This window comes from Haliotis cracherodii, unplaced genomic scaffold (genome assembly GCF_022045235.1).
Source record: "Haliotis cracherodii isolate W230 unplaced genomic scaffold, xgHalCrac1.p SCAF_7, whole genome shotgun sequence".
Lineage (NCBI taxonomy): Eukaryota > Metazoa > Mollusca > Gastropoda > Lepetellida > Haliotidae > Haliotis > Haliotis cracherodii.
This window is the reverse complement of record NW_027266330.1, coordinates 31,194,392-31,338,570: the sequence shown is the minus strand read 5'-3', so window position 1 is coordinate 31,338,570 and position 144,179 is coordinate 31,194,392. Positions and strand designations below refer to the sequence as shown.

The window sequence follows — 144,179 nt, the reverse complement described above, 5'->3', positions numbered from 1 at the left end:
GCGACTAGCCGTGGAATCTGTCTGTTCCTGTTGAAAATCTGGACGGATCTCTGTCTGACAACGTGGGTCAAATTTTTAATGTAGCGTGTGTCATCGATCCCAATTGAGTGGATCGATGCTCATGATATCAATCACTGGATTGTCTGGTTCAGACTCGATTATTTACAGACCGCCATCATATAGCTGGAATACTGCTGACTGCGGCGTTAAACAACAAACCAACCAACCAACCAATCAACACAGCGTGGTGTGAGGTCGGTGTAAGGGTACTGTCCAGAGGGGGCTAAGGATTAGAAGGAAACGCCGATTGATTACTGGACATATTGAACAAAGGAGAAAGATTTTCGGTGCACTTTGGAAACAAAGTGAAACAATTAGATATTTTGGATAATGAACTTTTAAAGAAAACTATTAAGTGGTTTCCATTATATCATAAACATAAATCCCATGTGTATACCATACAGATGATAGTGAGTGAGTGGGTATGGTTTTACGCCGCTTTTAGTAATATTCCAGCAATATCATGGCGGGGGACACCAGAAATGGGCTTCACACATTGTACCCATGTCGGGAATCGAACCCGGGTCTTCGGCGTGACGAGCGAACGCTTTAACCACTAGGCTACCCGACCGCCCCCATAGAGATGATACACACAAAACAATATATAACTCTGTGCATAGATTATCGAATTGTGTGTACAGATCCTTAAATTTCAAATTAACCCCATCCAGAACTATATCATCATTCCATCACATAAGGTTAACCATTCAAATAAGGATAAATATTCATGACTGGGCAGCAAATAATAACAAAACTTAAAATTTAACGTCGAATCGGCATTATTTCAGCGAGTAAAGACAAATAAATACCATGACGCAATCAAAAAGTCAGTAATGAACAACATCAATATTATGTACCCGAACCACACTGGTTCATGGTCTTGCTGCAGCAGTGAACTGCCATGTTTTAGGCCCGTGTAAAAATACTTTACAGACATTATTACACCAAGCCCACACATTAACATCCGGTTTCAGCAGCCCCATGCTCGTCGTAATAGGCAATGAACCCCGTGATGATCAGGCCAGCTCGGCTGACACATGCCATCGTATCCCATGTTCGTAGATCGATGCGCATGATGTCAATCACTGGATCGCCTGGTTCAGACTTGATATAATATCCGTGTTTATTTATATAAAAACGAGGTGCATTCTTCATATATACAAATTCCATATTTCAGATATTATTATTATACACTATTCTGGAACCCCGTGAAGATCCAGGTTGGAAATGGTCTTAGCTACCCATGCTTGTCATAAGGGTCAACTCAACTAACGGGATCGGGCGACTTGGTTGATGCATGTCACCGAGTCCCAATTGCGTAGATCGATGTTCATGATGTCCATCTCCAGGTTGTCTGTACCAGACTCCTTTATCTACAGTCCGCCGTCCCATAGCTGGAATACTGCGATAAACCACAAAGAAAGACTATTCCTGATTGTGGCCCAGTCGTCTGAGGCGCCGCGATTCGCTGTGCAGAGTTGCGTCCCTTGGGCACGCCAGAAACCTATGATTGTGGGTTCGAATCCCGGTTCGCCCCGATTATGTTTCTAGGTTTGTCAGCACCATACCCGTGCTCGTGGGTTTCATCGAAGTGGTAAACGTCTGAGACCTGCATCACTTCGGGACTTCCTCCCACATGAAGCTGACACGCCGCGATATAACTGGAATACTGTTCAAACCGGCGTTAAACCCAACTCACTCACTCACTCATGAACTGGGGACCAAACTGTTGTTTGACGATTTTGGGACCGTATTTTGTCCAACGTGAAAGCCACATTTTATGTAAACTAACGTACTGTATAACACATTTGCTTGACCTTTTCCAATCTTTATTATCACAACAAATCAATTCCATTCACATTTCAGGATACGAATGATTATATTATATTTCCCGCATTAAATCCCGTTTTACAATAGTAGGTGAGGTGCGGTGAAATGGGGTTTAACGTCGCGTCCAAGATTATTGCACTTATATAGCGACGTGCATGTACGTGTGTGTGTTTGTGTGGCTGCTTGTACTAGTCCGGACTGATGCCGATTTATAGTGCTAGCACACTGAGATACCATGCCGCAGTTTAACATGAATACCCCACTCAGACACAGTATACTGACTCCGAGCCGACCAGTCCTTGTTTTAGCCCCTTCATGCCGAGCGCCAGACAGGGTAACAACAAGTACCATCTTTTAACGTCTTTTGGTATGACGCGGTCGGGGATCGAACCCCGGACCTTCCGCTCTCCGGGCGGACGCTCTACCACTAGACCACGGAGGCGGTTTTACAATAGTAAGGTGTTCGGAATTTGACCTGATAGAGTATGTAGTACCAGTGTAAATACATCTGCAATTATTACCCCCTTGACAAATATAGAACCAGGCGACTGAATTGCAAATAAAACAGGATGTCATACAAATGTCAACAACATTTCCAAATATCATGTCAAGTTTACTAACACATGCAAACTTTGCAAAGCATGTGTGTACATTACCGTTGACTTGAGGTCTATCAGCTCCTTAAATCGTTAACGAGTTTGTTCAATGTTTCAGATTTCAGTCCTGTGCCATTATTTCGACTCGCATGAATTTCCGACATACAGTAATGTTTTATCGATTTGTCCCTGAAGTCATGCATCATTTAATAATTTACGCGAGGAGCTTGAGAACATTCCTTGCAGTGAATAAAAGCAACAAATTTCTTTCCATATTCATAATAATTATGAAACACCCACGCCAAAGAATATCTCCATGATCCCCCGAAACAGATTTTATGGGAGTAAAAGGCAACGGAGCGGAAATATCAGTCATCGCGAAAAGGGAACATATGTCCTGTCCTAGCGGTAGCATCCGTCACTCACACGATCTTACAAACACATAAAAGGAAAGTCACGTCTACATCTGGAACAATAAGGGGACATATGACACAAGCCAAAATCGGGAATTGCACCGGACATCATTTTGGTCACTGATACCACATATTGAGAAATGTTCTCCACATGTCTACAATACGCCTTTATGAACACTTTACCGAGGCCTTAAACGTGTATTAGTGTGTAATTTATTCATGCTCAGATACATGATTTTTGTACACTGAAATCATACAGAAACTTTGCTGGGATTTTGCTGTTGAAAAATGTACGTTTTTTCGATGTTCGGTGTTGAACCATTAACTACTGACACTGTTTAAGGTATATTATACTTTTAACTGTCTGTGATGCAGTCGAATGAGCGAATAATCAAATGACAATACCTCCCATGTAAATAAAAGTAAACAATTATTCAAATATAACGTCACAGCTATCGCAGACACGGAGTGCCACATGTGAATCTTTCGATTAAAATGGAAAGAGTAATACGGTTCGAATCCTACATAAGTACTGCATGTGAAGCCCATTTTTTTATGTGGATATTGCTGGATTATTGCTATCAGCGGTGTAAAATCATACTCACACATTCCCTCCCTATATTTCAAAAGATATGATCAAGTATTTATTATGCTTTTTGGCATAGAATATGAAAAGTATTAAGAAGGATATGTCTTGAGAAGTAGAAGGTCTGGTATGGTGCAACACCAGTTACTGATACGTTTTAACTGAAGAAGCATAGCAAACTAGAGAAAACTGGGCGATAAGACCCTTTTTAAAAACAAGTTCAATCATTGTTTAATCGATATTTCAGGATACGCTCGGTTACTAGTATACTACTCAAAAGAACTTTAGGATCAGCAGATTCTTTCAAATTACTATTGTTAATCTGTAATGGCATGAAAGATAAACTATAGTAATAGAAAATAAGCGGGTGATCCTTAACTTCTTTTGAGTAGTATATTATGGCTTATGTACTACTCAAAAGAAGTTAAAGAACACCCGATACTTTCATATTACCTTTGTTAATCCGTCATGGGACTTTCCTATACCAGAGAAGAGTAATGTATGCTATGGCATGACATGACAGATTAACTATAGCGATATTAAAGAATCGGGTGTTCTTTTACTTCTTTTGAATGGTACAGTTTAACTGGATTTACCGAAGCCATGAAGATGTCATGAAATGTAACTGTAACTAACAGTAACATTCATGTTTTCATTTTCATAGAATAGTCAATCAATCCTGGTTTATTCGGTAGTTTAGGAAACGTTCAATTCCTAAAATAGTGATGGCTACTGTAATTCCTGATACACACATTGCCCAGGCACTCCGCAAGTTACTCATGTCAACCTTCGTCATTGCGGGTACATCTTCCTCCCGTTTTGTGCTGGACCATTTTCTTGCCCAGGCTTCCAGCATGCCGTTATCATATAGACGCATAAGTCTGGAACAGTAAGGTGTAGCATTTGTAGTACTACTGCTTAAGACTTCACTTTAAGACTGTTTGCGGTTATCGGGGTATAAACGTAAATAACGGTAACTTATTTGATCATAAACACAAACAAATGTCAACAACAATTACAATCAGTGACATCTTTCAGCGCAATCATTCAATCAATCAATCAATCAATCAATCAGGAAACACTTGTGCGTTAGTTGACGTGGTCTAATTTCTTTTCAGGTTGTAGAAACATAAACGTAAAACAATTGTAGGTTAGCCGATCAAATGCCGCAGAATCACCTGCAATTTATTTATGATTTAATACCAATAACCTCTTCAATAAAAAAAATCATTACATGTTAATCTCTTTCAGAAGGGATTGTATTCACTCGAGTACATTAACATATATTGTACAATTTGAAACAAATATTATATCAAAGCATATATTCCTTAATGGGATAAATTTCTTTCGCCTTAGACTGTCATTTAAACATGAAACATGCGTTTTTAGTACTTACTTGTCTGAAAATAACTCCGCAAGGGGTGAATTGGCAGGAAAGGGTAGGCTTAGAAAATATGGACCAATACTACATTTCATCCTTCTGAGGTTAAAAACCGTCTTTTCTATACCATTAGTCTCGGTTGAACCGGTAATGTATGCATAGTAGCCGGACTGTAGGAGCATCCTATGGTAAAGATCTTCGTCCAGAGAGTTTTGGATATTTGCAGATCGGGAATCCAAGGCTTTTGTCCAGATTTTCTTACTCACACTATCATTAGAATACTGAAAATGGTTCGGAAAATAGACTTATTGGAAGTCACCTGATAGACGTACGTTGCGGATATGTCTCTTTTTTACATCAAATCTTTTATACAAAAGTTTATATATTTGGATGGTTAATCACGTTCGGGACATAAAAGTTCTCATCTATGACTTCCTTCGATGTGTGTCTTTCATGTAATATGACAAAGGGGAACCGGAGTAAGGTCAAAGACAACACAATAACACAGTTTCCTAAGGAACTATGATTCTTACCTTGAAGATTTCTTCAGTAGCTGTCCCTTTTGTAATGATAATCTTGAAGTCATCATTTTCTGCAAGCTCTTCCATCGTATTGAAGGGTATTTTTTCTTTTACCACTGATACAATTGCAAAGAGATTGCCCGTGTAAACTGCGACAAAGGTGATGCAAAACAACCACCAGCTTGCGTAGAATATGCAGCCAGGTATGGTCTGTGGGAGATGCAGCGAACCTGTGGATATTAAGTCTACTACACAAAAGAAGTTACCGAAATCCCTATGCTTTCATTTTACAGTAATTTGCAAAAGCTAATCTTTCGAACAAGAGTTACCTCCCTTTGAACAAAATGCCCTGCAGCTTACGTTACAATGCCGTAAATACAATATGGTCAGTTGTTTGTACCCACATCGAAAGAACACTGCCTGTATCTAAAGCCCAAAACTACACACACACACACACACACACACACACACACACACACACACACACACACACACACACACACACACACACACACATATATATATATATATATAATATATATTTATCATATAATGGGTAGGTTTCTCGGCAGGATAAAGCCAACGGATAAAAACGATATCCGTTGGGGTAATATGCGGATAGAGATGCAAATATCAAAGGTCAAGTAGGAGTAGGACTACTTTCACTGTTTATAAACAAACATGTCGTCGCCTTCGTCATTCGACGATCGAGTCAGAATTAACCATCGGGAATCTGGATAAACTACAGGGATAAGTGCTATCATTATCAAAAGAACAGTCTAATATACTGAAAATCAGTGTCTAACTGTGACGTAGCTAAGGCATTTTATAAGTTTGGGCAACTTGGGAGATATAAATTTCGAAACAGTTTTGCGATGGCACGAAGCCTAGCCAAAGCGGGATCAGTAGCCATATCTGTGCTTGTAGACCTCTGCGGCTTGAAACCTTCTCCACAAATTAAAATAGTTGGATTTGGCCGAAAAATGTTGGAATTGTTACCTTGTTTCGTTTTGACGCTGTGTGTACATCTGGCTACACTTCTTAACGTTATGACAGGACAGACCGACTGTCAACAACGTCTGACCGTGGCGTCTCATAGACTAGGGTTAGAGAACCTCCCTTTGACAAAGGGCAGTTCCTCTAGTGGACAGACCGATGGATTGCCGCGAAAGGCAATTAAAAACAACTGTTGTTTTGCGTAGACCTTCTATATGTTGCTTCGCCACTGTATAAGATTTCGGTTGGAACTATATTGGCTACTGTCACTGTCCGACTGACACATCACTTACCCTGTGACGTTATAAATATTAATGCGCGCAGGAAAACTCGCAATGTTTCGGTCATGTTTGTGAGAGAGGGAAAGTGATTTTAAAGTACAGAATTAAAGAATGATATTATGTGATAAAGAGGTTATCACGCTTGTGTGTTTGGGGATGGGAAAAAACCTGTATTAGGAATAAACACTATGTGTTTAGCTCGCCAAGGCTCGATAAAGACAATGTTTATTCCTAATGCAGGATATTTACCATCCCCAAACACACTCGCGTGATAACCTCTATACACACACACACACACACACACACACACAGAGAGAGGCACACACGCACGCACACACACACACACACACACACACACACACACACACACACACATATTGCGTAATGAGAGAAGCTGCATATGGTGAATGCATAGGCTCTTTTGTGTCGTGTCTTGTATAGCTCTATTTGCAAATTCTGGAGATAATTAAATATATCCCAGCAGAAGTAGAAAGATTAAAACAAAATGTATTATTGGGTTTAGAAATAACAAACTAATAACATCCTTGAGGTCAAAACCTTATTATCATAAAGGATATTATGATTTGACTTATTGGCCAAACAACTAAATTTGGTGATAGCACTCAGTTGTAGTAGACGTCCTCTATTTCATGGATAGATGTGGTTTATTGAAATTCATACCAGTTATTTTTTCCCCCAAAAAACATCTTAATTGATTAATTGTGGACCACTACTGGAGAGGCATTAAGGAATGATAAATACTACAATGTTAGACCAACGATAATATAAACTCGTTGGACCAACTCTGACACAAAATTTTGTCCCAAACTTTAAATGATAGAGGGGTACCTTGACGTAGCGGCACAAGAACGGCCGTCATGACACTGTCTGATGTTGATGGTGATGGACATGCAGGAATCTCCCCGGCCTCGATATGCTCTCCAACACTGTATCGTTCCAACAATGTATAGAGTCCTATGCACCATGCCATCGTCAGCAGTCCGCATATATACACTTCCCATTTAAAGACAGACACCAACAACATCCAGTGGTTATCATTATTTGACAATTTCTTATGGACTACCTCACATTCGGATTGGTACATGAAATAAGAAAATGCATCGGCCTTGGATCTTTTAAGGGTGATTACATAAGGTATGCCCGAAAGGTCGACATCCTGAAAAAACAAACAGAGAAGGTGGAAATGGCTTTATGTGCAATTTTCCAATGGATCTACGTTTGCAAACAGTTCGACTCATTATATTCTCTCCTTACATTTCGTGCTACCATGCCAATAAGACCGCTCCATGTTTCGGACAATTCACCCCAGGACTTGTCAGGTGGTTCGATCAGTTCATATCTGAAGTGAAAGTGAAACATGTTGGTCATAGAACATATCAGGCTCTTCATTTCTTCACAACACGGACCATGAATGTGGGTTGTAGGGGACAGACATTACATATGATACTAGTATCTTTGAAATATGACACTAGATTGGCGTAGTTAACCAATTGTTCTTAAGAATGTATGGAAAAGTTATCAATACTAAACTTTATACTGATATAAACAAGGGTGAGTTTATTGTTATACTTACGTAAAATTGAGATATTCGCCAAGGCTGTCGAATAAATCCTTGCAAACATGACTGTACACAGTGGAGCCATTTGTTGAACAATCTGATTTCTTGCAAAAGCTTTGCCACTGCAGAAACAAGTTTTATCACGAGAATAATTATCTTTTAACATTCATTAGTTATGTTTATGTTTGAGGGAAATGCATAAGAGATGTGAGCGTTTCCCTGTCACTTGAAAATTTCCATGTGAATCAGTTTTACTTAAATTGAAACACGCACAATGTTACAGTATAGTAAATCGGGTTTTGGTGTTATTTAGATCGTGTTGGTTCCTTTGAAAGAGAGTGTTTTTTTAAATATCATCACGACTGTCAAATATAGGTTTGTCCTTACTCTATTATGTGATATAAATTATCAACAAGCGTTTCAAATAATTATCTGCATGTGGTTGTAGTTATTCACCTCCAAGATGCCAATTTTCAGTTTTCTTCCGTTCAACATGTATGCCGTATTGGGGAAGAGATGAGAAATGAAGGCGGGGTATATGTCCCCATTATGTCTTAAGTCACCGATTTGCGACCATTTCCGGCTGTTGGACTTCCACAAGAGAGTGCTGATTTTCACATCTGAGCTACCAGATATGTTCTTTTCCTAAAAACGATTGAAACAAACCACTTTAGGAGATCCACTTATATTCAGTGTAATAATCATATTCAGTCAATACTGACAATGGTTTCAAACATTTTGTACACGTTAGGTGTCAGTTGATTTTAACGTCTCAACGGATATGTGCTGTAGCTGATTACCTTGACTGCTACTGCTATGTTGTCCAGATCAGCATGTACTTCTGTTAACGGCGGGTCCACATTCAGGAAGAACCATTTCGAAAAATGACGTAGCAGTGTTCCTTGTCCGCATTCCTTGTCTTTTCTCGAAGACTTTAGCAGATACAACAAATCATTAATATACATCATGATAGCGTGTTGTATGTTGTGATCAAAAGACAAGCTTTCTTTAGAAATAGCCAATTGAACTAACAGGAGAAATCAGTATTTCTACCAAACGAATATCTGAAATAGGTATATATATTTGTGATGCGTGACAAGCAGTTGTTGATACCGTCACAAAAGACGACAAAGTTGAATAATTTGCGATAAATGTTGAGTTGGTTCTTCTGGAGAGATTTCTCAATCACGTCGGTCAGACTCTGTTCAAAGGCATGCACATGGAAGAACATTACAGTTACGCCATGCTGTGTAGTCCAGTCCTCAATAGTGTCATATATGTTTCTTCCTGTTCAGAAATGAAACCGTGAAATAATAACAGGAACACTATAAGATGTCGAGTAGGCAAATTTGTCTTGATTGTGGACACCAAAAAAACATAATCACAGACCACAGATTCAACGATGGTTAGAATGCCTGGCAAATACATTTCTTGAATTTGAAGAAGTAAAGGAAGATTCACTTACCTATTGATGAATGACTAACAAAAATTAAAGATGAACCCTCTTGCTTAAGAGGTGATGTAGTTCATTTTTTCCAAGTATTATTCTGGAAGGTGCTGTTTAATAAATTTTAAGATGAAAACCATTACGCACATTTGTACCTTGAAAAATGAAATCACAATGTATACATCTAGTGTAAATGAGTGAGTGAGTTGGATTTTACACCGCTTTTCTCAGCATTCTCCCAGCAAAAGCACAGTGGATATATTTAGCGTGAATATCATAAGGGTTGTCATATCCGTATTAACAAACTTGAAAGTACCAAATTTAGGAACCAACGAATGTACACTCAAGAATCGTACCATCTTCTCTATTATCTATGATACATATCACATAGCTTCTCTGTCTACTATGTTCCCAGGCACATCCCTCGCGGCATGTTGTACATTGCAGATAATGGTTTGATTTACACGATTATTCATATAGAAAACATGCACTTACTAAGATTATAACTACATGTATATTTCAAATGTGGGGGTAACGTCACGCCAAGGTCCGTTTTCCATTCCCCATGTTGGTACAATGTGTGGAGCCCATTTCGGGTGTCCCCGTCGTGATATTGCTGAAACATTGCTGAAAGCGGCTTAAAACCATTCCACTCACACAAATTTCAGATGGGAAAAACAACAGCTGGCATTAAGAGAGATAACGGGAGAAGGTTTATATTACAAGACTGCAGGGTAAAGAAAATCTTAATTAAAAGCTGCTACTGTAATCAAATTTCCATGTGAATCAGTTTTACTGAAACCTAAGTCTTAAATTGAAATACGCACAATGTTACAGTATAGTAAATCGGGTTTTGGTGTTATTTAGATCGTGTTGGTTCCTTTGAAAGAGAGTGTTTTTTTAAATATCATCACGACTGTCAAATATAGGTTTGTCCTTACTCTATTATGTGATATAAATTATCAACAAGCGTTTCAAATAATTATCTGCATGTGGTTGTAGTTATTCACCTCCAAGATGCCAATTTTCAGTTTTCTTCCGTTCAACATGTATGCCGTATTGGGGAAGAGATGAGAAATGAAGGCGGGGTATATGTCCCCATTATGTCTTAAGTCACCGATTTGCGACCATTTCCGGCTGTTGGACTTCCACAAGAGAGTGCTGATTTTCACATCTGAGCTACCAGATATGTTCTTTTCCTAAAAACGATTGAAACAAACCACTTTAGGAGATCCACTTATATTCAGTGTAATAATCATATTCAGTCAATACTGACAATGGTTTCAAACATTTTGTACACGTTAGGTGTCAGTTGATTTTAACGTCTCAACGGATATGTGCTGTAGCTGATTACCTTGACTGCTACTGCTATGTTGTCCAGATCAGCATGTACTTCTGTTAACGGCGGGTCCACATTCAGGAAGAACCATTTCGAAAAATGACGTAGCAGTGTTCCTTGTCCGCATTCCTTGTCTTTTCTCGAAGACTTTAGCAGATACAACAAATCATTAATATACATCATGATAGCGTGTTGTATGTTGTGATCAAAAGACAAGCTTTCTTTAGAAATAGCCAATTGAACTAACAGGAGAAATCAGTATTTCTACCAAACGAATATCTGAAATAGGTATATATATTTGTGATGCGTGACAAGCAGTTGTTGATACCGTCACAAAAGACGACAAAGTTGAATAATTTGCGATAAATGTTGAGTTGGTTCTTCTGGAGAGATTTCTCAATCACGTCGGTCAGACTCTGTTCAAAGGCATGCACATGGAAGAACATTACAGTTACGCCATGCTGTGTAGTCCAGTCCTCAATAGTGTCATATATGTTTCTTCCTGTTCAGAAATGAAACCGTGAAATAATAACAGGAACACTATAAGATGTCGAGTAGGCAAATTTGTCTTGATTGTGGACACCAAAAAAACATAATCACAGACCACAGATTCAACGATGGTTAGAATGCCTGGCAAATACATTTCTTGAATTTGAAGAAGTAAAGGAAGATTCACTTACCTATTGATGAATGACTAACAAAAATTAAAGATGAACCCTCTTGCTTAAGAGGTGATGTAGTTCATTTTTTCCAAGTATTATTCTGGAAGGTGCTGTTTAATAAATTTTAAGATGAAAACCATTACGCACATTTGTACCTTGAAAAATGAAATCACAATGTATACATCTAGTGTAAATGAGTGAGTGAGTTGGATTTTACACCGCTTTTCTCAGCATTCTCCCAGCAAAAGCACAGTGGATATATTTAGCGTGAATATCATAAGGGTTGTCATATCCGTATTAACAAACTTGAAAGTACCAAATTTAGGAACCAACGAATGTACACTCAAGAATCGTACCATCTTCTCTATTATCTATGATACATATCACATAGCTTCTCTGTCTACTATGTTCCCAGACACATCCCTCGCGGCATGTTGTACATTGCAGATAATGGTTTGATTTACACGATTATTCATATAGAAAACATGCACTTACTAAGATTATAACTACATGTATATTTCAAATGTGGGGGTAACGTCACGCCAAGGTCCGTTTTCCATTCCCCATGTTGGTACAATGTGTGGAGCCCATTTCGGGTGTCCCCGTCGTGATATTGCTGAAACATTGCTGAAAGCGGCTTAAAACCATTCCACTCACACAAATTTCAGATGGGAAAAACAACAGCTGGCATTAAGAGAGATAACGGGAGAAGGTTTATATTACAAGACTGCAGGGTAAAGAAAATCTTAATTAAAAGCTGCTACTGTAATCTACGTTACCAGTCTTTTATAACCATTTTAATGTATCTACAGATCAAGATGAGTAAACTATTGACTACATTGTCGCTTAAATAAACTTGGGTATCATAAACATTAACAGTAATCCCTATACCAACGTGGTGTGATTCATGTACAGACAATGCACCAAACTAATGCAGTGTAATATTAGTGAAAATATACAAAATATTATGAAACTGATTTCCCACAAACAACATATTAAAAAATTGATTTTCTACAAACCTGTCATGTTCCCGAAACGAGTACAGGACGAACCAACGAAAAGCACCAAATGACCAACTACATATATGTACATGCTTATAACGTCCATGACTCTAAAGGTGTATATGCCATTTAACTGTAATCTTTATACCATCGTCCCATTGTCTACTTACTGAAGGAGATGAAGGAAAGGTTGGGTTAATTAGATGCTATTATCATTTAAGTTGTTTGTTTTATGTACATGGATGGCTGGGTAAATATGCATCCCTGTAAGCTACATCTGATCGAACTGAGAGAGAAGTCAGCAAACTCTACATTCGTGGCGAGCTGGTTCAAGCGTTCAATACTGCATTTTCCTGTGTTTGGAATCTCTTGCATAAAATAGAAAGCAGTCCGTGTTCTATCGTTACTGAGTGTGTAATGCGTAGATCAGAAAACGACACATATTCTTAGTTTAAATTGTAGGTGTACACAGATTCATGTGACGCTAGAATCCACACAGATCAATCGATAAATAACAGGTGTTTTTAACTGCAGGCATATTTTAAATATTTGAAATGTATAAAATCAAACAATCAATATCATGGCATGCGTCAGCATAATGAGGTTAAAATATTTTATCATTTGATGGTCTTAGGTCTTTGTTTATCTAGCTCTGTGGATAGGTTATTGTAAAGATCAAATAGATAAATCAGCTTTTACAAAGACCAGATTCAAATAACACGTCGTTAGAATGGTATCATACAGTATAGAACCGTACAAAGGCAAATACTATGTTTTAGGATCAAAAGAACTGCATACATATTTTACTATCGAAGCTTTAGCATCCGTTATAATCGCAGGATGAAATATTTCAAAAACGAAACAAAATTTGCTTTCTTATAAAAAATCATACTGAATGCAGATAGATGCTCTTATGCTATAAACATTAATTTTAAGACGATTATTACAGGAAATGACTGGAACGTAATCGTCGTAGTCATTCACTGTTCAACGGACCTGCATTTATTCAAGGAAACTGGCAAACCAGTCTTGCCAGTGTTATGAGCCTCTGTATATCCACGAGAGAGAGAGAGAGAGAGAGAGAGAGAGAGAGAGAGAGAGAGAGTGTGTGTGTGTGTGTGTGTGTGTGTGTGTGTGTGTGTGTGTGTGTGTGTGTGTGCGTGTGTGTGTTGGAATTAACGGCCCTTGTACAGGATTCCACTTCAATCAAAGCCTGTCAGCCTAATGTTTGAGGAAAGCCCAAATTAATGCTGGTCTTAAACGATTACCAAATTTGGTGAAACCAAGGAGCAGGGATTAAAAACATGATCGGGACGAACCGGGATTCGAACCCATGATCATAGGTACATGTATGATGCATATGAAACCTAACCACAGTGTATGTAGGTAAGGCAGAAGCTTCATTGCAATTTGTTCACCGGACTACAGCTTTATGTAAATCATCCGTGGCACGAGTAATTATAGCAACGTGTTCGCATGGCGTTCTATTTAAACTATTTTATTTATTTGATTTGGATACACTTTTATTTAGCATTGTTAGATAGCAGTATCAATAGGTTCATTGTCTGTTGAACGCATGTGATTTGGAGATAACTTGAGCGCCACATTCCTTCTATTATTGTCGCCATGTGGTATCCAAAGTTGCCCGAATGTAGGGCAAATCAAACAGTTTGTCGACTGTAGGACAAGTGAGGTCATACGGGCGGAGTTGCAATTAGAAATGGGCGTGGCAAGCCTAAAATTACAACACCTAAACAAAATCGTCTCATTACCTTAATTTCACTTGGCTCTAGATTTATATCTGCTCCGGCGATCACTTGAGAATTCTGTACAATAACAGGTGGGCGAATTCAAACATCTACCACTAAAAGCCGGCTCTGTGCAGCCCGACCGAAAGCAATGCGCCCGGTGAAGGGGTAACCCTAACAGCTTACCAAAGACTGAGGTTGGCTTGTCAACACTAGGGACGGGCTGTGCGCAAATGGCGTTACACCATGTTTACAGACGAATGAAGGTTTATGCCTACGATTCGCAGATGGCAGAAACCGTTGCTGGCGACGTAGCTGCGAGCAGTTTGCTAGGGCAACACTTCGATACCATGTTTGGCATAGGGTCGGAAGTGTCATGGTGTGTGGCGGTATCACACATGATAGGCAAACTGATTTGGTTATTGTGAATGGACATTTGACTGGCCAGTGATATATTGAAGAAGTTTTGCGTCCTGTCGTTGTTCCATTGGCTAGAATTATCGGCAGAAATGTTGAACAGCAAGATGACAATGCCTGACCACAACGTGCACAGTTCGTCACCGATTATCTCCAACGAGAAGGCATACGGAGATTGGACTAGCCCTCTAAGTCCCCTGACATATCCCCAAATAGAGAATTAGTGGGATGTTCTCGGGCGGAGTGTGTCCGCCACAGCCCCAGCACCCGCCAACGGGGCCCAGCTTGGGGTATGGAGGAATGGCGGGCAATACCCAGGGCAACCATATGCAAGGTAATTAACAGTATACCATCAAGGTGATGTGCATGTATCGCCCGAAATTTTTTTTACAGATATTTACCTTCATTACACCTGTCGTTTCATAATTGGATTCCGTTGTTCCGTTATGTCGGTAGTATATATCTTGATTTGGCAATGAACTCCAACATGGTCCAGTCTCCTCAAAGGAGACTCAGAAACATCCTTTTCCAACGTCATTCCAACCAACAAACAGTGTCCTATGTAAACTGTGAATGTGAAATACTCCTCATCTGAAACAGCGACCTGGAATTAAAGAAGTTAACGCCAAATGAATCATGCACGGGTGAAACTCACGACTTACGAACTTTTGTATTTCATATTTCATAGAGTAAATAGCAAACATTATAAAGCATTAAGTATTTGTACATGGCCAGCAAATACACAATTCATATCACTTCCTACGTCCCTCATACATTGCATATATACATGCCAAAACGAGTCAAACACCCACATCCAACAAATCCTAAAACATATTAACATAAGTCTAGGAAAATCAAGCGCTCGCTCGCAAAAACCCACTGTTAACACCAATATCACAACGCATACTAGATTATATAAACTTACACAACCTAAACGGCTTAAAACCAAACCAAACAGCATCTTCACACCCCCACCACACGAGCATATATACATGAAAAATAGCCAATTTGGTGACCCATATACACAGGCGGGTCATCTGACCCAGGCCCAAAACACACAGGATTCGGCATCCACATTTCCCAACCCACAAAAAAACCTAAATCCTTTACGCTCCCAAACAACCACTCAATCTTCACGGCTGAACTAATGGTGATGGCTACATCCTAAAACAATCGCCCTAAACTAATATACGAAATACTTAAAAGCTCCAACCAACCCAGTAAACTTGACCAACAAATAGAATTGTTATGGATCCCTGCCCACGTTGGAGAGTTCGGAAACGAACACCCTGACAAAGAAGCCAAAAACAGCCCTAAAACTATCAGGAGTAAGCCTTAACCTACCAATATCCAAAAACTAAATTAAGAGCATCACTTAGAAAAAAGAAATCCAAAAGTGGCAAAACTCAAACTGCAAACTAAAACATATGCTCCCAAAGCCACTAAAAAAAGTAAAGATTCATCATAAATCCAAACACAATAATTACACTACAAACATGTCACACAAGACTATACGCATACATTGTATCTACATAAGATAAAGAAACACAAAACCGGTAATGCCCACAAGTCTGATCTTTTTGACAAAGAATGCATGAACTGGTTGAGTGACCTCCTCCCATCAGCGTGAAAGGATTACCCACAGAGGAGAAATAGATTTGAAATCTACATGCTGATAGGGATTCACTAACAACTTCCTCTAATTATACACTTATACCCTTGTTGTCCCGTACATGCATGGTCACACCCTGTAATTGTTAACATCACAAATCCTATCTATAGTCAGGCAGTCTATGTATGTTTCCAATTTTCTCTAATAGTTAGTGGTAAATGCACACATCCTGAGACGCCTCCAAACGTCCAATGTATAACTCAAAAAGTAATATTCCAAAGCAATTACATTTGATGTTGATGTATCCACTTATACCGGTAATAAGCTTACCACATACAGTGTTACGGAGAGGTTCCTTTATGTAAAGATCAAACTGCTGAGTTTAAAATGCACATGATAGGAAGCCGCAATCATTATTCGGATATTAGATATAGATATTCACATGGACGCCACGTCGTTTAGCATATTCAAATATGGCATCTTGCACTGTTTTTAGTGGTGTATCCGCCCTTACATACTAAAGCACAAACCGTTTTGTTTTATATTTTGGTGAAACACCTCTAAAAGCTCTTGACCATTCACTGTCGAATCTCACAGATCTCTGAGCATGGCCTTCGTGTTGTCTATGGCTGACGTCACCGTATCCAGTTTCCCTGGTATGGTCATCACTGGCGCTGTCATGTTGAGTAGGAATTGTACACATAGTGTCATTGTCTCCATCCTCCTCGTTCTCAGTGTTGTCCCCAATAGTATTCTCGTGGTTAACAGTAATGTCTACAACACTTGGAGTTTTAGTTTTGTTGGTTTCTGCTGTTCTGATCAGAACACTGTCAGCCTCATTGCCTGTTTGTGCACATGAATTCCCAGTTCTGAGCAGCGGGGGGCTTTTATTTGCTTCAATAAAGCTTATTGCGAGCTGTAAACTTTACTGTGTCTATTTTCCCGTCTATAGCGTTGGTTTTTCGTGTCAGCTAACTAATATTGTCTTTCAGATCATTTTCAAGGTGGTGTATCCGTGAATCTTTCTCACGTAGTTGAGAGACTAGTATCCGTACGTCTCCATGTAGCTTGAGCTCAACGTTTGTAGACCTTTCTATCTCTCTTGACGCTGTTATAAGGTCGCTGTTCTTCGCTTCGGTGGTACGCTTCATATTCCTGAGTTCAGTGTCTAATTGTTTATGTAATTCTTCAATTTTTCTATCCATGCTGTCGTGACGGTCGTTCGCAGAATCCCGCATTTCCATTATTTTGGTATAGATTAGGGTCAAAAGATTAGGGTCTTTGTGTATCCTGCGACCTGTCTCCGGGTACGCTGGTGGGACGTGCGTTTGGTTTGCCTTTGCTGAGTACTTGTTTTTCCAGTATATGAGAGGGGATTGTGTGTGTAATAAAACCATATAGGCAATATACATCAGACGCATATTTCTCAATCACAGACGTCCTGGAATGTTCTCTTTGTATCAGTTTATCCATTGGGCAAATGTAAAAATCACAAACCCTAACGAGATTCTGTCTACGTGGTCACACCCGGTGATTATGAAGATCTAAAATTCTATCAACAGTGAGACAACATGGCTGTTCATATTCATTTCCAATATCCTCATAGAATTAATGATAAATATTAGAGTCCCACACAAAACGTTCTCTTAATAATTCTTACAAAATACCAAACAGAAAGCGAGATGTGGGAAAATGGACATATTCCTTCTTGAAATAATAAGACATAAGTAGTGGTGACTGTTCTATCATAATTGTACTATCTAAAGCATACATTTGGCGAACGAAAAATGTTATATTTCACCTGGAACGACTCACGTGGGTAAAACTTAAATCGAATCTGTCCGCAATCCACAAACAATCACTTCATTAATGGCGAACATTTACCATGGAACCGTCATCCAGAATAACGTTGAACATACTGTCTGTTCCTTAAGATCGAACAACCGACAGCACCCGTCCCTTCAGCTGACCATCAATTTTGACTCAATCATTCACTTTTATAGCTTCGATTGCCATTGTGATACGATAGACGATAGATTCAGCGTCTGCTATATGTACTTCAAGTTTCATGTTTATTATTTCTAATTAATGAATATTTTCTTATCGGTACATTTTGGCTGTAGCCATTTGGTTAGGTCATGTGATGTATCATGTGGCCGACCAAAAACAGTTCCGTGTGTACATGATGATATTAAACAATGTGTAATATTTCCCGGATGAGTAATAAACATCTATAATCACTTGCGTTTCTTTCTTGTTTTTGCAAGTATATTCAGAAGACATATTCACGCTAAATCAGGCTCGCACGTCTGGGATATTTATGAGGAAGAGAAAATCACGCTAAATCTACCTATGTAGGACATTTATGAGACACGATCACGCTAAATCGGGCACAGATGTCAAGTATGAAGACACAATAATGCCAAATCAGTCACTTTAATCACGTTTGTGTTATTTATGGAACTCGAGCATTTGGCTGTGTTTTAAAACAGCAACGAGAACAATAGGTTCTCTATGTTCGTTATTTAGGATTGGAACATTATCCTAGTTAAAGATTGTAAGTAGGGTTTCGTAAAGCATCCGCATGTTCCGGAAACGAAACGTGACGGACGGACGGACAGCATCCATTTATTTAGTCCACTGCCATTTCGGGGCAGGGGATAATAATGCATATTTCAAAACACATTCATGAAGATATCTCTCCTCGACCTTAAGGTCGTGATTCACAGTTTGCACGTGCACGCCCAATTTTGTTTCTACGTTACCGTGAGCAGTAGACAGCGTCTGATTTTCCGAAGACAAGACTGGGATAGTATTCTGTTCTCAGATGAGTCCGGGTTTCCTCAGGACAGCTATGATGGTCGTGCAAGGGTCTCCAGGCGTCCAGGGAACGTTTAAGCTAGGCTTGTGTTATTCAACGTTGAGGGGGAAATGTTATGGTATGGGGTGGCATCTCAACTTATGGGACAACTCATTTTGAATGGCGTACGCTAACGGGACGACATCGTTCGAGATCATGTTCTACCCTTTGTGCAATGCATGGACGTAACGTCCCTTTGTAGAAGGGTAATGCCCTCCCACACGTTCCACGTGTTGTAACAGACCTTTTGAGGCAGCATAACATTGCTCTACTGCCATGGCCGGCTGTTTTCTCCAAATGGAACGAGGCCTACGACAGGACCAGAACCACCTGGTAACTCTTGCACGTTTAGGCCAGTGTTTGGTTGACATTTATTTTCAATACGCCGCCACTGCCTCGTCTGTATCAACGCAATTTGTGGTCAGACCCGATATGGATATTGTTAATTGAGTTGTTACACCATTTAGGGTGTGACGCTCTGCCTGATGTTAATAAATTTGCTATGACCAAATATTATATGTTCAATAGCATAACATTTACAACATTGATTTAATAAATTTATTTATGTCCGCCAGAAAAGATTACGATTTAGTAGGAAACGCAAATGGACGCAAATGAAGACATTTCTTTTGATTATGGAAATGGTTTCAGCTGTTAATGATACATATCTGGATATTAATACTTTTGGTACAAGTACAAAGTCTGTGACAAAGAGGGTCGGCGGGGTAGCCTAGTTGTTAAAGCATTCGCCCATAACTAATCCACTCACTCACTCAACTGTGATCAACATCTAGGCAAGGGACCTATTTATTGACCTACTTATTGACTGAAAATAGAATAATAACATCAAACCGTCTTCTCCAAAACGATTGCAAACCTATCAGGCTGGAGTGTAAGAAACTACATCGAAACGTCGCTCCTAATAGTAATAAAGAAGTTGTCAATCAATATATCGTATCCATGATTAGTATTCATCGAGCCTGACCTCCTGATCCAGTTAGTCGCCTCTTCCGACAAGCATGGGTAGCTGAAGATCCATTCTAACCTGGAATTTCACAGGCCCAATGTACAGTATGCAAGACTAGGCCGATGGAACTGCTGGATGATTTCGATAACTTTTTTTGTATTTTTCCCATGATGGAACTTTCCAAAGAATTTAAGAATAAACGGTTTATTCACAAACTATCAGGCTCAAATTTTCAGTTTCATTTCCGGAAATATAAAACGCCAAGGCCAGAGTATAATCGATTATCTACTTAAACCGATTCCATTGGGTGTAAAAGGCAAAATAAAAGGTTAAACTATATGAATGGATCACTGAAAATTTGGGATGACATGCATGTCCTACCCCACCGACAGCACCCGCCACTTGCACAACTTACATAAAATGTAAGTGTTTGTCAGTTGACTGACGCTGAACAGCAGTACTCCTGCCATGCGACGGCGGCATGTTAACATATAGCTTGTACATGCTTGTCAGTTTCTCAGATAATGGATGTGACATTAGGCATGTGGCTAGAGGTGACGGGTCTCAACATACGTTAGTATGTTTGTAACTACTTTTAATTTAACGCATTGCAGGAAATTGGGGAAAAGCTAATGGCTCTATTTGACTTGATTTCAAAATTAAATACTTTAAAACAGGATGAAGGCCCTACGTATATGCAATTACTTTATTTAAAGATAGAAAATAACTTGGTGTCATTCTCTTGTAACTGAAAACGTGTGTCGGGATGAAAAATCTTGTAAATAAGATAGAATGGGGACCTCTCATTGTTTATTCCCCCTGCAGTGTTTTATTGTACGATAAACAACTCGTCGTTTATTTCTTAAATTACTTTATTTAGTCACGATATGGCTGAAATATTGCAAATGTCACTATAAATCTTAACTCATTCGCTCATTACCATACAATTTCTAGAATGAAATGACCAAACCTTCTATGAATTGTGCCTCTTTGAAAAGGAATTTCAAAATGTCGGTTGCAGTTGATCGTGTTTTGTTTGAGAGAGCGTGACCTTTTGTTGACATAATACACCCATTAGCGTCACTTGCATGATAGTCATTAAATTAATTGGTAATTTTATATAATCTTATTTGGCAGATCATTGAGACTGTCCTCTGTGGTTGACGTTTTACATTATGATTAATAGGCACTTCATGTGAATAAGTAATAACTGTAATAACCTTTAAATACATTGGAAATAAAAAGCATTACATTCATGTGACATTTTGTTAGAGTTTACTCTGTTGTGTATTAATGTAAATTTTAACATTTAATGGTCAACAGCCAAATTTAAAGTTATGAGCAACCTTGTGGTGGTGCTAATACAATTAATCATTTTTCACTGCCCCAACATCTTCTGTTAAGGGTGTATACACTATGACTTTTCACTGCCCCAACATCTTCTGTTAAGGATCTATACACTGGGTCAATTCACTGCCCCCAAAATTTTCTGTTAAGGATGTATACACTGGGACTATTCACTGTCCCCAACCTCTTCTGTTAAGGATCTATACACTGGGACTATTCACTGTCCCAACATCTTCTGTTAAGGATCTATACACTGGGACTATTCACTGTCACCAACATATTCTGTTAAGGATCTATACACTGGGTCAATTCACTACCCCCAACCTCTTCTGTTAAGGATGTATACACTGGGTCATTTCACTGCCCCCAACATCTTCTGTTTAGGATGTATACACTGGGACTATTCACTGCCCCCAACATCTTCTGTTAAGGATCTATATACTGGGACTATTCACTGCCCCAACATCTTCTGTTAAGGATCTATACACTGGGTCAATTCACTGCCCCCAACATTTTCTGTTAAGGATGTATACACTGGGACTATTCACTGTCCCCAACCTCTTCTGTTAAGGATCTATACACTGGGACTATTCACTGTCCCAACATCTTCTGTTAAGGATCTATACACTGGGACTATTCACTGTCACCAACATATTCTGTTAAGGATCTATACACTGGGTCAATTCACTGTCCCCAACATCTTCTGTTAAGGATGTATACACTGGGTCATTTCACTGCCCCCAACATCTTCTGTTTAGGATGTATACACTGGGACTATTCACTGCCCCCAACATCTTCTGTTAAGGATCTATATACTGGGACTATTCACTGCCCCAACATCTTCTGTTAAGGATCTATACACTCGGACTTTTCACCAACATCTTCTGTTTAGGATCTATACACTTGGACTGTTCACTGCCCCCAACATCTTCTGTTAAGGATCTATACACTCAGACTGTTCACTGCCCCCAACATCTTCTGTTTAGGATGTATACACTGGGACTGTTCACTGCCCCAACATCTTTTGTTAAGGATCTATACACTCGGACTATTCACTGTCCCCAACATATTCTGTTAAGGATCTATACACTGGGTCAATTCACTGCCCCCAACATCTTCTGTTAAGGATCTATATACTGGGACTATTCACTGCCCCAACATCTTCTGTTAAGGATCTATACACTGGGACTATTCACTGCCCCCAACATCTTGTGTTAAGGATCTATACACTCAGACTGTTCACTGCCCCCAACATCTTCTGTTAAGGATGTATACACTTGGACTGTTCACTGCCCCCAACATCTTCTGTTAAGGATGTATACAATGGGTCAATTCACTGCCCCAACATCTTCTGTTAAGGATCTATATACTGGGACTATTCACTGCCCCCAACATCTTCTGTTAAAGATCTATACACTCGGACTTTTCACCAACATCTTCTGTTAAGGATCTATACACTGGGACTGTTCACTGCCCCCAACATCTTCTGTTAAGGATCTATACACTCAGACTGTTCACTGCCCCCAACATCTTCTGTTAAGGATGTATACACTCAGACTGTTCACTGCCCCCAACATCTTCTGTAAAGGATCTATACACTTGGACTGTTCGCTGCCCCCAACATCTTCTGTTAAGGATCTATACACTCAGACTGTTCACTGCCCCCAACATCTTCTGTTAAGGATCTATACACTGAGACTGTTCACTGCCCCCCAAAATCTTCTGTTAAGGATGTATACACTGGGACTGTTCACTGCCCCCAACATCTTCTGTTAAGGATCTATACACTCAGACTGTTCACTGCCCCCCAAAATCTTCTGTTAAGGATCTATACACTGGGACTGTTCACTGCCCCCAACATCTTCTGTTAAGGATGTATACACTCAGACTGTTCACTGCCCCCAACATCTTCTGTTAAGGATCTATACACTTGGACTGTTCACTGCCCCAACATCTTCTGTTAAGGATCTATACACTCAGACTGTTCACTGCCCCCAAAATCTTCTGTTAAGGATGTATACACTGGGACTGTTCACTGCCCCCAACATCTTCTGTTAAGGATCTATACACTCAGACTGTTCACTGCCCCCCCCCCCCCAAAAAAAATCTTCTGTTAAGGATCTATACACTGGGACTGTTCACTGCCCCCCCAAAATCTTCTGTTAAGGATCTATACACTGGGACTGTTCACTGCCCCCAACATCTTCTGTTAAGGATCTATACACTGGGACTGTTCACTGCCCCCAACATCTTCTGTCGCCACATAACAGATATTCTAATTGTCTTTGAAAATGTTGATTATACTGTGTGACCAAACTTTCTCCAGTACTACACAACCTGCTATAAAGTATTACAAGCTCAAAAGCTAAAATTTAAAGTGCCAAACATATTTCAACTTTTCCATAGGGATGCTGTTTGTTTGTAAGCTGCTTGTTACTAGTTTAACGCAGCAATATTCCAGCTATAAGAAGGCGGTCTGTAAGGAATCGAGTTTGGATCAGACAATCCAGTGATAGACATCATGAGCATCGATCCACGCAATTTGGATACGATGACATGTATCCACCAAGTCAGTGAGCCTGACCACCCGATCCCGTTAGCCACCTCTTACGACAAGCATAGTCTCCTCTTACGGCAAGCATGGGTTGTTGAAGACCTTTTCTACCCCGGATCTTCACGGGTCAATACGGGATGTAATGCATGTTGAACACACTAATGGGGGTTGGGGAAGGGGCAGTGACTTTCCAAGTCTTTATAAGTACTAGTTGAGAGTTTGAAATAAAATAATAGTCATTGTGATACTTTATAATCGAATGTTTATTAATGTTTGCCGACCAGCTCTGTCCAAAATTACTACTAATTACTGCGTCAAATATTTGTGAACTTACCAATACTTTGACATTAGATATTATGTGTTCATTTCGGGAAGATGCGTAGATCAGTCAAAGAACACTAACAACTACTACTACTACTACTACTACTACTACTACTACTACTTCTACTACTACTACATCATAACAATAAGTCCGACGATTACAAAACTAAACATTAACGCGTGGCACACTTTGGCACCAGATATGCATACTTGTTTACTACAAATGTATATTCCGCCTACAGGAATGTTTGGTTCGTTGGATCTGGTTGGTTAGATGTATATGCCAATAAACCATTTTAAAACAATTGGTCCAAAACAACATGGAACAGGAGGTTTTATTTTACATTAAATATGTCTGCAGCACTACCATCATTTCGTTTATTTATAAATGGTATTGACAGTTTTGTCGTTATTATCGTCACCTGATTAAATGGTAAAGTTGAAAAATATTCAAGACACACGTCCCAATCAAAGGTTTCAAAGGCAAGCTAGAACATATTCTGGAAAGTCTTTGTCAAACAGTCAAAGGCAATGTTGAAATATCGAAGCCACCCATTGTGTTCCATTCATGTTCAACAAATTACTGCTAAAATGCAATATATTGTGGTACATATCGCAATACATAAAAAATTATTGCAATAAATTACAATATGAAATTCTGGTCAAGGCACATCACTGTTGACAACCTATTATTCTTCGAAATTCCATGGGGATATTAGGTAGTAGTCAGTTGAGTGTTCACGCCCCTTTGAACTGTAAATGTCTCAGTTGAATGTCTCTCCCTATTGTTCCATCAAATTAAGTCGTTATACAGATTTATAGGAAAGTCGAATAATTGTGGGCGTATTATTACTCTTACTCTTAACCTTTTAAGTTGACACAGGACCTGGATGGATGATTACTCTTGCAATTGAAACAAATTGGAAAAAACATTATCTTTTCTGAATACTTCTTATATAAAAACCTGGGATGTTCTGTGACATCGAGCACATCGACTGCATGCTGCCAGGATGAAGTTTGTGATGTGTGTTGCGGCTGTTCTCCTCTCATCTGGTAGGTAACCATTATATTGTAGCATGTTTCAGTATGTATACATTGCAGACTAAAGGAACGAGTTGCATACCATAAGCATGCCAGCCAGCACATAATGATCGTTGATTTAAATCCCAGATACATCCTCACTATAATCCTTACCAAGCTACCTCATTACACTGGTATATAACAGAAAACTGTTAAAAGCGGCGTTTAACATCACATGCAATGATTCCGTCGATGTGGTCACTTTGTGTGGACGCTAGTAGACATATATGTGTCACAACTTACTGTGTTTCTCGAGAATGCATAATTGTCAACAACTTTTGGGGGGATCTAAAACAATTCTTAACGGATGTACAATACTGATCAATTTACGAAGAAAGAAATTCTTTTGGGATGCTTAATAATATCTTTCTTAATAATATTGTAATAGCAGCAAAACTACACATTGACATATGAGTATAAAATGGTTAAAGGCCTGCTTCTCCAAATTCATAAAAGTTGCTCATGCTCATGATATCGTCGGAATCGTACAATCGAGACTTTTGTTGAATACGGAAAGGTTTTTGTCGCTTTTATTCAAGTTTCCTATCATGTATTTTACCACCAGCAAAATTGTGCGATACATACTACATTATATTGAAGTCTTGTGTATTACGGCAATAGTACCTTCGCTGACAATTATATCCTTCTCTGTGTGACCTTCCAGTGTCCGGTCTAGAGTGGCCTACGAGGAGAGAGATTGTACCAGCTACATCTAGTGCATGTCAGAACGTTTATGCACAAATATTGGGGATCATGTTAAGACCAAGTTTTAGCAATCTTATCGAAGATGGCAGACTGAGCCTTGATTGCAGGTTAGTATCGTAATTCGTTAATAAAATCTTTTTAACAATAATTGTTAAGCTGTTTCCTTTCAGAGAAAGTAATCGTCAACCTCTGACGAGGGAGTAACTAAGTTAAAATTTAACGCCTCATCGGCATTTTTCCAGCCATATTGCGACGAGTCCAAGTTAATAAGTTTAAAATTGAGTCATTTATGCAAAGTTATATTTAAAAACAATTTATGAAACATATTTGAGCATGACAATATCATGTATACATTTCTAAAACACGGGCTGTAGGCCACCGGTAACCAAAGCTAGGCCACCTCGCTGGGGATCATGGGGACTTACAGTACCTCGGCTTCCTGCATGATACCCAAGCACCCATCACTTTAGCTACTGGTGGTTGTGCATAATACTAGCCAATATTAAAAAAATACTCAGCAATTGGTAGGCTTAAAAACACTGGTTGATGATATTTCCTATCATGAAAATCATTCCAAGGTCCAGTCGAATGCTGAAAAGTTGTTCTAACAAGGAAATCAGTCCACTTTCAGTATTATGTATATCGTAACTCTCCGATAGCCTAGAGTGTTATTGATGTCTGCTCTTGATATTTGAATTTGCCACCTCTGTACTGCCATGGAGACATGAACAGTTGCCATGCATCGGTAGTTCGAGCAACCATTACACTCGTTAATCCTAACCATACAATCCCATCCGTATGTAATTTGCTTACGTAGTAGAAGTCGGGTAAAGTAACCAGAGTCATTTTGTAAATATGACAACTTCTTACTAACTATTATTTAATGTGCCATATTGATAAAGCTGTTATTATTTTCACCACAGCATTGATAATGAAGAGGTTGGCACACATACAAATTAACTGAAATACCAACGACTTACATTCTACCTTCAGAATATAATTCGAATGTAAGACAGAAAGACTTGCAATAAATATTTTCTCTTTGCAGCCAAAGGACGCTGACAAGAGCAGATGAATGCCAACGATCAGGGTATTTGAGAAGATCACATTTCAGAGTTGAACATCTGAACATTGCCCTCAATACCTTCTGTAGCCACAAAACAGGTATACGCTGACCAGTTTCTGAAATGTTAGTCCGTGTACCACCTTGAGTGCCATGTTGATTCCTTAAATTAATTGACAATGCTATCCAAGATTACTACGATTTACTATGGCAGATGTGTTTAACTTTACAAGACCTTCATAAAAAACTATCAGATGTCATGTGTTGAATTCATCAAATCTTACAGATATCGAGGGAGAGGCGTCATGTTGGACCAGTGAAGAAATGCGGGATGCTGTTGTTTCATGTTCACAACAAGACAGGTAGGGTGACTGTACAAGTGTCCATTGACATCTACTGAATAATACCTTAAGACAACTTACACAGGCAGATTAACTATACCTTCTGTACATCTAGATGTCTAGATAAAACATATGGATTGATAGACTATACAATGCGTACATCTTGAAGCCGAATTATAACATACATGGATAGGTGAACTGTTTATTGTGTACATCTACAGGTGAAATGATAAGATGTAAAATTGGATTCCCTTTGACACAAAATGACGACCGTTCTACGTTATATTGTGAAAAACATGCGTTTTCGATCTGCGATCGGTTCCTTTATGAATGCCTGTCTGTGCACAGTATCGTCTGTAAGTTCTGGTGAAGAATAATCTTCGAGGAAGAATTCACCTTTCTAAGAATAAATGACGATGGAGACGCCGAAAGTGACATTTCAATGCAAGGAGTATTGATCGTAGGTACCGGAAGTTCAGACGATAGATACATTCGGAACGTTTCTGCGACTTCAATTACCTCGTATTTCATCACAAAGAACTGACATGTACACAGTGTCGCTCTGTGGATGTGTGACGATATGTGGTATCTGCACGGACATATGGCCCCTTGAAGTATCCAATACTTTCATGAAACGTAGACAAATTCCATGGATCATTTGGTAAATGCATTCGTGATGCACGTACACTTCCTGGATCTTTCCAAGACATGAGTCCGGTGTCAGTCACAAACGCCAGGCTGCGTACGGTAACGCACAATTACCCTATCAAAAGATATCTAAACTGATAATTAGGTCTTTGGAATTTTCAGTAGAATGACTATACGGACGGTGAGATTATCCTTCCGATTTGTGGTCCTTCACAGTATAAAAAACTCAATAACTGGGGTTTTGCTGAGTGTGGCGTTAAACAGAGAAATAAATATGTTTATGAGGAATCTCCAACTAGTGCATGAAGAGATACTAATTAAATTTGTAGTTACAAAGTGAAATTATGCACGGAGACTGTACAGGCTGCACCTGCATTACTGCTTCAATTGTGAATCAATAGAGCAACTGGCAAATACACACCACCAACTGATGGACTTTCGTTTGACTTTAAGACCAATATATCAGCTTCCAGCAAGGATCTCAACAGTGACTTACTCTAACTGTAGTTGGTTGGTTTGTTGTTGTACGCCGCACTCAGAACAATATTCCAGCTATATGATGGCAGTCTGTAAATAATTAAGTCTGGACCAGACAACCCAGTGATTGATATCATGAGCATCGACCCACGCAATTGGGATACGATGACATGCATCAACCAAGTCAGCGAGCCTGACCACCCGATCCCGTTAGTCGCCTCTTATGACAAGCATAGTCTCCTTTTACGGCAAGCATGGGTTTCTGAAGACCAATTCCACCCCAGATCTTCACGGTGCTGCTCTAACTGTAAGCAGGTACCCAGTGTGATGGTCCCAGTGTTCGTGTTACTAACAGCATTGACACAATGCCCCTATATATATGAGTTTGTGAGTGAGTATGGTTTACGCCGCTTTTAGCAATATTCCAGCAATATCACGGCGGAGTGGGCCTAAATATATAAAATTTGCACTTATATATATACGGCCAAATGTAAACACTCAATGATAGGCGGATAAAAGCAACAATAAGTCACTGATGCGTCAAATTTGGAAAAACAAAATATTCTTATAAAATATTATAAACCGTAAATTCGTTCCTGTAATCGAAAGAAAACAGCTGTTAAATCATGTTTTTATGAACCACTATCGGATTGTGGCTATTAGACCATTACTGATCGATCTGATAAATCTATATGCATGAAGCTTCAGAGAAACACTCTCAGCCAAATGTTTTCATTTTGCCAGTCCAAGCAGAAATTCCGATCCATTTCCACAAACATACATCTCATCAGGGAGGAAGCAAATTGGACCCCCATGAGGATGCCTTTTTCTTGCCTAAATGTCCTGTCCACAAATTTCCTATAGACGTTATGCACAAGGAAGTCGAATACCAGTATTTCACATATTGTTTTCTCAGCAAACCACAGATGACATTTGCTTTCAGTATTGACACATTATCCTGACCCTTTGGAAATAGTGATGAACCTATATAAATGGTCACCACGTTAGTGACAAATGGGGGACAGGGGTGGCCCAGTCGTCTAAGGCGCCGCGATTCGCTGTGCAGAGTTGCGTCCCTTGGGCACGCAAGAAACCTATTATTGTGAGTTCGAATCCAGGTTCGCCCCGATTATGTTTCTAGGTTGTCAGCACCATACCTGAATCACTTCGGGTTTTCCTCCCAAATTAAGCTGACACGCCGTGATATAACTGGAATACTGTTAAAAGCGACGTTAAACCCTACACGCTCACTCGTGACAAATGCCCTAATGATCAAGGTATTAAGTATGTCCTGAAGTTGGGATAGTGGTGTACTAAGTTAAACAATCAAATGTTCTGACATGATGTTGTTTTCTGAGAGTAAACAATTCAAGCCAATCCGCTGTGTTTTTAGATTTCACATGGTCTTAATGCCATTTGTCTGAGATACGTGTGAATGTAAAGAAAGACCTTCCTTCTTTGCATTAAGGGTAACGGTAAATCTTTTAAACAGGCATTCGGGGGTACATTTGTTGGACCAAGCAAAATATTTCTCTTTGTAGTGGAAACATCATCTACGACCTGCATCACTTCCTGTTTTCCTGCCTTAATGAGACCTAAAAAACAAATTTGCAGCTTTATTATTATAAAAAAGACACTTGTGACGAGATAATTGCAATATATGAATCAAATCTCTCCATTAACGCGAGTGTCATATTTGGCAACAAGATGTACAATATACATGTTATTATTTACTAAATATGTTTATTCTGTTACAGGCGTGCTTTTGCTGAGTGTGCTGACCAAAATGTGAGCGATCTCAGAAAGTGCACCAACACCACTGGCGCCATCTTCCGGCAGCTGATTTTGGGTGTTTTTCGTTAGACGTATCCATGCAAACACACCTTCCGATAAAAGTGGAGGAAAACATCATGTTATGTTTGAATCTTAATAAATTAGTCTGAATTTCCACCATCGTTTCTTTAGAATTCTCGTAGCATGTCTGTGTTTCTGGTACATAGCACTTTTTGTCAAATGTCGACAACGCGAGAGTGCGACATTTGGACATGATGCAAAATCTCGCAATTCCGCAATCTCGACTTGGGCCACAAAAACACGAAATCGCGAGAATGCAACAATTCATTTTCTCTCGTTTTAGACGCTGTCCGTGCGCATGCGTAATATCGTAATGGTCAAGGCGCATGCCCACATCAGAAGTCCTGTGGTCATACTTCTTTCATGCTCTTTATTGTCCAAGAAGCAACTTGAAAATTCTAAGTATTGTTCATACACAAAGTCTTATGTAGTGTATTCAAGTCCTCTCCCGTTTGTTACAGTCAAATTAAAACCATCAACATACAGAGTATAATTTAACAAAAGAGAGTGAAAACATTAAAGTGTCCGGAAGCTAGAAAAGCATATCACTGTCAGTGAGTGAGTAAATATTTCTTAAAGCCGCATCAGCAGTATTGCAGCTATTCGCGGCTAGACAGTCTGTTGAAGCAAAATTCTCAAAGACCAATTTGTAGCATTCGGCTAAAATGAGCTTGTCCTATGTTTTACACGACACTATATTCGCACTTCATCCGCTCCCGCCTGACTACAAAACACCCCGCCTTACATTATACTATTTCGAGAAATAGAAATATCGTTAATATTAGTAGTGTTCCTACTTTCTTTACTTGATGAAATACTCCACACACGTAGCCCTACTGAACACGCATGACGCATGTGAATCGCACCCTTCGACAGTAATTGTACACAGATGCCTTAAACAGTTCGATTTTAGAAAACAATAACATGTAAGAAATAAGATGCCTCTCGTCTTCTAATTTAAAAAAAATCAGTCAAACTAACTATTAATTTAAAGCGACCTTGACATCCACATGTTTGTACTGGAAATGTACCCTAATTCACAGCCTGAGGCACGTGCATGGCTCTGAATAAGTGAGTGAGTTTGGCTTCACACCGCTTTGAACAGTGGTTATATATGAGTTATATCACGGCTTGTCAGCTTGAAATAGGACGAAAGACACCATCATAGGTTTCTGGCACGCCAGAGGGACGGAACTCTACACAGCGAATTGCGATGCCTCAGAAGACTATGGCACTGGATGACTGTATAGGTCTTTGGCAGAAAAACGCGAGATCGCGACTTTAGTCAAGTGTGGCAATCTCGCGTTCTCGAGTTTTAAAACATATTTTCATATAACTGTATGGGCATTTGGCACAAAAGCACGAGAACGCGAGATCGCGACTTTAGTCAAGTGTGACAATCTCGCGTTCTCGAGTTTTAAAACATATTTTCATATAACTGCATGTATGGGCTTTTGGCACAAAAGCACGAGAACGCGAGATCGCGACTTTAGTCAAGTGTGGCAATCTCGCGTTCTCGAGTTTTTAAACATATTTTCATATAACTGTATGGGCATTTGGCACAATAGCACGAGAACTCGAGATCGCGACTTTAGTCAAGTGTGGCAATCTCGCATTCTCGAGTTTTAAAACATATTTGCATATAACTGCATGGGCATTTGGCACAAAAGCACGAGAACTCGAGATCGCGACAGCGCAATATAATTGACCTATTATTATAAATTCAACTGATTTGTGACCTTGCGTTGTACACGGGACCACGTGGACGGATAATTCATGATAACCAGTGCAAGAAGCGACAGCAGGATTACTCTTGTATGAACCATTGTATTTTGTTTTGTGTATATATACTACTCAAAAGAAGTTAAGGACCACTCGGTTCTTTCACATGACTATAGTTATTCTGTGATGCCATGACAGATTTACTACATTAATGTGAAGGAATCGGGTGATCCCTAACTTCTTTTGAGTAGTATATATATGAACATGGGATGTTCTGTGACATCGAGCACATCGACTGCATGCTGCCAGGATGAAGTTTGTGATATGAGTTGCTGCTGTTCTCCTCTAATCTCGTAGGTAACCATTATATTGTAGCATGTTTCAGTATGTGTACATTGCAGTGAGACTAAAGCTCTAAAGTTGCACAGAGTTGCTGACCCTAATCGTGCCAGCACACAATTAAGGATTGACTGTGTATTATTTTTCGGTTCATTGAGGTATGAATCGGAAAAACCGATGTGCAAACTGTATGAATCCGCGTATATCAAAGCAATAAAAAATGACGAGATTGATAAACATTCCAGGTGTAGGAATGCATACTGTGGCGTGACGCGAATCAGGTGATTGTTTAATTTATGCACATAACTCGACACGCCTACAAAGTCAGTAGCCAATCAACGGAGAGTAGAATCAAAACAAAGTCCATAGGACCTGTCCATCAAGGCAAGAGGCTGCAACAGGCAGACTTTAACGAACCGGAACAAATATGCCCGGTAGAAGGCGGCTGTTTCAAATGACATGGTCAGTTGCCGCCACATTCGAACATTAATTCCCTGAGACCGGGAAGACACAGTTGGAAAAATGCTAGTTAGAAATGAAACCCGAAGACATGAAAAATGTGGAACCGAGGCGAGCGAGCCTGCACGTTTGCTGTTTCATTCCTTCTCGGCCTTCGGTCCCAAAGGGTTGTTTGGACAATGAATATGCTAGATTTTCCCTAAATGTCCTGAGCATGACGATATATGTGAGCAGAGAGGGAATTCCCTCGACTGTAATATTGGATTCCCCGACATTCAGTAGCAATAAATTAGTCCACTTCGGTGGGCGTGGCTCATTTTTTTACTTTCATTGGGAAATGAATGCAATAACACGTGACCAATTCAGCTAATCAGAATGCAGGAATCTCAATGAACACAACGGAAATTTAATTATTAATTGTTGATTTTAATTCCCCGTTCCGTTTTATAAGCCTTACCACAAATTCATCTGGTATACAACCGAAAACTGTTCAAAGCGGCGTTTAATCTCACTCAATCACATGCAGTGATTGCGTCGCAACGTTCGCTTTGTGAAAACTGACACTACTGTTTGTTGACACGGAGGCGGTCATTGATGATTGGATACGGCCCTTCAGCATGACAAGCGCATTGTGTTTAAGTGTCCCGTTATGTTTATGTCCACGACCGACCGCCTCCGTGGTCTAGTGGTAGAGCGTCCGCCCGGAGAGCGGAAGGTCCGGGGTTCGATCCCCGCCCAAAAAGACGTTAAAAGATGGTACTTGTTGTTACCCTGTCTGGCGCTCGGCATTAAGGGGCTAAGACAAGGACTGGTCGGCTCGGAGTCAGTGTACTGTGTCTGAGTGGGGTATTCATGTTAAACTGCGGCATGGTATCTCAGTGTGCTAGCACTATAAATCGGCATCATTCCGGACTAGTACAAGCAGCCACACAAACACACACACGTGCATGCACGTCGCTATGTAAGTGCAATAATCTTGGACGCGACGTTAAACCCAATTTCACCTCACCTCACCTATTACCACGACCAAACATTTTACATACATACGATCACATTCATAAATGCATCGTCAAAGTTAAATGCTATAGTTGAAGTTGAAGAGTTTATCCTACTCTGTGTGTGTTTTCTAGTGAGTGGCATACAAGTAGAGACATCGACCTAAGATCAGAACTGGATTGCGCTGACATTACATGTGAGAACTTTTATGTTCCAATCAACACGATCGTGTATAAACCAGCGTTTAGGAATATTATCAAAGACGGCAAACTGAGCCTTTACTGCAGGTTAGTATCGTAAATAATATCTTATAACAAAAAATTGTTCGGATACACATTTCAGAGAAAGTAATATTCCACCTCTGACAAATATTCCATGCCCCACCCCCAATTATTGAAGGAGTGGACGTTAAACATTTTTTTACCTACAACGCCGAATAGTTCTACATGAGGACTTTTTCTATCAGTGAAATCATTCCCATGTCCAGAAGATTGCTTGAAAATGTTGAGTTACATCCCTTTCAGAAATTACGTATATCGTAACTATAGTCCAGAGTGTTGATATTTAGACTTGACGCCTTTGCATTGCCATTAGGACCTTCAACAATAGCAGGGGCGGTCGGGTAGCCTAGTGGTTAAAGCGTTAGCTCGTCACGCCGAAGACCCTGGTTCGATTCCCGACATGGTTACAATGTGGGTACCCATTACTAGTGTCCCCCGCCGTGATATTGCTGGAATATGGCTAAAAGCGGCGTAAAACCATACTCACTCACTCAATCAACAATAGCAGTGCACGGAAAGTTCGATCATTCGATACACTCATAATTATAACCATATTTATTATTTTTGTTTATGTTATGTATAATTTGAGTATTATAGATAAAAGAGTTAGTATCTGCATCGAACCATCGCAACATTGCAAATAAGGACGTTAGCACACGAACAAATTAAAATGCCAACGGCCTTTTTCAAGTCGGTTAAAATTACATTACGCTACCTTTAGAATAAAACACTACACTTGAATATTAGGCAGAAACTACTTGTTTTGTTTTTGATTTTTTGTTTGTTGTTGGTTTTTGTTTTTGTTTTTGATTTGTTTTGTTGTTGTTGTTTTGTTTTTTTGTTTTTTTGGGGGGGTCTTATTTTACGCCGCACTCAGCAAATTTCCAGGTTTAGGTATGAGTGAGTGAGTTGGGTTTAACGCCGCTTTTAACAGTATTCGAGTTATATCACGGCGTGTCAGCTTAATGTGGGAGGAAAGCCTGAAGAGATGCAGGTCTTAGACTCATCGCTTCGGTGAAACCCACGAGCACGGGTATGGTGCTGACAAACCTAGAAACATAATCGGGGCGAACCAGGATTCGAACCCACAATCATAGGTTTCTGGCGTGACCAAGGAACGCAACTCTGCACAGCGAATCACAGCGCCTTAGACGACTGGGCCCCCCGTGCCCCCTGTTTGAGGTAAGTACCACAGGTCATCCATTTGTCTGTATAAGCCGCCCTGGTCCACCTGCTTGTTTCAGAGGCCTGTGTTGGACCTGATGGTACTAAGTACAACGATGGTGACGTCTGGACCACCAGTGACCCTTGTGCAAGATATATGTGTCACGTTGACCTTCTTTCACACGAGTTCGTGGAGGTCACAAAGTAAGTGCTCCGTGGGCATTGCGGGTTAGAAAGGATCCCAAACAAGCCATGCGTGCCGTAAGAGGAAACCAAATGGACCGGGTGGTCAAGGCCCCGTTCCACAAAGCGATCTTAGCGCTAAGGTATGATTCGGCCGGGGATCGAACCCTGGACCTTCCGCTCTCCGGGCGGTCGTTAATTAAAGAAGGAAAAAACAAAAAGCAAGTTAGGACATCAGCTGCCCCAATTTTTATCACGACAAAAATAGACAGTTCTTTTATGTCAGACACTTCCGCATACTGATCTCGGAGCTTCTTTTGTCTTCATCCATTGCATGGTTTTAGGGCGTCGTGTAAAAAAATATATATAGACTTGGTGGTTGAAATACAAATTTGAATTCTCAACTTAAGCGGATATTGTGAGTGAGTGAGTGAGTGAGTGAGTGAGTGAGTATGGTTTTACGCCGCTTTTAGCAATATTCCAGCAATATCACGGCGGGGGACACCAGAAATGGGCTTCACACATTGTACCCATGTCGGGAATCGAACCCGGGTCTTCGGCGTGAAAGGCTAACGCTTTAACCACTGGGCTACCCGACTGCCCCCAGCGGATATTGTGTCCATTTTCAAGAGGTGGGTTTGATTCGCACCCAAAGAAACCCTCCCAAAATCCATCATTGGATGTTATCTGTGTTTGCAGGTGCCCGACGATTAACGTGACCGACCCCTGTGGTCTCATGTCCTACCCTTACAAACAGTACCCCGACTGTTGCCCCTTCAAGCAGTGCAACACCGACAATAGTGGAACGTATGTGTGGAACGCCCATGGCCACGGCAAGTAGAGGGCTTGCAATCTCTGTACTACAGCTGGTGGTTGCTCCAGTAATAAAATGAAGACCTCCTTGAAATACAAATTTCTCTTTGCTTCTTATTCCCATGTATGCAAATACTGCAACAAGATCTTGAGAGTGGTGAAGAGGGGGGGGAATTGGGTATAACGTCACGTTCAAGATTAGTATTATTATATAGCGATGTGTGTGCGCGCGCGTGGCCGAGCCGACCAGTCATTACTTTATCCCGTTAATGCCAGTAGCCGGTAGAGAAACCATCCATCAACGTCTTTTGGTATAAAGCGGGGAGACGGGATCGAACCACCGACCTTTCGCTCTCCCGTCAGACGCTCTGTCCCCTAGACCACGGAGGCGGTCCATTGCTCTCCCGTCAGACGCTCTATCTACTAGACCATAGAGGCGGTCAGCCGCATTCCTGTCAGACGCTCTATCTACTAGACAATGGAGGCGGTCCATTGCTCTCCCGTCAGACGCTCTATCTACTAGACCATGGAGGCGGTCCATTGCTCTCCCGTCAGACGCTCTATCTACTAGACCATGGAGGCGGTCAGCCGCTCTATCTGCTAGACCATGAAGGCGGTCAGCCGCATTCCTGTCAGACGCTCATCTACTAGACCACGGAGGCGGTCCATTGCTCTCCCGTCAGACGCTCTATCTACTAGACCATGGAGGCGGTCAGACGCTCTATCTGCTAGACCATGAAGCCGAATTCCTGTCAGACTCTCTGTCCACTAGACCATGAAGGCGGACCACCCTCTCCTGTCAGAGCTCTATCTACTTGACCATGGAGGCGGTCAGCTGCTTTCCCGTCAGACGCTCTGTACACTAGACCATGGAGGCGGCCCATTGCTCTCCCATCAGACGCTCTATCTGCTAGACCATGGAGGCGGTCAGCCGCTCTCCTGTCAGACGCTCTGTTCACTAAACTATGGAGGCAGACTGCCGCTTTCCCGTCAGACGCTCTGTCCACTAGACCATGGAGACGCCCCGCAGATCTCCTGTCAGAAGCTCTGTCCACTAGACCATGGAGGCTGTCATCGTTTCTTTTCAATGATGTCAATCATAGGATTGTCTGGTCCAGATTCGACTATTTACAAACCACTGTCATACAGCTGGAGTATTCCAGTGTGCGGTCTTAAACAATCAACCAAACAAAAAAACAACAACAAAAAACTAGTAAGGGTTCTATGTTGTCAATAAAATGATCATTTAGGAAAATATGAGATTCGAATTAACATCTCAAAACCTACGCAACACATGAAACTGCAGTGCCTAAAACCACTGATAAAATAATTTTGCAGTGCCTAAAGCTAACAAAAGGAGGATGGGATGTTTGCAATGTGATTGCTGTCAACAATAGTTTCCCTGGCAAAGACAGGATTATCTACTGGCCTTTAATATAGCTGGCCTATTGCTAACTGCTGAACAGCAATCACTCACTCATGGATGGATGGATGGATGGATGGGAGGGTGCTTTGGCAGGCTGGCGACACTGTTGGTTGAACGCTGCTTTGAATTCTGATATATCACGTCTTCGCTTATTTTATAGGAGGAAAACCTGAAGTGATGCAGGTCTCAGACGTCTTCCACTTTGGTAAAACCCAAGAGCATGGTTTGGTGCTGACAAACCAAGAAACATAATCAGGGCGAACCGGGATTCGAACCCACACTCACAAGTTTCTGGCATGCCCAAAGGACACAACTCTGCAGAGCTAATGGCAGTGCCTAAAGACAACTTGGCCGCCCGTGCCCTCTACATTGATAAAATAACAAGCATCCAATCATTGTCTCAGTATCACAATCAGTTATCAAATAGAAAAGAAGCAGCATAATATTATGGATATGTTTATTAGTTTGTAAAGTTTATATTTTTCATAGGATATGGGATAACAATCAATGGCACAGAGAGCATCCTGAATAAATTAACAGATATGGAACAGTACGATTTATCTACACGGACAATGGAATACATCTGATACCATAAGAACAACTTTACATATTGTAATACTGTTTCCGAGACAGGATACGTCATAATACATAAATAAGGCAAAGTGCACAAAAAGTCATCATTTGTTGGTTGGAATCAGCATTACCTTTCTTTCCAAACTGTAATTATTATTTCTTGGACCGACCATTTGATTTTCGGGGACAATAATCTGTGAGATGGAGGTAATTGAAGAGACTTACAACATGTAAGTTACAATTTGAACCAGATCTTTCAAGAAATGTGTTTGCTGCTTGTGATTTTATTTAGGACTTGCTACCTCAAGCAGAGGGTCGTGAAAAAGGACAAGCATTTTGGGAGGGGGTGCAAAACATGGATAAACTTGTGGGGGAGGGTCATAAATATTCATGCTTTAGTTTACAAAGATCTCTTGCCAACAACACCCCGTAAAATAGCTGGCCATCACAGCTAGAGACATCCAATGGTTCCTATAAAGGCGATGGAAAGCCATTATCATCACATATACTACTCAAAAGAAGTAAAGGAACAATTCTTTCCTTATGACTATAGCTAATCTGGCTGGTGGGTATTGCAACACACAGCCTTACAATTGTGGGTGTTCTTTAAATTATTTGAGTAGCATATAATGGAGTCTACCATCAATAGAAATTAATCATTTTCAAAACATTAATATTGCTGCCAGCACTTCACTCAGGACAAAATATTTCCAACAAAGAAACAAGCAACATGATGAGACCTCATTCTTAAGAAAGTTGCCGACATTTGATACAAATAAAACAAGGATCACAGATTTGTTAAAATTATCATTTCTCAGTAACCATGGTAACAGTATAGTACCTGTAAATGAGGTCTGTTTTTCACTGTTATAGTTAATATCTAACTGACATAGAACATTACCGAGGTGCATGCTATGGCCACACCCTAATATGGAGTGGGTTAAAGGCAGCAATAATAAATATTTACAATACATATTTTAACAAGGTTAACATCCAAAATAAGTGGCAATACAAATAGAGCCTAGCGAAACTAGGAGAGACATATGGCACTACTCAATTCGATAAACCATCATCTTACATCTTGGCCATTTCATCTTACTTCAGCTCAAAACTTTGAAGGGTCCTTCAAAAAAGTATCATGGCACAACAATGTATCTTTAAATCCGTCTCCCAAACTGTCATGTTCTAAACCTTGGTCTGTATATCGTCTAATACAGAGTCCCCCACTCTGACACAGCCTCAAATAAGGGGGACCACTCTGACACAACCTCACATAAGGGGGAACCACTCTGACACATCCTCACATAAGGGGGACAATTCTGACACAGCCTCGCATAAGGGGGGCCACTCTGACAGACTCACATAAGGGAGACAACTCTGACACATCCTCACATAAGGGGCACCACTCTTACAGCCTCACATAAGGGAGAAAACTCTGACAGGCTTCACATAAGGGGGAACCAGTCTGACACAGCTTCACAAAAGGGGGGCCACTCTTACAGCCTCACATAATGGGCACCACTCTTACAGCCTCATATAGAGGGGGGGGGGGGGGGGGGGCAGCTCTGACACAGCCTCGCATAGGGGGGGGGGACCACTCTTACAGACTCACATAAGGGAGACAACTCTGACAGCTTCACATAAGGGAAGGGGGGGGGGGGGGGACCACTCTGACACAGCCTCACATAAGGGGGGTCACTCTGACACAGCCTCACATAAGGGAGACAACTCTGACAGCTTCACATAAGGGAAGGGGGGGGGGGACCACTCTGACGCAGCCTCACATAAGGGGGGTCACTCTGACACAGCCTCACATAAGGGAGACAACTCTGACAGCCTCACATAAAGGGGACCATTACAGCAGTGAATGAGATGATTTCATGTAAGAGGAAAAGCTGAAATTACCAAGGCCATAGACTTTAACCACTTCGGAGAAACAAACAAGCAAGATTTATGACGCTGACCATCAATTACTAAGGGACACAACTTATCCCACTTTGACAAAATAGTGTCCCAAGCCCCTGACCACTAAAGCCAGCATATCAGTTCTGAAAGTGCAGCAGTTGGAAACACATGTTCACTAAGCGAAATATCATTTTACGCATCAGCAACATCTCGAACATCCACAGACAAAACAAACCTGAATTCAGTAATATTTGAGGATGTATCCGATTCAGCATAACATAACAGAAAACATTCACAACATCAGAACTATCTGGAAGAACTGTGAATCTAATGACTTGACCTGGCAATGAAAGTGTAGCCATAACAATTACTTCACATCCTGCTAATAACTAATTTTATTGTTTGGCTGAGGGGATTTTCATTTCACTGATAACCAATTTTACATTTTTTTCCTCAATTTGTCTGTCAAGAGGATTTAGGTTGGAATCCTAGATAATTCCCTGTGAACTATTTTCAGTCTGCCTCAGTGACACTATGGCTTTCGTACTAAGATGAGGAAAACATAAAATTAATGAGGTAAATCAGCTTGGGTTGTATACTCCCCAGGGAGGTGATTCACTGACCACTGAGCATGCTTTAGGGTGTGGATTTGGCTCTTTATAAAGATGCACATTATCAACATCATTATTATTATTATTATTATTATTAAAGACAAGATAACCCTCTATGTGTGACAAGGTAATAAAACCCAGATACCCCATTATGACCTAATTATTTAGTTAACACAACATTATACCATAGTAAAGACCTAGTTATCTGGTTGATATGATAGTTATACCATAAACACCTTATTATTTAGCTAATGTAATAGTTACACAATAATCAACAGATAATGGGTAGGGACTGTGATGTGAGTTTTGATGAAAAATGGGGATTATGTCAGAAATAAAATACCATGACTTGAATAATGTGAATAATATCATTTCCAATATTGCATATACCAGTATACCATGCATACCCAGGCTATATAATCATCAATGCCATCCAATTTATAACAGTTACATCTGGCACATAGTTTTCACAATGTTTGATAGAACAATCTACATGAGACAATGTAAAAGCATTTACGAAGACCTCATCCACATGGATCAAAATATAATCATTTCCACGACTACCATGGACTACAGGAATAAATGCCATAAAAATTCAGGTGACTATGGGCAATCAGTAACGAGAGTCACAAATAATTTACTCAGGGGTCCTATACGCATCATCTCAAAGAAAAGCCAACACAAAATAAATTATTGTAAACTTGAAGTAGAAAAACAGTGAGTGAGTATGGTTTTTACGCCGCTTTTAGCAATATTCCAGCAATATCACGGCGGGGAAACCAGAAATGGGCTTCACACACTGTACCCACATCGGGAATCAAACCCAGGTCTTCAGCGTGAGGAGCGAACGCTTTAACCACTAGGCTACCCGACTGTCCCCTGAAACAGGTGAAGTATAGTTTTGCATAGTCTTTGGAGTTTTCTGTTATCTTGCCATCAATTATTGCTTATAACTGGTTAGTTTGACCACAATCAGTCGTCCATTTTTGTCTATTTTCATTAAACTTATACATCCTTTTACAATTTTATGAATATTATCCATTCAACAAAATACTTGATTGGTAATTTGGTTGCATATGGACGAAAATGTGTCAATATGTAACTATCCACATCAACATTTTGAATGCAAATTCGATATCAAATAACATGTTTCTCACAAATCAACCATTATTATAGACTCTTACATTGATGCATCAGAAAACAACTGATCATCGGACATCACTATTTGTCCTCAATTAAACAGTATGTTAAACCTCCAGCTCTCTTCTTACTTCCATATCTCACGATTTCCTTTGCTTGACACTTTTAGTTGTGTCTTTCGATAGGATCTAAAATGAATCTATGGTACTAATGGGTCAAGGGTAGGAGATATAATACCCTGGGTTATCGAAGATGATCACTACTGCATACTATAACATACAAGCCAATGTCTAGTCTAGGTACATTGTGGAAGCAGATGAACACAGCAGAGATGCAGGTATCACTTTGTAGAAAGAATGGCAAGGCTTTGGGATAAGTGTAGACAACATGAAATCTCCAAATATGTTGAAGAGTTGTCTCCCATAACAGACCCAAACAGTTGAGTGATTTTGGTTTAACGCCGCTTACTGCAATATTCCAGCAATATCACGGCGGGGGACACCAGAAATGGCAGCATTAGAAATTGGCACTAGTCCTGTAGTCCTGACCAAACTGTCCAATAGTAAAGGTATCCTAAGGACTAGTAGAAATTGGCCCATTTTAAGGGTTTTGCTATATGTTATCATTATAAGGACTAGTGGACAAAAACTGTTAGTTTCTAACCCTGAATGGGCTTCACACGTTGTACCCATGCCAGGAAACAAACTCGGGTCTTCCGCGTGACGAATGAATGCTTTAACCACTAGGCTTCATGTGGCATCAGAGAGCATCATTTGCATCAATGGCTACAGAACTCCGCAAAAACATTTGAAGAACAGGAGTGTCACAATTGACCTTCATGTCTACCTTATACAATGCCTTCTATACATTCATTTTGTGTCATTACCCGGCCATGAATTGATACACACATCATGACCTGAAGTATTGTTGTGCACCATACTTCACAGGTCTTACTACAACATACGGGAGATGTAAAGTGAGGCAAGTATTGCCAGCATTTCAAATGAAGAAAGAATGTCTTGGGCTCCTTGACACAAACCTAAAGACTCAGATAATCCAGTGATTTCTTTAGCATAATCATGGTTAGAAACGAACAGTTTTTGGCTACTAGTCCTTATAATGATAACATATAGCAAAACCCTTAAAATGGGCCAATTTCTACTAGTCCTTACTATTTGGCAGTTTGGTAAGGACTACAGGCCTAGTGCCTATTTCTAACACTGAATTATTAGTGAGTGAGTGAGTTGTGCTGAACGCCTCCTTTAACGGTTTTCCAGTCATATCATGGCGTGTCAGCTTAATGTGGGAGGAAAGCCCCAAGTGATGCAGGTCTTGGACGTTTACCAGTTCGGTGAAACCCACGAGCACAGGTATGGTGCTGACTTTAGCATATTAAAAAAAGTCTTTCCAAAATTGATAATTTGTTAAGGTTCACAGCATTAAAAATTGGCACTTGTCCTGAAGTCCTTGCCAAATTGCCCAATAGTTAAGATAGCATAAGGACTAGTAGAAATTTTCTCTTTTTAAGGGATGTGCTATATGTTATCATAATAAGGACTAGCAGACTAAAAATGTTTGTTTCTACCCCTGGATCGGATCATATTGTCTTACTTTCAAAGGCATTCAAAACCAAGTCATATACGCAAAGGTATAAAATATAAAATTAAATAATTATAACTTGAACCGAGATATCTAATTGGGGTATTATTTCCAACATTGGCGTTGAGCATCAGCCTCTGAGAATGCCTGGATACATCCCTGAGATCTTCAGGTTCTGATACCACAGCAGATAACGGCAAGGATCTCAGAGCTCCAGATAAGCTGCGTATCTGCGTAAAATACGCATCAGAAATGCAGAAATATGCAGTAAAATAAAATCCAAGCGTATCAAATACGCAACGAACATTACAGATACGCTACAAAAATAAAACTTGTGTGTATCATCAAAATAAGTGAAGTAACCCTGCGTATTCAATAAGCAAATCAGCAACTTATTTTGAAATTATAAACGGGCATTCCGTCAACCTTGCCAAACTCCACGATGACAGTTACGTCACGATCATTGCCATCACACTTTCTTGTGGAAGTAACATGGTATTTTTGAGTCCTATAAAGCTCTTGAATCCACACGACACCAGTTTGCAGGGACTAGATGAATAATGTTTTTAAATATTTAACTTAAATACCCACATGTGCAAAAACTAGTGGGTAACAGAAATTTGAATACCCAGATAGAATTACTGATACCCAATGATTTTAAAATGCATGGGTGAAATACCCACAGCACCAAAAGCTTATCTGGAGCTCTGGATCTATTGTCCAACATACATAACCCTCCAACCATACTGACATCATCTACCCTACAACAACAGACTTCGGTCAAGTCCTCAGAACTCGGGGTCAGTGCCTTCGGAGTCCCACCCTGAGGTTTCCACGCCCCCGGTGTCAAAGTCAACCTCGACATCATACTGGAAATCAGGATCACCAGGCTTCTTGCGATTTTTCTCAAATTCATTGTCCATCTGCAGCTTTTTTCTCTTCAGGGTCTCCTCGTCAACTTTGTTCAGATCTTGTTCAGGATCAATATTGTCCATCTCAAGGTTACGGGCCAAACTGGCTTCAAGACTCATTCCTTTTAGCCTGTCTTTAATAATTGTCAACATTCGGAGGAGTTGGGCTTGCGGCAAGTTTTTCACATATTTTGAGTTTCTTGGACATGACCGTAAATCAGCAGCAAATCTGTCCACGTAAGACATTTTTGTAAAGTTTCTAAGTGGCATGGTTCTTCGTCGTTGTTTTTTCGTCTTCCTGTCATAATATATAAGCACCAAGGAAGGCGGATCAATCTTAAGGCCACACTTCTTTATGTCTATCCAGTCAGACATGTTTAGTTTTCTGAAATGTAAAAACAGATGAGTGAGTGAGTGAGTTTGATTTTATGCCGCTTTTAGCAATGATCCATCAATATCACGACAGGGGACACCAGAAATGGGCTTAACACATTGCTCCCAAGTGGGGAATACAGGGTTACCCAACTGCCCTGAGTAAGTGTGAGTGCGTTGGGTTTGAATAAATAATGGAATTATTCTTCTAGACAAACTACAGATACGAAATTCAGTTGTCATCTGTGATTCATTGCATGAGTACTTGTGACGAACAGAAAACTCACCACACTAACTTTCTCTAAAGTCTAAAAAAACATTATTGTTAGGTAAGACCACAATAAATATATTTTTAGATTTTCATCCAAACCTTTAAAACCTGAGGATACAGATGAAGAATATATGTTCGACCGAATTATTTAAATGGTATAGGTGTACTTGTCAAGGAAACAATGTTTGTTTGTTGACTAACACTGGACTCAGCAAAAATATTCCAGCTATATGATGGCAGTCTGTAAATAATTAAGTCTGGACCAGACAATCCAGTGATTGACATCATGAGCATCAGTCTACGCAATTGGGATACAATGACATGCATCAACCAAGTCAGAGCCACACTCAGCAATCATCCTATTGTATGACTGAGGCCTGTAAGTAAATGACTGTAGATTAGACAATCCAGTGATTGATATAATGAGCAACGATCCATTGGGTACACTGACACTCCATTAGCCAAGTCAGCAAGCATGACCACCAATCCAATTATTATTATTATTATTATTATTATTATTATACATTTATATACCACAGGTATCCAGGCACTACTATCTGCTCAAATGTGTCTTTTATTTTTCCCCCGACAACTGGATCTGTTTGCATTCCAGTTATAATTCTCATTCCCCTGGGGAGTATACAACACAAGCTGCCTACGGGGGCAAGATTGTTTTTTACATCCACCTCACATATTGGGTACCAATTCCCTGGTGGGTGAACTAAATCACTTGCCCAGGAGGATATCACATGTTTTGACACTTGTGTTTCTGGTGTCTGATTCGTGTTTCCAACATCTGGTCAACTACCATCGGACAAGTGGGTTCTTTTGAGTCACATGGTGAATGTTCTGTACACTAGGGGTAGTTACAACACTGTAAAGATCTGTAAACATAGTTGGTCCCAAGGCTGAATAACAACCCGGTCACTTGTGGGATACGATCTCAGCACCTGGCTCTTTTGACCGCTTGCCCACTATGCTCCCAGTTAGCCACCTCTAACAGCCAGCACAAGTTGCTAGGGACCAATGCTCACCTAGACTCCCCACAATTTAGTAACATATGACTAGCAATGGAGTAATGGGGACACATTCTATCCTGGGTTCTCAAAGGGTTTTTTTTGTCTGTAAGTGCATATACCGACAACAACATGGCTGTGAGACAGGGTGTTTATAGTGGGGTAAGCTGCGATGAGACTTTTATTATTATTTGTCAAGCAAGCAAACAGCTCACAAAATTACATGTATGTTATTTTGTTATCTAATCATGTTTATAAGCATTTGGCAGGTGGTGGGGTGGCCTAGTGGTTAAACCAATCGCTCTTCTTCAAGTTGAAGACCCAGGTTTGATTCCCCACATAGGTACAATGTGTAAAGCCCATTTCTGGTGTCTCCCGATGTGATATTGCTGGAATATTGCTAAAAGCAGCATAAAATCCGACTTACTCACCATAACCATTTTGCATCAGGAAATAAGTTTTAGAATGTCTTCGCTGGTCATAAACAGCTACATCATTTGTACATGAATAATAAGTATTCTAAATATTTCATCAACATGATCAAGAAATATTTAACATAACAGATCATTAATAATACTATATCATCACAACATTGTAATAACAGTTAACAAAATGTATCACTGCTTCCTAATATCCTAAAATATGTTTCTATCATTTTGGGTAAATAATTATCCTATATAATTAATAGTTATGTGGCGATAACTGGTCGCTAGCCAGGAAAATGTATGACATGTATCTGCTATACGCATTTTCAAACAGAAACGCATGGCTAGAATAGGTACTACGCGTTCTGTATATAAAGGTTAAAATTGAAACTAAACACTCAGCAAAAAGATCGCTATTATTAATGATGAAAAGGTACTGAACGAAAACACATACATTGATATATTGACGCTTGCATACGTTGAAAAACATTGCCGGTTAGATATTCGAAACAACAAATCTATCAATTTTTCAAAGTTTACGTAAACAACGCAAAGAAAATCACATCTTTGTACAAACTACGTGAACGCTTAACTGGGGTTAGTGTTCTGTATATTTACCGTAGCTATAAACAGCATAAGAGTAATATGTCACCAATATCCCGATGAAGAGAGTAAAATTTCACTTGTCAAATCTTGCATTCCGGAATTTCTGACCTGACCTTGACCTTTCATGATTGACCGAGAATGTCACAAAACATGGAGCGGAGTTAAAACGAACATGTAATTGCTGATGTAGAACTATATTTGACAATGTATTATTTCACTTAAAACATGTTTGTCATTACAAAAGAATGTAATATGATTATGAATATGCTAATTTGACAACTTATCCATTGCTCTAAAGTTGGAAAAACAAACATGTTTTTCATTATGAACACGCATGCGCACTGTATACCCGCCATTACAGTATGGCGGACAAAGAGCGGTGCTTGTCATCGTAACATTTTACTTTTAGGATTTCCATCTTTAGCAGGTGTGATATAGATGCGTTAGAACACTCAGCTATACAGTCGAGTAACATGTACACAATGTTACTTCTTTCAGTTATATCGGAGCTATGAATCTACATATTTTCTGCATTTTGATCAATTTATTTTGAGACCGGTGAGAAAAATGGCAAGAAACTGCAGGAAAGTTTCTTGTTGCCATACGTAAACGCAACATCCAATGCCATATTTGATGTATTTACACGACTGTGCGTGGATATTGTTTTCTGACCACCAATCTAACTTACTCGATGTTCAGAGTACCATATTTGCGACTGGTAACGTTGTCACAGGATGTACAACAAAATTTAGGTCAGGTCGATATTATTGTTGTGAGAAAATAGTCATTTTACCTTTTGAACAAACTTGTTTCACACATAAAAAAGCTGGGAAATAGTTGCCTTTAGTGTGTGGCATGAAACATTTGCCTGCGATTGTCATATTATTCATGAAAAATATAAAAATGAACAGTTATGTCAGCAACAACGAATCCATTATTTTAATACAAATTCCTGTCATGTCATAATTTGTTGTCTTGCTTTTTGCAATGTCAATAACATTAGTCACAAGTAACCATGTTCATGCACTATAAACTTTGGGCTAATCATCATATGCCCATGATTCATGATAGTTTGAAGTTTCATAGCTATGTTCACTGTTTCAGGTTGGAGTGAGTAGACCTAGGTACAATGTGGCCAATGTTGTTAGATCTGTCTAGGGATGAATCCAAGCGGATTCTTCGTAGACTGGAGTTGGAGGCGTATTCCTCCCTCATCTCGGCTTTCCGGGCACAGGGTGATCTCAATAAGGAAAAAAAATCGATGTTGCAAGAACTTCAGCATATACTGAGGTGAGTTGCTTATGTTTCAACAATATCAAAAAGACAATAAACTTCACCTTTTCAACATTAACCATGTTAAAATGAAAATAAGGTTATTTGTATTTGCATTAGACACATTTTATCACTTTTGTCAATTTCAGCATTTCGACTGAGAGACACAGAGCTGAAGTTCGGCGTGCGGTTAATGATGAGAAACTGGCAACTATTGCAGATAAGTAAGAGATTCATCATTACTTTTGCCACAGTCTTTGTACACATGGTACAACACTTTCATATATTTTAGAAATATGAGTCAAATAAACCAATGAGTTATTAGAGTTTTCATATTGTGTTGTTCAGAAAATGTATGGTGTTCTATCAATACATGGACTCTTCAATTCTTATGCTGTGTCATTAAGTATCAAAATTGACTGCTACTTCAGCTGCACAATACTTCATGGGCTTTGTATATACCATATTCGACGTAATAAGCACCCAGGGTGCTCTCAAAATTAGAAATGGGGGGCTCTTATTAGAATGTTATTTTGGTGGAAAAAAACAGAGTTGAAAGATAAATTTCGTGGTTTATGCTGACAGTCCGAAATGTTTATGTGCGACAGATATATTTTTCTAGAATTTAATTGCCCACAATTAAGAGTGCATATAACACACGAGTGCGCATTGTACGCGAATAAATGAGTCTTGTGAACATTGATCAATCGGAAGGGGTGGTAATCGGGATTGTTCACTAGCCAATATATTAGCAAATACCGCCGTGGGCGCTTATAAGAGCGGGGCGCTTATTACGTCGAATACGGTACTCAATTCCTCCATCACTCATGAATGCATTGTAGTTACTATTTCTAGCTAGAGAATCAAGCCTGGTTCCATTGAGAGCTCAGACCAATGTGTTCTCAGCTTATTATCACAAAATATTTTTGTGGTAGAACGTCTGCCCGGAGGTCAGGAGGTTTGATCCCCGGCCACATCATACTAAAAGATGTTGAAAGATGATACTTGTTCTTATCCTGCCTGGTGCTCAGCATTTTGGGGCTAAAACGAGGACTGGTCAGCTCGGAGTCGGTATACTGTGTCTGAGTGGGATATTTTTCATGTTAAACTGCGGCATGGTATCTCAGTGGGATAGCACCATGAAATTGGCATTAGTCAGGACCAGTACAAGCACACACACACTTGTGCATGTAAGTTGCTATACAGTTGCAATGTTTAAACTCCATTACACCTCACCTCACGCAATCAGCGATTTTTCTCACTTGAAGTGTACGACGTGGGCCATAGCCTTGTGTCCACCTTCTCTGCATTTTGGCAGATGTTAAGATATTGGTAGGATTTACACAATGTTCATGCACAGAGTAGTACTCATTTGACGTCCTTATGTTGGGAACAGCCCCATTTCATTATCTTTCTAAACATAGAGAAGCATAACGACTACACTGCCTGGCAGCTGTATGTATTCAGGTGATGGAGAAACATAGTGTGTACAAGACCCTGATGTTTTGATGAAGATACTTTGGTGATCCGTGACAGACGTATTTTGGTGTCAATGGAAAATGTTTCCATCCTTAGTACTCTGGTGTAACCTACAAGTAGTCATGGTAACCATCGGTATCTATTATTTAAGAACTGAGTGATGAGTGGGAGTTATTTATCGTTCAACAAAACATTTCAGGGACAATAAACCATGAGGGTGCAGCCCCCCCACCCGAGTGGTTTATTCTCCCAGCAGTGTTTTATTGTACAAGAAACAACGATCATGAGTCTTTTATGTCTTATATGAGATATCAACATTTATCTTTAAAGATGATGATGAAATGAACAAGCTTTAAAAGTATTCATCCATATTTTAAAAAATTAAAAATAATCACAGTCGATTACATGTACCTTTTCTCCCAATCCCATTTTCATATCTCCCCCGCTTTTTGGATGTGATCGTTCAACCATCATGTTTATCTGCGTTATCCAGCTACAGGTGTGGGGAACAACTCACTAGACCCTCCCCTCTCAAATATTTAATTGTCCAATATTCAACATCATCAAGCGTGTGTTTCAAATCTCAAGAAATGATGTCTGTCATAATAGAACAATGTTTTATCATGAAGTGAACTGCACTTCGTTCTTCATTGTTGTTTGTTATTTATCACATAGCTATCATTTATCGTCAGGGCTTGCTAAATACAATGTTGTTCCTAATACAGGATATTTACCATCCCCCCAAAATACTCGTGTGATAATCTCTATATATTATCAGTGTTCCAGCTGGCTTTTGAAACTGGCAGTCCATGTGGACTGGCAACTCTAAAAATTACCAGTCCCAAATTTTTGCCAGTCCCAACTTTCAACAAATAAAAAAAATATGAAAATTATTTGGTTTTAATTCTTTCAACATCATGTTCAATGCAAAGATGTCATCTCTGAAGTAACTTAGTTAGATATATATACGTCATTTACACAAACTTCAGTCACAATTTTCTCTTCTTTTTTGTTTTGTTTTAATATTTGGAGATGAAGTCGCAACAAATGGATATTTAACCTAGAAATAGACAAGGGGAAACCCTGATGGTAACAAACAAGGTGACTTTGTTCGAAAAATGTACTTATATGAATATCACCGATGTCTTGTTCAAAAACAAAGATTTATATGGTACTTTATTTGCCGGTCTACAGGAACTGGCAGTCACATGAACTAACGGTCCAAGCCTAATTTTTCCGGTTTAAAACTGGTAATTACCGGTAAACAGGAACACCATATTATGTCATGAATGAAAGTATTAATGAATGGACTGTAACCCTGTTATTGTTCTCGATCTACAGCATTGCTGGTTCCAACACCACCACTGAGTGGGTGATAGAAGGGCGTCGGCTTATCCCACTGATGCCCAGACTTGTGCCTCAAACAGCCTTCACCGTGACAGCCAATCAGGTTGCCAACGCCCAGTCAGAGAAGAATGCCTCTCTTCCATTCCCATCTCAAACTGGCAGTAAAGATTGTAAGTTATTGTCATAACATTGTGGTTTCAGCTGTCTGTCTGGTGAATAATTCACAGCCTGAAATGTGGTCAGTGTAACAGTAATGTGTAACAGATATAGAAACGGGCTCCATCCATCCGTCCGTCCGTCACATTTCGTTTCCGGATCATAACTCAGAAACCGTTCAATATTTTTTCATCAAACATTGCAGGTCTGTCAAGTACGTGCTGAACTGGTGCCTTTTGTTATTTAGAAGTTTTTAGAAATTTTTATTTTTTACGTTTCCATGGCAGCAAGATGGACTTAGGTTCCAAACTCTTTTTTTTTTTACAATTTCCATGCAAGTTCCACCTCGGTTAAAAAAGGTTAGGGTTTGTTTAGATTTAATTATGTCAGGGGCGGGGGATATAGCCACGTTAGTGGCAAACTCTTGTTTTATGTCTTTCATTGTGGTCACTATGTTGTATGACCTAGGATTAAACCCCAATCTACAGGGTTCTCACAGATTTGAAAAGTGCTTGAATCCTTTGAACTCTAGGGGGCATGGGTGGCCCAGTCGTCTAAGGCGCCATGATTCACTGTGCAGGGTTGCGACCCTTGGGCACGCCAGAAACCTATGATTGTGGTTCGAATCCCCGTTCGCCCTGATTATGTTTCTAGGTTTGTCAGCACCATACCCGTGCTCGTGGGTTTCACCGAAGTGGTAAACATCTGAGACCTGCATCACTTCAGGCTTTCCTCCCACATTAAGCTGACATGCTGTGATATAACTGGAATTCTGATAAAAGGGGCATTAAACACAGCTCACTCACTTTGAACTCTAATCCTCCTTTGTGTATTTATCATTGTGTTTATAGCATTTGCTGGTCAGGCCGAATTCTGTTTCATATAAAGGGGGTGTCGGTGGGGTAGCCTAGTGGTTAAAGCGTTCGCTTGTCACACTTAAAACCAAGGCTCTATTCCCTGCATGGGCACAAAGTGTGAAGCCAATTTCTAATGTCTCCAGCTGTGATATATAAATTGCTGAAATATTGCTGAAAGTGGCATAGAACCATACTCCCTTATACACTATTAATCAAATATCAATTCTATGTTCATATGCTTTTTGTTTCAGCTAATGGCAACTTGAACAACAGTGCAACTGCGTCGACAAATACGCCGATTTCTACCAAGCTGTCACGCCCGTCAAGTCCCACATCTAATGTAGTTGTCTTGCCGAGTGGAACGTCTATTCACATCAAAGGTTCGTACTCGTCATCAACTCAGTATTGAATGCAATGAGACGATAATCCTCATCATGGTCTTTTGTTAAACTACAATCATGTTATTTAGAAAAAGGTAAAGTTGTGTTTATTATTTATTTTGTCATTACTACTATACTTGAAAATCCAGGTTAGGATAGGTCTTAAGCAACCCATGCTTGCTGTAAGAGGCAACTAATGGGATCAGGTAGTCAGGCTCGCTGACTTGGTGGATGCATGTCATCATATCCATATCCAGAAACCTATTATATTGAGTTTGAAACCTGGTCAGCCCCATTATGTTTCTAGGTTGTCAGCACCATACCCATGCTTTTGGGTTTCACCAAAGTGGTAAACGTCTGAGACCTGCATCACTTCAGGGTTTTGTCCCACATCAAGCTGACATGTTTCGATATAACTGGAATGCAGCATAAAATTAAACGTTATCAGCTTGTGAAATTATTTCCCTGATGAAGGGAAAGTTACAACAATAAAGAAGCTGATCCCTATAAGTAGCCTTACATCTTCCTGAAATTAAGCCTTGCGATCCATGAAGATCTGGGGTAGAAGAGGTCTTCACCAACCCATGCTTGTCGTAAGAGGCAACTATGCTTGTCGTTGGAAGCGACTAAAGGGATCGTGTGGTCAGACTCTCTGACTTGGTTGATGCATGTCATCAATCCCAGTTGCATGGACCAATGCTCATGATGTCGATCACTGGATTGTCTGGCCCAGTGTCAATTATGTACAGACCACCGTCATATAGGTAGAATATTGCTGAGTGCGGCGTTAATCAACAAACAAATCTGTTCCCTTACTATTGGGTCAGTCTGGATGTTAGCTGAGCTATGTCTAAACAGAGGCTCTAGTTGCTGATGATGATGTTGTTGTCGCCGTAGGTGTTGTCAACTCAGAAGAAGAGGAGGAGCTACAGACCAGGAAGAGGCGGCGCAGTCAGTCGAGTGAAGGCATGAGTTCGTCTGTGGCTACACAGACCCCTCGACTCACATACACCACCACAGCGTCCAACTCTCTGCCGAGCATGTCTCCCGTCAAGATCACCATCAGTAAGAGCCCACAAGGAAGAACGATGGTGTCCACACCAGGCTCGCAGCCCCCCAAGGTTGGTGATTTGAACCTGTGTGCAAGCTCTTGTGACGCTGAATACTCTTATCCCTGCTAAATTATTTTCTTTGTTTGTCTATTTGAATTTCTGTTTCCATTACAACTATCATGTAAATAATATAGTAAGAATGTAAGCGGGAAGTTGGTTGATTTTCCTTCAGCAGCAATCTTGAACCAATCTGATCTAACAAAAAGTTACATTCGTCTGGGAAATAAGGTCTGTCGTAAATCTTTTCAAAATTCACTAAATTTGCATTCCCAAAGACATAAACATTACTACATTTGGGGTTAGAGGGCAAATTTCAAGATTCTTGTAATGGTGGCACCCACACTGGTGGCAGCGATGTTACTGAAAGTGTAACATGCTGGGAAGGAGTTTGGAAAATTCAACCTCAAGGGAAGTAACTCTAATCTGACGCAGTCACAATCCTTGCTAACCACAGGTAGGTTTGAAAATTGTCATCCAACATCATTCTTCAAGCTTTATCAGTTGTAAACAATAGTAAACAGTTTCTTGAGTGTAAATATACAGCTAACCAACTTCAGTTGCAGAGAGAATAGTGATGTCATTTGATTCTGGCATCATGGAAACCGATTATGTCACAATTGGTCTGCAAATCATTCTGATGCGATTTCATTGAAGTGATTGCTTGATATCTGCTTTTGAGGCCAGTTTATGGTTGATAAATACTTTTCAAAGCAGTGTTAAATTTAACTCATTCACAAGTGGCTGACATGTTTGTTTCAGGTGATCTTGGTGACCAGTTCTGGTCAGTCCGTGGCGTCCAGCGTCTTGCAGAAGTCAATGTCGGTCCCCATCATAAGAGCATCAACATCATCATCCACTGTCTCTGCATGTCGAGCCTCCATCATCGTCCCTGGTAGCCCTCCCATTACCATGAGCTCTGGCTACGGCAGCAACATCGTCACTGTGTCAACTACTTCCATCACAACAGCTACATCTCACACAGGTATGCAGGTGTTCTGGTAGCTACGTATAGAAACACTGATTGTTTTGCTCTGTAATCTGATCTATTTTCTTTCATCTTCTAGTCTGATCTATTTTTTCTTCTCGTTTTTACTGATTTTTCTGATAAAGATAAGTAAATAATTGTTGGGGTTGAACTAGTGAAATCTATTTTTCAGTAAAAGTACATGTAAAAGTATGTTTAAAAAAGCATGGTTTTAATCAAACATAGTTTCAGCAAAATTTTCTCAACCTTAAGAGAAAACATTGAATTGGGTGACTTTATACCATGGTAGAATTGTTCTGAATAATTAATGTTGGGAACAGCTTCCTTTATGCAAAGGGACACTACTCTACAATCCATAAATCCTGAAATTGGTTTATCTGACTTAATGATTTCAAAGGAAATGAATGAACAAGGTTTTGCTGATGTTTAAACTGTCCTTGGTGGGCCTTTGCTGTTTAGTTCATTGCTGGGTTATTTTTGGAGGAAATAAGGCTTAAGGAAATGAAAGAATTGGTTCTCAGGCAATCCCTTTTGAAAGTATAGTGCAGGCGGGTAGGCGGGCAGTGTTTGTTTTTTTGCTTGTTCAAAGTAGTATGTAACCAAATAAACATTTGTGTACCATCAACCTGGGAAAGAGCCTCCCTACATAAACAAGCATACAAACTCCTGTTGCTGCCATTACCGTAACACCAAACACGCATTTAAAGGGAAGTAACTGCGCTCTATAATTGGTTTTTAAGTACCAGGGTATTTGGATTTTTTATTATTTTATTTATAAACAAAACATGCGGCCAACTTTATGATGATACGGTCAGTGCCTGAGAACCAAGACTTTTATTTTTTTGGCCTAATATTACACCAAACCACTGTTTGTATTGCAGCTACAACGCCCACATCTGTGATGGGCAATCCCACTGTCACTGTCCCCAATCCAGCCCTAGCCAAGCCTCGACCCAAGATCATCCCACGACCAAGATTCCCCAACCCACAGCACAAGCCGGGCGTGGTTATTCCCATGGGCCCCCAACCGGTCCAACCCTCACCCCAGAACTACCAAGTGAAGACGGTCACAAAGCCTACCATCCAGATAAAGCAAGAAGGAGGTACGTTGAGTTTGAATTGAAATTACCATTGTCGTCGCCTTTTATGACAGGCATAGATTGCTGGGAAGTACACCTGCGAAAAACTGCTGTCTTAATGGTAAACATACGACACATACGTTTTCAGTTGACCCCTTGAGAATACCGGGTTAGAACTGGTCAACCTATGCTTGTTAGGCTTAAAAAAATAAGAGAATTGGTTCTCAGGCAATGGCTTTTGAAAATATTGTGCGGGTGGGCGGAGTCTTTCTTTAGGGTGGGTGGGTGGTTGTTCAAGCTAGTATGTCACCAAATTTTGTTTACAATAATTTCGGCGAAACCATGTTGTTCATAAGTATTGTAGCATTTCACTGCTGTGGCCGTGTCTTCAAGACGCGGAATATTTATTTTTACTTTTTTTAATATTCAGCAATTTCTCATGTTGTCCGCAGGAATGAAAATCATCACCCAGAGTCTCCCCCCTGGAACCAGTAAGATCCTGCCCAAGCCGGCACAGTTGTCAGGGAGTTCCGGTACACCTGTCGTGGTTGTCAATGCGGGGCCTTCGGGAACAGCAACAACTACTGTTACCATGGTAACAAAACCGGTGACAACTCTGTCAGGTAATTATCATAGGCTCTAAAAGAATTTCAGTAAACATGCAAGGTATTGAAATGAAGCTTAATGCTGTGTTGTCTTGTCTACAGCTAGTGACACAGGAGATGAAGCTTAATGCTGTGTTGTCTTGTCTACAGCTAGTTACACAGGAGATGAAGCTTAATGCTGTGTTGTCTTGTCTACAGCTAGTTACACAGGAGATGAAGCTTAATGCTGTGTTGTCTTGTCTACAGCTAGTTACACAGGAGATGAAACTTAATGCTGTGTTGTCTTGTCTACAGCTAGTCACAGGAGATGAAGCTTAATGCTGTGTTGTCTTGTCTACAGCTAGTCACAGGAGATGAAGCTTAATGCTGTGTTGTCTTGTCTACAGCTAGTCACAGGAGATGAAACTTAATGCTGTGTTGTCTACAGCTAGTCACAGGAGATGAAACTTAGTGCTGTGTTGTCTACAGCTAGTTACACAGGAGATGAAGCTTAGTGCTGTGTTGTCTTGTCTACAGCTAGTTACACAGGAGATGAAGCTTAATGCTGTGTTGTCTTGTCTACAGCTAGTCACAGGAGATGAGGCTTAATGCTGTGTTGTCTTGTCTACAGCTAGTCACAGGAGATGAAACTTAAATCTGTGTTGTCTTGTCTACAGCTAGTCACACAGGAGGCAAGGTGCTGAACATAACTACACCAGGGGGGCGTGTCATCGCTACCACAACAAAAGCATCGAATGTTGTCACTGTCAACCCTAAAACTCTACATCTCACAGCTGTCAAAACGGCCACAGGGACAACAGGTAATTATCCAGGAAGCAAGTAGCCTCAAAATGATTAAGAAACATATTAAGTGTGAAAATTCATGTGTTCACATCTAAGGCTAAAAAAATAAAAGAATTGGTTCTCAGGCAATGGTTTTGGAAAATTTAGTGCGGGCGGGCGGTGTCTTTTTTTTTTAGGGGGGGGGGTTGGGTCAAACTAGTATGTAACCAATAAACAGTTGTGTAATCAATAAACAATTGTGTACAATCAACCTGGGGAAGGGCCTCCCTACTTAAATGTATTCCTTGATGAGTAAAATACTGGAATACAGTATTTGACTACCGTTGGACTTGGATTTTGTTTGTTTTAAATTCAAATTCAAATGAACTTTACAGCACACATCTCATGCCTAGAAGGAACTGGCTTAACAGCATGTACTCTGTGCTACAGTGGGTCGTCTAATGTGTTTCAGTGTCCAAGCCTAATGTGATAGTTGTCCAGAAGACCCAGCCCCGGAGGTCCCAGACCCCCACCCTCCAGGGAGGAGCAGGGCGCCCCCAAGCAACAGTCATCTCTAGTCCAGCTATGTTTGAAAAGGTGAGTGAGTTGGGTTAACGTCGCTTTTAACAGTATTCCAGTTATATCACAGCGTGTCAGCTTAATGTGGGAGGAAAGCCTGAATTGATGCAGGTCTTAGATGTTAACCACTTTGGTGAAACCCGCGAGCACGGGTATGGTGCTGACAAACCTAGCAACATAATCGGGGCAAACCGGGATTTGAACCCACAATCATAGGTTTCTGGCATGTCCAAGTGACGCCACTCTGCACAGTGAATTGCGGTGCCTTTCATCCGTGTCCCCGGAAAAGGTGAGAATAATGACAGGCCAGTCATGTTAAACGCAATGTTAAATGATATTATAGACTGGCTTATTTTGGTAAAGTGAGGCCTCAATGGTGCCGACAGTTATACTTCCATATGCCGTGGAGCCTATTTGCTCCATTAACTTAATATACATGTGGTGGAAGCACAGGTCACAAGTCAAACGGAGTAAAGCGTAATTGGTCGTAGAGTGGTTGGATGGGTGTCTTTCGGCAGCTTGATTGCTGAGAATTTTTAGGGCTCATTCCCTCCCCACACTGAAGCACATGTAGTGTCTCCTTGGACAAGTGCCTTTATTCGAAATATGCCTCTGCTCAACCAGCAGTTAAATGGGTACCAGGGAGAAAAAAGAGGATAATGGGACTGTTAACCTTCTTTATATACCACATGTAAATATGTGCTTCAATGTCAGCACTGTACATGCTTTACTGTGATGTGCTGAAATATAACAGCAAACAAATAATATGTCACACCATTGTACCAGAAGTTATTTCTTACCTCCAGGAACTTGTGAACTTCATCCAGAAGCAGGAGCTGGGGAAGCAGGTGTCTGTGTCCGTGACGTCAGCGTCAGCGTTACACAGCATCGGCCCCGTCCTCGGTAGACTACCAGAGAGAAAAGTCATCATCACCACAGCAACCACAGGAGAGGGAGGCAGACAGGTGAGTGGTGGCAGATAAAAGTTTACCCCTTGAGAGCATGCTTAACACTGCAGTGATTATAGTTCATTTCATGCTTGGATGAATACGGTGCTATAATCCTAAAGATTTGTCATAGTGACTATTAATGATGACGGTTTCATCTCGCAGCCCGCTCCAATACTACACCGATCTAAGTCAGACCAGGAGGGAAGGACGTCGTCACTGTTGGCGGAGCTGATACAGGCTGCTGGGATTGTTCCTGATGGGGGAGCAGCAGAGGGGGGTACGTCTTTCTTTTTTTGATATCCTTGGAGGATCAACAAGTTTTGTCGGATTCCAAACTAAGTGATTTTGGCAGCCAAATTGGGAAAAAAATGTGTTCAAAATTGGGATATTTTTTTTTAGTTTTTATTTTCTTAAGGTTATAGGTCCATAAGTAATTTTACCATATTAACATTGTATACTACTTAAAATAATTTAAGGATCATCTGATTTTTAAACAAGAAGCAAGCAAACAAACAAACAAACTATGACAAGAGAGTTTACATGAGTTGACTTGTTGTTACCAGTGGCAACCCAGGCAGCTGTGGGTGGTAACGAGTGGTTCGAGTATGACATCACGGACGACCAGGTGCAGACTGAAACGACATCCGACTCCCAGGCCATCAGTGCCCTCATGCAGATGCAGGGAAACACAGATGGCAAACACAAGGACGAGGAGGAAAGGTACAGTACCAGGGATAGAAGTGTGTTGTTTATTTACCACTGGGTTGTGACCTTAGGATGGAATGATGTCACGCTAGAAACATCATAGCTGAAAATTGTTGACGTCTTTAGTCTTTTGTGGTTTTCTAGGACAGCGGTGGTCTTCAGTGCATTTTTGTAAAAGGATTAAGAAATAATGGGTAATAAAGAAATCTCACTCAGGAGATTCTGACATCCGTTTCGTAAAACCTGTATGACACATGCTTATATATAATAGTCTGTATGTCTGTATAGAAGTGGGGGGCACGGGTGGCCCAGGCGTCTAAGGCGTCTAAGACGCCGCGATTCGCTGTCCAGAGTTGCGTCCCTTGGGCATGCCAGAAACCCATGATTGTGGGTTCGAATCCCGGTTCGCCCCGATTATGTTTCTAGGTTTGTCAGCACCATACCTGTGCTCGTGGGTTTCACTGAAGTGGTAAACGTCTGAGACTTGCATCACTTCGGGCTTTCCTCCCACATTAAGCTGACACGCCGTGATATAACTGGAATACTGTTAAAAGCGGCGTTAAACCAAACTCCCTCACTCACTCACACTGTATAGAAGTGTGTTTTGTATGTGCCACAGGGCACTCATAGCCCAGTGGAATCAATGTGTGCCAACTTTCTTTTTGAAAGTTGTACTGCATTAGCCATGTGTTTTCCCAAGCTAGAAGTCATCTTAGTAATAATAATAATCATAATCATAAAAGTCCATTTATATGGCGCTGTACTCAGTGCATAAGCATGCTCTGAGCACTTAGACGTTATTACCCCGGTGAATGGATCAGTGAGCACCCAACAATCATTCTCAGCTCCCTGGGGAGTATACAACCCAAACTGCCTGTAAGGTGCTAAATGGTTAACAACCACAATGCCATCTCATACTTATAACTTATAACATGAATTGGGAATTGTTTGATTCCAATTTGGAAAAGTTTGCTGACATTTGCTGCAGACTAGGGGCTGAGTATTGGCATGTTGGTATTGCATCTCACACTGTGTTTCTCTCTCCAGAGCTGCAGCATCAAACTTAGAACAAATCACAGACCAGATGTCGGGGACGCAGTACTACACCATAGGTATGCTTGGACTCCATCAACGACGTCCCCATCTGTATGCTGGTGATATGATACATGATACAATTTGTATCAGTCAAATCTCACTAAAGTCTTCTCAGATGTTGTCTTGATAAACAAGTTTCGACATATCCGAATCTTTAACTGACCAGAGTTACCTCCCCTACCAAAATTCTGCTGATGCAGGGAAAACTGAAGGCTAGCTTTAGGATGAGTGTTCTTATGAGGAGAGATTTCCTTCTTTTCCAAGCTGTCACTGCATTTCCACTTAGCAGGTTGGCTCGCCATCTTGGCTGTGTTACGGTGTACTGTTAAGTGTGTTATGTGTTACGTAAGCATAATCTCAAACCTCACCTCACCTCAGTGTCAAATATCAATAGCTGCCTAACTAACGATCAAGAAATGTAAGTAATCAATACAGTGATCACGTGATACCTGCTCCTTGATACAGGGTCATGAAGTGCAAAACAAACCTCATCAAGCATGGTCGCTATCCCCAATGTGGGACACAATACTGTGTATTTTGCACTGTTGTAATTGAAATTCACTCTTCGGATCCAGAACCTGGAATTCTGGAAACAAGAAGCAGTTTTATAGTGTTTATTTAGTTTCATGTAAATATTGTCTGGAAGGCAAGGTTTTGGAATATCAGGGTCCGGATAAAGGGGGTTCCACTGTACATGATGATTTTGCAGTATCATATTCAAAGCCGTCCCTCTTGGTATTTAGGGGACCGCCTCCGTGGTCTAGTGGTAGAGCGTCCGCCTGGAGAGCGGAAGGTCCGGGGTTCGATCCCCGGCCGCATCATACCAAAAGACGTTAAAAGATGGTACTTGTTGTTACCCTGTCTGGCGCTCGGCATTAAGGGGCTAAAACAAGGATAGGTCAGCTCGGAGTCAGTATACTGTGTCTGAGTGGGGTATTCATGTTAAACTGCGGCATGGTATCTCAGTGAGCTAGCACTATAAATCGGCATCAGTCCGGACTAGTCCAAGCAGCCACACAAACACACACACGTACATGCATGTCGCTATATAAGCACAATAATCTTGGACGCGACGTTAAACCCCATTTCACCTCACCTTGGTATTTAAGGTATAGGGTAATCTAGGCTTGTCTTAAGAGTTACCATAAGTGGATCGGGTGGTCCGGTTTTGGTGACTTTGTTGATTGAGTGTCATTGTACCCTGACTGCATGGACGTTGCTCCTAATATCAATCACTTGGTTCATTGATTACTAACATGCTGCCTTCATACATTCTATGGCTTGTGGAGTGCAGCATTAAACAATAGACAAACAAAACTCATGATGAATAGTCAATATTTTTAAGAAACAATAAAAACAAAAATCACCATCCATTTATGGTCTCCTTTGCAGAGCAAGCAATGTCTTTACTAAACCAAGTGGACAAAGACGGTAATACAACAACTACAACGACATCAGAGGATGGCAACACAACGTACGTCTCCGTGCCCGTGTCGCTGCCGTCCGAGGTGTCTCGCCAGCCTTCAGGACAACCACAGGTAGTGGTACAATGGACAGATACAAACATCCCTTCACCCCAGAGTTGGGCAGTGGGGTAGCCTAGTGGCCAAGGGCTCAATTTCAGATTCTAACGCCGTTTTACCTACATAGGGGACATCCTTTGCTGAAAAAATCAGAAATTGTAAGGTTGTTATGACGGAGAAAATGTTAAACATGCATTTTAACTTTAAACTGGACTTGCTGTTGAATGCACATTATTCGAAGGGAGTTATAGTTATAGGTAATTTAAGGTACCTACAATATCTGAAAAACTATCGGACCTACTCCAGTCGAAGTTGGTATGAGATTATTAAACAGTCATACATAACTGGATATTACATTTAAAGACAATCGGTGCATGAATAAAAATCTGTCTATTTAGCTATCACTATATTTCATCAACAACCAGACTTGTTCGTCACGGGTGGAACGAGCATTCATTGAAACAGCCATCTGCATAATGCTACCCCTGCGTCACAGGGCCATATGACACAGTTGAACCAATCAACTCAACTGGAAAGGGTGCCTGGGAATCCCAACGTTGAGACGCCCAACGCTAACGCCGTATTCATGCATACAGAATTATTTCTGTTTTTAGGCCCATGAGCGTAATTACGAGTGGGCCTAAATACGAGAAGTCCTGTTACTCCGCTCTTTATGATGTCAATGACTGGATTGTCCAGTCCAGACTGGATTATTTACAGAATGCTGTAATATAGCTGGAATATTACTGGGTGCGGCATTAAACAACAAACAAACAAGTGACATACATTTCCGTCTGTTCCAGATTCACATAGTGAAGCCTTCTAGTGGGTCGTCCACCGCCAAAATAACCAAAATTACAAGTGATCAAATTCCGCCGACGATAGTACGGCATACTTTATCTTCCTCCTCCGGGGCGAGCGGCAATACTGAGGTGATCCAGGGAGAGCTGGACCCCGAGACGGGTCTGTTCTACAAGGACAAGAACAAAGTTGTGACTGTTGTGACTCAGCCCTCTAAAACTGTGACTGTCGAGAGTGGTGGGAGTGTTCCACAAGACACGGAAGTGACGCAAAACTATGACTTGCTGGGCAGTTCTCTAACTCATGCTCATATTGACTTAGGTGATATACATTTCATTGATGATGGTGCTGTCGCAGTGCAACAGGTTGGCAAGGTCATAGAGGCAGACAACTCTGAATTGACTGCTGGGGAGTCTGTGGTGCATATAGAAGGAGCAGGTGTGTAGTATTTTGAATATTTTCATTTATATTTCAAGGAGGATTCAAAGTGCTATTACATGCCGACGAAGGTATAATCTCTAAACATAAATATATTTCCATCCTTTGCACTGTTGGGTTGGTTGTTTCTTTGCTACCACGGTGAGGAGAGGGGAGGATTCTTGCATTTCTGTGTAAAAATGAACAGGAACATTGATGAGCTGATTGCTTTATCACTGCCAAAAGCAAATGTAGAGAGGATCCATTGGTCTTTTCAAATAAGTGTTGGAGAGGGCTGTCCCTTTACTTCATGGTCTCTGATGTCACAAGTTGGCAGCTGCTCCATGAAGATCCGGTGTCACACACACCTTCAGTGGCATGTCAGTGATGAGTGATAGGAATCTGTACATGTGTTGTTTAGTCTCTGAAAATGAAGAAAGTCTCTGGGATCCTTTGTATTATGTGTATGTGTGATGATTTCAATGAATGAAAGAGAGACAGACAGACAGAGACTGACTTATTCTGGTTTCTGTTGCTATTTTGAACCAATACTCAGCTTATCCGCATCTGGGGCGGTCGGGTAGCCTAGTGGTTAAATCGTTCGCTCGTCACGCCGAAGACCCGGGTTCGATTCCCGACATGGGTACAATGTGTGAAGCCCATTTCTGGTGTCCCCCGCCGTGATGTTGCTGGAATATTGCTAAAAGCGGCTAAAAACCGAACTCACTCACTCACTTATCCGGATCTCTAGTTAATGTCAACACCCAAGTTTCCCTAGCCATGAATTAGTTACAGGTGGTTGTAATAGATTTGTACTATCGGTACCGGTTGCATCAAACTATACTCAGGGCATGGGTGGCTCAGTTGTCTAAGGTGATGCAATTTGCTGTGCAGAGTCATGTCCCAGGGCACACCAGAAACCTATGATTTGGGGTTCGAATCTCAGTTCGCCCCAATTATAGTTCTAGGTTTGTCAGCACCATACTTGTGTTTGAGGGTTTCACTAAAGTGGTAAATGTCTGAGACCTGCATCACTTTGGGCTTTCCTCCCACATTAAGCTGACACGCCCTGATGTAAATGGAATACTGTCAAAAGTAGTGTTTAACCCAACTCAACCACTCACAATATTCATTCTGTCATTATGTGAAACAAGAATTAAGTTGACATCTCTGTGTTCAGGAGGAGAGGAAGGTACAACGATACTCACCATCCCTGCATCCACTGCCAGAGAGGACATCTCACAGGTGTCTGTCCCAATCACAATCTCATCAAGCTCAGCCAAGGTCAAGGTTGGCTCATCTCTACCTGTACAAGATGTCGGGAAGACCGCGTCCACCATCAACATTGTCTCACAGCATGCACAGGTATAGTGATGTATACTCCCCATAGTGTGGGAAGACCGCGTCCACTATCAACATTGTCTCACAGCATGCACAGGTATAGTGATGTATACTCCCCATAGTGTGGGAAGACCACGTCCACTATCAACATTGTGTCAAAGCATTCACAGGTCTAGTGATGTATACTCCCCATAGTGTTGGAAGACCGCGTCCACTATCAACATTGTCTGACAGCATGCACAGGTATAGTGATGTATACTCCCCATAGTGTGGGAAGACCGCGTCCACTATCAACATTGTCTCACAGCATGCACAGGTATAGTGATGTATACTCCCCATAGTGTGGGAAGATCACGTCCACTATCAACATTGTGTCACAGCATGCACAGGTATAGTGATGTATACTCCCCATAGTGTGGGAAGACCGCGTCCACTATCAACATTGTCTCACAGCATGCACAGGTATAGTGATGTATACTCCCCATAGTGTGGGAAGACCACGTCCACTATCAACATTGTCTCACAGCATGCACAGGTATAGTGATGTATACTCCCCATAGTGTGGGAAGATCACGTCCACTATCAACATTGTGTCACAGCATGCACAGGTATAGTGATGTATACTCCCCATAGTGTGGGAAGACCGCGTCCACTATCAACATTGTCTCACAGCATGCACAGGTATAGTGATGTATACTCCCCATAGTGTGGGAAGACCACGTCCACTATCAACATTGTCTCACAGCATGCACAGGTATAGTGATGTATACTCCCCATAGTGTGGGAAGACCGCGTCCACTATCAACATTGTCTCACAGCATGCACAGGTATAGTGATGTATACTCCCCATAGTGTGGGAAGACCACGTCCACTATCAACATTGTCTCACAGCATGCACAGGTATAGTGATGTATACTCCCCATAGTGTGGGAAGACCACGTCCACTATCAACATTGTCTCACAGCATGCACAGGTATAGTGATGTATACTCCCCATAGTGTGGGAAGACCACGTCCACTATCAACATTGTCTCACAGCATGCACAGGTATAGTGATGTATACTCCCCATAGTGTGGGAAGACCATGTCCACTATCAACATTGTCTCACAGCATGCACAGGTATAGTGATGTATACTCCCCATAGTGTGGGAAGACTGCGTCCACTATCAACATTGTCTGACAGCATGCACAGGTATAGTGATGTATACTCCCCATAGTGTGGGAAGACCACGTCCACTATCAACATTGTCTCACAGCATGCACAGGTATAGTAATGTATACTCCCCATAGTGTGGGAAACCGCTTCCACTATCAACATTTCTGGTGTCTCCCGCCGTGATAGTGCTTGAATATTGTAAAAGCGGCATAAAACCATACTTATTCACTCACTTACAACAGGCGACTATGCTTGTCATAAGAGGCGACTTATGGGATCGGGTGGTCAGGCTCGCTGACTTGGTTGATGCATGTCATCGTGTCCCAATTGCATAGATCGATGCTCATAATGTCAATCACTGGATTGTCTGGTCCAGACTCAATTATTTACAGACCTCTATCATATAGCTGGAACATGGTGTTAAACAACAAACAAACAAACATAGTGAAATAGGGTTTAATGTTGTGTTCTAGACTGTTGCTCTTCTATAGTGATGTGCATGCACATGTGTGTGGCTGCTTGTACAAGTCTGGATTGATGTTGGTTATGTTCAGCCTTAGACTTCCGAAAACCTTATTGAACTAGTCCCTAGTTTGCTGGATCGAAACATTTTAGATTTCCTGTCAGTTTTATGAAGTTCAAATTTGTAGCAGAACTTAAGCATTGAAAATTTGTTCATTATTACAGCCCTCAAATACTACTAGTCAATGAGGACTACCGTCATTGGATTTTGACTTGCCCTTAGCACAATTTAGGAGTTTCTGGCTTGCGGACTAGCATGAATTTTGAAGGCTGATGATTCACCGGATGTTTGAACTATATCCACTGTTCCAGTCATCAGTTGGGTTGAGTCTCCTGGACAAGGTTGGCGTCGAGGAGGTCATTTCCAGCAGCTCAAACGTCAGCGTTGCAGTGGAGCCGTCGCCGAGCACGCTGGATGAGCTGACATCGCAACGCCTCGAGGAGAAGGAGCTTGCTTCATCGTCCCAGGGGTCGGAGGAGCGGGTGGAGCTTCTGTTTGACAGCGTGGGAGTCATCGAGGAGGAGATACCCACATTAGCCAGCCCCCCAACAGGTAGGACAGTCATCAGTATCACTTCTGGGGTGGCCTGGGTTCAAAGTGTCACAATATAGCTGCATCCTTCAGCCATCAGCGTCACTTCTGGGGTTGCCTGGGTTCCAAGTGTCACAATATAGCTGCATCCTTCAGCCATCAGCGTCACTTCTGGGGTGGCCTGGGTTCCAAGTGTCACAATATAGCTGCATCCTTCAGCCATCAGCATCACTTCTGGGTGCCCCAGGGTCCAAGAGTCCAGACTCGATTACTTACAGACTGCCATCATATAGCTGGAATTGTTTAGTGTGGCATTAAACAACGAACATGATTGAATTCATGATTCCTCCTCATTGTGCTACTAGGTCTCTCAGTCATTTCAGTGGTAAACAGATATTGCCTGGGCTCCCGATTGCAAGATTAATGCTAATTTTAATTATTGTTATTCGTTGTAAAATGACTTGTGCTTGAAAGTTCTTGCAGGAAATGCCTACATTATTACAAATTGACATTACTCAATAACCATCAGTCGATGATACAGAGGCTTGTCAATCCAGACGGTTTCAGTGGAAACATTGTACTTTGGATTAACTTTTTGTCATGGAGATTTGATATACAGGATTGCAGCATTAAACAATTAACAAACTGTTAACGTGACATTGGGAACCAGATGGTTTTCTTGGAAAAAATCTCTGCATTCCTTGCTACAGTTGATGTGGTAAAAGATGTTTTGTCAGGTCTAACTACTGTCTGTGACAAAAACTTTCGAGACTAGCCCGAACTTGGTTCATTGCATCATTTTCAGTAGATTTTCGTGTTATTATGTGGACTATTATTGGCTGAGCTTACTAGATTGAATAGAAATTACTAGACTCAGGCTTTGGACTAGTGGCTAAGTTCACAGACTGCTGCTACAACTTTTCTTCCTGTTTGCGGTGAGGTCGGGTAGCCTAGTGGTTAAAGTGTTCGAACATCACACTGATGACCCGGGTACGATTCCCGACATGGGTACAATGTGTGAAGCCTATTTCTGGTGTCCCCCACCGTGATATTGTTGGAATATTGCTAAAAGCGTCGTAAAACAATACTCACTCTCTCACTCTTCCTGTTTCCAGGGAGTGGGTCTGACAGCCAGGGAGAGTTCGCTGTGTACACAGACGGGGTGGCCAGCTCCGACCCAAACAGTCTCTTCCGAAGCAAGAGGAAGCGGAAACCCCCCACAGCAGCTGATGAGAGCACCCCTCCGTCTCCCAGTGGCAGCTGGATCAGGATGGCCCTCGGGTAGGTGTACTGTATAGTCAGGATGGTCCTTTGGAAGGTGTACTGTATAGCCAGGGTGGCCCTTTGGTAGGTGTACTGTATAGCCAGGGTAGGTCCTCAGGTAGGTGTACTGTAAAGCCAGGGTGACCCTTTGGGAGGTGTACTGTATAGCCAGGGTGGCCCTTTGGTAGGTGTACTGTATAGCCAGGGTAGGTCCTCAGGTAGGTGTACTGTATAGCCCGGGTGGCCCTTTGGTAGGTATACTGTATAGCCAGGGTGGCCCTTTGGTAGGTGTACTGTATAGCCAGGGTGACCCTTTGGGAGGTGTTCTGTATAGTCAGGATGGTCCTTTGGAAGGTGTACTGTATAGCCCGGGTGGCCCTTTGGTAGGTGTACTGTATAGCCAGGGCAGGTCCTTTGGAAGGTGTACTGTATAGCCCGGGTGGCCCTTTGGTAGGTGTACTGTATAGCCAGGGCAGGTCCTCAGGTAGGTGTCATGTATAGCCAGGGTAGGTCCTCAGGTAGGTGTCATGTATAGCCAGGATGGCCCTTTGGGAGGTATACTGTATAGCCAGGGTGGCCCTTTGGTAGGTGTCATGTATAGCCAGGGTGGCACTTCGGTAGGTGTTCTGTATAGCCAGGTTACGCACTCGGGTAAGTGTACTGTATAGCCAGGTTACGCACTCGGGTAGGTGTACTGTATAGCCAGGTTACGCACTCGGGTAGGTGTACTGTATAGCCAGGTTACGCACTCGGGTAGGTGTTCTGTATAGCCAGGTTACGCACTCGGGTAGGTGTACTGTATAGCCAGGGTGGCCCTCGAGTAGGTGTTCTGTATAGCCAGGGTGGCACTTTGGTAGGTGTACTGTATAGCCAGGGTGGCACTATGGTAGGTGTACTGTATAGCCAGGGTGGCACTTTGGTAGGTGTACTGTATAGCCAGGTTGGTCCTTTGGTAGGTGTACTGTATAGCCAGGGTGGCACTTGGGTAGGTGTACTGTATAGCCAGGGTGGCCCTCGGGTAGGTGTACTGTATAGCCAGGGTGGCACTATGGTAGGTGTACTGTATAGCCAGGGTGGCACTTTGGTAGGTGTACTGTATAGCCAGGTTGGCACTTGGGTAGGTATACTGTATAGCCAGGGTGGCACTATGGTAGGTGTACTGTATAGCCAGGGTGGCCCTCGGGTAGGTGTACTGTATAGCCAGGGTGGCACTATGGTAGGTGTACTGTATAGCCAGGGTGGCACTTTGGTAGGTGTACTGTATAGCCGGGGTGGCCCTCGGGTAGGTGTTCTGTATAGCCAGGGTGGCCCTCGAGTAGGTGTTCTGTATAGCCAGGGTGGCCCTTGGGTAGGTGTTCTGTATAGCCAGGGTGGCACTATGGTAGGTGTACTGTATAGTCAGGGTGGCCCTCGGGTAGGTGTTCTGTATAGCCAGGGTGGCCCTCGGGTAGGTGTACTGTATAACCAGGGTAGCCCTCGGGTAGGTGTTCTGTATAGCCAGGGTGGCCCTCGGGTAGGTGTACTGTATGTCCCATCTTATCAGTCACTTTGCCGTCTTGCAAAGACTTGATGATTTACAGGCCGTTGTGATATAGCTGGAGTGTTTTCTTCTATTGACACGGTAAAACAACAAACAACTCTTGTTACAACACCAGCATGCCATGTTACACACTTTTGTTTTTTGCAGACTGCTGCAGAGAGTGTCTCGCTATCGCGGCGTTAACAGAGAGAAAGGGGAGTTGAATGCGTCCGCATGGTTTACACAGCCAGGTAGGTGGCGATGTGTGTCACTTGATTGATTCCATCATTCCCACAGCCAGTAGCATGGATTGTTGCTCATGCTTTCAGAGTGAGTGAGTATGGTTTTACGCCGCTTTTAGCAAAGCGACTTTGTGCATTTTGCTTGCATTACACTGATAACAGGGGCGGTCGGGTAGCCTAGTGGTTTAAGCGTTAGTTCGTCATGCCGAAGACCCGGGTTCGATTCCCGCGACATGGGCACAATGTGTGAAGCCCATTTCTGGTGTCCCCCGCCGTGATAATGCTGGAATATTGCTAAAAGGGGCGTAAAACCATACTCACTCATTACACTGATAACAGGTCCAATACAGAGTATCAAAAAGGCTTCAGTGCTCAGTTTTAAACTTTTGCATCGAAGGTAATGTTCAAATATCTCCTAATTTGTGAGAAGAAAAAATCAATTTCCCCATCCCCATTTTTGAAAAAGAATGATACGAGTTTTTCCCAGTTTGCCTTTGTTTGAAGTCCTAGAAAAAATCCCTGTAATGTCTGTCCTTCTTTTCAGTGGACCCTGCTGATGCTCCTGATTATTACTCTATTGTGAAGAAACCAATGGATTTTGGAACAATACGAAAGAAGCTGGAGGTAGGTAGTCATTGTGTGGTAAGGGTCTTGGGCAGTTGACCCGGGAAGGTTGAGAGGGGGAGGTCCAGGGCAGAATAGGCCCCCAGTTTTCCATGCTTGTATTCCACCTTGAAGTACAGGGAAGAAAAGGTCCCCAGTTTTCCATGCTTGTATTCCCCTGTGAAGTACAGGGCAGAACAGGCCCCCAGTTTTCCATGCTTGTATTCCCCTGTGAAGTACAGGGCAGAACAGGTCCCCAGTTTTCCATGCTTGTATTCCCCTGTGATGTACAGGGCAGAACAGGTCCCCAGTTTTCCATGCTTGTATTCCCCTGTGAAGTACAGGGCAGAACAGGTCCCCAGTTTTCCATGCTTGTATTCCCCTGTGAAGTACAGGGCAGAACAGGCCCCCAGTTTTCCATGCTTGTATTCCCCTGAGAAGTACAGGGCAGAACAGGTCCCCAGTTTTCCATGCTTGTATTCCCCTGTGAAGTACAGGGCAGAACAGGTCCCCAGTTTTCCATGCTTGTATTCCCCTGTGAAGTACAGGGCAGAATAGGTCCCCAGTTTTCCATGCTTGTATTCCCCTGTGAAGTACAGGGAGGAACAGGTCCCCAGTTTTCCATGCTTGTATTCCCCTGTGAAGTACAGGGAGGAACAGGTCCTCAGTTTTCCATGCTTGTATTCCCCTGTGAAGTACAGGGCAGAACAGGTCCTCAGTTTTCCATGCTTGTATTCCCCTGTGAAGTACAGGGAGGAACAGGTCCTCAGTTTTCCATGCTTGTATTCCCCTGTGAACATGGTGAAGTACCGGGCAGAACAGGTTCCCAGTTTTCCATGCTTGTATTCCCCTGTGAAGTACAGGGAAGAACAGGTCCTCAGTTTTCCATGCTTGTATTCCCCTGTGAAGTACAGGGCAGAACAGGTCCCCAGTTTTCCATGCTTGTATTCCACCGTGAAGTAAAGGGAAGAAAAGGTCCCCAGTTCTCCATGCTTGTATGCCACTGTGACGTACCAGAAAGAATAGTTCCCCAGTTTTTCATGCGTTTCTTCTTAATTGATCCTCACTCATGCACTCACACACTCCATCACTCACTCACCGATTCATTAATTCATTCCCTCGCTGCATCACTCCATCACTCACTCACCGATTCAATAATTCATTCTCTCGCTCCATCACTCTATCACTCACACACTCCATCACTCACTCACCGATTCAATAATTCATTCTCTCACTCCATCACTCCATCACTCACACACTCCATCACTCACTCACCGATTCAATAATTCATTCTCTCGCTCCATCACTCCATCACTCACCGATTCAATAATTCATTCTCTCGCTCCATCACTCCATCACTCACACACTCCACTCACTCACCAATTCATTAATCCATTCCCTCGCTCCATCACTCCATCACTCACACACCGAATCATTAATCCATTCCCTCGCTCCATCACTCCATCACTCACTCACCAATTCATTAATCCATTCCATCACTCCATCACTCACCGATTCATTAATCCATTCCCTCGCTCCATCACTCCATCACTCACACACCGAATCATTAATCCATTCTCTCGCTCCATCACTCCATCACTCACTCACCGATTCATTCATCCATTCCCTAGCTCCATCACTCACTCACCGAATCATTAATCCATTCCCTCGCTCCATCACTCCATCACTCACCGATTCATTAATCCATTCCCTCGCTCCATCACTCCATCACTCACTCACCGATTCATTAATCCATTCCCTCGCTCCATCACTCCATCACTCACTCACCGAATCATTAATCCATTCCCTCGCTCCATCACTCCATCACTCACCGATTCATTAATCCATTCCCTCGCTCCATGACTCCATCACTCACTCACCGATTCATTAATCCATTCCCTCGCTCCATCACTCCATCACTCACCGATTCATTAATCCATTCCCTCGCTCCATGACTCCACCACTCACTCACCGATTCATTCATCCATTCCCTCGCTCCATCACTCCATCACTCACCGATTCATTAATCCATTCCCTCGCTCCATCACTCCATCACTCACTCACCGATTCATTCATCCATTCCCTCACTCCATCACTCACTCACTGATTCATTCATCCATTCCCTAGCTCCATCACTCCATCACTCACTCACCGATTCATTAATCCATTCCCTCGCTCCATCCCTCCATCACTCACTCACCGATTCATTAATCCATTCCCTTGCTCCATCACTCCATCACTCACCGATTCATTAATCCATTCCCTCACTCCATCCCTCCATCACTAACTCACCGATTCATTAATCCATTCCCTCGCTCCATCACTCACTCACTCACTCACCGATTCATTCATCCATTCCCTCACTCCATCACTCACTCACTGATTCATTAATCCATTCCCTAGCTCCATCACTCCATCACTCACTCACCGATTCATTAATCCATTCCCTTGCTCCATCACTCCATCACTCACCGATTCATTCATCCATTCCCTCACTCCATCACTCACTCACCGATTCATTAATCCATTCCCTCACTCCATCCCTCCATCACTCACTCACCGAATCATTAATCCATTCCCTTGCTCCATCACTCCATCACTCACCGATTCATTAATCCATTCCCTCACTCCATCACTCCATCACTCACTCACCGATTCATTAATCCATTCCCTCGCTCCATCACTCCATCCCTGACTCCCCCGTGTGTTGCTGCTGCAGGGTGGAGGGTACAAGGACCATGAGGAGTTCCACCAGGACATGACCCTGGTGAAGGAGAACTGCGCTGTGTACAACCCCCCCACCAGTCGGGTGTTCCGCGACTGTACCGAGGTCTTCACCTTCTACACCCAGGAGAGTGAAAAACTGGCCGACAAATGGCATAAAGTAAGTAACTTCATCATGATGATGAGAGAATTTATTGTTTGATACCAGATTTTATTGTTAGATTACACAATTAAGTTGTTTGATAACACAATATTTTGTTTTAGAAAAAGAATTTATTGCTTGAAAACAGATTTTATTGTTAGATTACAGAATTAAGTTGTTTGATAACACAATATATTGTTTGAAAACAGATTTTATTGTTGGATTACAGAATTAGGTTGTTTGATAACACAATATTTTGTTAAGTAAAAGAATCTATTGTTTGATAACAGAATTTCTTGTTTCAGGGGCAGCTCAGCTCTCCACCGATGAAGAAAATTAGAATAGACAAGAGTCCGGGGAAGTCTTAGCAGAAACTGCATATTAATTGTTAAGTTTGGTTGTTATCTATTTACTCTGTTACCATGGTTACTTTTTATTTAGATTGTTGAACTGGGAGCCCTTGAGGCTCTGGAACACTGGAAGGAAGATTGTGTTAAGCATATTTTATAGAGTTCAGGGCTCACAATAATATGTGTAAGAGTGCCAATGGCACTGTTAGGATCATAATGCCATGGCTAAAATAGGTTTGCGGTGTCTGGATGACACACCTGGAGATGATAGTGTTTTACCCAAAATACCATGTGGTAATGTTTGTTAGATGAAGCCGTGTATAAGAATTCCCCAAAATTTGAGTCAGACAATTGGACTGGCAACTTTGCAAAGTAACCTGACCAGATAAAATCTTGCCAGTGGAGAATTTTCTTGACATAAGAATAGTACCGTTTAATCTTAATATTCTCAGAAAATAACAATAAACTGGCAACTCAAGTAACTGTAACTCATTGAAATTTTACTCATCAATAATTTGTTTCACAGTAACAGCTAATTACCTCTAACATTGAATTAAAACAAGGATGCTGAGGTAATTTTGGGAATACAATAATTCCCCGACCATTGGGCGTGCAACTTTTTAAAACTGACCGTCCGTCAGCAAAAACGACTGCCCCAGACTGTCGGGCAGGTGGGTATTGTCCACAGTGTGTGAAGCAAGTTGACTGGACACACAACCAGGAAATAAACTTGTAATTCACATGGGATCCAGAAATTGAAAAGGATATTATCAGTCTCAGTGAAATGGTAGGGGGGCAATAATTTCTAAATTTCAACTATGTCTAGCTCATGTTAAAAAGACGTTCGAGTTTCAAAATGGATAAAACATATTCCAAAAGACACACCTTGTTATCTCCATTTCTCTCCCCTGATTCTGATACATGGTATTGATACACTTGGACATCATAGAATTTACCGTAATCGACGTAATAAGCGCCTAGGGCACTCTCAAAATTAGAAATAGGGTAAAAAAAACCAGAGTTTAAAGATTGTAAATTTCTACGTTTATGTACCTGAAATGATACAAAAGAAAAGTCTCTGCGTATTATACACAACAGATATATTTTTCCAGAATTTAATTGCCCATTATTAAGGGTACATGTAACACATGAGTGCGTATAATACACGAATAAATAAGTCTTGTGTATGTAGCAGGGCGTGGAGTCATCCCACAGATGACATCCTTACCTTGTCGGCCTGCTGACGGGGTTAACCTCTTTGGTCATGTGGACAAGGCGTCTGACCTCTGATCAAAAGGTCCGTGGTTCGAATCCCATCACGGGACTTAAACATTTTATGGTCGCTACATGTACATTGATCAATCGGAAGAGGTGCTGATTGGGATTGTTCACTAGCCAATATATTAGCAAATATCACTGTAGGCGCTTATTAGAATGGGGCGCTTATTACGTCAAATACGGTAAATCACGTTACAAAACCTCATGCTTGGGACAAAATAGAAAACAACTCTCGTCCTGTACTCAGTGATAAACCAACATCACCAAATAGATTGGTGGCACTTTGTTGAATTTGCAGGTTTCATGCGTTAAGTTAAGTGCCATCATATCTCCAGTTTACATAGTTCTACATTCTACCATGACAAACTTAAAAGTTCAATTCTTGGCATTGGCACAAATAATGAGTGAAGCGACTTGAGTTGAGTCCAATTTTGTCAGTGGGTTGCCGATTTGAATTATGGAATCACTGATATCAACCTTAATTTATTTTGCTGCATCGTTTCATGATGAAAAGGAAGAGTAATATAGCGTGAACACTGTAATTTGACACACATTCATATTTGGTGAAAAGCTTCCGAACTTTCAATTACTTTTAAGTTTTACTGCCAACCTGCAAGAAGTATGTTGAGAGCTGTGTGCCAGAAAACGGCTGTTCCTTCATGGAAAGGGGCACGGGTGGCCCAATGGTCTAAGGCGCCGTGATTCGCTGTTCTGAGTCGCATCCCTTGGGCGCGACAGAAACCTATGATTGTTGGTTCGAATCCCGGTTTGCCGCGATTATGTTTCTAGGTTTGTCAGCACCATACCCGTGCTCGTGGGTTTCACCGAAGTGGTAAACGTCTGTGACCTGCATCCCTTTGGGCTTTCCTCCAACATTAAGCTGACATGCCGCGATATAACTGAAATACTGTTAAAAGCGGTGTCAAACCAAACTCATTCATGGAAACCCTGCTGATGTATCAAACCAATCAGGTGTTCAAAAACATTGGCATCACATGACATTGACACAAATCAAGGAAGACAAAGCGAATCAGGTAGATCTGGTTAAATCTAAGCCATTCGTCACTATTATGACGTCACAATTCAATGTTCTGCGGACCTCAACTCTCGTCAGAAAATTGTGGAATTAAAGGAAATTTAGTAATTCTTATTCATTTACATACCATGTATATCCAAGTTTCTTTACGGCCTTGTGATAGGATCCAATACCAGTGTCTAGCCCAAAGTCATTTATCTGAATGTGTTGTTCAGAAGTGTTTAATGAAAAAAAGGGTAACATTTTATTATTTGATTATTTTATGTGTACAAAGTTCTGTCCATGGACAATGGTGTGTTGATGTAAAGGGGGACTTCAATGTTATTGTTCTGGATTTAAATTGTTGGTACTGTTTATATCCTTCCTTAGTTGTAGCTGCCTTTAAACAGTGATTGTGCTGTTCATGATTATATTAGTAAGTATTAAAGGCATTTTACATAGCGCTAAAATCCTGAGAATGGATGAGGCTCTTTTGAAGAGGAATGTTTTCAGTTTCAGTTTGGAAACTTGTGATGTGGTTGAGTGTTAAGGCATTAATTTGATTCAGTTGTCAATGGCAACTCAGTCAGAGGGAGTAACTCGGTATTTGGCAGGATCAGGAGTATGTTTTATACAAGCAGTCTGCGATGTTGCTACTAGTCCAAGCCCAGAGTCAAGCCTAATGCCTTGCACTCTGGTCAGGTAGGCTGATAGTTGTAAGTGAAGACTAAATTCTGCTGAAAGTGATGCTGAAAGATTCAACAATTATGGCCCCAGAGTAGACAGGAGAAAGAGCAATGAATCCCCTGCCACAATATTGCTAAAATCGGCGTAAAACCATACTCAATTACTGAACATTCAGCGGATTGATTTTTTCATGATGATACGTTCCAATCTGTTGCAGTTCTTTGGATGTTTAAAAATAAATGTATGTTATAATATCAGATTTGACTCAAACATATATGGCGAATATTAGATGGAAACTTCATCATATCTTGGATCACTTCGTAATTGAGATAGCGACAGATCTGTTTACAGTCTTCCATATTGTCTTCATGACACTCCTCCCTGATGCCTGGCTCTACAAACTGCCAGGCAAAAGAAAGTACACCCATGTGTGATGGTGGCTAAAAATGTAACAATCATGAAATGGTTATTCGATGGTGATGTGTTTGATACGGGTATCATAGTTGTGTTTTGGACCTGTTTTGACGACTGTTTTCATTCTAGTAACGTTTTCATAATGTTTTTAAGTTTGGTCAAATCCAGTTTTAAAGTGTACATCTTCTTTTGCCCGGCAGTTTAATTGACTATGGTTAACTTAACATAAATTTTGATAGACCATTACGTCATTATACATTTCCACATTACTGAATCTCTACCAAGAGACTGATTGTAATATCAAAGGAGGGAATGTACTGCTCCATCTCTAGTAACATATTGTTATGGTTAAGACTAGTGGTTTACCAGATTAATGGTATTATGTGTCAGGGCCCCTTCAACAAGGCAATCGTAGTGCTACGTTAAGGTATACGTTAAAGATGGCTTTAGCGCTACGATCACTTTGTGGAACGGGCTGTAGTGATCAACTGATCACAATGTGTAGCTCCATAATGAGACCTGGTTCATGCAGTGTAAGAAATGAGGGGTCATGAGCTTCTTGACATTTGTTCCTATAGTATTTCTATCAGAACCCCTACATCTTTAACTTTAACATAGGGATATTACAAGAACTCCCTGACTTTCATGCTTAGTTTCGAACACTACCTGCTAAGTTATGCCTTGGTGTTTCATTACCAAGAGAATTAAATCACAGTAATTAATTACCAGATTTTCATCATTTTAATTGCAATATGGCTGAAATACTGCTGAAGTGTTTTAACTCATTCACTCATCTAAATTTAAAAATATGTGAGGTGGGAGGCTTTTTATTTCAATTATTTTATTGAATTGTTCAGGGCCTCTGTGTCAATGGGTAGGAATCATGGCTGTGTAGTAGGACGATGTGTAGGGTGTTTTTAACAAGTGAAGTCGTAAGGGAACACAGTGATTTTTCTCCTCTGTTGGAATGTGGAGAAGAAATTGTGATTTGGGCAGTGATGAAAATATCATGATTTGTTATGGTCTAACATAACATCTTTAGTAAACAGAAGTGACTGTATTTTCAATGTCATTAAAATCAGACCTTAAGATCTTAAGATCTTGCTACAGCTAAACAAAGATCTGAGGAATCCCATTACAGGCTACGTCCAAAAGACCTTTCGGAAACTTTGATCAACCAATGAAACAACTAACATTAGCCAATCAGAAAGCAGCTTTCACAGGCTGTACAGCACTAGTTTCAAACTGACATTTTTCTTTCCGGACTATACTTCGAAAAATCTTTTGTTAAAATTTGAAAACGGAACTAATGAACATTCTTGAAAATCTGATAGAAAGTACTTCCCACGGGCTATGCAAAATCTCTTCTGTCCTAATGTTTGTCCTATTGAAGCCAGAGAGATGATGATTTTGACGGATTCAGCCCGTTATTGTCGTTCTGAATACCCCGTGTTAACCTTTTCCTTCCAACTGTCACTTTCGTGATCTGGTAAGCCACGCTCTGATTGGTCGGATGAAAGGTTATGAGATATCCTCAGCAGAAGTGAGAACTAAGATCTGATTTTAAAGATTGGAGTATTTTATTTTTAGTGTTCATACCAGTGATCTTTTTATGTTCATGTACCGCCTTACAGCGACATACATTCATTCTCACAATGCTTGTATTGGGGGTCAGCATATGGCACCAAATCTTTGGGAGTCGTTACCATGGTTACAGGCTTAGCAACCATTGACACGTAGATCAAGAGTCATTGAAAAGAACTTCATCTGTATATAGCTGTCATCGTATCACGTTTCAGACTATACCATTGACAAGAATTCACTTGTCACGCCAAAGACCCTGGTTTGATTCCAAACATGGGTACAATGTGTGAAGCCCATTTCTGGTGTCCCATGTCAGTTGTTGGAATATTGTTAAAAGGGGCGTAAAGTCATACTCACTCACTCACTCCTTGGGTAAATGCACATCACTTCCCACGACAATCGATTGTCAGTACATGGTTAGTGTGTTCAATTTACAACTAACAAAAGTGACACAGTTTTGTGGAGAGTATTCTTGTGTCTCACCACGATGCACGTTAAGGGGACTTTCACTTTTTAAACCACACCTTCTGTCTAAAGGATTTTTAATAGGTTAAGTTTAAAGGGGCTCATGGAGAACTTAAAAAACTTCCAGTGTTTAGATATCACTTCACGTTCAACAGCATCCATTGTTCAAAATCATGTGTCTCAAACAATATCAGCATCATTGATGAACACTTAGTATATTTCAAAATGTGTTTAGAAGAGATCATGTTGATAATGCACTGTATACTTAATGTAGTTTCAAAAAATATGACAATTATATCTATGATATGCAAATATTAAGATAATAGAATATTTTTGTAATGTTTGTGATATGCCACCCAACAGGTAGAGAGACTTGGTCACACGGTGTTCAGTATTTAATGGAGACTTGAAAGATACCATTTTCTACATGACTAATATTATTTCATTGTTAATATGTACATATTTCATTGTGGTATTGTACATAACTGTTTATAATTTTATGTAATAAAATACAAACAATTGGCCAGTGTTTCTTCCCTTTTTATTTGACAATTAACCTCACATGAATGCAATGTCAGAAAGTGCAGTAAAACAACAAACTGCACACTTAGTATATAACAATAATATACTGAACAAAAAAGTTAGGGATCATGATTTGGTTGGTTGGTTTGTCGTTTAATGCCGCACTCAGCAATATTCCAGCTATATGACGGCGGTCTGTAAATAATCGAGTCTGGACCAGATAATCCAGTGATTAATATCATGAGCATCGATCCACGCAATTGGGATCGATGACATGCATCAACCAAGTCAGCGAGCCTGACCACCCGATCCCGTTAGTCGCCTCTTACGACAAGCATAGTCACCTTTTACGACAAGCATGGGTTGCTGAATACCTATTCTACCCCGGCGTCTTCACGGGCCTAGGGATCATGAATATTTTTTGGGATATTAAATAAGGTTCTCAGTCTTCACTGCCAAAAATAGTCCTGATTCCTAACTTGTTTAATTCAGTGTAGAATATAATGGCTATGTGACTGCAGAATGCAGTTGGTTATATTGTCCAGCCTGTACAGATGTCCAACACTGACTCCATCAGCTGCCCCCTTATCCATCAACGATTCCCATGGGACCGCCTCCGTGGGCTCATGGTAGACCATCTGCCTGGAAGGTCTGGGGTTCAATCACCGGCCGCGTCATACCGAAAGACATTAAAAGATGGTACTTCTTGTTGCCCAGTCTGGCGCTCAGCATTATGGGCCTCAAACAAGGAGGGGCAGTCGGGTAGCCTAGTGGTTAAAGCATTTGCTCGTCACGCCGAAGACCCGGGTTCGATTGCCGACATGGGTACAATGTGTGAAGCCCATTTCTGGTGTCCCCCGCCGTGATATTGCAAACAAGCATATAACCAAATAAACAGTTGTGTACCATCGGCCTAGGAAAGAGCCTCCCTACATAAACAAGCATACAAACTCCTATTGCTGCCATGACCATAACATGAGATGTGCCTTAAAGCAGTGCACATGTTAAGAGAAGTAACTGTGTGCTTTATCACATTGTTTTTAAGTATTAGGATTTTTTTTTTTTCTAAATGGAAATAAAAACGAAACGTGCGACAGACTTTATGACAATGCGGGCAGTGCCTGAGAACCAAAACTGTTATTTTTTTTAGCTTTATAGGTCATTATGCAAAATTAGAGAAAGTATTCATCAACCACAACATGCTTCAAGTCGGAGAGATCACTTGTCATGATTTCTCCATCACAACACACCAACTGAGAAATCCATATTGAGTGAGGACGTCCTGGGGTCCATGTGATTTTCTCCTGTAGCACCAGAAAATAGGGACTACCAAACCTCGGACATTCAACACGTCCGTCGGACATTCAACATGTCGGTCGGACATTCAACACGTCCGTCGACACGTCCGTCGGACTTTCAACATGTCGGTCGGACATTCAACATGTCGGCCGGACATTCAACATGCGTGTAATGACAAGTACCCTTCGGCTTTCATGTCTATGTTTGATACAGTGCAGCGTGTAACATGGGGTCTATCTACTTCCAGATTCCACAATGTCCCTCAACACAGTGTACAGTTTCTCTGCGGTTGCTCGGCCTTTCAGTGTCAATAAAATGGCCACCTTGTCCTGTCCACACTTGGCCTTACTTTGCGTCACGGTAGAGGCACCTAACTCATCTTGACAGGACGTGAATAGCGATTTACAGATTCCCGCCTGAAAATAAACCAGACAAGATCACAAAACATTCCTGTCATCAGTTGATATTGTATCTAGTTACAGGTTGAGATACACTATAACACAAGTCTTTGAAAGGCATTTAAAAGTGATACACATAAGGAAGAGAGTGAGTTGGGTTTAACGCTGCTTCTAACAGTATTCCAGTTATATCATGGCGTGTCAGTTTAATGTGGGAGGAAAGCCCGAAGTGATGCAGGTCTCAGACGTTTACCACTTCGATGAAACCCACAAGCACGGGTATGGTGCTGATGACAAAAATGATCTAGAACTATATAGTTACACTACAAGTCACAAATGTTCGCATTTCTTTCTAACTATGCATGCATTCCTTCTGACTTTGTGTTTGAATGAAGATAGGGCTTCAGTCAACTTCAGTGTATGCATGACCTGATCATTCTATATGTGTATCTAAATACATTCTATCCAGGGCTACGGTCAATCTATTCCCAATTGGACATTTTGTACCTATTTCTTGAGAGACCCGTGAAGATCTGGGGTAGAATAGGTCTTCAGCAACCCATGCTTGCCATAAAAGGCGACTATGCTTGTCGTAAAAGGCGACTAATGGGATCGGGTGGTCAGGCTCGCTGACTTGGTTGATGCATGTTATCAATCTCAATTGCGTGGATCGGTGCTCATGATGTCAATCACTGGATTGTCTGGTCCAGACTCGATTATTTACAGATCGCCGTCATATAGCTGGAATATTGCTGAGTGCGGTGTTAAACAACAAAGAAAGAAACTATCTCTTGAGACCTAAAGCAGGTACCCGGGTAGGGTAGGGTAATAGGGTGGTGGGTACCTGGTTAGTAAATTAGGTACTAAAGTCTATCCTATGTTTAATCACCGCGTTCTACCCATAAGGACAAACTGTCTGCAGTACAAGGAACCTGTCTGTCTGCCTCGCCGACTGTCTGCAACTGTTCTCACCATTGACTGTGGGGCTGCTATCAATGCATAGGACGTTCGTTCACCATCAGAAACAAGAACTACCGGCTTAGAGATCTCAATAGCAGAGAGTGCTTTCATCATCTGAAACAGACAACACGAATCTGATGCTGAGTGACTGATGTAAGGGAGGTAACTGGATTGTCTGATTTGTCTTGTCAGTTATCTGTTTCAGTTTAACAGATAAACAAATGTTTAACAACGACAGACAAGCCTTCTCGTCTGGTGCTACTCCAATGGCGGCCAGGATGATTCAGTCATTTTAAGGCAGTGCAAATAGATGTGCAGAGTTGCCTCCCTTAGGCATGCCAGAATCTAATGACTGTAGGCATAAATCAAATAATTGCTGTAAAACAATCCTTGGCTTGAAAGCTTCAACTGTGCAGATTTGCTTGTGGGTTTCATCAACTGTACAGATTTGCTTGTGGGTTTCATCAGCTGTACAGATTTGCTTGGGGGTTTCATCAGCTGTGCAGGTTTGCTTGTGGGTTTCATCAAAGGTTTGCTTGTTGGCATATCTAAGACATGCTTTGGGATTTTTTTTCTCAAATATAAACAGATGCACTCAGAAATAAGAAAGTATTTAAAGTATAACATAGACGATTTCTTTATACTTCTTGTCAGGAGTTATGTTTTTAAAAGAAATCGAGGTGAGAGTTAAGGGCTGAAGTTTTACCCAGAGTGAGTGAGTGAGTGAGTATGGTTTTATGCCGCTTTTAGCAATATTCCAGCAATATCACGGCGGGGGACACCAGAAATGGGCTTCACACATTGTACCCATGTCGGGAATTGAACCCGGGTCTTCGGCGTGACGAGCGAACGCTTTAACCACTAGGCTACCCGACCACCCCTTTACCCAGAAATATTCAGTTAAGTTAAGTATACAGAGTATATGACAAACACATCTGTGTCATCTCTGTCTGTATCGCCGTCATCCTGCCCTTGTGTTGTTGCTTAGATATTTCTATTAATCTCTTATATCCAGGAGGTCCTTAACTTCTTTTGAGCAGTATGTTAATATCATGAGTATCAGAAATGCACTAATCTGTATAGCTTTCTGATACTTGTGATATTAATAGAAGTAGAAATACTGAAGCAATGACACTAGGACCTGTGGTACACATTCCTTACCAGTTTTCCATCAAATGTGAAATGCTGTATCATGATGTCCTCGGAGCTGTTTGAGGCGAGTCCTAGGACCATCTGTAACCCAGGACATGCAGCAAACTGTTACAAGAACATCAACTATAATGATAATAATAAAAGGCAATTTGTGAACCACACTACCTGTACTCCACTCCACATGTTCAAACCACATCACCTGATTATTAATAGGCCGTTGACAGATGGAATATTGCTGACCGTAGCATTGAACACTCACTCATGCACTCACTCACACACTCACTCACTCACTCACACACTCACTCACATTCCAGTTGCATTAGGCTTAAAAAAATTGGTTCACAGACAATGACTTTTGAGTGAGTGAGTGAGGTTTTACACCGCTTTTAGCAATATTCCAGCAATATCACGGCGGGGCACACCAGAAATGGGCTTCACACATTGTACCCCATCTACCCGAGGCAAGAGAGTTAACTGATTTTAAAAGTCCAGTTTCCACCCTTGCCGAACTAGGCTGGAATTCCTGGGCTCTATCGTTGCGCCACCAGTGGCTATTACGAGTTATGTCCCTTCAAGGCCTCTCCTATCGACCAATCAGATTCCACCTCTCATATCACTTGCATTTGCTTCAAACAAAACAGTGGCTCCCAGTCAAGACAATCTGATCGACAATCAAGGTCTATATTGTGATAAAACGGGTCTTACATCGCGAACTGCATCAAATCACGTGAGCACCTTGGTTAAAAACATGAAAAGATTTGGAAAATATCTGTTGACAACGAGTTGGCGGTTCACATGCTTTGCAAATCCTGCAATCAACAGAAATCAGCAAGGCAATTTACGAACCGGATTTCGATTTCGTTGCGCAATTTTGTTTTGACTATGCATAGACTCGTTAGTCCAGCCAAAATGTAACTCCATAATACCATCCTAGTTCGGCAAGGGTGGAAACTGGACTTTTACAGTCAGTTAACTCACTTGCCTCGGGCAGATAATTGTACCCATGTCGGGAATCAAACTCTGGTCTTCGGTGTGACGAGCGAACGCTTTAACCACTAGGCTACCTGACCGCCCCAAATGACTTTTGAAAATATAGCGCGTAACCAGCTAGTATGTAACCAAATAAACAATTATGTACCATCAACCTCGGAAAGGGCCTCCCTACATAAACAAGCATACAAACTCCTATGACCATAACACTTGATGCGCAGTAAAGCAGTAAAGGGAAGTAACTATGTGCTATATCGGAACGCATTATTTTTAGGGACATTAGGATGCTTTCATTTTATTAAAAATGGAAACGTGTAGACTTTATGATGATGAGGGCAGAGCCTGAGAACCAAAACTATTATTTTGTTCACCCTTATCAGTGCCATCTCACTTGCCTAAGGGGCTACTACATGCTTCTGTGTTGGGCATGACGTCTAAAAGCCCACAGGACGCTAATCCCCTTCTGAGTTGAAAACGTTGCTTGACTTCACCTGCCATGATACCTGTGAGGTGAGTGAATGAGTATGGTTTTACGCCGCTTTTAGCAATATTCCAGCGATATCACAGCGGGGGACACCACTCACTCACCCCTCCCTCCCTGGCTCACTCACCCCTCCCCTCCCTGACTCACTCACCCCTCACTCCCCACTCACTCACTTGTTGTAAGGAGGCCTGCTGGAGTTTGTTTTGCTCCGTCCTGATCCTGGAGACTGTCACGTCCAGCTGCTCTCGGACCCGGTCCCTCACCAACTTGGGCAACAAGTCTTGAGACAAACTCTGGAAACATGAATCAATATGACCTGAAGAAACGTAATGATGCAGATCAACATTGTAAGGATGCAAGTCACAGTCAGACCACACCATCCATTCAGTCGCCTCTTGTGACAAGCATCGGATACTGCGGACATTCTACACTGGCCTCCTCTCAGGGAGCCACATGTACAAGGAGCAGGCTGCACTTACTGTATTAATGTCCTTGACCTTCTCCGTCCATGCATCCATGTTCTCGCCAGACTTGACCTCTGAAACCAGCTGTGACAACCCTGACTCCAACTCCTGACCTTTCTCGATGGCCTGGAAGTGGATAGTTGATATATTTAATGATGTTTGATTCTAACTGTTCCATGCCCAGACACTGCTCATTCAGGTAACTGTATTTGAACTTGTCTAAAATGACAGATCTACGAGAGTGTAATGACGACACACCTGCCTGGCTATGAGAGAGTAATGACGACACACCTGCCTGGCTATGACAGTGTAATGACGACACACCTGCCTGGCTATATGAGAGTAATGACGACACATCTGCCTGGCTATGAGAGCGTAGTGACGACACACCTGCCTGGTTATGAGAGAGTAATGACGACACACCTGCCTGGCTATCAGAGAGTAATGACGACACACCTGCCTGGCTATCAGAGAGTAATGACGACACACCTGCCTGGCTATCAGAGTGTAATGACGACACATCTGCCTGGCTATGAGAGCGTAGTGACGACACACCTGTCTGGCTATGAGAGCATAGTGACGACACACCTGTCTGGCTATGAGAGCATAGTGACGACACACCTGCCTGGCTATGAGAGAGTAATGACGACACACCTGCCTGGCTATGACAGTGTAATGACGACACACCTGCCTGGCTATATGAGAGTAATGACGACACATCTGCCTGGCTATGAGAGCGTAGTGACGACACACCTGCCTGGTTATGAGAGAGTAATGACGACACACCTGCCTGGCTATCAGAGAGTAATGACGACACACCTGCCTAGCTATCAGAGAGTAATGACGACACACCTGCCTGGCTATCAGAGTGTAATGACGACACATCTGCCTGGCTATGAGAGCGTAGTGACGACACACCTGCCTGGTTATGAGAGAGTAATGACGACACACCTGCCTGGCTATCAGAGTGTAATGACGACACATCTGCCTGGCTATGAGAGCGTAGTGACGACACACCTGCCTGGCTATCAGAGAGTAATGACGACACACCTGCCTGGCTATGAGAGCGTAATGATGACACACCTGCCTGGTTATGAGAGAGTAATGAAGACACACCTGCCTGGCTACCTGCCCTGTTACACATGTGGCTCTCTTGGTCCCCTGAGCCACGCCCTTCAGGTTCACCACACAGAAGCCGTCCAGGTCGCTGGTGTTGCTCACATGACTGCAAACACAGGACAAACAACTACTTACAGGCAGAAACTGCTATATTACTCACTCAATGTCATTTTACAGTAGATAAAAACTTCACCAAAGTCAGACCATTGTTCATATGACATTTTGTGGACGTTATGAATAATGGAAGATGTCATACTTTATTGCTCTAAACAATGACCCACTGTGACATCATGTTACTTAACCCCTTCACAACTGACCAATCAGCATTGGGAATTGTTTAAATGCAAATATCAGAAAATTATTTTCTCAAATACATGTAACATTTTTTCCTTTTCCCCCTCTCCTTACAATAAATGATGTGTCCCTAAATAACATTGAAATACCCTCACCCCTTATAGTTGTGATAAAATATGGTCCCCCCTACTGCCCCTACCCCCTTTGCTGTGCAATGTTTTCATGACCCCGCCTGAATCCCACCAGCCCCATTTCCCTATAAGAAATGACCAGTCCCTTACAAGAATTAACTACAATATTTTGTTATCGTTTATGGAGAAAATAAAGTCAATTCATAGTAATACTCCTGGAATATTTCTAGACAGTCCTTACAATAATTGTCCAGACAGACAGATTTCTGGTGTTCCTGATCGTAAGGGGTTTCACTATATATGAACACCTACGTTCCACCACACAGTTCTAGAGATGTCAAGGGCGAGGATTCTCCACCAATCCGAATCACTTGAACAGGGGAAGGATAGTCCTAAAACAAACAACATGAAATACGTTAACAAAAACAACACTGGCAAGCATATCTCTACTGAGGTACTGAGGCAAGACTTTCCTTTCTTCGTTCACAGATTATTTTCTTACAATTCTTGACAGTTAGAAAAAATAAACAATCAGACATTTTCAACAAATGTTATATTTGGGATAACACTTTCTTAGTAAAATACAAATTCTAGTACATTTTTGGGGTTGAATGGGACTCTACCCCAAAAGTACTAGAATTTGTGATTCTTTACTGAGAGTGAGTGAGTGAGTATGGTTTTACGCTGCTTTTAGCAATATTCCAGCAATATAACGGCGGGGGACACCAGAAATGGGCTTCACACATTGTACCCTCATCGGGAATCAAACCCAGGTCTTTGGCGCGACGAGCGATTGCTCTAACCACTGGGCGACACCATCGCCCCTGTACTTACTAAGAACGTGTTATCCCACATAAAACACTTGCTATATCTGACAACTTTCTTAAAGGCATTGTTTTTTCTAGCAGTTTAACCTATTATGTGCACATGCTATATGTGGTGAACACATAAGTTTAATCATGGTGGAAAAAAAGCCTTGGGCTTTTCAGATTGAATTTTGTTCTCCATTTTTCATTATTTAAATAGCAACTACAGATTCAAGTACTGGGAATGTTTTCAGGAAGAAAGAATCCATAGTGATTACAGTTTTACATATCTTAAGCTTGTTTGTTTGTGGTTTAATGCCGCACTCAGCAATATTCCAGCTATATGATTGCGGTCCATAAATAACTGAGGCTGGGCCAGACAATCCAGTGATTTATATCTTGATACGATGACATGCAGCAACCAAACCTGACCAGCCGATCCTGTTAGACAAACTCTTACGACAAGCGAAGCCTCTCATGGCAAGCATGGGCTGTTGAAGACCTACCGTATTCGACGTAATAAGCGCCCCGCTCTAATAAGAGCCCACGGCGATATTTGCTAATATAATGGCTAGTGAAAAATCCCAATTAGCACCCCTTCCAATTGATCAATGTTCACAAGACTTATTTATCCGCGTACAATACGCACTCGTGTGTTATATGCACCCTTAATTATGGGCAATTAAATTCTGGAAAAATATATCTGTCCTACATAAACATTTCAGGCTGTCAGCATAAACCACAAAATTTATCTTTCAACTCTGTTTTTTTCCACCAAATTAACATTCTAATGTCGGGAACACCAGAAATTGGAATTAAACAAAAGTCTTCAGCAGGACAAACTGACACCTTAACCACTAGGCCTCTCCACAATTAATATGAAAAAAAGACATACCTCATCTTCCATCATTGTGAGGTCCTCCATCGCCATGGCAACGTTGAGCTCCATCTGTAGGCGTGACACACTGTGACCTTCAACTATGTGTTGCTGCACCAGATTCTCGATGGCAGCTGTTTGTTCCGGACTCACAGTGCCCTGGTATCATGATTATTAGATTAGATAAACAAAGTCTGAGTACTGGGTGACTTTAAGTAATTCAAGTGAAATCCAAGACCGATTATTGTTAGATAGACAATTCGTTAACAAAATCTGGGTACTGAATGACTTTTAGAAATTCCAGTGAAACCCATCAGAAATCCTCCTGATACACATTGTGGATTGACGATTGCTGAATCACATTTACATACCACGGAAGCAAAATCGAAGGAGAACTTGTTGTCCTGGACGTCAGAGCCGAGCTGCTTTGTCTCCTGCAACACTGCCCGTAACACCGCATTCAGGAGGTGTGTGCCGGTGTGGCTGCACATGTGCCCCACCCGTCTAACCTGGGGGGATAGACATAACGAGGTGATTACCTGCAGGTGACAGGATTACAAACACAGGCACAAGATTTACCTGTATGTAGAGATCATGACAACAGGCACAAGATTTACCTGTATGTAGGAATTATGAAAACATGCACTAACTTTACCTGTATGTAGGAATTATGAAAACAGACACAAGATTTACCTGTATGGAGGGATTATGAAAACAGGCACAAGATTTACCTGTATGTAGAGATCATGACAACAGGCACAAGATTTACCTGTATGTAGGAATTATGAAAACATGCACTAACTTTACCTGTATGTAGGAATTATGAAAACAGACACAAGATTTACCTGTATGGAGGGATCATGAAAACAGGCACAAGATTTACCTGTATGTAGAGATTATGACAACAGACACAAGATTTACCTGTATGTAGGAATTATGAAAACATGCACTAACTTTACCTGTATGTAGGAATTATGAAAACAGACACAAGATTTACCTGTATGGAGGGATTATGAAAACAGGCATTAACTTTACCTGTATGTAGGGATTATGAAAACAGACACAATATTTACCTGTATGTAGGGATTATGAAAACAGACACAAGATTTACCTGTATGTAGGGATCATGAAAACAGGCACTAACTTTACCTGTATGTAGAGATTATGACAACAGACACAAGATTTACCTGTATGTAGAGATTTAAAAAAGAAACATACACTAGCTTTGCCTGCAGGATCATGAAAACAGTCTCTGGTTTTCTTTCTTTCTCAAAATAGCCATGATTTACATGTCGTCCAGGCTCTAGCTCTGCTTGTACATAGGTATTATGAAACCAGGCCCCACTGATGGGGATTATAGTACACACAGTGCTGTTCTACTTTTTAGTATATATTTAGTTGTTGGGTTACGGTGATTTATCTGGAGCTATCTGGCAAGACATAACAAGACGGTTCATAATGTAACACATGGTGTATATAACAGCCTCACCTGGCTATCTGCCAAGACATACAATGTGTGATACGAGGTATATCTACCTGGTCTAGCTCCATCTGCACAGACTGTCCCAGAACAACCTCCCCTTCCACCACCACGCAGACGTGGACGACGTACCCAGCATGCACCTGTACATCCAGCACCTCCAACAAACCATCCTGCAACAAAAGCCTCCGTGCAGCCAGCAGCAGTACCCTTCACTTCCTGATGCATCCGCGAGACTAACAGATCCAATAGTTATGTCCGTACCAATGGTCTTGACATTAAAACTCTCTTAGACGTTATATTCTGACCTATAAGCTGAAAACGTTAACGGGAAAATAGTAGAATCGGTAGATGAATTTCTTACTTTTATAAACCGATTTATTTAGTGATATAAATATTACTGTTTGTACTGTTTATGCCATTTGTTTCGAAACCTATTTTAACCCCGTTCCTCATGGAGAGAGACAAGCATTGGTACAGGGGACCTCTTCAAACCCAATTCCCCGTGGGTAGACAATCAGGTGCTGGGGACCTCTTCTAACCCAGTGCCCCATGGGTAGACAATCGGGTGCTGGGGACCTCTTCTAACCCAGTGCCCCAAGGGGAGACAAGCAGGTACTGGGGACCTCTTTTAACCCAGTTCCCCATGGGGAGACAAGCAAGTACTGGGGACCTCTTCTAACCCAGTTCCCCATGGGGAGACAAGCAGGTACTTGGGGCCTTTTCCCAGCTCTGCATGCATTAGTAACTAATAGTATCAGGTCAATCTACATCAGAAGGTGTCAGAGTTACCTGTGTCCGGAGATGGCCAGTGTCCGCCGCCTGACCCCCTGACTCGGAGTAGAAGCAGGTTCTGTCCAGCACCACCCCACAAACATGGCCCGCGGGGACACACCCACACAGCTCCGCCCCTGTCACGATGCCGACCACCCTCCCCTCAACTTCCTGGCAAGAGAAATCTGAAAAGGGAGTCAGTGAATTTAACATTATTTGAGTTATATCACGGCGTGTCAGCTTAAAGTGGGAGCCCGAAGTGATGCAGGTCTCAGATGTTAACCACTTCGGTGAAACCCACAAGCACAGGAATGGTGCTGACAAACCTAGAAACATAATCGGGGCGAACAGGGATTCAAACCCACAATCATAGGTTTCTGACGCAACTCTGCACAGTGAATCATGGCGCCTCAGACGACTGGGCCACCAGAACCCCCTTCTGCTCTCAGAATTCTTTATGCACAAAGGATGGCTCATATAGTTGATTCATGACAGTAATCGGAAATTCTATTGCCGCTGCACTTGCGCCAAATGTGAGGCTGAGCATGTTCATATGAAATTTTAGCAAAATAAGTCTCAGTACCCTACTATGTGACCCGGGGCGTGCCTTCTGTTGACGGGGGAGTATGTAGCAGGGCTTGGGGTTATCCCACGGATGACATCCTTATCTTGTCAGCTTGCAGAAAGGGTTAACCTATTTGGTCATGTGGACAAGGTATCCAACCTCAGATCAGAAGGTCCATGGTTCAAATCCCATCAATCGACTCAGAATTTTTATGGCCACTACATTAGCATATAGACGGTTTATAATTTATTTTCTGATGTTTGTCTCCAATCTGTGGAATTCACAACTGAAAACTTCCCACAACCAACATACCATGGCCCTCACTTGTCCTGGCGTACACCGTGTACTTGTATGTGTCATCGGTTCTGGCCACGCCCTTCTCCTGGAGATCGGCTAACTTCGGCAGGAACAGTTCCGCTTGCACCATACCTGCCTGATATAGGTTATAGTGAATCAGAGCTGGGAACATGTTGAAATACATACATGGATTATCTGAAATTTTTCAGTTAAACATTTTAATCATGCTCATGAAAGATGAGATGTGGATTAAATTCTTTTAATATCTTTCCTATCAAAGGGGGGCGGTCGGGTAGCCTGGTGATTGAAGCGTTCGCTCGTCACGCCGAAGACCCGTGTTCGATTCCCGACATGGGTACAATGTGTGAAGCCCATTTCTGGTGACCCCCGCTGTGATATTGCTGGAATATTGCTACAAGCGGCGTAAAACCATACTCACTCACTCACTCCTATCAAAGGATTCAATCGATAATATAAAAAGTACAATTTATGAAACAAATGCTGAAATAATATTTATACATTTCAATCAAATGAATTAATCCATGAAGAACCGGGTTAGAATTGATCCAGAGCAATCTATGCTTGTCGTCAGAAGCGACAAATATGATAGGGTAGTCAGATATGTCAGTTGCATAGATTGATGCTCATGATGTCAATCACTGGACTGTCTGGTCCAGACTCGATTATTTACATGCATGTAGCTGGAATATTGCTGAGCATGGCGTTAAACAACAAACAAACTAACAACACTTGACATTTATTTCAATCCGGATTCTGATCCAGCCTGACAACCCAGATCCTGTTAGTTGCCTCCTACGACAAGCATAGTCGCCTTTCATGGCAAGCATGGGTTGCTAAAGACCTACTCTATCCCGGATCTTCACGGGTCTAAAGGTCAAGTGAGTAGGGTTTACACATGTTGCATGTCTGTTGAATGATGTCAGTTCAATGTTCGGGGAAAGCCCAGTGATGCCGACAAGACTTACCTCACATTTGAACCCTCTGCGGTAAAATCCATCAGATTTTTCTAGTTGTGTTTGATTTGAACTGGAAGATTGATGGATTTTCTTGGCTTTGATCTTCTTCTGGAGTTGATGATACTGATCTGCAGCCAGCTGAAGGACTTCCCTGATCTGCAACACAAGTTACCTGATGCTCTACTGATGTGGAGGATGACACACCACCACTGTCATTGGCTGACAGGGAACTGTTGTACAAACCGATCTTAGCGCTAAGGTGATCATAACTCCGATACTTTAACAGTGAGTTACAACAGTCGTAGCGCTAAGGTGATCGCAACTCCAATACTTTAACAATGAGTTACAACAGTCGTAGCGCTAAGGTGATCATAACTCCAATACCTTAACAATGAGTTTCAACAGTCGTAGCGATAAGGTGATCGCAACTCCAATACCTTAACATTGACTTATGACAGTCGTAGCGCTAAGGTGATCGCAACTCCAATATAAATGTAGTGCTTTGAGAATGCCTTAGGGTGTGAATTTGGTGCATATTATTATTTTTATTTAAATAAATCTAGCCTATATAAGCCCATGAAGTAATGTAGTGTAGCCCTTTTAAAGGGTAAGTAAAGTCAACATAGCCACTTTGCAGATTTTAATACTTTAGGGCAAATCTAATCACAAATGATGGACCAAAATTGAATTTGAAAAAGGCAAACCGTGTGAAATAGACAAGTGGTAGGTGACAGGCGATTCGTAAGACAATAGTGGATTAAGGGGGGCACCTCACATATGACACAAAAAATTGGTAAATATCTCACAAAATATAACAACTAATTGCTTCATTCACATCCTCTGTACAGAGTGAAAACTCTTAAAAAATACATCAGCACTATTCCAGCTATATGACGGCGGTCTGTAAATAATCAAGTCTGGACCAGACAATCCAGTGATTGACATCATGAGCATCGATCCACACAATTGGGATACGATGACATGCATCAACCAAGTCAGTGAGCCTGACCACCTGATCCCGTTAGTCGCCTCTTACGACAAGCATAGTTGCTAGTTATGGCAAGCATGGGTTGCTGAAGACCTATTCATAGGTCACTTACTTTGGTGGACTTCCTGGCCAACTCAGGGTATGTCTCTCCCTAAAACAGCACATAAAGAATAAAAATAAGTGAACAATATTTTCACCATAAAAGCAGGTGTTACATATTAAAGTACAGTGATAGTTTTTACATAGTGAGTGAGTGAGTTTGGTTTTACGCCGCTTTTAGCAATATTCCAGCAATATCTCAGCGGGGGACACCAGAAATGGGCTTCACACATTGTACCCATGTCGGGAATCGAACCCAGGTTTTCAGAGTGACGGATGAACGCTTTAACCAGAAGGCAAGGGTAGGGAGTGTGAAAACAATTCAGCAGGTTAGAGGTTAAGTTTCCAACTCTCAAAAGTATGAATGCGACATGTCTGCTGGCAGTAATATTATAAAATTGACTTATCAACTTCATCAAGTTATTCCAAATATCATGATATATAGAGAGGATCTCACCAGTGATTCCACGACGTCCTGAGACAAATCTCCCAGCATGTTGCCACTTTCTGTCTCTGCGGTCCCAAATGTCACTTCCAACTCACTGATAGCTCGGTGAATTATCAAGCGAAGTTTATGCCTGAAATGCACATTATGCTCTGTCAGCATTGAAATTGGCACTACTCCTATAGTCTTGCCAAACTGCCCAATAGCTAATGTATCATAGTGAGTGAGTAAGTTTGGTTTTACGCCGCTTTTAGCAATATTCCAGCAATATCACAGCGGGGGACACCAGAAATGAGCTTCACACATTGTACCCATGTCGGGAATCGAACCCGGGTCTTCTGCGTGATGAGCGAACGCTTTAACCACTGGGCTACCTGACCGCCCCCTAATGTAGCATAAGGACAAGTAGAAATTTGCCCCTTTTAAGGGTTTTACTATATGCTCATTAGTGAACTAACCTGATGGTTTCGATCTCTGTCTGTTAAAGCAAACTTACAAACAGGATTTTATGTTTATTTTCAGTGATCCCAAAGGGAAGTAACTGCATGCTATATGGATTGCATTGTATTAAGTATTTATAATAGGATTTTTATTTTCGTTTTTTAAATGGAAATAAAAGCGAAACGTGCAGCAGACTTTATGATGATGCGGGCCATGCCTAAGCACCAAGACTACCGTATTCAACATAATAAGCGCCCAGGGCGCTCTCAAAATTAGAAATAGGGGGCTCTTACTAGAATATTATTTTGGTGAAAAAAACTGAGATGAAAGATAAATATCGTTATTTATGCTGAAATATTTATGTACGACAGATATATTTTTCCATAATTCAATTACCCATAATTAAGGGTGCATATAACACATGAGTGATTATTATACGCGAATAAATAAGACTTGTGTACATTGATCAATCGGAAGGGGTGCTAATTAGGATTGTTCACTAGCCAATAGCTTAGCAAATGTCACCGTGGGCACTTATTAGAGCGGGGCGCTTATTACGTCGAATACGGTATTATTTTTTTAGCCTTATGGTCAGCATAGGCTGTTGGGGATAAATTGTAGGCATTGTGATATGTATTGTATCGTCAATCAAGTATTATGATGTGCACAGATAAGTGAGGAAGGCATATCGTGACATTGTTTGCCGTTTAACAAACCAGTCAACAATATTCCAGCTGTTTCACAATGTCCTTTAAATAATGAAATCCTGGCCTGACAGACCTGAGATAGATTGATACTACAAGCAGTGTCCCATCTCATTACAACCAGGGCCCACTTGCACAAAGAGATCTTAGTGCTAAGATGATCGTAACTCCCATACTTTAACATAGGCTTACAATAGTTGTAGTGCTAAGATCGCTTTGTGCAAGTGGGCCCAGGTCACCTGACCAACCAATCCCTTTAATCCTACAGCAAGCATCAGTTACTAGGAACCTATTCTAACCCATTTTTCTAAGACAAGGGAGTAAACTGACTGTGAACTAGGCTGGAACTAGGGTGGACTTTCTGGGCTCGATCATAGCGCCACCAGTGGCTATTATGAGTTATATCCCTTCTACGTCCTCCTATTGACCTATCAGATTCCACCTCTCTTATCACTTGCATTTGCTTCAAATATTATGGTGCATCCCAGAGAAGACGATCTGATCGATAATCAAGATCTATATTGTAAGTTGGTGTTATTTCAACTGACCAACCCATTCCTTTAATCCTACAGCAAGCATCAGTGAGTGAGTGAGTTTGGTTTAATGCCGCTTTTAACAGTATTCCAGTCATATCACGGCGTGTCAGCTTATGTGGGAGGAAAGCCCGAAGTGATGCAGGTCTCAAAGGTTTACCACTTCGGTGAAACCCACGAGCACGGGTATGGTGCTGACAAACCTAGAAACATAATCGCGGCAAACCGGGATTCGAACCCACAATCATAGGTTTCTGGCATGCCAAAGGGACGCAACTCTGCACAGCGAATCGTGGCGCCTTAGACGACTGGGCCACCGGTGCCCCCCACAAGCATCTGTGACTGGGGACCTATTCTAACCAGGAATCTCCCCGTGTTAACTTACTGCAGTCCATCTCGGCCTGGCAGCAGACCGTCCGCTATTGCTACAGACATCATCCTGGCATGGTCAGCCAAGATCCGATACGCCTGGTCAATCCGATGGTGGTCAGACGCGCCGGTCAATCCTTGATAGGCTGGAGCACCTGTCACCTGAACCGCAGATTCAAATTGCAATTTCACTAAAAGATCAAAGGCGCTGACTGTACTTAGCCTGCGATAAAGTACACTTTTTGTGTACGGCCTGACGTCATGGCGCTGTTCAAATTGCCTCCCTAGTGATCTAATGTATCCTAGGTAACATCGTTCTTTCATTACATCAAGCAAGATGGCAGATCCACATCAATTTTCGGTGAAATTTGGTGAAACTTGCAGAAATTTTTCATACTTTTACCGGGAAAGAAATATGGCAAGATGATGTCAACCATGCCACCGGTGATAAACCCAAACATATTCAAACTAATGTGTCCAGTGACAAAATTGTCCGAGGCAGGTGTTGGTGCCCTATGGCTGTCTTTGGACACAGGCGTGAGCAAGCCTTGAACAGTTTCATAACAACATGTGCACCTGTTCTTCAGCGTACAGCATTTAGCAATACACACCTGGTTTGAAGACATGTTAAGCTGTTAACAGATAGCTGGAACGCATCTTGCTTCGCGGAAGAAAATGGAAAAGTATGACATGGCACGTGCTGTCTGAGCACGTGCAAACCGAGGAAAATCAGACTTACTTGAGAAAAGTTCACTTGGTTTTGAGATGTCGTCGCGATAGGACACATATTCATCAGTTTGGTTTGAGATGTCGTCGCGATAGGACGTACATTGAACAGTTTCGTTCTATAGCTCATCAAGGTAGGAAGTAGTAGAACGTGTCAGTTACGATAGGATGCAACAATGCTAGCCAAAATAGGGCTGGACTGATAGGTTGATAGCAATAGATCTGAGAATCAAATTTAGTTAATTTTGACACATTTACATTTCTTCATCTATTTATAAGAAGAGATTCACGTTTAGTTCCCCGAATTTATTATCTGAATTATTTCATCATATCAAGATAGTCACGTTTAGTTCCCCGCATAAAACAGTGAGGGAATTCACATTTTTGTTAATAGTTAATATTCCACTGTGCAACAACACCAGTCAAACAAAACAGCCACTGTTCCTCTTCCTCCACCATGTTCGTCCCACGGCGACGCAATATCACACCCCAGGCCTTCAATTCACGTCGGTTTATTCAATTCAATTCAATTCACAACGCACTTGAGGAATGTTTCGAATCACGTGGCAAAATTGAAGCAAATATACAAAAAACTTAAATTTAAATCCTACCTATTGCCACATACAGATAACAACACACTGAACGGATTATGAAAGTGACCTATTTAAACAATGAAGTTCCCATTTTGTTAGTATTGTATTATGTTCAAAACATAAATGTGTCCCTTGACGTAAGGGTGCAGGCAATAGGTGGAAGAGCCCATCAGTTAGACCTGTTCTAGGATATTCAACTTACTGCCCAGGTCATTACAGATTGTATTTAAAGCCAGGTCTAATAAAACACAAGGTTAATCTTAAATTCAGCATCTTAGAAAAAATGAATCAAGTCTGCTGTAAAACCCTTTGAATCTTGTCAAATCCATCTGAGTCTTTGTTTAACTGACAGCAATATTCAAGTTGACAGCATCTTGTAAATATTAGACCTTGACCTACCTTGTGTATTCTCCTGAATAGAGGCTGGAAAAGGTCAGTGTCATAGTTTGACCTTGACCCCTGTAACACAGCCGTCATCCTCTCAAGGCCCATCCCAGTGTCAACATGCTGTCTCGGAAGCAGCTCCAGACTTCTGTCATGTTTTCTGTGGAATTGATATTAAATCATTCTCAGACCTTAGTATCTTAGTGTTGTATTATTATATCAGCCTGTTACAGGTTTCTAATACATTTTAATGGCATGAGCGACCACTTCCGCTGTCTAGTGGTAGAGCGTCCGGCCGCAGATCGGAAAGTTTGAAACCAAAAGATGATAAAAGATGGTACTTGTTGTTACCCTGCCTAGCACCCTGCATTAAAGGGGAAGTGTACACGCAAAAATCACTTTCTTTCTTTTTCTAAACAAAACGCAATTTTAGAATTAGTTAGTATCTGTGTTTGAAAATATACACTCATTTTTTTCACAGTGAAAGTAGGAAGCACACAATAGTGTGAAAATGTCATGCCGTTATGAGGCCTTCGGTTTCCGAGCTGAACAGGCCTGAGTTATCCCCCTTAGATTATGACGTAATTGGTGCCAATTCAACTGGGTCCCTGTCTATTCTCAACGCAAAAGATATCAAGTACCAGTTTGCGGTAAAACAACATGGCCTACGACACACTCCGGCGCAGTGGTGACTCAGCATAACACTATGCTGGCTGGCATCTGAGATGCTAGAATCACAAAACTGTACCTACACCACGTGAAGCGGCTCTAACAAAGCATGATGACGACATAATGTTTATCAATTGGCACCAATGACGTCATATTGCAAGGGGCATAAGCCATGGTGTTTTTGTTGTGGAAATAGAACACTTGGTAAATGTGAAAAATATAAATCGTTTTAATGCAAAAATAAGTTAATTCATTGTGATATTTATATATTTTTGTCTATGACACTTCTAGGTTAACACTTTCAATGTGGAAAAAGTACAAGAAAAATAGGTTCATTTCCGTGTGAACTTGCCCTTTAAGGAGTTAAAACAAGGACTGGTCGGCTCGGAGTCAGTATACTGTGTCTTAGTGGGGTATTCATGTTAAGCTGCAGCATAGTATCTCAGTGGGCTAGCACTATAAAATTGACATTGTGACATGATTAAGGCATTGAAACCTTGTACCCCACCACCCCCACTGCAGGTCTCACATGATTGAGGCAGGTTGACCTTGTACCCCACAGCCCCCACTGCAGGTCTGACATGATTAAGGCAAGTCGACCTTGTACCCCACCGCCCCCACTGCAGGTCTCACATGATTAAGGCAAGTCGACCTTGTACTCCTCCGCCCCACCTGCAGGTCTGACATGATTAAGGCAGGTCGACCCTGTACCCCTCCGCCCCCACTGCAGGTCTGACATGATTAAGGCAGGTCGACCCTGTACCCCTCCGCCCCACCTGCAGGTCTGACATGATTAAGGCAAGTCGACCTAGTACCCCACCGCCCCCACTGCAGGTCTGACATGATTAAGGCAAGTCGACCTTGTACTCCTCCGCCCCACCTGCAGGTCTGACATGATTGAGGCAGGTCGACCCTGTACCCCTCCGCCCCCACTGCAGGTCTGACATGATTAAGGCAGGTCGACCCTGTACCCCTCCGCCCCACCTGCAGGTCTGACATGATTAAGGCAAGTCGACCTTGTACTCCACCGCCCCACCTGCAGGTCTGACATGATTGAGGCAGGTCGACCCTGTACCCCTCCGCCCCCACTGCAGGTCTGACATGATTAAGGCAAGTCGACCTTGTACCCCACCGCCCCACCTGCAGGTCTGACATGATTAAGGCAGGTCGACCCTGTACCCCTCCGCCCCACCTGCAGGTCTGACATGATTAAGGCAAGTCGACCTTGTACTCCTCCGCCCCATCTGCAGGTCTGACATGATTGAGGCAGGTCGACCTTGTACCCCACCGCCCCATCTGCAGGTCTGACATGATTAAGGCAAGTCGACCTTGTACTCCTCCGCCCCATCTGCAGGTCTGACATGATTGAGGCAGGTCGACCTTGTACCCCACTGCCCCCACTGCAGGTCTGACATGATTAAGGCAAGTCGACCTTGTACTCCTCCGCCCCACCTGCAGGTCTGACATGATTAAGGCAGGTCGACCCTGAATCCCCTCCGCCACCACTGCAGGTCTGACATGATTAAGGCAGGTCGACCCTGTACCCCACTGCCCCCACTGCAGGTCTGACATGATTAAGGCAGGTCGACCCTGTACCCCTCTGCCCCCACTGCAGGTGTCACATGATTAAGGCAGGTCCACCCTGTACCCCACTGCCCCCACTGCAGGTGTCACATGATTAAGGAAGGACGACCTTGTACTCCTCCGCCCCCACTGCAGGTCTCACATGATTAAGGAAGGACGACCTTGTTACCCAACCGCCCCAACTGCAGGTCTGACATGATTGAGGCAGGTCGACCTTGTTACCCAACCGCCCCCACTGCAGGTCTGACATGACTGAGGCAGGTCGACCTTGTTACCCAACCGCCCCCACTGCAGGTCTGACATGATTGAGGCAGGTCGACCTTGTTACCCAACCGCCCCCACTGCAGGTCTGACATGATTGAGGCAGGTCGACCCTGTACCCCTCCGCCCCCAGTGCAGGTCTCACATGATTAAGGAAGGACGACCTTGTACCCCTCCGCCCCCACTGCAGGTCTGACATGATTAAGGCAGGTCGACCTTGTACCCCACCGCCCCACCTGCAGGTCTGACATGATTAAGGCAGGTCGACCCTGTACCCCTCCGCCCCACCTGCAGGTCTGACATGATTAAGGCAAGTCGACCTTGTACTCCTCCGCCCCATCTGCAGGTCTGACATGATTGAGGCAGGTCGACCTTGTACCCCACCGCCCCATCTGCAGGTCTGACATGATTAAGGCAAGTCGACCTTGTACCCCACCGCCCCCACTGCAGGTCTGACATGATTAAGGCAAGTCGACCTTGTACTCCTCCGCCCCACCTGCAGGTCTGACATGATTAAGGCAGGTCGACCCTGAATCCCCTCCGCCACCACTGCAGGTCTCACATGATTAAGGCAGGTCGACCCTGTACCCCACCGCCTCAACTGCAGGTCTGACATGATTAAGGCAGGTCGACCCTGTACCCCACTGCCCCCACTGCAGGTCTGACATGATTAAGGCAGGTCGACCCTGTACCCCTCTGCCCCCACTGCAGGTGTCACATGATTAAGGCAGGTCCACCCTGTACCCCACTGCCCCCACTGCAGGTCTCACATGATTAAGGCAAGTCGACCTTGTACCCCACTGCCCCCACTGCAGGTCTGACATGATTGAGGCAGGTCGACCTTGTTACCCAACCGCCCCCACTGCAGGTCTGACATGACTGAGGCAGGTCGACCTTGTTACCCAACCGCTCCCACTGCAGGTCTGACATGATTGAGGCAGGTCGACCTTGTTACCCAACTGCCCCCACTGCAGGTCTGACATGATTGAGGCAGGTCGACCCTGTACCCCACCGCCCCCAGTGCAGGTCTCACATGATTAAGGAAGGACGACCTTGTACTCCTCCGCCCCCACTGCAGGTCTCACATGATTAAGGAAGGACGACCTTGTTACCCAACCGCCCCAACTGCAGGTCTGACATGATTGAGGCAGGTCGACCTTGTTACCCAACCGCCCCCACTGCAGGTCTGACATGACTGAGGCAGGTCGACCTTGTTACCCAACCGCCCCCACTGCAGGTCTGACATGATTGAGGCAGGTCGACCTTGTTACCCAACCGCCCCCACTGCAGGTCTGACATGATTAAGGAAGGACGACCTTGTACCCCTCCGCCCCCACTGCAGGTCTGACATGATTAAGGCAGGTCGACCTTGTACCCCACCGCCCCCACTGCAGGTCTCACATGGTTAAGGAAGGAAGACCTTGTACCCCACCGCCCCCACTGCAGGTCTGATGACATGATTAAGGCAGGTCCACCCTGTACCTGTTATACTGCATGAAGACCAGGTTCCAGATCTCCACCACTTCTGGGGAGTCGGCGTTGACGAGGTGAGACGAGGTGCGACTTCCAACGTGGTCGAAGTGTATCTCAGTGCACGGCCCGCACGGCCCCGTCTCGCCCATGTCCCAGAAGTTGTCCTTCATCCCAAAAGGAAGCACACGATTGGCTGGAACACTGGAAGACAAAAGTTGATACAGCCTTATCATTCAGTCATATCAGTGCATGGAAACACACTGTAATACCAGTGTACCGTATTTCCTCTATTAGTCACCCTGGTGTTAAGTACTTTTATGCAACATGTTGGTTCGACATCTGTTAAAGGTTGTTGTTGGTTTGTTGTTTAACGCCGCACTCAGCAATATTCCAGCTATATGACGGCGGTCTGTAAATAATCAAGTCTGGAACAGACAATCCAGTGATTAATATCATGAGCATCGATCCACGCAATTGGGATCGATGACATGTGTCAACCAAGTCAGCGAGCCTGACCACGCGATCCTGTTAGTCGCCTCTTACTACAAGCATAGTCGCCTTTTACGACAAGCATAGTCACCTTTTACGGCCAGCATATATTCTGGTAATGTTGGCAGTGTGACAACTCACTACCTTAGGCTTAAAAAATAATAGTCCTGGTTCTCAGGCACTGCCCACATCATCATAAAGTTCATTGCATGTTTCGTTTTTGTTTCTATTTTCAATTTTTTTTGTCCATAGTGTTTTTAGGATTTTTATGGTTTTTTTAAATGGATTTTAAAAACAAAGCATGTGGCAGACTTTATGATGATGCGGATGGTGCCTGAGAACCAAAACTATTATCTTTTTTAGCCTTTCTCAATCCAGAATTCCAGTCACACAAAGGTTACATTTACAGGATTTATCATTAAAAGGGAATAACTTACCGTAAGTTAATGTGACAGGGATCAATAAGTTCATCAAATGATGGACCCGGGATCTAAGAGAGACCCAGCTTCTATATTTTGGACAGAGCATATGACCAAGTGCCAATTAGAGGCCCATGTGGAACGGAGGCCGGGCGTCTAATACAGTAAATACGGTACTTGCAAGATATTGGGATCTCAGGACGATGTCTTGGAAGAAATAGAAATTAGTAAAACATCAACCTCTATATGTTTCCTCTTAATAATGCTAAGATCTTCAGAAAGAATACCATGAAGATGAAGACAATCACTATCATTATCACGTTTATTAATAGCATTTTCCTCTTCATTTAGGATCGCTACAGTAAATCATCTTATCAAACGAGGGGAGCTATGAGATAGGTTTGTGAAAAAGAATTAATGAAACAAGAGTTAGTTGGCATACACAAGGACAAATATAACATGGCACTAATTCAACCTCCTTCAAATCAGATCTTAGTTCTTGCTACTGCTAAGGCCATGTCTGAGGACATTCCATTGTGGGTCACGTCAGAATGACCCCTTGCACACCTTGACCTCCCAATGAAATGACAATGATCTTTGTGTGTAGCGGCAGCGAGCACAATGATCTTATTATAATGAGATGGAGCACTAATTTTACAAGGAATGCGACAGTCATTAGACCAAGAAGCTTCATATTTTAGTGGCTGAATAGAATGTTACCATTAGGGTGTTGTGTACATATCTGACTCTCTTTAAACAATGTACAAACAAAACTGAGGGAACTTGGAATACACATGAGTGAGTGAGTTTGGTTTTCAACGGCTTTTAGCAATATTCCAGCAATATCATGGCAGGGGACACCAGATATGGGCTTCACACATTGTACCCATGTCGGGAATCAAACCAGGGTCTTCGGCATGACGGGCTTTTTTTTTTTATTTTGGGAAACGTATCTCAGGAATTTTCAAATCTACAGTTACAAGTATTACAGTCTCCTAGTAGTATCTGTGTGGGTTCAAACATATTTTTATTTTCGTAAATTAAACAGAGACTGGATTAGTAATATGATATATTGATTATTATGGCCCCAGTAACACATACAATCAAAAGTGTTTCTGCATTGATCATTCCAATAGATGTTTGTTTGTTTGTTATTTATTACCACACTAGGAACTTTTTCAGGCATATTATGACCCTCTGTAAAAAGAAAATGGAGTCTCGATCAGACAAACCAGTGATTAATATAATGAGCAATGTCAGACGCTGTTGGGGAATGATGAAACATGATCTACCAAATCACTGAACCTGACCACCCAATCCACTAAAGCTGCAGGCGAACCCATTCAAGGCTAAAGGTTAAGTCGCCTCTTACAACAAGCATAGGTTGCTGGAGGCCTATTCTAAACAGGAATCTGAAGGGCGTTCCACAATGTGTAAATAAAGAACCCTGACCCAAGTGCCAGCCAAATGTCCCTGCACTCCACATCTGGCGCTAGTCCCAAGAGCTCGTCTCCTCCGAAGTAGGTGAAGTACAGTCTGTCTAACGGAAGGTTGTACACCTGCGTCAACAGCTCCAGCGCCATCTGGCAGGATTCTTGCTGCAACCATGCAAACATGCAATCAAATCAATGTTTCAATAAAGATATCCAAGACCTCACCCACCACACCACCTGATGAGGGAGTAAGTATATACTCCGAAACGTTGGGTTCCTCATAATAAAGAAGTTGACATCCATAAATTCTCTTCCTAACAACTTTTAGGACTGTGTGCAAGAGAGCAGGGCTTGATGATGCTTTAAACAATATTCCAACTCACGGAGGGGAGACACCAAGAATGGGCTTCACACAGTGGACCCAGTGTGTCAATCCATCCACTTACCCACTGCCCCAATGCCCTGAATGAGTGAAGATGTTCTGCTAACTAATAAGCGATGAAGCTGGCTAATTGTTTGTTTGTATGTTTGTTGCTTAACGCCGCACTCAGCAATATTCCAGCTATGTGACGGTGGTCTGTAAATAATTGAGTCTGGACCAGACAATCCAGTGATTGACATCCTGTGCATTGATCTACGCAATTGGGATACAATGACATGATTCAACCAAGTCAGCAAGTCTGACCACCCAATCCCGTTAGATGCCTCTTACGACAAGCATAGTCGCTTTTTACGGCAGGCATGGGTTGCTGAAGACCTACCCTAACCCGAATTTTCACGGGTCTACTGATTGTAAAGTTTGAATATGTGGAACCAGACAATCCTGTTATAGAAATTGTGATCAATGGTCCACGCCATGGGGTATGATGACATGCAATCTCAGCTGCCTAAAAAAGATAGATTAGTATACACAACAGTTTTAATCAAGAAAATAATACATGAATATATTTAAATAGTTTCCCTGAGATAAATCCTTGCATTTTGCTATGAAATAACTACAAGTTGAATTCACGGTAAATCAATGATGTAAACGGTAGCGTCTTGATGCACTGGCGCCATGGGTGTATCACATCAGCACAAACTCCTTGCACTGACCAAGAAAGGGTTGCTTTACTGTGCCGTACCTTGAAGTAATCTCCAAATGACCAGCTTCCCAGCATCTCAAAGAACGTGTGGTGGGTGAGGTCATGACCCACATCCTCAAGGTCGTTGTGCTTGCCCCCAACGCGGATACATTTCTGTGAGTTGACCGCACGGTGAAGGCCCTCGAGTCGACTCCCTGGCTGCACGGCGCCGAGGAACAGCGGCTTGAACTGAAACAACACCTTGTCTTCCTCATCTCGGAAACACATGGCCGTTACTTCGTCACTTCCAGAACCTTTTTCTCAAAGATTAGGGGCCACTATAATGCTGACAAATAATTTTGAGGCTCTCACACAATGTTTGGATTGTACTTTGCTTAGGAAATACAAGTCATGGAGGTGTTTATCGTGCAAAGAAACACTGCAGGGAGAATAAACCACTTGGGGTGTTTGTTTATTCTCCCTGCAGTGTCTTATTGTATGATAAACAACAGCCATGAGTTGTTTATTTATTACATTAGATATCAACATTATATACAGCCTCTTTAAGGATGTTAATAAAGTTTACAAGCTTTTAAATATATTTACCTGTATTTAAACAAAGGGACAAAGTCATCTAAATCCCCCACAATGGGGAATACTTGTCATGAACATGTCAACTAATCATATTTATATATATTTTGTTGCCATGGAAACTAGATTATTTTTTTTAGAAAATCGCAATATATCAACAGGCACCAGTTCCTAACTAGATCTGTCTATGTGCCAAGTTTTGAGCAGACATATATGGTTTTGACTGCTTCAGAAATGAGCACTACCACCACTTCCAGCATCAGTCAAAGTTGTTGCCATGGAAATACAAAAACTATTTTTGTCGAAAATCCCAAAATATCAAAGGGCACCAGTTCACCAGTAGACCTATCTATGCGCCAAGTTTGGTGACGAAATATCGTATGTTTTTCAAAATCTTCTACAGAAACAAGCACTACTACCATTTCCAGTCTAATTCAAAGTTGTTGCCATGGAAATTCTAAAAATATTTTTGTCGAAAATCCCAAAATATTAAAAGGCACCAGTAGCACCCATGAACCCTTAATGTCTGTTCTCTGGTCCCTGGTGTGGTGTAATAACCCGTAAACCCTTTGGTCATGTCATGAATATGTCAGCTAGTCATAAATAGTAGATGTCAGTAATAAATCCCAAATTGAAATGAAATAGTTCCCAATTCATATTATTTCCAAATGATTGCAAACAAAAACTAATGTTAGTGCTTTGCAGAGCGGACTCATATTACTCTGATAACAGAGTGTGTGAGCGTGGTTTTTACGCCGCTTTTCATGTTTTTTACGCCGATTCCAGCAATATCTCGACAGGGGACACATTGTACCCATGTCGGGAATAGAACCTGGGTCTTCGGCTTGACGAGCGAACACTTTAACCACGAGGCTACCCGACCGCCCTTCTGATAACAGAACTTAGAATGACAGCGTGTTACATTATTACATTTGATGCCATGTTGAAATACCTCTAGATTTATGGGGGGAAACTACATTTATAATGAACATGCTCATAACGAACTGATGGATGTAACGAAACTATTTTTAGTCCCAAACATTTGATGTATATATACTGTATATATGCTTGTAACGAACTACAGTTATAACAAAAAAAAATTAGCGGTCCCTTTGAGTTCATTTTAACCATAGTTTACTGTATTTATGTAAATATTAATTTTGAACAAAATGACAGTTCCTGCCTGTGTGTACCTGCATCATGCCAGCGTTCGTGAAGTAGGTCCCTTGTTTCTTGTTGGGGACGACGGAGGAGGAGGGGACATGGATGTGGTCATGGTTATCCTTGAAGTAGGAGATGAAGGCGCTGCGGACGTTGCTGCTGCTCCAGGAACTGCTGTATCGCCACGACGGGTGAAGTCGGGGACTGCTGATGTGGAGTCTGAAGAGAATCCTCAGGTACATCTTGTACAGTGGAGTAGAGATTCTGAAAACATTGCACACTAGGAGTGAGTGAGTGAGTGAGTGAGTGAGTGAGTGAGTGAGTGAGTGAGTGAGTGAGTATAGGTGGGTGGGTGAGTGAGTGAGTGAGCGAGCGAGCGAGAAAGCATTTGGGGTTTTACCCTACACAAAATATTTAAAGGGGCACTAATCTCTCGCTTCTACCCGGCTGTCTAACACTGCCCGCTAGGGTTCACTAACTGCCGTGAGTGAATTTGCTCCTAATGCAAAAATAATTGGATAAATATCATTACATAACTGCTTGAGACGACCAAAGCTAACACCGTATTCGTGCGTGCGTGATTCCCATGCACCCTTTCGAGTTGAGTTGAAAGGTTCAACTGTGTCATATGGCCCTGTGACACAGGGGTAGCATTATGTAGATGGCTGTTACAATGAATGCTCGTTCCACCCGTGACGACCAGGTCTGGTCGTTGATGAAATATAGTGATAGCTAAATAGACAGATTTTTTATTCATGCACGGATTGTCTTTAAATGTAATATCCAGTTATGTATGACTGTTTAATAATCTCATACCAACTTTGACTGGAGTAGGTCCAATTTTTTTTCAGATATTGTAATAAACGTCAGTACCATAAATTAACTTCCAGACTATAGAGTTGTTAAGGGAATTCAGTTGAAATAGATACTATATATTCATATTCACAGACCTTCTGACTGAGGTCGGACGCCTTGTCCACATGACCAAAGAGGTTAACCCCGTCAGCAAGCTGACAATATAAATACATCATCTGTGGGATGACTCCATGCTACATACAGGCAAAGACAGCACCACATTCAAATGACACCAAATTGGCTAAAAGGGGCATAAGATTCTAACTGGAATTCTTCTTGGGTGGAAGGATTGCCTCCGTGGTATAGAGGTAGAGTGTCTTGGACGTGACGTTAAACCCAATTTCACCTCACCTCTTTGATAGAAGAATGAATAAAAAACGTATTGTTGGAAATATGATTCCCTTCCTGATACAGTAATAATTCTTTGAGAGAAGTTCGATGACACACAGAAATCTGCTAAAGTCAGGTACCATTGCATATTTGTCTTTTCCTGCATCTATATATAACCTGATAACATGTTTATCTCATTGAGTGACCTGCAAAGATGATATGAAGATACGGTGTCTTTTTCCGGAGGTCGAGGTGCTGTTTCCCTTGCAATTTGTGTCGTTCTCAAGCGCTGTCGTTTTAGTTATAACCTCCAGTACATATTCATAGCGAGAATTAGCCTAATAAGCCTACTCGGCATCACAACCGGTCGTGTCTATTTCCACTGTTGTACTTCCTGTGAGGAAGAAATATTTAAGGGCCAAGATCACAGAGACAAGGGAGAATAACATTAGTGTGACTGTCATGTACATGTCTATACTGTATCACCAAATTCCTCGAGCCAATACCTTTCTAGACAAGCGGGTTTGACATTTACATGTCTCTCATGGGCGCAGCCATGTTGGAAATATTAACATACGGACAAAAATATTTTTAACATGTATATATTCGAAATATTGCAATTCAGAGTTCGTACGTTTTAATATCAATCACTATCACACTAATTTATTATCCTAAGAACATAAGCAATGGTGCATATTTGTTCGATACGCTTGTAAAATGTACTTAATAAGTAATTGTGATCCGGTTAAAGTGCAATCCGAAAATATCCGGTGGTCAAAGGGAGATAAGCGCCCTTGTCATCACTCGCATCTTTCCGTAATCTACAGTCTCGATCTTACGGCTTGTCCCAGAACTGCATGAGTCGGTCACGAATAAACTCGTTTATTAAAATAGATTCCAGAATGTCGATCACTCCCTAATTTTCATATGTGAAAGTTAATCAATATATCTAATTTTAACCTGCTGTTTGAAATCTCACACTAGTTTCTATTTGAACAAAAAAGAAAATATAACATTGAAACAAGAAAAAGCCACGTTTTATATATTGTTTAAATTAAAATACAACAATGTTATACCAGAAAAGAACTAAATAGGGCTTTCGTTTCTTTGATATTTTTTCTTCGTAACAAAAGTCGATGTATGTTTTTAACATGCATTATTCTAAATACACAGATTGTGTAGGCCGTTTGTTATGGAACATAATATTTGATTATACAAAGTGAATGAGTGAGTGAGTTTGATTCAGCGCCGCTTTGATCAGTATTCCTGTTATATTACGGCGTGTCAGCTTGATATTTGAGGAAAGCCCGCAGTGATGCAAGTCTTAGACTTTAAAGGTGAAAGACACGAGCACGGGTATGGTGCTGACAGACCAAAAAGGTGGATCGAGGTGAACCGGGATTCGAACCCAGGATCATATATTTCTAGCTTGCCCATGGGACGCAACTCTGCACAGCGACTTGAGGCGCCTACGACGACTGCGCTACCAGTGCCCCCATATTATACTGAGACCCTGTAGGCATTAAGTACAATTTGGTCTTAACGACCACATTCGATCTCTGTTGAAAATGCATCCGTTCACTCAAGAATTCATTCCCATGAAGCCCAGGATTAAACTTGGTCTTCAGCAACCCATGACTGTCTTAACACGATCGGGAAGCCAGGCTCGCAGTATACTGGTTGAAGCATGTCTGACCGCCTCCGTGGTCTAGTGGTAGAGCGTCTGCCTGGACAGCGGAAGGTCCGGGGTTCGACCCCGGCCGCGTCATACCAAAAGACGTTAAAAGATAGAACTTGTGGTTACCCTGTCTAACGCTTGGGATTAAGGGGCTGAAACAAGGACTGGTCGGCTCAGAGTCAGTATACTGTGTCTGAGTGGGATGTCCATGTTAAACTGCGGCATAGTATCTCAATGTGCTAGCACTATAAATCGGCATCAGTCAGGACTAGTACAAGCAGCCACACACACACATACGTGCATGCACGTCGCTATATAAGTCCAATAATCTTGGACGCGACGTTAAACCCCATTTCACTTCACCTCATCGTATCTTAATTTTGTAGATCGACGCTCATGATGTCAATGACTAGATTGTGTTGTTCAGACTCGAATATTTACAGACCGCCGTCACATGGTTGGAATATGTTGCGGAGTGTGACGTTACACAACAAACAAACAAATCACGAACTCATTAAGGTCTGGTTCAAGAGGCTATATTATTTTATCATAATACTGATGGTATATCGATGTTGCATGTGAGATTCACAGACGCAGGACTCGTGAAGATTCCGGGGTAGAATAGGTCTTCAGCAACCCATGCTTGTCGTTAAAGGCAATTACGGAATCGGGTGGTCAGGCTCGCTGACTTGGTTGATGCATGTCATCGATCCCAACTGCGTGGATCGATGCTCATGATATCAATCACTGGATTGTCTGGTCCAGACTCGATTATTTACAGACCGCCGTCATATAGCTGGAATATTGCTGAGTGCGGCGTTAAACAACAAACCAACCAACCAACCAACCAACCACAGACGCAGAGGCAGCCTTCATTGTCTAACATGAACTATTTGTTGTGCACAGTTCGTTCAGTCCCCACACATAAAAATAAATATCAACACATTCAGACAAACAATACAGGTGGCACAGTCTGCACGAGGCGCCTACCGGACAAACTTGTCTTTATCTTGTCATGTTTACAAACTTTCTCCCTAGGCGCACAGAGAGACCCGCAATACACATTCAGCAGAAGAAGGGACGGTCGTCAAGCTGACGTGTTGTAGCTGCTGTGGAATTATTTCGTGCTGGTACTGTATCTATTTTCACATTTTGTTCTCTTTGGGATGACCGTGGGTTCGAATCCAAGATTATAAAAATGTATTTTGGCCCGTCAGCACCGTATCCGTTTTCACCACAGAAGGATGTCCCCCCGCGCCGTGATATTGTTGGAATATTGCTAAAAGCGGCGTAAAATCAAACTCACTCACTCACACCACAGAGGTAAAAGTGTCCGACTTTCGTCTCAGTGGAGTTTGCTCACACTATAAAACGTCGATACGCTGTGACAAAGTGGAATACTATAAAAGGTGGTATTAAACCCTGTTCACCCACGCAACCACTTACTCGCTTAATGTGGTCTGAAGATGTGGGGTAGCCCAGTGGTTAAAGCGTTTGCTCGTCACGCTGAAGACCCGGGTTCGATTCCCGACATGGGTATAAAGTGTAAAGCCCATTTTTTGGTGTCCCACGCCGTGATATTGGTGGAATATTGCTAAAAGCGGCGTAAAACCATACTCACTCACTCACTCAACACGTATGGTGATATATTGTCTCAGATATAAATGCCTTTTAACGAGGCCTTATATTAACTCCTAGGTTATTGTCAATTTCGGGAGTCACACCTAGGGAGTTTGACATCATTGTATGGCAATCCATATCTTAAATTCAAATCAAAATACCATCAATCCTTGATAAGAAAAACCTCGACTAATGTATATGCATTTCGGAAAGTCGTAGATAGGTTTTTATTTATTTCAGGGAGGAGATTGCATAAATTATTATTTTATAACCTTATTGCAAATGTCTCAACTCGATGTTTCGATCTAACGGCAAATTAAAGCAGGCCTTTATTTCGTTAGATACATCGATATATATCCGTTGTTTTTTCAAGGATTTGAAAGACATGTTTATAAATACTGTAAATCCTTGAATAAACGACGAGTCAACGGATTCATCGAGAGAATTAAGCGTCTACCTTGAATAATGAGAAGGGAAATTTGAAACAACTTGATGCAATTAAACGCATCTCAGCAAACATAAATAACGTGTCTTGGAGTTTCCGTAATATACATCGGGCACCGATCAGCATTAAGGTTAACGTTAACGTTAACGTTAATACATTTGCTCCATTGTTATCAGTGTGTATGCACATGAAACACATGAAGAATAACGATGACTTAAAAGAATTCCCAATTTTTACAATGAGATCAGCTGTTAACACTGGACAGAATCAATGCCACGTGAGTCATTACGTTTCTCATCGTCAGAGACCATGGTCTCTAACATATAGTCAACATCACGTTACAATTATTATTATTTTTAGACGCACCCCTAACCTGTTCTACTATTGGTGCGATGCAAATATATCAGTAGACAGGAGACTACAAGCTCCTGCCCAGCGCGTGACACCTTCGTTACACTCTCAGTATAGAGAGCACCGCGAACGGGCTATCGCTGTGAGGAGCTTGACTAGCCTACCAATGGACCCGGAAGTCGTATTTTACCTTGACCTTGTTTATTTCAGAATGGCGGACAGGTGGGCTTGAAATTTCCTTCTCTTCATTATTATCGCCTCGTATTCTGTGAAAGCGATTCCAGGGGCAAACTTCTAATTATCTTTCAATTTATCTTCGAGGTAACGGTATCACTTGTTGTTGTGACACTGTGTTTTGCCTGCACCCAACAAGCATGGAAAAAATCAGACTAGTAGTAGAGTTACTGACTAGAAAAATGTGTGTAGTTCCCTTACAGATACACTCACCACGTATGGGATAACAGGACAATGTATACTACGACAATAGTATAACAACGTTTTTCGTTATTTCAGTTGAAAAGCACAATACACTTTTTGTACAGCTTTTATTTTTACCTTTTCATTCAATGGTGAGAAAATTGTGTCTTCCTGATTTGGTTATAGTGTCCATTCAAACGCGAATATTTCTATGTATAATTTTTGGGGTGAAAGTTTTGTTGGCGCAAAGCAAAGATAATCTTCCCTTTTTAATATTATAATTTGCATAAAAGTATGTATGTATGTATGTATGTATGTATGTATGTATGTATGTATGTATGTATGTATGTATGTATGTATGTATGTATGTATGTATGTATGTATGTATGTATGTATGTGCTTCGTATGTGGTTTCTGCTTATGAAAATTGGGGTGTGACACCTTAATCAGAGCATATCAAATAGCCAAGTCAAAGTCAAAGTAAAATAATAAATCAACTTCAAATGCATCTCGAAGGTTTAGTGACCAGTGCCGTTGTTTGGGGGTCCATCCACTGTCCATCATGATGATCCTGACTTAGAAGTTGGAGCCAATATTTTAGAATATTATAGAAAATATTCATGTTTGTTGTAACAAGCACTGGATGCTAAATTGACAAAGGAGGGTGCTTATTAAAACATGCACAAAGCATTACATTTGTTGTCAGTGATCTTGTGGTAAAGAAATGATGTAGTTTGAACATCTTTGAGACTAAGACATTTTTTATGATAATTACCAGAACAAAATATACCTGTTCTACACTGCTGCATTTTCTGGAAGAAGATTTATTATATATATACCTCAAAATATGGATTGTCATGTAAACTTTCTATCTTGGTAGGGTTGCTTTAGAAGATTACTCAAGATTAGTCTAGAAGTTGGTCATGGGGCACGAATAAAACAATACAGTCTTCATTCTAGGGAATGTGATGAAGCTTGAATGCACAACATAAATACTACAGGGTTTAATTCTATTCTGAAACAATTCACTTATCATGATAAACCAGTGCAACGCAAAATGGTCATTCAACCCAGAGTCCTGTTCCACAATCTGATCTTTGCGTAACTCCCATACGTATGACAGTCGTAGCACTAAAGTACTGTTGTAGAGGGGGACCCAGTACCTGTGGTTATCCTTGATGTGATGAATGAATCCTCGATCTGATGAACGCATGTAGCGCCTCCTGTCTGCAGTGCCCCATGTCGGTCTGCAGTGCACCATGTCATGCCTCCTGCATGCAGTGCACCATGTAATGCCTCCTGCATGCAGTGCACCATGTATTACCTCCTGCATCTGCCTAGTGTTGTTCTATGTTGTTGCATGACGCATGGGTGTTTTACTATTGTGTCGTTCTTATGTCTAAATTAATGACCACAGCTACTGACTCTGTGTTTCGGTTTGGTTCACATTTCTAAAAACCTTCTAACAAGAAAAAATTGGTTAAGAAATAGATAACTGAGAAGGTCCTAGGGCCACAAAAACATTTTCAAAGGAACTAAGGAAGGGTCATGTGATCATTCCCAGGAATTGCAGATATTTTAATTGTTCAGACATCAATATTATTGCTTTTACACTTAGAACGATCTTGAATGTTTTAACTCTGGCACAGTTTTGCATGTTTAAACACTGGTACAGGATGGTTATCAACAAAATGGACAAAACACTAAAAAGTAACTCTTGAAAGAGTCTCAATGAGGTCTTGTGAAAAAATCGGAATGTTCCAATTTCTTTGGAGTAGTACATGTTTAAGTTAAAAACATTCATATGACCTCCATCACACGCAAATGTCAGCCATCACCCAAGTGGAGGAGATTCATGTCTAGTTTATGTTTAATTCTTTCTTTCATTTCACAGCAAACGTATATAAATTAACATCACAACACAATTTCGTTAAGCCTTCCATCCCGATTAAAACATGACTGATTTATCAATTCAATTAAATGAGTCAAAAATACATGTATGACGGTTTATATGACATTTTATTCATTCAGAAACTCATTATACTCATAGTACGATTACTGGTAAGGCTGAAAATAGTTTGTCTGCCGAGAAATATCCTCTGGCTCTTTGGTTATTGTAGATTTTTCAGCTATATATCATCGGTTGATTTTAATTTTCAATAGGTTGGAGGGTCATTCAGGGATCAGTGATGATTTATTCCAGTACACCTGGAGCGGTCGGGTAGCCTAGTGGTTGAAGCGTTTGCTTGTCACCCTGAAGACCCGGGTTCAATTCCTGACATGTGTACAATGTGTGAAGCCCATTTCTGGTGTCCCCTGCATGATATTGCTGGAATATTGCTAAAAGTGGCATAAAACCCCACTCGCTCTCTCACTCTAGTACACCTATGTTGACTTTCATGTGTCCACGCCATAATTCAAACGATAATACTCAAAGTTGTTCAATGTGTGACATTAAAAGTCCTCTACAGCTACTCTGTAAAAATGAGTCAAACAATCCTCCCTTGAGCAACTGTTGTGAGCCATGTGGAGTCCTAAAGTGTGCAGACCTGTGTAGATTCCGGGCTAGAATAGGTCTTCAGCAACCCATGCTTGCCGTTAAAGGTGACTGCTTGTCGTAAAAGGCGACTAACGGGATTGGGTGGTCAGGCTCGCTGACTTGGTTGATGCATGTCATCGATCCCAATTGCTTGGATCGATGCTCATGATATCAATCACTGGGTTGTCTGGTCAAGACTCTATTATTTACAGACCGCCGTCATGTAGCTGGAATATTGTTGAGTGCGACGTTAAACAACGAACAACCAACCAACCTAAAGTGTGCATCACTATTACTTAAGAAAAAAATCATGATTGGGAGTTGTTTATCGTACAATAAAACACTGCAGGGAGAATAAACCATGAGAGGCGCCCAATCGTTTATTTCTTATATGAGATATCAACATTTTGTACAGCCTCTTTAAGGATGTTGATAAAATGTACAAGCTTTAAACATATTTTACTAAATTCTAATAATGATGACAGCTTGCAAGTTGCATGGCCTTATATTATTCCAGTTTAAGGAAACATGAAGGCAAAACAAATTGCTTGCTCAGCCAATCACATTTCACAGAATCGCTTGCAATTTATTTATTACATCTTAGGGACCAATCACAATTCAGCATTTCAAAATGTTATGGTAAAATAAATGTGCTTTGCTGTATGAAAGCATGAACAACAATAACGCTATTCAAATAGTGGATTATATAACATTTCAGATATTATAAAGACGGACTGTTGTCCAAGGACGCGGGGACGCGTGAGAGGATGAAGGCGTACATGGAGAAACAGCTGACCGACCTCCATTACCAGCAGTCGGGGTTTAACTTCAAGGACAAATTTTATGCAGTTTTCTTCGGGGCATTGATCATCGTTATGTTGCCCTTCCTACACATAGGTATGTCTCCCTCCTACACATAGGTATGTCTCCCTCCCACACATAGGTATGTCTCCCTCCTACACATAGGTATGTCTCCCTCCTACACATAGGTATGTCTCCCTCCTACACACAGGTATGTCTCCCTCCTACACACAGGTATGTCTCCGTCCCACACATGTCTCCCTCCTACACATGTCTCCCTCCTACACATAGGTATGTCTCCCTCCTACACATAGGTATGTCTCCCTCCCACACATAGGTATGTCTCCCTCCTACACATAGGTATGTCTCCCTCCTACACATAGGTATGTCTCCCTCCTACACATAGGTATGTCTCCCTCATACACATAGGTATGTCTCCCTCATACACATAGGTATGTCTCCCTCCCACACATAGGTATGTCTCCTTCCTACACATAAGTATGTCTCCCTCCTACACATAGGTATGTCTCCCTCCCACACATAGGTATGTCTCCCTCCTACACATATGTATGTCTCCCTCCTACACATAGGTATGTCTCCCTCCTACACATAGGTATGTCTCCCTCCCACACATAGGTATGTCTCCCTCCTACACATAGGTATGTCTCCCTCCTACACATAGGTATGTCTCCCTCCTACACATAGGTATGTCTCCCTCCCACACATGTCTCCCTCCTACACATAGGTATGTCTCCCTCCTACACATAGGTATGTCTCCCTCCTACACATAGGTATGTCTCCCTCCTACACATAGGTATGTCTCCCTCCCACACATAGGTATGTCTCCCTCCTACACATGTCTCCCTCCTACACATAGGTATGTCTCCCTCCTACACATAGGTATGTCTCCCTCCTACACATAGGTATGTCTCCCTCCTACACACAGGTATGTCTCCCTCCTACACATAGGTATGTCTCCCTCCTACACACAGGTATGTCTCCCTCCTACACATAGGTATGTCTCCCTCCTACACATAGGTATGTGTCCCTCCTACACATAGGTATGTCTCCCTCCTACACATAGGTATATCTCCCTCCTACACATAGGTATGTCTCCCTCCTACACATAGGTATGTCTCCTTCCTACACATAGGTATGTCTCCCTCCTACACATAGGTATGTCTTCCTCCTATACATAGGTATGTCTCCCTCCTACACATAGGTATGTCTCCCTCCCACACATAGGTATGTCTCCTTCCTACACATAGGTATGTCTCCCTCCTACACATAGGTATGTCTTCCTCCTACACATAGGTATGTCTCCCTCCCACACATAGGTATGTCTCCCTCCTACACATAGGTATGTCTCCCTCCTACACATAGGTATGTCTCCCTCCTACACACAGGTATGTCTCCCTCCTACACACCGGTATGTCTCCCTCCTACACATAGGTATGTCTCCCTCCTACACACAGGTATGTCTCCCTCCTACACATAGGTATGTGTCTCTACACATGGGGGTTCCAGGGCAGAATAGGTCAGCAGTACCCCATGGTTGTCTTCAAGTGGGGATTCCAGGGCAGAATAGGTCCCCAGTATCCCATGCTTGTCTTTAAGTGGGCATTCCAGGGCAGAATAGGTCCCCAGTACCCCATGCTTGTCTTTAAGTGGGGATTTCAGGGCAGAATAGGTCCCCAGTATCCCATGCTTGTCTTTAAGTGGGGATTCCAGGGCAGAATAGGTCCCCAGTATCCCATGCTTGTCTTTAAGTGGGGATTCCAGGGCAGAATAGGTCCCCAGTATCCCATGCTTGTCTTTAAGTGGGGATTCCAGGGCAGAATAGGTCCCCAGTATCCCATGCTTGTCTTTAAGTGGGGATTCCAGGGCAGAATAGGTCCCCAGTATCCCATGCTTGTCTTTAAGTGGGGATTCCAGGGCAGAATAGGTCCCCAGTATCCCATGCTTGTCTTTAAGTGGGGATTCCAGGGCAGAATAGGTCCCCAGTATCCCATGCTTGTCTTTAAGTGGGGATTCCAGGGCAGAATAGGTCCCCAGTATCCCATGCTTGTCTTGAAGTGGGGATTCCAGGGCAGAATAGGTCCCCACCACCCAATGCTTGTCTTCAGCAACCCATGCTTGCCGTAAAAGGCAACTGTGCTTGTCAAGAGAGGCGTCTAACAGAATTGGGTGGTCATGCTCCCTGACTTGGTTGATTCATGTCATTGTATCCCAATTGCTTAGATCAATGCACAGGATGTCAATCACTGGATTGTCTGGTCCAGACTCGATTATTTACAGACCACCGTCATATAGCTGGAATATTGCTGAGTGTGACCTTAAGCAACAAACAAACAAACAATTAGCCAGCTTCATCGGTTATTAGTTAGCAGAACATCTTCACTCACTTCGGGCATTAGGGCAGTGGGTAAGTGGATGGATCGACACATTGGGTACCAGGGTCCAGTGTGTGAAGCCCTTTCTTGGTGTCTCCCCTCAGTGAGACCATGTCATGGAAGATTGCTTAGTGTGGCATTAACAAACAAACAAACATACCAAAACATATACATGACCCTGTAATACATTTGTGAGTAGTTTTTCAACTTCATCTCGTTGATTCTCCCTGTACAACATATATGATAACCAAGAACTACCTATATGATAACCCTTCAGTGAAGATCCAGGTTAGAATAGGACTTCAGCAACCCATGCTTGCCCTAAAAAGTGCCTATGCTTGTCTTAAGAGGTGACTAAGGGGGACTGGATGGCCAGGCTCTGCTGACTTGGTTGATGCATGTCATCTTATCCCAATTGCGTGGTTCGATGCTCATGATATCAATCACTGGATTGTCGGGTCTAGACTTGATTATTTACAGACTGCTGTTATATAGCTGGAATATTGCTGAGTGCAGCGTTAAACAACAAAAAACAAACATATGTGATAACCCTGTACTACACATATTGTGAATGATCCATGGGAACAACCCATGCGTGTCATAAATAGGTGACTAAATGGATGAGGTGGTCAGACTTGGTGACTTGTTTGATGTATGTCATCGTGTCCGAGTTATTAATGGATTAATGCTCATGATGTCAATCACTAGATTGTCTGGTCCAGACTTGATTATTCATAGACTGACGTCATCAAACTTGAATATTGCTGAGTGCAACATTAAGCAACATTGAGACATTGTTTGTTCCAGGGGTGTTTTACCGGCTGATCTGGGTGCCAGACAAACCTCCCATTGACAAGTATGGCTGCGGATGTACCTGCTTCGACACAGTGTTCAGAGGTGAGAAGCTGCAGTAGGAGAATGTACACTAGGGATGGGCTGGGTAACTTGCTTGCTTGAACAAAGTTTCCAGCTCCTGAAAACAATTCACCCGAACACATCCCAGCATCACCATGGTCACCACCCTACAAATGGGTCATGAGCGTAATCCTGTGCATAGTGACCTTACACGACCTGATCATGTGTCTGTCTCTGACACATGGTTCTCTGTCTTCAGAGCTGACAGGCTAGAGGAGCTAAGATGCAGGGATTGTCGGGTGGGCATATAATGATAATGATGATAGTAATAATAATAATAATAATAATAATAATAATAATAATAATAATAATAATAATAAAACAACAATAATAATGTAAATAATAATATAAATAATAATAATGTAAATAACAACAACAACAACAACAAAGCTCTGACACATCATTCTCTTTCATCAGAGCTGACAGGCTAGAGGACCTAAGATGCAGGGATTGTCGGGTGGGCATATAATAATAATAATAATAATAATAATAATAATAATAATAATAATAATAATAAAAAAATAAAATAATAATAATGTAAATAATAATATAAATAATAATAATGTAAATAACAACAACAACAACAACAAAGCTCTGACACATCATTCTCTTTCATCAGAGCTGACAGGCTAGAGGACCTAAGATGCAAGGATTGTCGGGTGGGCATATAATAATAATAATAATAATAATAATAATAATAATGATAATGTTAATGTAAGTAATAATAAAAATAACAATGTAAATAATAATATAAATAATAATAATGTAAATAACAACAACAACAACAACAACAAATCTGGGTATGCACAGTAAAATGTTGATCACCTGAACGCAGATTGCGTCTAGGTTCATACTCACAAATCATGTGCTTGATATATGCTGGTGCAAGACCTTGTCTTGAGATAAGTATGAATATACAATTTATTGGAAAATTTCCTAATGTTTACTCTTATCCTGTCTCACACTGCATTTATCCCACGGTTGGAAGGTGGGTGCAGATACCCTAGCCTGTAAAGACTACTACAGTGAGACGTACACGAGGAAGCTGGTTCTAAACAACGAAATAAATAAAACATTTGAAACACTGCCCAGTGTTGTAAACATCAAGAAATCATGCATGGGAAAAACAAACCAACAAGTGGTTCAAAGATATAATGTGAGATAGCATAAGTATGTAAATATACAATTCATTGAAAAATGTCCAATTTCTTGCTTTTTTTCCTTGGTGGACTAAGATATAATTCTTGTGTTCCTAACATCATATTGCTTAAATATTCACAATGCCATGGATAACTGGAATACTTTTCAAAATGCACTAAATCCAACTCAATCAATCGATCAATCAATCGATCAATCAATCAATCAATCAATCAATCAATCAATCAATCAATCAATCAATCAATCAATCAATCAGTCAGTCAGTCAGTCAGTCAGTCAGTCAGTCAGTCAGTCAGTCAGTCAGTCAGTCAGTCAGTCAGTCAGTCAGTCAGTCAATCAATCAATCAATGATGGATCAATCAATCAATCAATCAATCAATTAATCAATCAATCAATCAATCAAATATTTGCAGGTCGTTACGAGATGCCGGGCCCGGGTGTTGCCTACAAGCACATCTACTTCAACGCTACGAAGGAAACCTTCAAGATCTGGATCGCTACAGTCATCTTCGTTCTGCTGTTCTACGAGAGCGTCAAGTACCTGGTGGCGTTGTTCCGCCGCGGGTCAGTGCGATGGAGCATGATTCTGCTGTACGTCGCCAACCTGTACCCCCACTACTACTCCTGGTGGTCCTTCTTCAGCTACTACAACGAGGAGTTCTACACCTACTTCAAACACCACATGTTCTTCGCCATCACCGAGATCATCGCCACTGTCATCGTCCTCAGCCTGTGCAACGCGCAGAACGATGTAGCATCGTGGAAGATCTCTGCCATCGTTACCATCAACACTATTCATATTCTTGTCAGCGGACTGGATCAGTTTATTTCTCACGTTCTGGAGGGACACGGAACGGCGTTCCAGAATGTTCGGAATATCGGCTTGATGATTCCGGACTTCTTACACGTTATTATTCCTGTTGTTGTGTTTCTCAGATGGGCGAGGAAAAATGAAATTCCTTTCTTTCAGCTGTGTTATAAGGAGGAGTTGATTATGTGTGTTGTCTTGACAACGCTCGGTACCGTGCTGGGACGTGTGATGTAGTAGAATTAGGAATTCGCTTAGTTTGTTTATTGTTTGCTTGTCGTGAGAGGTGACTTATGGGATCGGTCAGGCTCGCTGACTTGGTTGATACATGTGGTATTCCAATTGCATAGATTGATGCTCATGTTGTCAATCACTGGGTTGTCTGGTCCTGATTTGATTATTTACAGACTGCCATCTTACAGATGGAATATTGCTATGTGGCAACAAACGTGGATTTTTACACTTTAAAGATGCTCATCCTCCCAACATATCAACTAACAGCAGTTATTTCATTTCAATGTATTAATGATATATCTTTCCTATAAGACTGGCCAGATGTATCATCTGTATATGATTATTGCATCATTTTTGTACCATCATAGAAATGTGATTCTTTGTATGATTATGTTTTTTTTGAGATTGTGAAATGAAGCGTTGTGATTGGTCAGTTATGTCAAAAGTACGTCTGACTTATGCAATTGAATGTTTTTCTACAGCAATTAAATTCCAGTGCATTATAGTACAGAATGGACACAATGATGTCGCATTAAAGTTTATATCAATATAAACTACCATAGTAGACGTATTAAGTGCCCTACTCAATAAGCATGCCCTAAGCAGGCTAAAATGCCATAATGCAGTGTTATCATAACTTAATCTATGTTGTGGCGTTACTCTATTGACTTGTCGCAAAAATGGGAATTCATTCCGTTTTTCTTTGATATATGACGCTGTATCTTTGACAATTTGACCAATCGTCTAGGATTCTGGGTTGTACCGCTTCATTTTAGTGAGAGATAAACTCAAGATAGATATAATGAACTCCTGATTCATCTTGACTATGCAGTGAATTCAAGACCACATGAGCAGACATCCTTATTGTGTTTAGAGTGATATCTATATCATGGTCTATAACAAGTGCAGTTCTGGGCTAGAATTGGTCTTCAACAACCCAGTTGTTGAAAGGGATCAGTTGGTCAGGGTCCCTGACTTGGTTGTAGCGTGTCATTATATCCCAATTGCATAGATCGATGCTCATGATGTCAATCACTGGATTGGCTGGCCAGACTCGATTATTTAAAGATGGCCGTCATATAGCTGGAATATTAATAAGCATAGTGTTAAACAACAAACAAACAAATACTATTGTGCATACTTGACCATTATTGCCTGTGGGAAACCTCCAGGTGCTGACAATAGGATGCAAGTTCATTGAACATGGACAATATGATTGGACATATGTAAACATGTCAGCTAGAATGATTAGCCTCATCATATTGTTTCATTTTGCAGATAATTATTGCATTAAATGTTTAAAGGGTTTAATAAGAGTGCATTAAGTGCTAGATCCAATCATCTAAGGTGCAGCAATTCGCTGTGCAGAGTTGCGTCCCTTGGGCACGCCAGAAACCTATGATTGTGGGTTTAAATCCCCGTTCGCCCCAATTGTTTCTAGGTTTGTCAGCACCATATCCGTCCTTGTGGGTTTCACGGAAGTGGTAAACGTCTGAGACGTGCATCACCTCGGGCTGTCCTCCTACATTAAGCTGACACCCCGTGATATGACTGGAATACTGTTAAAAGCAGCGTTAAACCCAACTCACTCCCTCACTAAAATATGAAAAGTCAAAATTTGATTTTTTACCCATAGGGTCCCTGATCTCAAAGTTGGTCACATGTGTTGACAGTTCATTTGGTTAAGAATTATATGGAATTGTTTTCAATGATTCAAAATGAAAATGTTATTAAGTGAGCAATATATGTGTTGTGTGGGATGTACCTCAGTTTAGATGATAACTGTAAGGTGTGAAGAGTTAGGTTTATGTATGCAATAATAAATAATTGTATGTAGATGTATTTTTATCAGCATTACCTGAATATTTTTAGAAAGACTTTGTTATTGTATTTAGTCAAACTTCTACTTACATTCCACCCATTTTAGAGAACTATTAATCCCGTACACCTCTTGTGTGAGTTTTGAACCCATTCCGACCGATTCTGTTGTGAATAAACCATATATTGAAAACATTTGGGATTTGGTTTTGTGTGTTGTTGTAATTTACTGATTGTAAAGTTTACATATGTGGAACGATGCTGAGTTGGATGACTTCTTTCAGCAGAGACCCGTGAAAATCCAGGGTAGGATAGGTCTCCAGCAACCCATGCTTGCCGTAAAAGGCGACTATGCTTGTCGTAAAAGGCGACTATCGGGATCGGGTGGTCAGGCTCGCTGACTTGGTTGATGCATGTCATCGATCCCAATTGCGTGGATCGATGCTCATGATATCATTCACTGGATTGTCTGGTGCAGACTCGATTATTTACCGACTGCTGACATATAGCTGGAATATAACTGAGTGCGGCATTAAACACAAACCAACCAACCAATCTTTCAGAAGAGAATGGTACCAGGGCTGGTCAAAAAGCCTGACTAACTTTCAACTAACATCAAAAACCTTGGTGCTTATACTGGTGATAACACATTGGCAGGAACGCCTCTGGAACACTCAACTTGTCATCGCCACCAAGACGGTGGTTTTGGTGCCTGAGTGACGACAAACTCTCTCATTCAAGAGACATTTCGGTTCTTTCCTGGATCGCCTGGGCCTACGATTTCTAGCCAAGAATATCCTCCAGACGTTGGAATATTCTGGCAGACAAGGTGGTCCCCACGGAATGGACACTCCAATTTTTGAGAAACGGGAAAACATATTTTAAAAATGCAATGGAAGTATTTACCCAATTTAGAAAAAAAACCATTCACTCAAAATTTATTTAACAAAAAATGGAATTATTTGGTAAACATACTCTCTCTTTGATAAATAAAATCACTTCACATATGATTTTAAAGATTTATATCCTACTTTGTGGGAATCTGTTACATTTAACGTCACCTCAGCCGAAGATTTGCCATACATCACTTATTTCTACAACTGTAAACTGGTTACCTACAAGTAAATTTACAGACTGATCAGTTTTCTATTGGTGTGAACTACAACGGTCAAACCTTGGCTCACTTTTAGGGGCGACTTTTGAAGACCGTTAGTGGTGCCATTGACAGCAAAGCCACGCCCAAATCTATCAGACAATACACAGATCTAACTAACCCTGGCTGTGATGTGCCAATCTAAGGGAAGTGTGAGTGAGTTTGGTTTTACGCCGCTTTTACCAATATTCCAGCAATATCACGGCGGGGGACACCAGAAATGGCATTCACACATTGTACCCATGTCGGGAATCGAACCCGGTTCTTCAGCGTGACGAGCAAACGCTTTAACCACTGGGCTACCCGACCGCCCCCTAAGGGAAGTATTCATCACTCGTCAAACTTGGACGGTTCTACAAAAGACCAATGGCAAATTAGGGAGAAACTATCTGTTTAACTATCGTCACAGCCGGTTGGTGTCAACAAACTTTCTGATTATATTCCTGACATGTTTAAGTCTGGATTTATTGACTTCAAGGCCCAACAGAGGAATATCACGAACCACAGTACCCGTAATAAGGAAAATGGTTCGACGAGTGTACAATCACATCCCGAAGCCGTCACAGATCCAACGGACCCATAAAGATCAGGGGTAGAATAGAACTTCAACAGCCCATTCCTGCCGTAAAAGTGGACAATGCTTGTCGTAAGAGGCGACTAACGGGGATTGGGTGGTGAGGCTCGCTGACTTGGTTGATGCATGTCATCGTATCCTGATTGTGTAGATCGATGCTCATGATGTTAATCACTGGATTGTCTGGTCCAGACTCGACTATTTACAGACCGCCGTCGTATAGCTGGAATATGTGTTGAACAACTTCTTGGGAACCTTGGATCATGCTTTCTATGGAGACAAGAGCGTGAACCGACTCTTGCCCAAAAGTTGTTTGATCAAGGTTACAACATTCAGAGCCTCAGAAAAGATATAAAACTTAATATGGTAGACATGTGGAGGACATTTCCAAATTGACGCATAAGTGACAAAATTTCCATATGTTCCCGTGTTACCTCTGGTGAACAATTGACTTGCTTTTGCATGTGTTTGTGACGGGTGCCAGTGATAGGGCAGAATGCGCTCACCTTTTTGCGAACACCTGGTACCATCAATATTTGATGGTGATTCATGATCACATATTCATGACATAATCAACTACACGGATTCACACGGTTTGCACATGGATTTTTCGATTCATAACTCACTGGAGCGCGAACCAAATACACAGGCAATTCTTTATTCATCAGTTCTGTGCCCTTTGCATCATAAATCAGTGAAAGTCAGACAACCATTTCAATATTTACACGTCTCTCTTTTTCAACCCAGTCATGATGAGAGAACGAGAACCCAACACATATTTTACTCTCCCACTGAACCCCGTGGTGGCGTGATAACTACCAAATATTTCCACTGTGTCTTTGAACCCCTTGACAAGGGGTGGATTGTTGATACCGCGACTAGACCGCCTCCGTAGTCTAGTGGTAGAGCGTCCGCCCGGAGAGCGGAAGGTCCGGGGTTCGATCCCCGGCCGCGTCATACCAAAAGACGTTAAAAGTTGGTACTTGTTGTTACCCTGTCTGGCGCTCGGCATTAAGGGGCTAAAACAAGGACTGGTCGGCTCGGAGTCAGTATACTGTGTCTGAGTGGGGTATTCATGTTAAACTGCGGCATGGTATCTCAGTGTGCTAGCACTATAAATCGGCGTCAGCCCGGACTAGTACAAGCAGCCACACACACACGGGCATGCACGTCGCTATATAAGTGCAATAATCTTGGACGCGACGTTAAACCCAATTTCACCTCACCTCACCTGATACCGCGACTTCCATACAACAAGAGCATCCGAGTGTCCAGTGTATATATAATAGGATGGATCACACGCTGTTCTTATTATCAATATCTTTTCTCATCGATTAAACAACACACAGAAAAAGTCAATAACATTCTTTCAAAATATAAGAAACGATGGTCGAAATTTAGACTAATTTATTAAGATTCAAACATAACATGATGTTTTGCTCCACTTTTATCGGAAGGTGTGTTTTCATAGATACGTCTAACGAAAAACACCCAAAATCAGCTGCCGGAAGATGGCGCCCATTGGTGTTGGTACACTCTCTGAGATCGCTCACATTTTGGTCAGCACACTCAGCAAAAGCAAATCTGAAACAGAATAAATATGGCACTCGCGTTAATGGAGAGATTTGATTCGTATATTACAATCGTCACAAGTGTATTTTTTATAATAATAACAATAAAGGTGCAAATTTGTTATTAAGTCAACTTAAGGGAGGAAAACCGGAAGTGATGCAGGTCTTGAATGATGTTTCCACTACGAAGAGAAATATACTGCTTGCTCCAACAAATGTACCCCCGAATGCCCGTCTCAAAGATTTACCATTACCCTTAATGCTAAGAAGGAAGGTCTTTCATTACATTCACAAATATCTCAGACAAATAGCATCAAGACCATGTGAAATCTAAAAACTCAGCGGATTGGCTTGAATTATTTACTCCCAGAAAACAACAAAGTTCAATCATGTCAGAACAGTTGATTGTTTAACTTAGTACACCACTATCCCAACTTCAGTACATACTCAATACCTTGATCAATAGGGCATTTGTCACTAGTGAGTGAGTGAGTGAGTTGGGTGTAACGCTGCTTTTAACAGTATTCCAGTTATATCACGGCGTGTCAACTTAATGTGGGAGGAAAGCCCGAAGTGATGCAGGTTTCAGACGTTTACCATTCCAGTGAAATCCACGAGCACGGGTATGGTGCTGACAATCCCAGAAACACAATCGGAGCGAACCGGGATTCGAACCCACAATCATAGGTTTCTGGCGTACCCAAGGGACGCAACTCTGCACAGCGAATGGCGGCGCCTAAGAGGACTGGGCCACCCCTGTCCCCAATTTGTCACTAACGTGGTGACCATTTATATAGATTCATCACTATTTCCAAAGGGTCAGGATAATTTGTCAATACTGAAAGCAAATGTCATCTGTGGTTTGCTGAGAAAACAATATGTGAAATACTGGTATTCGACTTCCTTGTGCATAACGTCTATAGGAAATTTGGGGACAGGACATTTAGGCAGGAAAAAGGCATCCTCATGGGGGTCCAATTTGCTTCCACCTTGATGAGATGTATATTTGTGCATATAAATCGGAATTTCTGCTTGGACTGGCAAAATAAAACAAAAAACATTTGGCTGAGAGTGTTTCTCTGAAGCTTCAGAATATAGATTTATCAGATCGATCAGTAATGGCCTAATAGCCACAATCCGATAGTGGTTCATAAACACATGATTTAACAGCCGTTTTCTTTTGATTACAGGAACGAATTTACGGTTTATAGTATTTTATAAGAATAATATTTTTTCAAATTGGACGCATCAATGACTTATTGTTGCTTTTATTTTCCTATCCTTGATTTTAACATTTGGCCGTATATATACAAGTGCAATTTTTATCTATTTAGACCCACCCCTCCGTGATACTGCTGGAATATTGCTAAAAGTGGCGTAAAACCATACTCACTCAGATACTCATATATATATATAGGGGCATTGTATCGCTGCTGTTAGTAGCGTGAACACTGGGACCATCACACTTGGGGTACCTGCTTACAGTTAGAGCAGCACCGTGAAGATCCGGAGTAGAATTGGTCTTCAGCAACCCATGCTTGCCGTAAAAGGAGACTATGTTTGTCGTAATAAGGATTATGATGAGGATGTATCTGGGATTTAAATCAACGATCATTATGTGCTGGCTGGCATGCTTATGGTATGCAACTCGTTCCGTTAGTCTGCAATGTATACATACTGAAACATGATGCTACAATATAATGGTTACCTGCCAGATGAGAGGAGAGCAGCAGCAACACACATCACAAACTTCATCCTGGCAGCATGCAGTCGATGTGCACGATGTCACAGAACATTCCAGGTTTTATATAGGAAGTATTCAGAAAAGATAATGATTTTTCCAAATTTGTTCAATTGCAAGTGTAATCATCCTTCCATGTCATGTGTCAACTTTCCTATAAATCTGTATAACGACTTAATTTTATGGAACAATAGGGAGAGACATTCAACTGAGACATTTACAGTTCAAAGCGGCGTGAACACCCTACTGACTACTGCTAAACATCCCCATGGAATTTCGAAGAGTGAGTGAGTGAGTGAGTATGGTTTTACGTCGCTTTTAGCAATATTCCAGCAATAACACGGCGGGGGACACCAGAAATGGGCTGCACGCGGAATTTCGAAGAAGTAATAGGTTGTCAGCAGTTATGGGCATTGGCATGAATTTCATATTGCAATTTATTGCAATTCTGATTCATGTATTGCTATTTGTACCACAATATATTGCATTTCATATTTTATTTGCCGAACATGTATAAGAAATCTCGCCTGACAGCTTTGTATTCTGTGGGATGTTGCTATGTGGGACGATCGTTCCTAATATTACCGTAGTTGTAGAGGTGGCCAGGGTGGGTCTTTCACGTAAGCCGTATGAATCTGTCCTGTGCTCTTGTAGTGATACGTGTTCGACCGGATATGGGAAGGTCACTTGTTTTCCCGTGTGTCTGATAACACAGTCTTGTAATGGTGCTTGGTGCTACATGGAATACCCTGGCTACAGCTGAAGACGATTCTCTTGTTTTCAGTCGACCGATGGTGTTGTTGCGTTGTTGCGTTGGGCCGTCAGTCGTGACATGTTTTCACTGTGCACTTGCTTAAAATAATGATGGTATGAAAATGAAAATTCAACGTTTTATAGCCCAACAAGTGATGTTGCACGTGCATGTCATGTTGGTGTGTTTCGGCGCCAGGCTCTCACGTGGTTGTGCTTTTGCGATTTTCCCGATTTTTCCGATCTTTTACACCGAAGTTCTGCTCTACATAATTATTCTCTCCACATAAATCAACCCCAATCCATGCAGAAATGACCATTTCAATTTTGATAATTATTTGTATGGATGTCAGCAACACTCAGATGTATACGATTTTACAACTTTTGCGTTTCTCTTTTTGCAGATTTTATTTGTAGATTTGTGTACCTGATTTAGGGTGACTGTGTCTTGTTAACTGTTCTTGAGATTTGTACCTGATTTAGCGTGATTGTGTCTTCTAATTAGACATATGTACCTGATTTAGCGAGATAGTGTCTTCTTACTAGACGTCTGTGCCTGATTTAACGTGATAATGTTTTCAAAAAATTACTTGACGCTATTTAATCGTAATTGTGTCTTAACCGTTCATGAGATTTGTAGATGTGTACCTGATTTAGCGTGATTGTGTCTTCTAATTAGACATATGTACCTGATTTAGCGAGATAGTGTCTTCTTACTACACGTCTGTGTCTCATTTAGGGAAACAATGTTTTCAAAAAAAATCTTCACGTATGTGGCTGCTTTATCGTATTTGTGTCTTGTTAACTGTTCTTGAGATTTGTACCTGTCATATTGTGAATGTGTCTTCTCACTGGATGTCTATGCCGGACATATTGTGAATGTGCCTTCTCACTAGACGTCTATGCCGGACATATTGTGAATGTGTCTTCTCACTGGATGTCTATGCCGGACATATTGTGAATGTGCCTACTCACTAGACGTCTATGGCGGACATATTGTGAATGTGCCTTCTCACTAGACGTCTATGTCGGACATATTGTGAATGTGTCTTCTCACTGCATATCTATGCCGGACATATTGTGATTGTGTCTTCTCATTAGATGTCTGTGCCGGAGAGTTTGTGAATGTGTCTTCTCATTAGACGTCTGTGCCGGACAGTTTGTGAATATGTCTTCTCACTAAACGTCTATGACGGACATATTGTGAATGTGCCTTCTCACTAGATGTCTATGACGGACATATTGTGAATGTGCCTTCTCACTAGACGTCTATGTCGGACATATTGTGAATGTGCCTTCTCACTAGACGTCTATGGCGGACATATTGTGAATGTGCCTTCTCACTTGACGTCTATGACGGATATATTGTTAATGTGCATTCTCACTAGACGTATTTGCCGGACATATTGTGAATGTGCCTTCATATTTGACGTCTATGCCGGACATATTGTGAATGTGTGTTCTCACTAAACCTCTATGGCAGATATATTGTGAATGTGCCTTCTCACTAGACGTATTTGCCGGACATGTTGTGAATGTGCCTTCTTGCTAGACCTGTATGCCGGACATATTGTGAATGTGCCTTCTCACTAGACGTCTATGGCTGACATATTGTGAATGTGACTTCTCACTAGACGTCTATGGTGGACATATTGTGAATGTGGTCTATGCCGGACATATTGTGAATGTGCCTTCTTACTAGACGTATTTACAGGACATGTTGTGAATGTGCCTTCTCACTAGACGTCTATGGCGGACATATTGTGAATGTGTCTTCTCACTAGACGTATTTGCCGGACATGTTGTGAATGTGACTTCTCACTAGACGTCTATGGCGGACATATTGTGAATGTGCCTTCTCACTAGAAGTTTATGCCAGAAATATTGTGAATGTGCCTTCTCACTAGACGTATATGGTGGACATATTGTGAATGTGGTCTATGCCGGACATATTGTGAATGTGCCTTCTTACTAGACGTATTTACAGGACATGTTGTGAATGTGCCTTCTCACTAGACGTCTATGGCGGACATATTGTGAATGTGTCTTCTCACTAGACGTATTTGCCGGACATGTTGTGAATGTGACTTCTCACTAGACGTCTATGGCGGACATATTGTGAATGTGACTTCTCACTAGACGTCTATGGTGGACATATTGTGAATGTGGTCTATGCCGGACATATTGTGAATGTGCCTTCTTACTAGACGTATTTACAGGACATGTTGTGAATGTGCCTTCTCACTAGACGTCTATGGCGGACATATTGTGAATGTGTCTTCTCACTAGACGTATTTGCCGGACATGTTGTGAATGTGACTTCTCACTAGACGTCTATGGCGGACATATTGTGAATGTGCCTTCTCACTAGAAGTTTATGCCAGAAATATTGTGAATGTGCCTTCTCACTAGACGTATATGGCGGACATATCGTGAATGTGGTCTATGCTGGACATATTGTAAATGTGCCTTCTCACTTGATGTCTATGACGGACATATTGTGAATGTGCCTTCTCACTAGACGTCTATGTCGGACATATTGTGAATGTGCCTTCTTACTAGATGTCTATGGCGGACATATTGTGAATGTGCCTTCTCACTAGATGCTATGACGGACATATTGTGAATGTGCCTTCTCACTAGACGTCTATGGCGGACATATCGTGAATGTGACTTCTCACTAGACGTCTATGGTGGACATATTGTGAATGTGGTCTATGCCGGACATATTGTGAATGTGCCTTCTTACTAGACGTATTCACAGGACATGTTGTGAATGTGCCTTCTCACTAGACGTCTATGGCGGACATATTGTGAATGTGTCTTCTCACTAGACGTATTTGCCGGACAGGTTGTGAATGTGACTTCTCACTAGACGTCTATGGCGGACATATTGTGAATGTGCCTTCTCACTAGAAGTTTATGCCAGAAATATTGTGAATGTGCCTTCTCACTACACGTATATGGCGGACATATCGTGAATGTGGTCTATGCTGGACATATTGTGAATGTGCCTTCTCACTTGATGTCTATGACGGACAGTTTGTGAATGTGCCTTCTCACTAGACGTCTATGTCGGACATATTGTGAATGTGCCTTCTTACTAGACGTCTATGTCGGACATATTGTGAATGTGCCTTCTCACTAGATGTCTATGCCGGACATATTGTGAATGTGCCTTCTCACTAGACGTCTATGTCGGACATATTGTGAATGTGCCTTCTTACTAGACGTCTATGTCGGACATATTGTGAATGTGCCTTCTCACTTGACGTCTATGACGGATATATTGTTAATGTGCATTCTCACTAGACGTATTTGCCGGACATATTGTGAATGTGCCTTCATATTTGACGTCTATGCCGGACATATTGTGAATGTGTGTTCTCACTAGACCTCTATGGCAGATATATTGTGAATGTGCCTTCTCACTAGACGTATTTGCCGGACATGTTGTGAATGTGCCTTCTTGCTAGACCTGTATGCCGGACATATTGTGAATGTGCCTTCTCACTAGACGTCTATGTCGGACATATTGTGAATGTGACTTCTCACTAGACGTCTATGGTGGACATATTGTGAATGTGGTCTATGCCGGACATATTGTGAATGTGCCTTTTTACTAGACGTATTTACAGGACATGTTGTGAATGTGCCTTCTCACTAGACGTCTATGGCGGACATGTTGTGAATGTGACTTCTTGCTAGACGTCTATGGCGGACATATTGTGAATGTGCCTTCTCACTAGAAGTTTATGCTAGAAATATTGTGAATGTGCCTTCTCACTAGACGTATATGGCGGACATATCGTGAATGTGGTCTATGCTGGACATATTGTGAATGTGCCTTCTCACTAGACGTCTATGCCGGACATATTGTGAATGTGTCTTCTCACTGGATGTCTATGCCGGACATATTGTGAATGTGCCTTCTCACTAGACGTCTATGCCGGACATATTGTGAATGTGCCTTCTCACTAGACGTCTATGTCGGACATATTGTGAATGTGTCTTCTCACTGCATATCTATGCCGGACATATTGTGATTGTGTCTTCTCATTAGATGTCTGTGCCGGACAGTTTGTGAATGTGTCTTCTCATTAGACGTCTGTGCCGGACAGTTTGTGAATATGTCTTCTCACTAAACGTCTATGACGGACATATTGTGAATGTGCCTTCTCACTATACGTCTATGGCGGACATATTGTGAATGTGCCTTCTCACTAGATGTCTATAACGGACATATTGTGAATGTGCCTTCTCACTAGACGTCTATGTCGGACATATTGTGAATGTGCCTTCTTACTAGACGTCTATGTCGGACATATTGTGAATGTGCCTTCTCACTAGATGTCTATGACGGATATATTGTTAATGTGCATTCTCACTAGACGTATTTGCCGGACATATTGTGAATGTGCCTTCATATTTGACGTCTATGCCGGACATATTGTGAATGTGTGTTCTCACTAGACGTCTATGGCAGATATATTGTGAATGTGCCTTCTCACTAGACGTATTTGCCGGACATGTTGTGAATGTGCCTTCTTGCTAGACCTGTATGCCGGACATATTGTGAATGTGCCTTCTCACTAGACGTCTATGGCTGACATATTGTGAATGTGACTTCTCACTAGACGTCTATGGTGGACATATTGTGAATGTGGTCTATGCCGGACATATTGTGAATGTGCCTTTTTACTAGACGTATTTACAGGACATGTTGTGAATGTGCCTTCTCACTAGACGTCTATGGCGGACATATTGTGAATGTGTCTTCTCACTAGACGTATTTGCCGGACATGTTGTGAATGTGCCTTTTCACTAGACGTCTATGTCGGACATATTGTGAATGTGCCTTCTTACTAGACGTCTATGACGGACATATTGTGAATGTGCCTTCTCACTAGATGTCTACGCCGGACATATTGTGAATGTGCCTTCTCACTAGACGTCTATGTCGGACATATTGTGAATGTGCCTTCTTACTAGACGTCTATGTCGGACATATTGTGAATGTGCCTTCTCACTTGACGTCTATGACGGATATATTGTTAATGTGCATTCTCACTAGACGTATTTGCCGGACATATTGTGAATGTGCCTTCATATTTGACGTCTATGCCGGACATATTGTGAATGTGTGTTCTCACTAGACCTCTATGGCAGATATATTGTGAATGTGCCTTCTCACTAGACGTATTTGCCGGACATGTTGTGAATGTGCCTTCTTGCTAGACCTGTATGCCGGACATATTGTGAATGTGCCTTCTCACTAGACGTCTATGTCGGACATATTGTGAATGTGACTTCTCACTAGACGTCTATGGTGGACATATTGTGAATGTGGTCTATGCCGGACATATTGTGAATGTGCCTTCTTACTAGACGTATTTACAGGACATGTTGTGAATGTGCCTTCTCTCTAGACGTCTATGGCGGACATGTTGTGAATGTGACTTCTTGCTAGACGTCTATGGCGGACATATTGTGAATGTGCCTTCTCACTAGAAGTTTATGCCAGAAATATTGTGAATGTGCCTTCTCACTAGACGTATATGGCGGACATATCGTGAATGTGGTCTATGCAGGACATATTGTGAATGTGCCTTCTCACTAGACGTCTATGCCGGACATATTGTGAATGTGTCTTCTCACTGGATGTCTATGTCGGACATATTGTGAATATGCCTTCTCACTAGATGTCTATGACGGACATATTGTGAATGTGCCTTCTCGCTAGACGTCTATGCCGGATATATTGTTAATGTGCATTCTCACTAGACGTATTTGCCGGACATATTGTGAATGTGCCTTCATATTTGACGTCTATGTCGGACATATTGTGAATGTGTGTTCTCACTAGACCTCTATGGCAGATATATTGTGAATGTGCCTTCTCACTAGACGTATTTGCCGGACATGTTGTGAATGTGCCTTCTTGCTAGACCTGTATGCCGGACATATTGTGAATGTGCCTTCTCACTAGACGTCTATGGCGGACATATTGTGAATGTGACTTCTCACTAGACGTCTATGGTGGGCATATTGTGAATGTGGTCTATGCCGGACATATTGTGAATGTGCCTTCTTACTAGACGTATTTACAGGACATGTTGTGAATGTGCCTTCTCACTAGACGTCTATGGCGGACATATTGTGAATGTGTCTTCTCACTAGACGTATTTGCCGGACAGGTTGTGAATGTGACTTCTCACTAGACGTCTATGGCGGACATATTGTGAATGTGTCTTCTCACTAGAAGTTTATGCCAGAAATATTGTGAATGTGCCTTCTCACTACACGTATATGGCGGACATATCGTGAATGTGGTCTATGCAGGACATATTGTGAATGTGCCTTCTTACTAGACGTATTTACAGGACATGTTGTGAATGTGACTTCTCACTAGACGTCTATGGCGGACATATTGTGAATGTGCCTTCTCACTAGAAGTTTATGCCAGACAAATTGTGAATGTGCCTTCTCACTAGACCTATATGCCTTCATATTTGACGTCTATGCCGGACATATTGTGAATGTGTCTTCTCACTAGACCTCTATGGTGGACATATTGTGAATGTGCCTTCTTACTAGACGTATTTGCCGGACATATTGTGAATGTGCCTTCTTGCTAGACGTCTATGGCGGACATATTGTGAATGTGCCTTCTCACTAGAAGTTTATGCCAGACAAATTGTGAATGTGCCTTCTCACTAGACGTATATGCCTTCATATTTGACGTCTATGCCGGACATATTGTGAATGTGTCTACTCACTAGACCTCTATGGTGGACATATTGTGAATGTGCCTTCTTGCTAGACCTGTATGCCGGACACAATGTGAATGTGCCTTCTTATATGACATCTATGCCGGACATATTGTGAATGTGCCTTCTTATTAGACGTCTATGCCGGACATATTGTGAATGTGGTCTTTGCCAGACATATTGTGAATGTGCCTTCTTACTAGACGTATTTGCCGGACATGTTGTGAATGTGCCGTCTTGCTAGACCTGTATGCCGGACACAATGCGAATGTGCCTTCTTATTAGACGTCTATGCCGGACATATTGTGAATGTGACTTCTCACTAGACGTCTATGGCGGACATATTGTGAATGTGGTCTATGCCAGACATATTGTGAAAGTGCCTTCTTACTAGACGTATTTACAGGACATGTTGTGAATGTGACTTCTTACTTGACCTTTCTGCCGGACATATTGTTAATGTGACTTCTCACTAGACGTCTATGGCGGAGATATTGTGAATGTGCCCTTTCATTAGACGTCTATGGCGGAAATATTGTACATCGTAGCATTCTTCTGCCTCCGGGGTGTCTTCGTGACAGTGAATTGCCACTGAATGTCTTCTTAGCATTGAAAGGAACTAGATGTCTTCTTGGCATTGGAAGCCACAAGTGGTTTTGTTGACACTCTTGAGAATCGTCACTGAATATCTTCTTGGCATTGAAAGCCACCAGAGGTCTGTCTTCTTAGCATTCTTCTGCCTCCGGCGTGTGTTTGTGACAGTGAATAGCCACTGAATATATTCTAAGCATTGAAAGGAACCAGACGTCTTCTTGGCACTGGAAGCCATAAGCAGTCTTCTTGACACTCTTCTGAATCCTCTCTGAATATCTTCTTGGCAGTGAAAGCCAACAGAGGTCGATCTACATAGCACTCTTCTACCTCCGGTGTGTTTTCACGACAGGAGAGTGCAACTGAATATCTTCCTGACAAAAAAGCGACCAGATGTCTTCTTGGCATTGATAGCCTCTGGCATGTCTTTGTGACAGACAAGGGCCACTGAATATCTTCCTAGGATTGAAAGGAAATATGTGGTTTTGGCATTGGAAGCCAACAGTGGTCTTCTTGGCATTTCCCGGAATCAAGGACGTCTTCTTGAGAGTCACTTACAACTGAATATCTTCTTGGCATTGCAAATCCCCAGAGGTCTGTCATCTTAGCACTCTTCTGCCTCCAGGGTATCTTGGTGACAGTAATGTGCCACTGAATATCTTCGTGGCATTAGAAGCCACAGATGATCTTCCTGGCTCTCCTCTGTCTCCCGGATGTTTTCATGACGGAGAAAAGACACCAGAGCCAATTTGTATTCGTGCTGCTGTCTTGGTGACAGTCATTTGCCATTGAAAGTATATGAAAGAAGTTATTCGCAGCAACGTGAATGACAAGAAGATCACCCAGGTTCATTCGTGATCGCCAGGAGACTTCCAAGAACTAGGAATTCCCCATGAAGAACTCCGGAGTCTTCGACCAAGTGTGGTTTTGTATGATTCAGGCAGATAGAAAGGGGCTGACACTTGCCCAGACAACCTAAATTCCCAGTTTTGGACCTAGCTCTACAGATTTGAAAGTGTCATGTTTAAAAGGAACGTGCCTACGTGCAGGTTGTTATTGCGGGTTAATGCAGGTTAGTGCAGGGTTAAGTCACTAAGCCTAACATGCCTTTCAAAACATACACAACCACACTTGATTGAGGACTCCGGAGGTCATCCTGGGGAATTAGTCGTCCTAAGGAGTCTCCTCGTGATCCCTTCTGCACTCGGGGAGCGGTAGTCATCTGACATTGAATATTTTCTTGGCATTGAAAGCCTCCACAACAAGATGTCGTCTTGGCGTCTTCGTGACAGTGAATTGCCACCGAATATCTTGAAAGGAACCTGATGTCTTCTTGGCATTGGAAGCCACAAGTGATCTTGTTGTTACTCTTCTGAATCGCCACTGAATATCTTCTTAGCATTAAAAGCCATCAGAGGTCTGTCTTCTTAGCACTCTTTTCCCTCCTGTGTGTCTTCCTGACAGGCAAGTGCCACTGAATGTCTTCTTAACATTGAAAGGAACCAGATGTCTTCTTGGCATTCAAAGCCATCAAAGGTCCGTCTTCTTAGCACTCTTCTGCCTCCGGGGTATCTTCGTGACAGTGAATTGCCACTGAATAACTCCTTGGTATTGAAAGAAACTGGAGCGTTTGTTGGTACTCCTGTGTCTCTGGGGTGTCTTCGTGACAGTCAAGTGTCACTGAATATCTTCTTGGCACTTGATTCTTCTATAGGTCTTCTTGGCACTCTTCTGCCTTCGGCGTGTCTTTGTGACAGTGAATTGCCACCAAATATCTTCTTAGCATTGAAAGGAACCTGAAGTCTTCTTGGCATTGGAAGCCACAAGTGGTCTTGTTGACACTCTTCTGAATCGCCACTGAATATCTTCTTGGCATTGAAAGCCATCAGAGGTCTGTCTTCTTAGTAGTCGGTTCCCTCCTGTGTGTCTTCCTGACATGCACGTGCCACTGAATGTCTTCTTAGCATTGAAAGGAACCTGATGTCTTCTTGGCATTGAAAGCCATCAAAGGTCCGTCTTCTTAGCACTCTTCTGCCTCCGGGGTGTCTTCGTGACAGTGAATTGCCACTGAATATCTTCTTAGTATTGAAAGAAACTGGAACGCTTGTTGGTACTCCTCTGCCTCCGGGGTGTCTTCGTGACAGTCAAGTGTCACTGAATATCTTCCTGGCACTTGATTCTTCCATAGGTCTTCTTGGCACTCTTCTGCCTTCGGCGTGTCTTTCTGACAGGGAATTGCCACTGAATATCTTCTTAGCATTGCAAGGAACCTGATGTCTTCTTGGCATTGGAAGCCACAAGTGGTCTTGTTGACACTCTTCTGAATCGCCACTAAATATCTTCTTAGCATTGAAAGCCATCAGAGGTCTGTCTTCTTAGTAGTCTGTTCCCTCCTGTGTGTCTTCCTGACATTCACGTGCCACTGAATGTCTTCTTAGCATTGAAAGGAACCTGAAGTCTTCTTGGCATTGGAAGCCACAAGTGGTCTTGTTGACACTCTTCTGAATCGCCACTGAATATCTTCTTAGCATTGAAAGCCATCAGAGGTCTGTCTTCTTAGTAGTCTGTTCCCTCCTGTGTGTCTTCCTGACATGCACGTGCCACTGAATGTCTTCTTAGCATTGAAAGGAACCTGATGTCTTCTTGGCATTGAAAGCCATCAAAGGTCCGTCTTCTTAGCACTCTTCTGCCTCCGGGGTGTCTTCGTGACAGTCAAGTGCCACTGAATATCTTCTTGGCACTTGATTCTTCTATAGGTCTTCTTGGCACTCTTCTGCCTTCAGCGTGTCTTTGTGACAGTGAATTGCCACAGAATATCTTCTTAGCATTGAAAGGAACCTGATGTCTTCTTGGCATTGGAAGCCACAAGTGGTCTTGTTGACACTCTTCTGAATCGCCACTGAATATCTTCTTGGCATTGAAAGCCATCAGAGGTCTGTCTTCTTAGCACTCTTTTCCCTGCTGTGGGTCTTCCTGACAGGCAAGTGCCACTGAATGTCTTCTTAGCATTGAAAGGAACCAGATGTCTTCTTGGCATTGAAAGCCATCAAAGGTCCGTCTTCTTAGTAGTCTGTTCCCTCATGTGTGTCTTCCTGACATGCACGTGCCACTGAATGTCTTCTTAGCATTGAAAGGAACCTGAAGTCTTCTTGGCATTGGAAGCCACAAGTGGTCTTGTTGACACTCTTCTGAATCGCCACTGAATATCTTCTTAGCATTGAAAGTCATCAGAGGTCTGTCTTCTTAGTAGTCTGTTCCCTCCTGTGTGTCTTCCTGACATGCACGTGCCACTGAATGTCTTCTTAGCATTGAAAGGAACCTGATGTCTTCTTGGCATTGAAAGCCATAAAAGGTCCGTTTTCTTAGCACTCTTCTGCCTCTGAGGTGTCTTCTTGACTGTGAATTGCCACTGAATATCTTCTTAGTATTGAAAGAAACTGGAACGCTTGTTGGTACTCCTCTGACTCCGGGGTGTCTTCGTGACAGTCAAGTGTCACTGAATATCTTCTTGGCACTTGATTCTTCCATAGGTCTTCTTGGCACTCTTCTGCCTTCAGCGTGTCTTTCTGGCAGGGAATTGCCACAGAATATCTTCTTAGCATTGCAAGGAACCCGATATCTTCTTGGCATTGGAAGCCACAAGTGGTCTTGTTGACACTCTTCTGAATCGCCACTGAATATCTTCTTAGCATTGAAAGCCATCAGAGGTCTGTCTTCTTAGCACTCTTTTCCCTCCTGTGGGTCTTCCTGACAGGCAAGTGCCACTGAATGTCTTCTTAGCATTGAAAGGAACCATATGTCTTCTTGGCATTGAAAGCCATCAAAGGTCCGTCCTCTTAGCACTCTTCTGCCTCCGGGGTGTCTTTTTGACAGTGAATTGCCACTGAATATCTTCTTAGTATTGAAAGAAACTGGAGCGCTTGTTGGTACTCCTCTGCCTCCGGGGTGTCTTCGTGACAGTCAAGTGTCACTTAATATCTTCTTGCCCCTTGATTCTCCTATAGGTCTCCTTGGCACTCTTCTGCCTACGGCCTGTCTTTGTGACAGTGATTTGCCACCGAATATCTTCTTAGCATTGAAAGAACCCGGATGTCTTCTTGGCATTGGAAGCCACAAGTGGTCTTGTTGACACTCTTCTGAATCGCCACTGAATATCTTCTTAGCATTGAAAGCCATCAGAGGTCTGTCTTCTTAGCACTCTTTTCCCTCCTGTGTGTCTTCCTGACAGGCAAGTGCCACTGAATGTCTTCTTAGGATAGAAAGGAACCAGATGTCTTCTTGGCATTGAAAGCCATCAAATGTCTGTCTTCTTAGCATTCTTCTGCCTCCGGCGTGTGTTTGTGACAGTGAATAGCCACTGAATATATTCTAAGCATTGAAAGGAACCAGACGTCTTCTTGGCATTGGAAGCCATAAGCAGTCTTCTTGACACTCTTCTGAATCCTCTCTGAATATCTTCTTGGCAGTGAAAGCCAACAGAGGTCGATCTACATAGCACTCTTCTACCTCCGGTGTGTTTTCACGACAGGAGAGTGCAACTGAATATCTTCCTGACAAAAAAGCGACCAGATGTCTTCTTGGCATTGATAGCCTCTGGCATGTCTTTGTGACAGACAAGGGCCACTGAATATCTTCCTAGGATTGAAAGGAAATATGTGGTTTTGGCATTGGAAGCCAACAGTGGTCTTCTTGGCATTTCCCGGAATCAAGGACGTCTTCTTGAGAGTCACTTACAACTGAATATCTTCTTGGCATTGCAAATCCCCAGAGGTCTGTCATCTTAGCACTCTTCTGCCTCCAGGGTATCTTGGTGACAGTAATGTGCCACTGAATATCTTCGTGGCATTAGAAGCCACAGATGATCTTCCTGGCTCTCCTCTGTCTCCCGGATGTTTTCATGACGGAGAAAAGACACCAGAGCCAATTTGTATTCGTGCTGCTGTCTTGGTGACAGTCATTTGCCATTGAAAGTATATGAAAGAAGTTATTCGCAGCAACGTGAATGACAAGAAGATCACCCAGGTTCATTCGTGATCGCCAGGAGACTTCCAAGAACTAGGAATTCCCCATGAAGAACTCCGGAGTCTTCGACCAAGTGTGGTTGTGTATGATTCAGGCAGATAGAAAGGGGCTGACACTTGCCCAGACAACCTAAATTCCCAGTTTTGGACCTAGCTCTACAGATTTGAAAGTGTCATGTTTAAAAGGAACGTGCCTACGTGCAGGTTGTTATTGCGGGTTAATGCAGGTTAGTGCAGGGTTAAGTCACTAAGCCTAACATTCCTTTCAAAACATACACAACCACACTTGATTGAGGACTCCGGAGGTCATCCTGGGGAATTAGTCGTCCTAAGGAGTCTCCTCGTGATCCCTTCTGCACTCGGGGAGCGGTAGTCATCTGACATTGAATATTTTCTTGGCATTGAAAGCCTCCACAACAAGATGTCGTCTTGGCGTCTTCGTGACAGTGAATTGTCACCGAATATCTTGAAAGGAACCTGATGTCTTCTTGGCATTGGAAGCCACAAGTGATCTTGTTGTTACTCTTCTGAATCGCCACTGAATATCTTCTTAGCATTAAAAGCCATCAGAGGTCTGTCTTCTTAGCACTCTTTTCCCTCCTGTGTGTCTTCCTGACAGGCAAGTGCCACTGAATGTCTTCTTAACATTGAAAGGAACCAGATGTCTTCTTGGCATTCAAAGCCATCAAAGGTCCGTCTTCTTAGCACTCTTCTGCCTCCGGGGTATCTTCGTGACAGAGAATTGCCACTGAATAACTCCTTGGTATTGAAAGAAACTGGAGCGCTTGTTGGTACTCCTGTGTCTCTGGGGTGTCTTCGTGACAGTCAAGTGTCACTGAATATCTTCTTGGCACTTAATTCTTCTATAGGTCTTCTTGGCACTCTTCTGCCTTCGGCGTGTCTTTGTGACAGTGAATTGCCACCAAATATCTTCTTAGCATTGAAAGGAACCTGAAGTCTTCTTGGCATTGGAAGCCACAAGTGGTCTTGTTGACACTCTTCTGAATCGCCACTGAATATCTTCTTGGCATTGAAAGCCATCAGAGGTCTGTCTTCTTAGTAGTCTGTTCCCTCCTGTGTGTCTTCCTGACATGCACGTGCCACTGAATGTCTTCTTAGCATTGAAAGGAACCTGATGTTTTCTTGGCATTGAAAGCCATCAAAGGTCCGTCTTCTTAGCACTCTTCTGCCTCCGGGGTGTCTTCGTGACAGTGAATTGCCACTGAATATCTTCTTAGTATTGAAAGAAACTGGAACGCTTGTTGGTACTCCTCTGCCTCCGGGGTGTCTTCGTGACAGTCAAGTGTCACTGAATATCTTCTTGGCACTTGATTCTTCCATAGGTCTTCTTGGCACTCTTCTGCCTTCGGCGTGTCTTTCTGACAGGGAATTGCCACTGAATATCTTCTTAGCATTGCAAGGAACCTGATGTCTTCTTGGCATTGGAAGCCACAAGTGGTCTTGTTGACACTCTTCTGAATCGCCACTGAATATCTTCTTAGCATTGAAAGCCATCAGAGGTCTGTCTTCTTAGTAGTCTGTTCCCTCCTGTGTGTCTTCCTGACATTCACGTGCCACTGAATGTCTTCTTAACATTGAAAGGAACCTGAAGTCTTCTTGGCATTGGAAGCCACAAGTGGTCTTGTTGACACTCTTCTGAATCGCCACTGAATATCTTCTTAGCATTGAAAGCCATCAGAGGTCTGTCTTCTTAGCACTCTTTTCCCTCCTGTGGGTCTTCCTGACAGGCAAGTGCCACTGAATGTCTTCTTAGCATTGAAAGGAACCTGATGTCTTCTTGGCATTGAAAGCCATCAAAGGTCCGTCTTCTTAGCACTCTTCTGCCTCCGGGGTGTCTTCGTGACAGTCAAGTGCCACTGAATATCTTCTTGGCACTTGATTCTTCTATAGGTCTTCTTGGCACTCTTCTGCCTTCAGCGTGTCTTTGTGACAGTGAATTGCCACAGAATATCTTCTTAGCATCGAAAGGAACCTGATGTCTTCTTGGCATTGGAAGCCACAAGTGGTCTTGTTGACACTCTTCTGAATCGCCACTGAATATCTTCTTGGCATTGAAAGCCATCAGAGGTCTGTCTTCTTAGCACTCTTTTCCCTGCTGTGGGTCTTCCTGACAGGCAAGTGCCACTGAATGTCTTCTTAGCATTGAAAGGAACCAGATGTCTTCTTGGCAT

General features: G+C 41.9%; 6 protein-coding genes across 8 annotated transcripts; 3 read left to right on the top strand and 3 right to left on the bottom strand.

Moving 5' to 3' along the window:
• Nucleotides 1-4,158: 4,158 nt before the first annotated feature.
• LOC139448625 (glutamate receptor-like) lies at nucleotides 4,159-9,474 on the bottom strand. Its single transcript, XM_071230191.1, has 9 exons — nucleotides 9,322-9,474; nucleotides 9,044-9,175; nucleotides 8,700-8,888; nucleotides 8,259-8,365; nucleotides 7,940-8,024; nucleotides 7,514-7,841; nucleotides 5,400-5,617; nucleotides 4,882-5,147; nucleotides 4,159-4,366 (listed from the first exon to the last, which is right to left on the bottom strand). Exons 1-9 carry the CDS (start codon nucleotides 9,472-9,474, stop codon nucleotides 4,159-4,161), a joined length of 1,686 nt encoding a protein of 561 aa, XP_071086292.1.
• A 15,936-nt stretch (nucleotides 9,475-25,410) lies between these two features.
• LOC139447818 (uncharacterized) lies at nucleotides 25,411-30,790 on the top strand. Its single transcript, XM_071229302.1, has 5 exons — nucleotides 25,411-25,571; nucleotides 26,263-26,410; nucleotides 27,352-27,467; nucleotides 27,653-27,728; nucleotides 30,590-30,790. Exons 1-5 carry the CDS (start codon nucleotides 25,529-25,531, stop codon nucleotides 30,693-30,695), a joined length of 489 nt encoding a protein of 162 aa, XP_071085403.1. The 5' UTR covers nucleotides 25,411-25,528; the 3' UTR covers nucleotides 30,696-30,790.
• A 12,684-nt stretch (nucleotides 30,791-43,474) lies between these two features.
• LOC139447749 (centrosomal protein of 19 kDa-like) lies at nucleotides 43,475-47,617 on the bottom strand. The gene is made up of 2 exons (XM_071229236.1): nucleotides 47,511-47,617; nucleotides 43,475-45,193 (listed from the first exon to the last, which is right to left on the bottom strand). Exon 2 carries the CDS (start codon nucleotides 45,181-45,183, stop codon nucleotides 44,686-44,688), a length of 498 nt encoding a protein of 165 aa, XP_071085337.1. The 5' UTR covers nucleotides 45,184-45,193; nucleotides 47,511-47,617; the 3' UTR covers nucleotides 43,475-44,685.
• A 235-nt stretch (nucleotides 47,618-47,852) lies between these two features.
• LOC139447290 (BRCA2-interacting transcriptional repressor EMSY-like) lies at nucleotides 47,853-76,111 on the top strand. Of its 2 annotated transcripts, none has more exons than XM_071228580.1 (24): nucleotides 47,853-47,925; nucleotides 48,603-48,788; nucleotides 48,920-48,994; nucleotides 51,591-51,766; nucleotides 52,861-52,989; nucleotides 53,887-54,110; nucleotides 54,861-55,083; nucleotides 55,968-56,189; nucleotides 56,618-56,788; nucleotides 57,427-57,570; nucleotides 58,005-58,129; nucleotides 58,918-59,076; nucleotides 59,224-59,338; nucleotides 59,625-59,781; nucleotides 60,814-60,878; nucleotides 62,254-62,399; nucleotides 63,188-63,623; nucleotides 64,783-64,967; nucleotides 66,934-67,174; nucleotides 68,269-68,434; nucleotides 70,104-70,186; nucleotides 70,722-70,801; nucleotides 73,500-73,664; nucleotides 73,952-76,111. In XM_071228580.1, the coding sequence occupies exons 2-24, from the start codon at nucleotides 48,628-48,630 to the stop codon at nucleotides 74,012-74,014; spliced, it is 3,711 nt and encodes a 1,236-aa protein (XP_071084681.1). In that variant the 5' UTR covers nucleotides 47,853-47,925; nucleotides 48,603-48,627; the 3' UTR covers nucleotides 74,015-76,111. The 2 variants fall into 2 exon arrangements, with proteins under 2 accessions (XP_071084681.1, XP_071084680.1); XM_071228579.1 differs by having other exon boundaries at nucleotides 62,254-62,402.
• Nucleotides 76,112-80,301: 4,190 nt separating this feature from the next.
• LOC139447508 (alanine--tRNA ligase, cytoplasmic-like) lies at nucleotides 80,302-109,190 on the bottom strand. Its single transcript, XM_071228909.1, has 22 exons — nucleotides 109,146-109,190; nucleotides 107,487-107,718; nucleotides 105,763-105,951; nucleotides 104,658-104,803; nucleotides 102,307-102,498; nucleotides 98,326-98,470; nucleotides 96,624-96,769; nucleotides 94,573-94,693; nucleotides 94,129-94,167; nucleotides 93,038-93,184; nucleotides 92,067-92,187; nucleotides 91,208-91,374; nucleotides 90,472-90,588; nucleotides 89,307-89,444; nucleotides 88,954-89,094; nucleotides 87,565-87,644; nucleotides 86,825-86,933; nucleotides 85,724-85,834; nucleotides 85,418-85,537; nucleotides 83,780-83,851; nucleotides 82,631-82,732; nucleotides 80,302-81,676 (listed from the first exon to the last, which is right to left on the bottom strand). The coding sequence occupies exons 2-22, from the start codon at nucleotides 107,694-107,696 to the stop codon at nucleotides 81,494-81,496; spliced, it is 2,796 nt and encodes a 931-aa protein (XP_071085010.1). The 5' UTR covers nucleotides 107,697-107,718; nucleotides 109,146-109,190; the 3' UTR covers nucleotides 80,302-81,493.
• A 3,734-nt stretch (nucleotides 109,191-112,924) lies between these two features.
• LOC139447313 (uncharacterized) lies at nucleotides 112,925-124,002 on the top strand. Of its 2 annotated transcripts, none has more exons than XM_071228615.1 (4): nucleotides 112,925-112,955; nucleotides 116,408-116,586; nucleotides 119,691-119,780; nucleotides 121,370-124,002. In XM_071228615.1, exons 1-4 carry the CDS (start codon nucleotides 112,945-112,947, stop codon nucleotides 121,999-122,001), a joined length of 912 nt encoding a protein of 303 aa, XP_071084716.1. In that variant the 5' UTR covers nucleotides 112,925-112,944; the 3' UTR covers nucleotides 122,002-124,002. The 2 variants fall into 2 exon arrangements, with proteins under 2 accessions (XP_071084716.1, XP_071084717.1); XM_071228616.1 differs by having other exon boundaries at nucleotides 112,944-113,054.
• Nucleotides 124,003-144,179: the final 20,177 nt, after the last annotated feature.

Excerpts from the sequence above, each read along its gene's own strand:
- LOC139447749 (XM_071229236.1), bottom strand. The coding sequence starts at position 45,183 with ATGTCTGACTGGATAGACATAAAGAAGTGTGGCCTTAAGATTGATCCG.
- LOC139448625 (XM_071230191.1), bottom strand. The coding sequence starts at position 9,474 with ATGTTCTTCCATGTGCATGCCTTTGAACAGAGTCTGACCGACGTGATT. Across the intron at positions 8,889-9,043 it reads ACATAGCAGTAGCAGTCAAG|GAAAAGAACATATCTGGTAG; the intron begins GTAATCAGCTAC and ends AATCGTTTTTAG. Across the intron at positions 5,148-5,399 it reads CTACTGAAGAAATCTTCAAG|TATTCTAATGATAGTGTGAG; the intron begins GTAAGAATCATA and ends AACCATTTTCAG.
- LOC139447818 (XM_071229302.1), top strand. The coding sequence starts at position 25,529 with ATGAAGTTTGTGATGTGTGTTGCGGCTGTTCTCCTCTCATCTG. Across the intron at positions 26,411-27,351 it reads AGACTGAGCCTTGATTGCAG|CCAAAGGACGCTGACAAGAG; the intron begins GTTAGTATCGTA and ends TTCTCTTTGCAG. Across the intron at positions 27,468-27,652 it reads CTTCTGTAGCCACAAAACAG|ATATCGAGGGAGAGGCGTCA; the intron begins GTATACGCTGAC and ends CAAATCTTACAG.
- LOC139447508 (XM_071228909.1), bottom strand. The coding sequence starts at position 107,696 with ATGTACCTGAGGATTCTCTTCAGACTCCACATCAGCAGTCCCCGACTT. Across the intron at positions 104,804-105,762 it reads CATTTGGAGATTACTTCAAG|CAAGAATCCTGCCAGATGGC; the intron begins GTACGGCACAGT and ends GCATGGTTGCAG. Across the intron at positions 91,375-92,066 it reads CAGGACAAGTGAGGGCCATG|ATTTCTCTTGCCAGGAAGTT; the intron begins GTATGTTGGTTG and ends CTCCCTTTTCAG.
- LOC139447313 (XM_071228615.1), top strand. Across the intron at positions 116,587-119,690 it reads GTTGCCCTTCCTACACATAG|GGGTGTTTTACCGGCTGATC; the intron begins GTATGTCTCCCT and ends TGTTTGTTCCAG. Across the intron at positions 119,781-121,369 it reads CTTCGACACAGTGTTCAGAG|GTCGTTACGAGATGCCGGGC; the intron begins GTGAGAAGCTGC and ends AAATATTTGCAG.
- LOC139447290 (XM_071228579.1), top strand. The coding sequence starts at position 48,628 with ATGTGGCCAATGTTGTTAGATCTGTCTAGGGATGAATCCAAGCGGATT. Across the intron at positions 62,403-63,187 it reads CTTCAGGACAACCACAGGTA|ATTCACATAGTGAAGCCTTC; the intron begins GTGGTACAATGG and ends CGTCTGTTCCAG. Across the intron at positions 64,968-66,933 it reads TTGTCTCACAGCATGCACAG|TCATCAGTTGGGTTGAGTCT; the intron begins GTATAGTGATGT and ends CCACTGTTCCAG.